This window comes from Solanum lycopersicum, chromosome 11 (genome assembly GCF_036512215.1).
Source record: "Solanum lycopersicum chromosome 11, SLM_r2.1".
Lineage (NCBI taxonomy): Eukaryota > Viridiplantae > Streptophyta > Magnoliopsida > Solanales > Solanaceae > Solanum > Solanum lycopersicum.
This window is the reverse complement of record NC_090810.1, coordinates 14,166,773-14,310,951: the sequence shown is the minus strand read 5'-3', so window position 1 is coordinate 14,310,951 and position 144,179 is coordinate 14,166,773. Positions and strand designations below refer to the sequence as shown.

The following is a 144,179-nucleotide window of genomic DNA, read 5'->3' as shown; positions in this document are numbered from 1 at the left end:
AGCAGCCTCTCCCGTCAGTAAGAGAGGAAACACTCTGAGCCTTATTACATATAGATCCAAATCAGGCCTCCCCACACAACTTTTACACACTGCCCTTACCTTAGCTATATGGGCATGTGGATCCTCAAAAGGTAGCCCTGAGAACAAACCTCTGGCTGTGAGCATTTGCATCAGGCTACTAGTTACCACAAAGGTGTGGCCTGTGGGTAGAGGGGGTAAGACAAGTGGCCCATCCGAGTCTGCTATGTTATCATACCCTCTGTAGTATGCTTGGGGTCGTGGAACGGGATTTTGTCCCCTATGTTGATGTTCACCCGGAGCATCGGATAACATCTGACCATGAACATCAATTGGGGCTGGGATGTTCTGGTTCGGATCATCATCATTTATTCTCAAGTTTCAATTCATATTGCGCAGTATATGCTCTAGCTCGTGATCTTAGGGAAACAAGGGTTCTCTTCCTCTCCGTGTATTTGGCATACAAGGAGGATAGTTCTGAAAAGAAATCAAAAACAATAAAACAAAGTAAAATCAAGAAAATATCAACTAAACTATAGTAATAAGTTCAAGTTAATCTAAAAGCTAAGTTCCCCGGCAGCGGCGCCAAAATTTGATATGCTCAAACTTACTTCTCAAATAAGAAGTAAAGCGGTCGTATCAAGTAAATAACCCAACTAGTGAGGTAAAGATCGTTCCCACGAGGAAAATAGTCTAGACTTAACTTCAACCTGTTATTACTATTGTTTGGTCAATGACTTCCTTGAAAAGTAAAAACATTAAAAGGGGGGTTTCTATTTCTAAATGAGTAAAAATAAATAACGAACTTGAAAGAGACACTTAACAGCTTTGTCAGTTGGATTTTGATCAATTAATCAAAGTAACTAGGGTTTACGTGTTTCCCATAGGTTCATAACTTGATAATTCTAACTATAACAATTCTTTCCTAGTATCTTGCATGCGAAGTGATAAGTTATGTATTTCTAAATCCTTGGTCCGGCATCTAGAAAATATCACTCCGCACCTTGGTCCGGCTACGTGTGTTACTATCCTAACCCTTATCCTTACCTCATACTAAGCATCGTATTCGATATTTGACTAAGTTATTACCTCGTACCAATCAATACTAGCCTATTAGATAGTATACACTAAATCTATGTTAATAATTCTTTTCCTATTATCTACCTCCTTGGTCCGGCAAGTATCATTAAGGCGAGTTCTAACGTTGGCCATCCGTTAAAAGGACTTCTAAGCGAAAGAATTATTAATGCATGCAAGACACTTTTCTAGAATTGTTATTTTAGTTAGGGTTTATCTCATTATTTGCCTATGGTTTCCACAACCCTAGTTATGGAGTTTAGTTACTCATAGCCATAAACACAATATTCAAATATAGTACATAAGAATTCATGTACTTACTTCAATGAGAAAGAGTAAAATCCAAAAGTTTGCTTGATTAATCTCCAAAAATCAATTGCAAGAATCTCAAAATCTAACACTAATACACAAAGTCTAATAATATGATGTCTAATCTAACAGAGTCTAATCTAACAGAGTCTAACCTCAAAAACGAGGTTTTTCAAACTATTTATAAAAAATAAAAACCTAATTAAACAAGGACTGTGTTTGCTGGAAATCTGCCAAAACGCGATTGGGTCGACGGACCACGGATAGATCATCGTGGTCACGACGGACCATCATGGACTCCGTCGTCCCATACTTGTGCAATTTCTTCTGTTGCTCTCTTCATTCCCCTCGACGGCAAGTATGACGGACCGTCATAGGCACAACGGTCTGTCGAGGGTCTTCGTTTCAAAACACTTCAACTCTTGGAATCTGGGTACTGGATCACTTCTCTAAACTTCATGAAGAACCTGCAGGACGGACCGTCATAGCCACGATGGACCGTCACAAGCTTCGTAACCCCACACTTGGTCAGACTTCCCAATCTTCCTTCAGCAGCTTCACTACGCTGCCACCTACGGACCGTCACAAGAACGACGGACCTTCATAAGCTCCGATAGTGGTCTCTTCTGCATTTTTTCACTCAAAATCTCCGCGTTCAACGTTGGACAAATTTCCTGCAAAACAAAGAGAAACTTATATAAAAATTAGCACAAAAAGACTTTCGGACACACTAAACTTAAGGAAAAAGTATTAATTATACCGTGAAACCACGGTATATCAAGGGCCCGGTCAAGAAACATTCCATAATTGTAGAAAATGGAGGTTGTCTCCATATTTTGAGTTTTTTTCCTTGTTTTCATTTATCATAGTAGGCTGAGATATACAGTTGCTAGCTAGAAACAAAATGAACAACCAATTCTAAACATTTTTTGACGATTAGGATCTTTGTATGACATTTTATATACTAACTTGTTGAACATTTCTGAGTTTGAATGATTAAAAACCAGATTAAGAAACTGGATAATGCAATCATGTGTAACTATGTGCGATTATTGATTGATGTCTAGTGCTAAGAGCATAAACTAGAACTTACCTGAGTAGTCTTGCTTGAAATATAGGAGAGTTGGATAAGAAAGGATCAGTAGGCTATTTTTGTTTTCATAAAAAACTTACCACTTGAACCCATGTTGAGCCTGAAATAGATGTTTATTCTCACCTTACGCGGTTCAAAACCTTGGTTTACCCAAAGGTACATTGGCACAACTCAGGCTTAAACCTAAGTTGAGGGTAAGTACAACCGGAGAGAGTTCAACAAGCAAACTAAAATGCAAGTAGTATGTATATATTAAAAAATTTACAAAAAAAAGGGAAAAAAAAGAAAGAGGTGTGGCTGCTAAGAGGACAGAAAGAAAGAAAACAAAAGATTCAAGTAGAATTGGGGTTGTGAAAAGAAAACTTTAGGAAACCAAGGGATTAGTCACACACAGAATTGAACATCCAGATATTCTTTACGTAGCCATGAGCCTATGTTACAGTCTAATAAAGTCCTACAGTTATCATATTCCAATTGTCTGAAAGATAGAGTATACAAAACAAGTACAAGCCTATAGTAGTTGTTGTTAGTGCTAGAAGTTATTTTAGAGCGTGAGTGTAGAACTTAGTCCCTATCATTCTGAGCGAGGGACTTCTTTGTTGTGAGTACAATAAGATTGCATTTAACAGCGGATTAAGTAAGCTAATAACTCCACACACATATGCATGCTTGACTGTAAGTAATGAATTGTCATATATAGATCCTTATATGTTAGATTCAAAGAATGGAGTACAAAAGGTGTGGAAAATGGTTGTTGCATACTGTCAATGATTGGAAAAGGTTTTGAGAAGTAAGAGGATAATAATCTCATCAATTGAGTACAAGTAGTAGTTCTAAGTTGAGGGTGTTGATATACCAGAATATCCGAGTACGGTTTGATGCTTAAAAACAAAGAACTAATACTAGCATTGAGTGTATTTGGTGTGATTTTTTTGATGTGTTTATAAAACAGAGAAGAAAAGTAGAAAACCATGGTCAGCTTGACGGTCTGTGGCTCACTTCACGGACCGTGTAAGTGACCGCTAAATATTTGGACTAGAGGAATTCTGAAGACCTACATTAAGAAAGTTTAAGCTAAAACCACAGAAGTTTTCATGGACTATAAGCATTTTGATGGTCCGTGGTTCAATCTATGAACCCGAATCTAGAGAGTACTGAGAAGTGTCCAAAGATTAAGAAAATTGAAGTGAAAGCCATGAACGTCTTCATAGACCGTAATAATTTTGACGGTCCGTGATTCCGTCCGTCAACAAGATTCCATAGAACACTACAAAATGTCTGCAGTTTGAGAAAGTTGAAGTGAATACTACGGACGCCTTCACGGACTGTAATAACTATGATGTTTTGTGACGCTTTCCATCAATAAGATTCCCGAAATCATTGTAAAGTGTCCGTAGTTTGAGACAGTTAAAGTATAGACTACGGACATCTTCACGGACCGTGATAATTTTAACGGTCTATGATTCTATCCGTGAACCAAATTTCAGAGAACAACAAAAAGTTTAAGTTTTGGAGGGTTAAAGTCAAGACCATGGACGACTTTACGTAGGGGTGGTCATAAACATTGGGAAATCAAAACACCAAATCAAACCAAATTTTTCAGTATTTTTGTTTACTTTTTCGTATTTTTTGATATTTTGATTTGGTTTTTGGTACATATTATTTTGGTTTTCGGTATTTAAGTTTAAACAAAAATATTATATTATAATTTATATTATATTTATATTATACTATTTAATAATTATTGATGTTAATAATCTTTTAAAAAAAGAACCTGAAATCCTATATCCCTATTCCTAATTCAATATTCATGTTGTAGCTCTTCCTCTTCCTCTAGCAACTCCTCCTCTCAGCTCTTCCTCTTCCTCTTGCAGCATTTCCTCTTCCTTTCAGGAAGCAGCAGCCGCCATCAGCATCCGCCAGCGAGTCAATTCTTCAACCGGCCAGCGAATTCAACCGGCGAACGGCGTCCCATGGTCAGCCCAGTCAGGTTTATTTTTCTAATTTTCTTCTTTGTTCTTGACTTCTTTCATTTTTTTCTTTCTGATTTTGTTTTTGTTACTAGTTAGTGTGAATTTATTGTGAATTTTTTTTATATTGATGGCTGAACAAAATTAATTAAATATGGGTGTAGCTGATCAAAGTCGAATAAGTATTGCTGGTCCAATGGATAATACACCTAGTAATAGCAAAGATACGTCAATTGGCACAAAAATAGCCAAAAAAAAAAAGAAAAAAAATGGATCCTAGATCTCCTGTTTGATAACACTTTGAAAAGATTTTTGCTAATGGTGTATTAGTTAAAGCAAAGTGCTTACATTGTAAACAATACTATGCTGCCAATACAACAAGAAATTGAACAAGTGGACTAAAACAAAATTTGACTTATCGGTGTAAAGTGTATAAACCTCCAACTGTTGAACCTGGTATTCAAAAATTATTAAATATTCAAACTAACAATTTAGAGAATTGGAAATTTGAGCAAGAGGTATGTAAGAGTGGCTTAGTTGAGATGATAATTTTGAATGAACTACTTTTTAGTTTTGTTGAGAAAGAAGGCTTTAAGAAGTTTATGAGTAAAGTCCAATCTTTGTTTCATATTCCTTCTCGTAGAACCATAACAAGGGATTGTTATGAAGTTCATGGTGAATTGAGAATAAATTTGAAACAATCTTTAAGAGAAATACAACCAAGAATTTATCTCATAACAGAACATGGACTTCGATGCAAAGAAACAATTATATGTGTTTGACTTCTCACTATATTTATAGGGATTGGGTGCTTCGTAAAATAATATTTAATTTTTGTCCTATCACTAGTCATAAAGGTGAGCATTTGGTTGAGTCTATTAGTAATTGTTTACTTGATTGGAAGTTGGATATGTTTTTACTGTTACAGTTTATAATGCCTCTTCAAATGATGTGGCAGTTTTAGAGTTTTCCAAAAAATTAGATATGTGGGGAACTAATATGATGGAAGGTAAGCATCTCCATGTGAGATTTATGGCTAATATACTTAATCTAATTGTGCAAGATGGTTTGAAAGAAATTGGTCCTTCTATCAAAAGGGTGAGACAAATGGTTAAATATGTTAGATCATCTTCTTCAAGGACAAGAAACTTCTTGAAATGTGATGAAATGCAAAAGAAGATGTTGTCTTTAGATGTGCCTACTAGGTGTAATTCCACCTATTTGATGTTAGACACATCAAAAAAGTTTGAGAAGGATTTTGAGAGGTTTGATCTTTATGATGGTAATTTTAATTCTTTTCTTGCTACTGATGTTTGTGAAGATGGAAGTATCGCAGGTTTAATTCAATATGAAGATTGGGCTAATGAGAGAATGTCACAAAGTTTCTTGAAATATTTTATAAGCTCACTTTGAAAGTTTCATGTTCACAATATGTTACTTGTAATTTTCATTTTGAAGATATATATGAACTTGATGCTTATTTGAAATTATGTATGGCAAGTGATGACCTTTATTTGAGTAAAATGGCTTCGGGAATGAAAAAATTCAAGAAATATTGGGGTACTCCTGAAAAATCAACAAAATGATTTTTATTGCTTCTGTTTTAAATCCTCGCAATAAATTTGTGTATGTTAGTTTTGATCTTGAAGAATTACTTGGGAAAGAACCAGGAAATGTAGTGAATACGAAAGTAGAGGTTTACTTGAGGGATTTGTTTGTGATATATGTAAGTAAGTATGGAAAAGGTTCCAAAAGTCAACCATCTTCATCTAACTCAGCTGATTCTTCTGCTTGTGGTATTTCTCAAAATGTGTCCAAAAATTCTTTGAGAACTAAGTTGCACATGAAGAAACAAAAGCAAGATTTTGGAAGTTTAGGTGTTAAATCTGAGTTAGATAAATATCTTATTGAAGAGAAAGAGCCTAAATCTGGGGATTTTGATATTTTGAGTTGGTGGAAAGTTAATTCTCATAGATTTCTTGTACTTTCACAGTTAGCTCGAGATGTATTAGCTATTCCTATGTCAAGTTTGGCATCAGAATGTGCATTTAGCACCGGTGGTCGTATTCTAAATCCTTTTAGAAGTTCTTTGACTCCCAAATGTGTGCAATATCTTGTTTGTGTCCAAGATTGGCTTAGACAAGAAACCAAGCCTATTTGTGTTGAAGAAAGTTTTGAGTTTCTTGAAAAAATTAAACTTGGTAAGACTTTTTATTTTTTATTACTTCTGAAAAAATAAAATACTTATTGTGTTGTATCTTGTATGACATGTTTCGTTTTCTTATTTATAGAGATGGCAAAAAGTGGAAGCAACTTTTCCATTGTTGATCTATGATTGACTTGCAAGCGGTGAGTTTAATACATCATTTATTTAATCATATCTTTTTTTATCTTAAAAGTAGTATTCTAACATTTGATTTTATCTTAAAAGGTCCAAGAGTAAAGACAATGAAGAAATAATTTTGTTGGCACATGGCACTTGAAAGTTAAAAGTGGTCTCATGGAAGAAAGTCAAGAAACTCATTATTGTTGTTTGTTATTGTTGGTATTTGAATTGAAAGTAATCTCATGGAAGAAGACAAGAAGTTTAAAATACATTGTTTGTTGCTAATTATTGTTTATTATGAGCTCATGAAAGACTTTATTGTTACTTGTTAGATTGTTATAATGTTGTATTTATGAAGACATTAACCACAAATCTACAATGCAACTTTTGTTTTAGTGTCATTTTTAATTAAAAATTGTGTGTTTTAGTGACATTGTGAATTTAAAATTTGTGGTGTTAATGCCTAATGACATATTGAGATATTGATATTTGGTAATAAATTACTAATGCACTTCTTTGATGTATTGTCTATTTTTACTTTTTAGCCATTAGGTTGAAAAATCAAACAAAAAAATTTTAAAAAGCCCACTAAGCATGCCCATTAAAAAACCGAATAAAATTAATAAAAACCAAATCGAAATAACAATAATCAAACCGAACCGAAATATTTCAGTTTGGTATTCGGTACACATTTTACAAGAACCAAAAACCAAAAAAATCGAAAAAATATGAAACCGAACCAAAATACCGAATGCCCACCCCTAACTTTACGGATTGTGAAGCCTGCCAGGGGGCGTGATGGTGACCGTGAATAAAAGCGACAATGCAATCCTAGTTAATTAGGTCTCTTTTTAAAAGGTTTTTGGGATTCTTATTTAGGTTTTTTTTAAACTATTAATTTGGAATTTTTTTAGCGTATCTTGTTTTTCGCAATACTTGGCAACAAAAAAAAGTTTGACTCTTAGACTATCAAGTTTGATTTTGAGTTTCAAATTGCTATCTTAAATACTCAGAATTATGTTCTCAATCATTATCAACTATTATATACACAGAATTATGAATTACTAAGTATTCAAATCAGGTGTGTGGGATCTATGATGATACTGTGAATCTGAATCTGTAAAACGAGCATAGAGTAATCTCTTTTTACATGTAGATTCAAGCTTTGGTTTTAATTTGTTCTAAGGAGTGCACGCTTTAGACTAGCCTGAATCAAGTGGTTGTTTGATAAAAAAAAACACTTGTTAGAAAAAGCAGAATTTTCTTTACTGTATAGAAATTAAAGTTAGAGTTCGAGAGAAAATAACTTCAGCCTCACATCCATTTAAGTTAGTTCCTTATAAAAGAATCAATTACACCTCGAGAGAATACAAGAGATAATTATCTAATAAGGCTGATAAGCATTAGATAAACTTTAGTCACTGAGTTTTGTGAAAATATGATTGCTTGAAGCTCCGATTTCAAAAGAGTTTCACAAGTTCTTGTCATAGTGAATACTAACCTGGTTTCTCTTAATCAACAATAAAACCCATACTTTGTCCTCGTTGATAAAATAGATTTGAAATCTTCATCTCATGCTTAGAAATTACTATTTGATATTCATACCCAAATTTTACTTTTTGTTTGAATTCATTAAGAGATAGTAAAAACAATCTAATAAGAGCGATGGTAGATATTGTTTGTAAAGAAATTTCCTGTGAGAACGATCTCAACATTAGTTTAGTTCTGTAAAGTTACAATGATTGTTTATACTCTCATTTGAGGTGTAAGGTTGGACATATCAACCCCCTCGAATGATCTTTGATATAGAGTATCTTTATAATAAAGAAATCGAAGAGCACGATGACAGATTTCAATCTTTATCTTTGGATCTACTGCAAGTGTATTGTAGCACCAGTAATCAATAAAGGCATGTGTCCGTTCAACTATCTCAGCTTGTGAGATAGCTGAAAGATGTTATAGTTTGCTTTCTTCATCCGCATATGGTGGTACTGTACATTTTGGCAGATATTGATTTGAGTTTGGTTAGGAAGAATCAGTGTTGAAGACAAAAAAGTTAAGTCATAAGCTTTCTTATTCTCCTTTCTTGGAACATGTTGAAGAATTACATCTCCGAACAATCTAATAAATTTTGTGTATAGTCATGATAGATGCACAATTTTGGCTTTTTGACTTAATAGCTACCCAAAAATTGATTGATCAATAATTTGGAGTCTCCAAAAACTTGTAATTGTGATTGCTTCATATCAACCGTCATTTCAAGCCAGAGTATTAAGGCTTGACATTCTGCAACATTATTGGAGCAACATTGTGTTAAAGTGAAGGAATATAGCAAGATCTCCTCTTGAGAAGTGATGAATATCACTCCAGTGATGGCTCCTTCAAGATGTGAGGCCCCGTCAAGATACATCTTCCAAAGCAGATAGACTTCAACAACCATTGCATCTTCATCAGGTAATTCATAAGTGAGTTCCCAATCATCAAGTATCGGATGGTCTACTAAGAAGTTTGTCAATGCTTTCCCTTTCACAGCCTTTTGAGGAACATACAAAATTTCAAATTGTTGAAAGTAGAGATACCATCTTGCTAGTCGATCATTGAGGACAGATTTTGACATCACAAATTTTATGGGGTTGGCTTTAGAAATGAGGTGGATGACGTGAGCTTGAAAGTATTATTTCATCATCTAAATTGAGAAGACTAAGGCCAAATATAGTTTTTCTATTGGTGAGTACTTCAACTCATTTGGTATCATCATCCTACTCAAGTTGTAAATGGAAATTTGCTTTCCGTTCACCATTCTCTTAGGCTAAGAGAACTCCCACTGATCTGTCTTGAGATAAATGTAAAGTATCAGTGGACTTCCAAGAACACGAGCTACTAAAAATAAAGGCTTTGTCAAGTAAGACTTGATGCTCTCAAAGGAATTACTACAAGCTTGGTCCCATTAAAAAAGAGTGCCTTTTTTTTAATAAGATGACTGAATGGTTGGCACTTTCCTACTATATTCGATATGAATCTCCTAAGATATTCTAGCTTCCCTTACAGACTCTTCAAGTCATGGATGTCTCTTGACTCGACCATTTTTAGGATTTCAACTATTTTTCTTGATCAATTTTGATTCCTCGATATTGTACAATAAAGCCATGGAATTTTTTAGAGGTAACTCCAAACGCACAATTCAAAAGATTCATTCTAAGTTGATACCTTCATAGTAGATCAAACACTATCCTCAAGTCTTGTACGTAATCACATTTTTTTCTTGATTTCACTACTAAATCATCAACCTAATATTTAATATTTTTGTGAAGAATTTTATCAAAGATGTTTAGCATAGATCTTGCTCCCTGCATTCTTTAAACCAAGAGGCATTACTTTGTAGTAATTAATGTTGTTAGGAGTGCAGAATGCGGTGAACTCTTCATCCTTTGGTGACATAAGAATCTGGTTTTAGCCGGATGAACCATCCATAAAAGACATCGCTTCATATCTAGTAGTGAAATCAATCATGAGCTCAGGGATAGAAAGTAGAAATTCATCTTTGGGACATGCATTACTATTGAGATCCATAAAGTCAACGCAAACTCGAATTTGCCCATTTTTCTTCCTTACAGGGAGAATACGTAAAACTCATGTGTGGTACTTAACATCGCAGATAAAGCCAACCTCAAAAATCTTGTTAACTTCAGTTTCAATAATGGGAACCAATTCAGGCCTAAAACGCCATCGTGTTTTCTTGATGGGACGTGTAACTCTTTTTACTACAAGATGATGGACTGCTACCTTCAGGTCTAATCCAGGAATTTCATTGTAACTCTAGGAAAATACATCTTTATACCTTGGGTAAGTCAACATAGGCCCTTTCCTCATCACTCTCCAGTGAAGCATTCATATAAGTGGGTTTTGGATCTTCATTAGTTCCAAGGTTGATTTCTTTCAATGCATCGACAATCACCTTTATCCCTTCTTCAAGTTTGTGTGGCGCAACTTTAGCATCTTCATCTTCTTGAGGTTCTCCATCGTTGAAGATATATGGTAACACCATGAAACATTCTCCAAAATTTTAATTGGATAAAAATTATGTCATTTATCTTATGTAGTGACATGACATTAAGAGCCAAGACTTTCTTCAATCTCATCATGTTGCTTGGTGTAGACTACAACAAGAGACTTTGTTTTTAGTACTTCTCCACATGAGACCACGATATTTGTTTGCCACCTCTTTCTAGAAGGGATTAGACTTTGAAAGTCTTTAGGAGCATTTTGAGAATTGGGTAATGAAGATTCTTACATACTCGTGTTATTTATCCAAACCTTGTTTTTCTTCCTCAATGGCCCTAATCTCTCAAATAGAGAAATCCTATTCGTTGAGCTTCCAAGTCGATCTAAGATAGAAGGCCTTTTGTTAGAATAAGAAGACTCATCTTTCCTAGTTATGTAATTGTTGCTTACCATTATTGTAGAGATTTAAATAGGTGGAGGTTATTTGTAGCTTACCTCTTCACGTTGTTGCCTAATGACAGGCTCTGATAGAAGATTCCCCAATTTTGACGGTTCTTTAGGATCGAATCCAGCTTTTGCTAGTGGTGTGTAATAAATTAGGATCAAAACCTTTTTCACTACGCTTTATTGGAAGTGCTTCATATTGGGTTGACTTAGTGGCCACATAATTTTAGTGAAGTAACAACTTAGGATCCACAAAGTTCCCAAGTAATTTTGTGGATGACTTTATCATATCAATTCACCTACAGGAAGGGTCAAACCTTCCAACATTTTTTCTCACGAATCGAGAGAGTGTCCCTTGTCCTCTTTTTCCTTTGGGACATAACGAAGAATGAATGTGACCTTTTTACTTGAAAAAACACCAATCATTTTTAGGCCTCTTGTTTGGATTGTCAAGCTTTGGATCTTCCTTGTTTGCGACTTTTGCCTTACTGACCACTACCTTATCCATCTTGTTAAAGATTCTAACATCTCTGGATGTAATTTCATCAACTTATGCGTAATACTTCTTCAAGTAAAACTTTGCGCTAGCAAACTGAGCTTCAGCTTCAGTCAATGGATTATCATATACAATAATCCTTTTTTCAAATCCATCCTCATAATACTTCAAAAATTGGTGGTATGTAGATAGGATTACTTTGTTTTCATGTTCCCACACCAAGAAGAATGTTATATGAATTGTTTGCATCAATTCCATGTAACCACATGTTTAATTACAACTCTCTGATGGTGAGGTCTATTTCGACGATTCCTATAGACCTTTGTTCCTTGGATCATCAAGCCACTATCACTAAGATTTGTTGTTGATATCTAAAGTTCTTTTATTAGAGAATTGGAAGGATGTTGATTCCAGACCCTCTGTCGACTAGGATTCTATTCACCTTTTTCCACATGCAAAACCAACCATGAATAAAGGACGATTATGAAATGTGTCACCAAATAGAAAAGCATCGCCAGAGAATGTGATTTTTGCCATACATGCATTTTTTACTCTAGGAGATAGCTGTGGAGCATCTTTTGATGATGGACATGATGGAGTTTTGACTTCTTAAGACGACTTTGGAGCATCTTTTGGTGATGGACATGATGGAGTTGCATCTTCGCTTCTTTCTCATCGACATTACAACATAGAGCTTTTGTGTCATCCATATGAACTTGATGTAAAACCAATTTGGCAAATATTCTCCTAATGTAATGGTCGCCACAAATTTTTGTAGTGGTGCGCCTTTATTTCCTTCTAGGATACAGAATCAAAGTTTTGGTTTCAGGTCTCCTTATCATCTTTTTCCTAACGTGTTGTTTTATTCTCTTTATGTGAACTCTCTCTTCGGTGTTTTTAACGAGTCACGAGAGTCCAACCTCAATCATCAAGATCATCTGATGGGTATTTATCTTCTCTTGTCGATCCTTCTCCCAAAAATTTCACATCTCTTAGTATAGGAAAAGATAACAAATTATTTATATCAATTGGCTCGAAGTCCTCAAACTTAATCATTCTTTTCTGGTTGATGTTCGAACGTCTTGCTCTATATTTCCTCCGATAAAATTGCAGGTCATGACCAAATTAGGTAAGTCAGAAGCGATACTGATTTGGTTTGAACTCAATTTCTCATCTTCATGTTCAATCTTCCCTTCACGAGCTAAGTCCATGATTTTATCCTTGAAGACGAATCATTTCTCGATAGAGTGGACAACCAACCAGTAGTATTTGAAGTATTTTGGATCATCACTCCTCCCTGCTTTATCTGGTCATTTTATCTCTAATAACTCAAAAAATTTCATCTCAAGTAGTTCATCAAAGATTTCGGAAACATTTGAGTCAAGAAATGGGTAGTCCTTCCGCTGCATTTCCTTCAAGCTGAGCTTTTGATTTGTCCTTCTTTCAAAAAAGTCACTTTTGCGCTCTGTGTATTGCCCACTTTTGTGGTGAATTTCACATGAGAAGCATTGACGTTCATGGATTATTTGTTTTCAACCTTTGGAAAATATTTTCCCACTTTCTTGAATTCTTTGCCTCTGTGGAGTTCGTGGACAGGTGGTGTTTTAGTTTCGACCGACAACATGCTTATATATCATGAGCGCGAGTGACTTGTTCTTCGAATGTTTTAGGCTTTATGCCTTGCAAAATATAGCGAAGACCCTAATGCATACCTTGAATGCACATCTTTATACCCGAAGCTTCACTAAGTATATCCTTACAATTTAGACTTGCATGCCTCCATCAGTTGATGAAGTCAAAGATCGGCTCTTCATTTTGTTGACGTGTGTTTCTAAGTACCACCATGCTTACAGTACATCTTGTGATATAGAAGCGATTGAGAAATTCTTGCTCCATTTTTTTCCAACAATCAATTGAACCAGACTCAAGGTTCGTATACCAATCGAAATCATTGCCCTTAAGAGAGAGGACGAATTGTTTGACGAGGTAATCATCGTAAGTTCCAGCATCTTGCAGGTTTGAATGAAGTGTGCCACATGTTTCTTTGGTCTCCCCTTACCATCGAACTACTAAAACTTTAGAGGTTGATAACAGGCAAGCATTTTCAAGCTATTATGGCCTTCCATATGTCAAGGAGGATTTTCTAGCAACCTCGTACTTTTCTTTGATGGTCCCTATGATGAACTCCTTGATTTGTTTAATGGGGATCGTTTCTTCAAAGGAAACTTGGATCTCTTTAGCATGTTCCATTTGCTTTGAAGAGCGATCAATCATCTCTTAAACCGGCGAACATTTTCTAGGTACATAACTTGATTCTTCATCCATCATGCCTTCAATCCTATCAGTTAGCTTAACAATTTGAGCATCTTAATCTTGAACATACTTGGTCAAGCCTTAAATATCTCTTGTCAAGCTCACAAGTTGTTCTTTTACGGATAAAGTGTTAGTCATATAGTGTTGATTTTCCCAAACATAAGATGCAAACATGTTATGTGGGCTAGATCCCGTGCTTATGAAATCATTTTCAGACAAAGGGAGGAGTTCTTGTATATAGATGGGCTCAATTGGGCAAGAACTCTCACGACCATTTTGCTGATGTCTTCTTTTGCAGATTTTCCAGGAGATATCACATGTTTTGAAGACAAACCAATGACGGTTGCAGATTCGAACGTCACTGTGAGGCTTATTGTCCTAGAAATTTGGCTTGATTCCTTGTGATAGGTCTCATGTTTCCCGCAGTAACATCAAGGATATTTTCCACGGTGTTTTGGTTCCACCAATTTTTGCAAAAGCATATGTAAATCTAGATACAGATTTCAATGAAGGTGCAGATTTTGATGCAGTTGCAGCTATGGATGTATATCCAGATTTAAATGCAGATGTAGATTTCAATGCAGATGTGGGTACGGATGGAGATCCAGATTTGGATGCAGATGTAGATTTCGAGTTGATCTTCTTGGGAGTCATCTCAATTTTTTTGAACTTTGGTTTTCGAATAGAAAAGATGAGAGGTAAAGATTGTCCCACTGGGCGTGTCAATTTGTATGTGTCTAAAGTTCCTTTCCTGAAAAACAGTAAATAGGTAGGAAAAAATAACAAGCAAACAATAATATTTATATTTGAATTTATTTGAATGTTACAATCTTTAATAAAATATGTAATCCTCTGATATTTCTCTTTACGGATGTTCTTGATTTGACGGAATACTTGTGGCTCAACACATGGAACGAAGACTTCTTTGTATGTGCAAGACTTGCAGATCGCCACAATGTATGTATGTGTGTGTATATATATCATCTTTTGGTCGGAAGAAGACCTCTTTATATAGGCTCGAGCTAGGGCTTTAGGGATATTTTGGTCCTAGCCATTTTGATCCCTGGGCCTGAAGAACATGAGTTGGGCTCATCTTGTCAACTTAATGGACTTGACTCAAATGTAATTTGGACTTGATTAAAGTCATAATTTTGACTTAGATATTAAGGGGAAATTTTTTAAAATGTCAATATTTTGACATTTAATATGTTTCCTTAGCCACACTTTCAATATTTATCTAAAAATGTCAATATTTTAATTTGTTATATATTTAATTTATGTATTTTTTATTTGTTTGATTTTAAAGATTACAATCATTTAGAAAGTAGAAAATCAAGGGAGAATACTTTTTAGAAAAAAGGAACATATCACATAAAATTCTCATCAGTTACAATTTCAAAAAAAAAATCATTTTTTATTCTATTAGATCAACTTTCCTTTTTATTATGTTTCTACATTTTATGTGCTCACTTTACCATTCAAATTAAAATTGATTTTGTTTTTACTTTCAAACTAAAAATTGTATTTTGGTGATCAAATTGTATTACATATTGTCAAATATATATTTATTTATTTTGTATTACAAAATATTATTGATTGTACCTATATATATATATATATATATATATATATATATATATATATATATATATAGATAGATAGATAGATAGATAGATAGATAGATAGATAGAGAGAGAGAGAGAGAGAGAGAGAGAGAGAGAGAGAGAGAGAGAGAGAGGGAGATGGGAAAATAGCATACTTGGTGGAAATAATAAATATGTTGAGGAAGGATATAATATTCTAAAAAACTAAATACAAATTGACTATGTAAGAAATAAGAATATAAGATTTTGTAAAACAGATAGTATACATCGTGAAACTAATATAATCAGGATACAATATTCGAAAAAAATAAAATTAATTGTTAAAAAATATGATATATATATATATATATATACACACTTAAGAAATTCAATTTCATATGAGATAGCATATATAGTGAAAAAGATATAATCAGAATACAATATTCTAAAAGAAAATACACATTGATTGTTAAAAAATAGGATACTTCTATGCTTAAATATAAAAATTCATATGAGATACGTATTTGAATGACTACAAATAAAAAAGAAATACAATGTTTTTAATAAAAATACAAATGATGAGTACTAAAATAAAAATAATTAACAAACAAAAATTAATATAAATATTATTCAGGTATTAATACAATTTTGCAACCTTCTTCTTTGATTCACTTTCTTTTTCGTCTGCTATGTTCCTTTTTTTTCAATTATTTTCACCAAAATTTGTAAAAGAGAAAAAAATGAAAACCTGAAAGATGGAAATAAATTTAATGGTATTGAAATCTATGAAGAAGTCTAAATGGGATTGTTCTGAGAAATAAAAGGAAAGACAAATAATAGTATTTGGATACAAATTATATTTTAAAATATTGACAATTTGACATTTTAAATAATTATTTTAAAGTGTAGATGTTTTTACTAATTAAGTTAGAAATTGTGACTAGTTTACTAATTTTCCTAAATATTAATCCAACTTTATTAACCTGTAATTTAACTTGATCAACGTATCATGAATTTAATATTTACTCCAAATTTAGTATGAATTTGTCAATAAAACTTCACTATGTGTAAATATTTTTTTTAATTTTTATTTAATTATCAACAATATATTGAAATACTTAATAATATTTCTTAAAATAATTTGACCTTGCAATAACAACCTCCCTGTACCTTCAAATTAGTTCATTTTATCTTTTATTTTTCATATATTTCCCAAATTGTTAATTATTATTTATTTTTTTACTAATTAAGTTAGAAATTGTGACTAATTTACTAATTTTTCTAAATATTAATCCAACTTTATTAACCTGTAATTTAACTTGATCAACGTATCATGAATTTAATATTTACTCCAAATTTAGTATGAATTTGTCAATAAAACTTCACTGTGTGTAAATATTTTTTTTAATTTTTATTTAATTATCAACAATATATAGAAATACTTAATAATATTTCTTAAAATAATTTGACCTTGCAATAACAACCTCCCTGTACCTTCAAATTAGTTCATTTTATCTTTTATTTTTCATATATTTCCCAGATTGTTAATTATTATTTTTTCTAATTTAATTTATGTAAAAGATTTCGGTTATCGAGATTTAAAAATTATAAATTATGATTAACATTTTAAAAAATATTTTTCTATTATATTGACATGAAAGAAATCAATACAACTTATTATATTTTACTGTAAAGACTAGTTAAATTAGTTCTCAACAAACAAAAACTATCGTATAAATTAATATCGAAAAACATTGAATTAGAATGTTTAGGGCTAACTCATCTTTCTGCTCTAATTTTATTTCATAAAAAGAAGCAGGAGAGTGGTGGTGATGGTCCATGATACATCAATAGAGGTAAATTGGACTACTATTAGATGGAGATGAGCTTACACTATTGGAAATTGTTTACTAATTTAATAACTTGATAACTACTTCAATTTATGATTTATGGGAAAATAGCATACTTGGTGGAAATAATAAATATGTTGAGGAAGGATATAATATTCTAAAAAAATAAATACAAATTGACTATAAAAGAAATAAGAATATAAGATTTTGTAAAACAGATAGTATACATAGTGAAAATGATATAATCAAGATACAATATTCTAAAAAAATAAAATTAACCGTTTAAAAATAGGATATATATATATATATATATATATATATATATATATATATATATATATATATATATATATATGCTTAAGAAATACAATTTCATATTAGATAGCATACATAGTGAAAATGATATAATAAAACTACAATATTCTAAAAAAAATACAAATTGATTGTTTAAAAATAGGATACATCTATGCTTAAATATAAAAATTCATATGAGATACGTATTTGAATGACTACAAATAAAAAAGAAATACAATGTTCTTGATAAAAATACATATGATGAATACTAAAATAAAAATAACCGACAAACAAAAATTATTATAAATATTATTCTCGTATGAATACAATTTTGCAACCTTCTTCTTTGACTCTCTCTTTCTTCTTCATCTGCTATGTTCCCTTTCTTTTCAATTATTTTCACCAAATTTGGTAAAAGAGAACAAAATTGAAAACATGAAAGATGAAAATAAATTTAATGGTATTGAAATCTACGAAGAATTCTAAATGGGAGTGTTCTGAGAAATAAAAGAAAAGACAAATAATAGTATTTGGATATAAATAAGTATTTGGATACAAATTACTTTTTTAAATATTAACATTTTGACATTTTAAATAATTATTTTAAAGTGTATATGTTTTTACTAATTAAGTTAGGAATTGTGATTAATTTACTAATTTTTGTTAAATATTAATCTGATTTTATTAACCAGTAATTTAACTTGATCAATGTATCATGAATTTAAAACTTAGTCCAAATTTAGTATAAATTTGTCAATAAAACTTTACTGTCTACAAATACTTTTTTATTATTTTTATTTAAATATCAACAATATATAGAAATACTTAATAATATTTCTTAAAATAATTTGACCTTGCAATTTTATTGTTCCACTATCTGTGGATACTAATTGATCTCATAGCAATAACAACCTCCCTGAACCTTCAAATTAGTTCTTTTTTATCTTTTATTTTTCATATATTTCCCAGATTGTTAATTATTATTTTTTCTAATTTCATTTATGTAAAAAATTTCGGTTATCGAGATTTAAAAATTATAAATTATGATTAATATTTTAAAAAATATTTTTCTATTATATTGACAAGAAAGAAATCAATACAACTTATTATATTTTACTTTAAAGACTAGTTAAATTAGTTCTCAACAAACACAACTATCGTATAAATTAATATCAAAAGACATTGAATTAAATTTTTAAAGGTAACTGATCTTTCTGCTCTAATTTTATTTCATAAAAAGAAGCAGGAGAGTAGTGGTGATGGTCCATGATACATCAATAGAGGTAAATTGGACTACTATTAGATGGAGATGAGCTTATACTATTGGAAATTGTTTACTAATTTAATAACTTGATTACTACATCAATTTTTGTGGACACGAATTTCGTAATTCTTTTATATGCATTTTTTCAAAATAAATAATCTGATATATATAAAGTATTCTGCATTCACTCATAGTTCGAAAAGAAATCGTATTTCAAAAAGGTGATAGGTAAGAAGTCTTATATCAATGGCTAATTCAATAGCTTACATCAAAGTATTTTTGCATTCACTCCGTTGTGATATAAAACTATTTAAGGATCTTTTATTCTTTTGTGATACACAAAATATATGATAGAATATATATTGATCTAAAATGGAAAATGTAGACTCAAGATTTTGAAACTAGAACAAACTATTGTTCCATTTATTTATTAAACATACTCAAGTAGCACAAGTCGTGGTAAAGCTCCACAGACATATTACATATTACATAGCACAACAGAAATATATCATCAATGTGCTTTAATTTCATTTTTCGTACATAGAGTACCTGCAGATTAAAAAATGCAACCATGCTTTTGTAGAGATCATTTTCTCCTTCACTTACATATTCATACTCTCCTTCACAAATGAAAATGTCATCGGCGCTGAAATAATTATATCCTTTTTTACCTGAACAACAGTTGTGCATATTCCATTTAAAAATTAATTTTGTTAGTTATTTTAGAACGTGGACAAACTTCATAGGAAATTCTTGGATCATTATTGAAAAGACAAGCCTTCCCTGCATCATTCTTTATCTTGCTTATATATTCAGAGTCTTCTTCGCAAATGAAAGTTCCATCAGTACCGTAATAGTTACATCCTTTTTTCCCTACACAACAATTAGTGCATATTCCATTAAGATCAATTTTATTACAAACTATTTTCCCTTGATTCTGTAAAGAGCTTCACTAACCCAAACAATTGCACAACTGTACGAATATACTGAGTTTCACACATGCATTCCATTTCTTTCTTTTCCAATGTTCTTTTCCTCCATGTAATTGTCTCTTTGGTGTACACTGCTAACTCCACGTGCGGTCCTTCTCTACATCCTGTTTTGAAATGCTTGCATCAACTTGACGTTTATTTTATTTTTTTTCAGAAGAAATACATAATTACTCGATGGGGCTTATACTTTTTTTTTTTAAGTAAACACTTAAATTTTATGGGAGTTTTATTATTTCATGAAATTATTTTAAAGCACAATATTTACATCATCTTGTAGACACAGTTAGAGTGATCGAACAAAAAGGTGCACGCGTTGATTAAATAAACATGTTGGGAAAAATAATTAAAACGAAATAAAATTTAGATGTACACCAAATAAAAAGCTTCAAGTTCAGGGGGTAATGAATATTTTTATCTTTGTTTAATTTGTGTGTTAATTGTTTTTATATATTTCTTTCTAACAAGTTTTTTCATCATACTGCAGGTTTAAGACTTAATTGAAGACATGAGTTGAATCGATGGTTCAACCTCAATGCAATTTGTGTTTAGTGATAGTACTTTAGAGTTTAGAGTTAGTTTCATTGAAAGTATTGATAGTATTGTGTTTTAATGTTTTACTCATGATTATAATGGAAAGGTATTTAAGAAAATCAATATTCTTACTTTTCCTTAAATGAAATTTCTATTTTTGAAGTATGCAAATATAACTTTGATTATGTTATTAATTAGTTGTGAATTAAGTTATAACCGAATAGCCAAACTGGAAAAAAGCTCTCTTTCACTTCCTGCGTAATCTTGCAAATGATAGCGTAGTACTTTGTATGGAGCTTAAAATCCTTTTGTGTTTTAGAAACCAGCATCAACAACATAATATTTATCTATCAACAAACATTTTATAAAAAGTTACTAAAAAGATATGTGATGTAAATGAGACAGCTTTGTGTAAACAAATAATATTAATTCTATGAATGTAATTTAAAGTTATCATGTGGCAGAAATGGAAATTTTCATTGGTTCAACAAGTGCTTTCTCAAGTACTTTACTATATATCAACTGCATTACCTTCCCAACCAGCAGCAACAAAGGAAAATCGCATACCCAAATCACAAGCACATAAGACATTTTGTGATGTTCTTCCTTTGAGATTACGATATGTTTGTTGCACCGCTTTAGGAACCTCTCATTCTACATATGTTCCATAATCACACCAACACAATCTACAAAATAAAAAATGCATCAATATTAGTTTAGTGAACATAAAGTAAATTGAAAGCATTATAGAATATAATAAATTAAGTGTTGAAGTGAATGAATAGAACAAATTTATTACTCAACAATCGGTTGGTGTGAGTTAAAGTGATTATACGTTGGTGAGACTAACAAATTTTTTGTCGGTGAAAATAATAAATTTTAAAAAATAATAATATGTTTATAAATTTTATTTACATATGAAATAAATGGTTAGTCTAGGGGTTGTTTTATATAACAAAATATAAACTCATAGATCAATTTTTATATTAAAAAATCTCAAATCATGATATGAAATTTCATATAATTTCATGTCATAGTTTTTGGAGAATATGGAATGAAATCTCATGATATAGAATCATGAGATGGAATCAGCGTAAAATCGCATGTCCAAATGTTGATTCCATGTCATGATACCATATCGTGATATGGTATCGCATGGACAAACACCTACTAAATGTATACTATGATGAATAACGTAAATTAACAACAATGGGCAGAGAACACAAAGTCACTGATGCACACTCTAGTACGTACATCCAATCGTAATCAAGAGTAAAAAAAGGAAAATGAATCTGCGCACAACATGGAACGGAAATTTGAATTTTGGATAAGAGTAAAAAATTTACCTTCCTTGTTTGTTCAATATACAAAATTTGAGACTGTATTGTGTGTTTTCATGTTTACAGCAGATATAACTACTATCTTCAGTAAAAATAAATCAAATTTTCGAAAGCCAAATACATATCATATTAATAGAATGTATAGCCATCTAAGTTGTGTGGACTCTTCACTTTCTATGTCGCACCCCTGTAAGATTCTTTAATATACATTGTTTAGAGCTTAGTGCTTGTATATGTTTTGATGATCTCCTCACAAGTGCAGTGACCCGGTCCTCTAAAGAGTATGAAGAACTTGTCCAGGCGTTAATGTGCTGGACAATTGTAAAAGTTATCTGCGTCAAGAAGTTGATAAAGCGGCAGAGTACTTCACCAACTAGAAGTGCACAAGTGCAGTGACCCGATCCTCTAAAGAGTATGAAGAACTTGTCCAGGCGTTAAAGTGCTGGACAATTGTAAAAGTTGTCTACGTCAGGAAGTTGATAAAGCAGTAGAGTACTTCACCAATTAGAAGTGATGAGGTTGTTGTTTGATGAATAATAAGTTTTTGTGGTACAAATCAACCAAACAAAAACTCATTTACTCATTCATTCAATTAGAGACATCTTTCAAGCAGCAAGAACAACAAGGGAACTAATAGTATTAGTGCTTCAATTACTTTTTGTAGTTGTTATATTTTGTTTGCTTGTAATTATTCTTACATTGTAGGATTCGTTTCAATTGTGAAAGAAACGTTTCAAACCTGGGTGAATCTTTGTAAGGTCTACGTTAAGGATAACTTAGGTTCTTACTTTAAGTATATATTAATCAGGTAGGATTAGTATAGATAGTAATGTTGTATCTTCTCAGGCTTAGCTAAGTGATAGGCAGTATTACTTAGTAAAGAGATTGGCAGGATGATCTCTTGTTGCAACCAGCTTTTACTCTTGCTTGTTGAAGACTAGTGGAAGTGGTTTGAGAAGTCCTGTTGAGAACAGGTCGTGGTTTTCCTCCCTTTAGCAAGGAGGTTTCCACGTAAAATTGCTTGTCAATCTTTAGATTTTGTATTTTTTCTTTATTTGTTGTTATTACTATATTGAGGATCTGTTCCCATCAACATAAATGGATGCATATATTCCAATAAGTGGTATCAGAGTTTTACTTTTCAGATTGGTTAACACTAGAAAAAGAAAATCCTAAAATAATGGGTGCTCTACTGAATAAGGAGGAAGGACATTCATCTACTAGGACACCTCGTTTTAATGGACAGTACTATGGCTGGTGGAAAAATCAAATGCATGAATACATTCATACAAAGGACACTGAGCTATGGGATGTCATTCTTGATGGACCTTATATTCCCCTGAAAAAAGTAACTATGGTCAAGATCAAAAGGAGTACACTGAAGCCGACCGGAAAGAGATTGAAAAGAACTTTAAGGCAAAAAAAATTCTGGTATGTGGCATTGGTGCTGATGACTACAATAGAATTTCTGCGTGTGAAACTGCAAAGAGATTTGGGACTGTCTTCAAACTACTCATGAAGGAACTAAACGGGTGAAAAGTTGAAGATTGAATGCTCACCACTCAATATGAGAACTTTGTGATAAAGGAGGGTGAAACTATCTTTGAGATAAACTCTCGCTTCACTGCTATCACAAATGAGCTCAAAGTACTGGGAGAACCCATTCCAGTTTGCAAGCAAGTCCGCAAAAATTCTTAAGGTATTTTTGAAAACCTGGGAAAGCAAGGTGGACACAATCACAGAAGCTAAGGATTTGATGACAATGCCTATGGATGAGCTGATAGGGAATTTACAAACATATGAGTTGAACATGAAGCAGTTAACCTCAACAAAAATAAGGAAAAAAGGAGAAGTTCATTGCACTGAAATCGTCTCAAAGTGAGATGAATGAGAAAGAGGTTGATACGGCATATGTCACAAAGAGGTTCCAAAAGATCATAAAAATATGGAGGACTTCAAAAGAAAGCATCACCCAGCAGAATTGCTACAACCAATGATCTATGTCATAAATGTAGTAAGCTTGGCCACTTTATGAGAGTTTGTCCCAGCCAAAAGCAGGAGTCTTATAAAACTAGACATTGAAGAAGATTCTAGTCCTAGACAATTTTCGAAGAAAGGCTCATGCAGATCAGTTGGTGAAAAAGGCATTTGTTGTCAGGGAAGATGATTCAAGTGATCATAAGGAGATGCGAAAGACCATGAGGATGTAATAAATGATAGCTATTCAACTCAATATTCTCCTTGATGGAGAAGTCTCACGATGAAGAATACCTTAATGAGGTAACGTTCTTTGAACTAAAGATGATTTCGAATCATCCAGCAGAAAATTTGAGGAAATTTGTTGCTTTCTTAATTGATTATGTGGATGAGCTTACTAGTGAAACTTGATGTTGAATGAAAAAATTTAAGTTTGTGGGGGGATCAAAATATAGCCCTTGTAGCTCAAGTCTCTGAAATGAGTGCTAGAATAGAAATGTTGGAATCTAACAACATAACTCTTAAAAGGGGCCTAACACTCAGAGAATGAAAAAGTAAAACTTAGTATTTTTTAGGAAGAATTGGAGGACAAACTTAAAATCTGTGAATCTAAGTTGGGTGCTTCCTTTGATAACTCTCAACTGAGAAAGGAACTGAGCAAGATTAAGAAAGAGTTGAGTCACTCTCTTAAATGATCTAACTCTTCCAAGATTCTCTGTATCTGTCTCGGTGGAATTTCAATGGGAAGAAAGGCTTGAGTTGCAGACCTTTAGAAACCCCTTATAATCCTCACAGTAAATATGTGTATAAGGTTGACAATCTCTTATGTACCATTGTGGGAAAAATGGCCATCTGAAAAAGAATTATGATAAGATGAAAGGAGCTAAAGAATAGCATATGAAGTTTGTCAGGTCATAAAATGATCAAGAAAAGAAAGAATGGGGACCTGATCCCCGTGCTAAACCTGTCATATCTGACAGAAATGTGAAAAAAGAGCGTAAGGGACCTTGTCCTCACTATCCTTTTAGTAAGAACACCTTGCCTCCTTGGAGGGGAAGGTTTCTTGTTAAGACTTTTGCCGGCTATCGGGAACTATGTTTAAAGTGGGTTCCTAAGACAAATAAGTAATTCTCATGAAGAAGAGAGTAAGAAGACAATATTGGTGCGTAGATAGTGGATGTTCTAGCCACATGACAGGTGATACTTCAAACTCCGTCTCTTTGCAAGCACACCAAGGTGGTGATGTGTTGTTTGGTGGTGGAAAGAAAGGTTCTATTCTCGGAATTTGAAGGATAGAAAGATGTGACAACAACTTAATCAACAATGTACACTATGTGGAGATCTTAAGTACAATCTACTAAGCATATCTCAGATTTTTAATAGGAAATGAGGTCAAGTTCACCAACAAGTGTGTGGTTATAAACTGTACAACAAATAGAATCGTAATGACTGCTACAAGGGTCAAAAAACATGTATGACGCTTATCTTGATTCTATTAAAGGAGATTACCTTCATGTCTAAGTGCTCAAACCGTTGATGCTGATAAATGACACCGACGTCTGGGTCATGTAATCTCCTCCTTGATGAACAAACTTGTTGCAGGGGACCTGGTTCATAGCTGTCCTAAACAAAAGTTCACAAATGATAGAATTTGTAATGCATGTGCAAAGGGAAAACAAACTAAATCGTCATTTAAAGCCAAAAAAGGAGTCAACACGTCCATACCTCTAGAACTTCTTCATATGGATTTGTGTGGAACTGTTAGAGTCCAGAGAAGAGGAGGTAACAAATTCATTCTTGTTATATTTGATGATTTCTCTAGGCACACGTGAAACATGTTCTTGAGAACAAAGAATGAGACAGTTCGACAATTGATTGTCTTCGCCAAATCCATCCAATCGAAGCTAAATTGCAAGATCGGAAGCATCAAATCTGATCATGCAACAAATTTGAAAACTCTCAGATTGAAGGGTTTTGCGCTGAACACAACATAAACCACAACTTCTCAACACCTAAACACCTTTGCAAAATGGGGTGGTTGAAAGAAAAACCAGAACTTTGGTGGAGATTGTCAGGACCATGTTGATTGATTCACAACTTGCTATGAATTTTTGGGCTGAGGCAGTTAACACAACTTGTTATGTGACAAATAGGTGCCTTATAAGATCCCTTATCAAGAAGACACCTTATGAGTTGTTGAATGATAAAAGGCCCTCAATTGTTCATCTTAAGCCATTTGGATAAAAATGATTTGTGTTGAATAATGGGAAAGATGACCTAGAAATGTTTGATGCCGAAAGTGATGAAGGTGTTTTTATTGGGTACTTATCTACAAGCAAGGCATGCAAAGTTTTCAACAAAAGAACCATCTGTGTGGAAGAAAGCATGCATGTTAAGTTTGATGAGTCTGAAATAAGTGGTGAAAACATCAAATATCATGAGTTTGAGGAGATGATAAAAGATAAATAAGAGGATCAGGGAAATGAAGAAAAATGAAAAACTCTCTGAAGGACCAGGTCCTCCCAACCTTTCAGAAGAAACTGGGACTTTATATCCTGTAGAAGATGAAGGTGATTCTGATGCTGAAAGAGAAGAGGAGATAACCAGAAAGTCCGGATGGAAACATCAATCTTCACATCCATTAGACAATCTGATTTCTCCACTTGATTCAAGAATTCAAAGTAGGCCAAAATGACAAAACTTGGTTAAATATTCAACGTTCATATCATCCATTAAACCAAAGAAAATCAAAGAATCTCTACAAAATCCAGATAGGGTGATGCCTATGCAAGAGGAGCTTCATCAGTTTGAATGAATCAAAGTATGGCACCTGGTCCACAGAACAATTGACCAAACATTATACGGACAAAGTGGGTATTCAAAAACATACTTGATGAGCATTAGATTATTACTAGAAATAAGTCAAGACCGGTGATTCAAAGATAAAACCAAGAGAAAGGGATTGATTATGATGAGACCTTTGCTCCTGTAGCCAAAATGCAAGCTATCAGAATCTTGATCGCATTTGTTGCTCGCAAAGAATTCAAGTTGTTTCAAATTGATATCAAAAGTGCTTTCTTGAATGGAAATTTGAAGGAAAAAGTATATGTCAATCAGCCCAAGGCTTTGAAGATATTGAACTGCCTGATCATGTCCTGAAGATAGACAAAGCCATGTATGGTCTAAAGTAAGCTCCCAAAGCTTGGTACGAACGGTTGTCAAAATTCATGTTGACAAATAGGTTCAAGAGAGACAAATTTGACAATACCTTATTTATTAAATCTAATGTGAAAGATTTGTTGATTGTACAGGTCTATGTTGATGATATCATTTTTGAAGTAACCTCATATGTTCTATGCGAGGATTTTGCTGAGCTAATGAACAGTGAGTTGGAGTTGAGCATGATGGGTGAACGCACCTTCTTCTTAGGATTGCAAATCAAACAATCATCTCAAGGTACTTCAATTTGACAAAAAAGTATATCAAGGAGCTGCTCAACAAGTTCAAACTACTAGAGGCAAAGGTGTTGGATACTTCCAAAAGTACAAGTGCTAGTCTCTGCAAAGATTAAGCTGGTACAGAAGTCAATCATACTATGAATAGGGGAATCATTGGATCATTTCTATACCTCACCGCTAGTAGTCCTGACATAGTCTTCAATGTTGGAATGTGCGCAAGATTTCAAGTAGCACCAAAGGAGTTACACCTTAAAGCTACCAAAAGAATTCTGAAAAATTCTAAAGGGAAAGCAGGGGCCTAGTCCTTTTCTACCCAACAAATGATACTTTTAATCAAACTGCTATGCTAATGACAGTTATGCAGGTTTTCTGGTGGATCAAAAAAGCACGTCATGAATGACACACTTCTTGGGAGCAGTATTAATCTCTTCGTAACTAAGAAGCCGAATTCGGTAGCTTTGTCTACTATTGAGGCAGAGTATGTTGTTGTTGCTTCATGTTGTGCGCAACTTATTTGGATCAAGAAACAATTTGAAGATTTTAGTGTACTTACAAATACTATTTCTCTTTTGTACGACAACACTAGTGCAATGAACATGGCCGAAAATCCTGTCAAGCACAAGCGGTCAAAGCACATAGACATGAGGCACCATTTTCTGACTAAAAATATTGAGAAGAAGAATGTTGTGATGATATTTTTCAAAACTAAAGATCATCTAGAAGATATTTTTACAAACACCTTGAGCAAAAAATGTTTTGTTAAAAATAGAATGAGATTGGGAATGCAGAAGATTACATAATCTTTGGACAAGCCTACTCAAGGAATTATTTACTTGACTATGTCTAGAAGGGCAGGCATCTCTACTTTCTTAAATATTGGTTACTTGAGAATTAATTCCTTGTACCTTAATAAAGGTATACACTCATAGTGTGCTCAGCTGAAAACATGATTTAATCACACATACTGGGTTGACAAAATGAAAAGGGGATCTGTTCCTCCTGAGGTTAGTATCATTTTATGCACTATTTTAACTTTCAACATTGTTTCCATGTGCCCTTGTCCCGTTCTTCGCATTAGTTTCCGAGGTTTTTTCACTTTTAAATGAACCGTCACCACTTTTCGGGACCCGATGCCTCCTTCATTTTAAATAAACTTGTTCCTTCAAATAAAATCATCAAATCTTCTCAGCATTCTTTCTTGGGAAAGATTCTAAAACAAATTCTCAAAGATTTTAGTGTTTCCTCTCTTTATCTTCATCATGTCTAATCATGATTCTCCTTGTACAGTTCCAATCTCCCAAGAAATCAAAAATCCAAGCTCATTTGATTTCTCCGCTCCTTATCTAGAAGAGTCACCTCCGACTCTAGTATGTGAAGATGGTATTAAGGATGTGTATAATATCCCTTAGATTACAGGTGAGGACGTTTCTTTATTTCCGTATGAAGGTGAAGTACCTTATTCTCCCACATTATTTCTATTTGAGGGTGGTTCTAAAACCTCTGAGGCACAGTTGGAAGGCAAAACCTAGTGTTGAACCAGTATCTGAAGATGTCGATGGTGCGTCAGTGGTTGTTTTCTCTACAATGTCTGAAAAGCTTTTTGAGGGAAACTTTCATGAAGGGATAGGTCCAGAATCGTGTATTCTAATAGCGGGGGAAGACTTGGTGTCTATTCAAAGTTTAGCCTAACTTAGAGGAGGTTCTAAACCATCTCTACTAAGTGATGTGTTTAGATAACCCAAGCAAGTTCTCTCCAGGAATCAACTTATCTTTGACAAAACTCCCAAGACTTTTGATGTTGATATTGATGGGGAGGAATAGGATGAAGTACCATTAAGATGAAGAATTAGAGGTAAGAGGGAGCAAATAATTCACCAGTTGAAGTTCCTGAAGTAGACACCATCATAGATACTCTTGAGGATGATGGTCGTACACATGTTGATAGTGAAGAAGAAAGGAAGTGAAAAAGGAAGGGAAATTGGTTAAGGCACAAGTGAAAGGTAGCAAGAAAAAAATGGGTCAAGGAGTGTTACTCAAAAGGTTTTAGGTAGTGCCATGGTAGCAAATGCAGCCCAGAACGATATGATAAAGCGACAAAGAGAAGAAGGGGCTTTGCCAAAAGAACCCATGGTAGATCTTGTTCCTGTTGATGATACTGAGACTCGATCTGATAAAATCACTAAGTATGTGGCCAAACATCGTACAAAAGCAGAGGAAGAAAGAGTAAAATCCAAAGGGAATTGGAAGAGATCTAGGAAATCCTCTGCAAAACGAGACAAAGTATCAAAAAGAAAGTCTCCAATCAAAAGGGTGCGCATAAGGGGAATTTGAATGCCCAACCTGCAAAGGGACCTGGTCCTAGGGTTCAGAATGCAAGAGAAGAACCTGACATGACAAGAGATGATAGAATCAAAAAAATGGAACTTCAAATGGTGATGAATGGTAGGGTTTTTGCCCCGGACATACTAACAAAATTTAGTATGCAGCACTGGTTAATGTTGTTACCATTCAAGAATAAAGTCACCTATTTGAACCATCTTCCTCATATCTGCATGAACTTGAGGTGTGCGAGTTTTATTACAAAATGCAGTTACTTGAAAAGGGGGTAACTAAGACTATTGTCAAAGAGGTCGAAATTAGTTTGGATGAGGAAATTTTGGAAAAAATTCTAGGGGTGCCTGTGGCAGCAATTCAATCTATAGAAGGGTGAAAGCCATCTGAAGAATTCACTAGACTTGCCACAAAACGAAGTGAGTTAAACATTCTGGAGTGCCAAAGAAGTATATAAAAGGTGAGTATCAGTTGACCTTTGAATTCGTCAACAAAGTGCTAGTGCCTAGAACAGAAAAGCGTACAGTAGCATCTGTGACATATTTGTTTCTCATGGAGAAGCCAGTAAATCTTGAAGAGATAAATCTTCCTTCCCTCATTCTCGAACACATGCACAAGGTTATGACTTGGAAACATGCAAAGTATGGAATCCCCTATGGGTATCCTCTGAACTTTGTGTTAACCACTTTGAAGTACCTTTAGGAATCTGGGTAACTGGTACCACTAAATAGATGTTCACCAAGGCCACTTTACCGGAGTGCAAATGTAGGAAGGACAGACTCTGGGTCGTTCTCAAGTTGCATTGGTTCTTTAATAGCAGGCAACTATCAAACTAGAGATGAATGACCTTACCAACATTCTTAATGCCAAGGAGGTTGATATTGCCAAGCTCAAGTCGAAACTGCAGAAGGTGATCTCAAGCAGACCCGGTAACAGTCAGGATAATGAGGAGGTGCTAAGCAAGTTGAGGGCTGAAAATGCACTGTTGCAAACCAAGAGTGCCTCACTTAGTGATGAAATCCAGACTCTCAATAAGTAACTCATCAAAGCTCATGAGGATGCAAATGAGTGATTGTTTTTTCTTATGCGCACTTTCAACCCCATTCCCCATCCGTCCTAAATGTTTCCTATTGTTTTTATGTATCCCTATGTACTAAAATCTTGTGGATTGGTGTTGTCGCGCCCCATTTTTGCAGAAAATGGGTTTTGTGCACGACCTAACAACTCTTTTGGGATTTTGAATTTGGAGTCGCCACCTAACGAATTAAGGCGTGTTAGGGCACCTATCTAACCTAATTAAGTCTAACTAAGGTCAACGAGCCAGAGAATTAGGGTAAGGGTTCAAATTACCTCGAGGGGAAGGTGTTAGGCATCCCTCGAGGTCCACAAGTGTGGGTCCCGGCCGTATCTCATGCAATCTATGTGGGGGTTACAAGTAGCAATCAAGGTCACTTCATTATTATTCATTAATATGCTTGCTAAGTGATAACAAGTATAAAACAATTAAGGCTATTTTATTAATTTAAATATGCGAGGCTAGAAGACAGCAATAATAAACAACCAAGTTTATTATTATTTTTTATTATTTATTTATCATACGAGGCTATGTTATAGACAAAATTGGCAAATATTAAGCAATTAATATGTGCAAAAGTAAAGTTTTGAAAATTGAGTAAATTTTGAATATGAATTTTTATTTTTGAAAAAAATATTTGTTTCTTTATAGGGATGATGCCACGATATTGTTGATCGCGCTCCTCCACCATAGAAACAATTTTGATTTGAGGTCGGTCTAAAAAATAGTTTATATTTTTTGAAAAAATGATTTAAATTATTTAGTTCACACATAGGCACATAAACATTTACACATAAATGCACATAATTCTTTTTGAAATTCATGGGTAGGTGGTACTTCCGAGGATGCGTCGGGTTTAAAAAATTGGAACTAGACCTCATAGTTCCTTTGACTTTCCCACTAACGATAGGTTAGGAGATAGTACTTATAATTTACTTTCAAAATAAACAATGTCAAAATCAATCCAAAGTTTAAATAATGACTTTTTAAGAAAATTATGTTACAAAGTTTTGATATGAAATATTTTTAAAGCCAAGTTAAATGCATGAAATGACTTTAAATTATTATCACTATTTTAAGGAAACAACATATTGCATCATAAATGCGAAAATTGTCAAGAAAACAAATAGGATTACTAATCAAATAATATTAACTAATTTTAGCATCAAGCAAATTGAAAATTGATTAGATTATAACACATATAAACATTAAATCTAGGTGGTTAAAGACAAACCTATAGCCATGATTTCTAAAATATATATATATATATATATATATATATATATATATATATATATATATATATATATATATATATATATATATAACGAACAAATAAGCATATAAATCCCCCTCCCCTAGACGACCCCCAAATAAATTTATTATACGATCTTTAGGGTTACAATTGTTACAACATTCGAATAAATAAAATAGCGAAAAAAAATAAAAATATATAGATATATATATACATTCAAACAAATAAATAAATCCTTCTTCAGTTAATCTTCAACTTGAACTTCAAATATGAAACCTGTCAAAGTAATCAGATAACTACACAAGTAATCACACTTGTTAGTCAAGGTGAGACAATATGCAATTATTTAATGACGAATTCTACATAAAAAAAACAGACAATGGTTTTAACAAATATGTGAATGTGAAGATAGTATAAATGTTAAGAATACTAACCTGTTAAGCAAAACAAATTGATTCACCTTTTACTCGAACAAAGTAGGAAAATAGCGAAGAAGAACCCTTGAATAATTACCGAATTCTCGATGTATTGTTAAGGTAGCAAGAGAGCAATGAGAGAAGGGAGAGTGATGAGAGAATTTTTGGTTGAGAGTGAATGAGTGTCTGAATGAATAAGAGGAGTCTCTTTATATAGTAGAGGAGGGGGAAACAAATAAGGGAAATAAATATTTCAAGGAATCAATCATAATACAATTTTCCTTATTTTAAAGGATATCCAAATCAAAAAATATTAAAATATTTCATTACCAAATATAAACAAGTAAGAATAAATTAATATGGAGTAATATTTATTTTCCTTAAATAACAAAGGTTAAAATCATATTTAATTTATTTTACCAAAATATGAGCAACTAAATATGACAAGAAAATAATAAGGTTTTCATAAACAAACAAGTAAGAATAATTAAGTCAAATATCAAAGGAAAAAGAAATCAACTAATATTTCTCATTTTAAGAGAGCTAAATCAATAAAAAATATTTTCATAATGAGTAAATATTTTTCCAAAATAAACAAGTAAGAAACTTTTTCGTATTTTTCATCTTATCACATGAGCAAAGATTTATCCATCAAATTAAGCATGTTCTAACGTGTAGGAAAGATCAATCATAATAAAATAAAATACTTACGATTAGTAACATTCATGAAAATCAAATATATTAGAATAAATATTGATCCTTTAACGAATAATCTACACTATAATTAAGCAATCTAGATATACAAATTGACAATTAAGGGGGGGGAAACAAAAAAATATTAAATTTAGATACTCATAGACAGATTTAAACCAACATAACAAAACGAAATCACACTATTATGAACAACAACATTCAAATATACGAATTATGAACAAGTACATATCATTCTAGCCTCCGAGCATTGTAAAATAATAGCAAAATATAATCAAGGTATCTGAATCACTTGAAAAAAATGAAGAGATGAAGTGGAAGAAAATACCAAAGACAAATCTGTTGAGATCCATCACAACCCAAAGCTCGGACATTGCTGGAGCTTGCTTTTGGAGTCATTGTAGGAGTTTGCTGCTCGTTGTTATAGGTGTCGGAGCTGCTGGTTGACGCCGGTGATCGCCTGGAGTTGCTGCTATTGATGGCCGCTGCTGCTCATCTGGTGGCTGTCGCCGGTGGTTGTCTCGCCTGGCTGCTGCTGTGTGATGGCTATCGCCGGCCTGCAAAAGAAGAAGGAGAAGAGAAGAGGGTCGAGAGGGAGAAGAGAGAAGGGATGAGGGGGAAACGAAGGAGAGAGAATGGAGAGAGGGGCGACTGCCACCACTTGGAGGGTCGATCGGGAAGGAGGGGGAGAGGAAGAGACGGCTAGAGAGAGGGGGACGATGGGGCTTCGAAGGAGAAGGGAGCGGTGGGAGAAGGGGAGAGGGAGGCGGCTGGCGCTGGATCTTCTGGTGGCTTTCACCGGAAGATGGCGAGGAGAGAGGGGCCGGCGCTGGAGAGAGAGAAGGGAGAGGGCGGCTGGTCAGAAAAAAGGGAGAGAGGGAGGAGGTTCGACGGGAGAGGGGAGGAAGAGTGGGGTGGCGGCTTGGAGAGGGGGGAGGAAGAGAAAAATGAATTAAAATTTTAGGTTTTAGGGTCTTTTGGTGTTGAAGAAAGAAAATGGGAGATTTAATCACAACCGTCGGTTTAGATAGAGATGAAGGGTTAGGATTCGATCTAGGATTTATTAATTAAATAGACGGATGAGATCAAAAGATGATTTCTTGAAATAAGATGAGTTAGATACGGAATGGCTAAAATTGCAATAACATTTGGCTAGAATTGGAATGAAAGAGAGGCTATGATTGTAATAAAACTCTAATTCATGTGGCTAGAATTGGAAGAAATTGGAATAGAATAGGCTAGAATTTAAAATTTAAGGAAAGTGTAGGAATTACTATTTAATTAAAATACTACATATATTAAAATATTTTTTATGTAATTGAAAATCATTTAAATTTTAACATTTGAAATTCATTAATAATTTTAAAATATTTTAATAATATTTACGATAATTTTATAGAATAAAACATACTAAAATATATGACTTTCAAGCAAAGTCGATTAAAAATTCTAAAATTTAAAATACGTATTTAATCGAATAGTATTTCTAAAAAAGTTCAAAGGTCGGTCAAAATTGGGTGTCAACAGCTGCCCCTTGGTTGATTGAGAATGAAGAATGAATTGTCAGGCAACCAACGTTGACTTAGTAGCCGATTTTGTCCGACCGACGAGAGATGTCAGTTGGATCAATTAAAACGATATAGAGTTGAAAAAAGGTACGACCGAGACTTTGGTTTTAAGTCGCCTACATATCTCTGGTTATACGAGAATCAGGTCGTGTGTAGTTCTAGATTCAAGAGCAAATGAAACTCTTAAAAATTGAAAGAGCGTTAAGGTATTTGAAAGGCACGATATCGGCTTGAATGGATAAGAATAGAGTAACGAGAAAAGAGAGATTGAGAGGCTAAAAGAGTATGACAGAGAATCGAGAAGAGCATGATAGAGTAAGGCTATCAGCCTTTGAGCGAGGGTTCGGAGTATGAAAAACGAAGAATTGATAGGGTCATTGTTGTGATAGAGGATAGCGTGATAATTGTAATCAAGGGCGATCGATCATATCTGCAAATTCTAGATAAAATGTTAGCTTATAAATAGATAAAGTATGACCAATAATAATAAAATATGAGTTCTAAATAGAAAAGAGGTGATAAAAAGCGTATCTGTTTGAGACGTACCGCAAGCCTTGATAGTCTGTAACTTCTTGAAGGATTGAACCCATCTCTGAAGAATGACGTCAAACTCCAATAGATTTGATACTATAAAGATATAATAATATAGACGAAAATATCTAGTTATAAGGAGAGTCTACACGTCATATTGTAAGGCAGACGAGCATAAACATCATATTTTAAGGCGGAAAAGCCTAAACATCCTATTGTAAGGCGGAAGAGCCTAAACATCCTATTGTAAGGCGGAAAAGCCTAAACATCCTATTGTAAGGCGGAAGAGCCTAAATGTCGTATTGTAAGGCAGACGAGCCTAAATGTCACATTGTAAGGCGGACGAGCCTAGATGAAGAGACAGTAGGTCACAGTGGCGAGTTGAAGATGTCTTCATAGTAGCCTGAATGATAGATGAGTAGCGAAACGATAGTGCGAGTAGTCAAGAATTTGTCAGAGCCTTTGTTTGTAAACAAGTGAACAGTCGTTCAAAAGGCGACTTTGTCTGTAATCTGCACATCTGTAACTTGTAATAAAACTTAAATGGAGTAATTAGAACATATATATCAAAATAAGTGGGGCAAATGTACACATGATGCAATTCCCATGTTGACCATGAATGTTTGCCTTAAGATCGTGAAAAAATGACGTCTTAGGCTATGATGTCTAGGGCCATGATATGCAAAGTGTATCCTCAGGTCATGAAAATGTTGTCTGTAGGCCATGAAAATGTCGCTTTTAGACTATGACACCTTCGGATCATGATAGATAGAAATTAAACCATTAGGCCATGATATGATGTCTGCAGGCCATGAGGATGATGCCTTAAGACTATGACGCCTTAGGAACATGATATGCATAAAATAAGTCCTCAGGCCATGACATGAAGTCCGCAGGCCATGAAAGATGATGCCTTTGGAGGATGACGCCTTTGGGATATAAGTAATGAGTAAAGAGAGCTTATCTGTTTTTGGCATCTGTTGATACTCTTGTGACTTGATTTGATTTGGGCGCATGTAAACTTCGAGCACGATGCAATCTTGAGCCTATGCAAACTTCGAGCACAATGCAGTTTCGGGCACAATGCGATGATGCATTTCTTCGGGCACATGCAATATCGAGCACATCATATGATGCATTTCTTCGGGCACGTGCAAATGATGCATTTCTTTGGGCACATGCAGTATTGAGCATATGCAGTAATGGATTTCTTCGGGCATAATGCAATGATGCATTTCTTCGGGCACAATGCAATGATGCATTTCTTCGGGCACATGCAATGATGCATTATCGGGAACATGCAATGATGCATTTTTTCGGGCACATGCATTATCGGGCACATGCAATGATGCATATTTTCGGGCACAATGCAATGATGCATTTCTTCGGGCACAATGCAATGATGCATTTATTCGGGCACATGCATTATCGGGCACATGCTATGATCCATTTCTCGAGCATAGTGCGATCTCGGACATAATGTAGTCATGCAAACCTAGATCTCAGGCATAGTGCAACTTCATAATTGAATGATGAGGGTATGTAGTAGCTTGGACATTCGCCTTGTTGGAAGGGTCGAGTGTCATTTGTCGAGCTCAAAAGTGGTATGTTGATTGTTGAAACTGCCTTTGTATATGCACCTGTATTTTCTACATTCAAAGAAAAATAGTTAGTTTGAAAGGGGAGGTTGATTTGTATCCATGATTTGGCACAGCGTGCTTCTTTGGTGTCTGATAGAATGCTCTTCGGAGTATTGTCGAAAATTTTGAGATTTTCTCAAAATTTCTGCCCTAGTGTAGAACTTCTATTATTCTGATCTGTTGTAGTTGTAGCTCGACTGTTGGATTTTTTTTTTTTGAGAAAAAATTTCTACCCAGTCTTGATTTTTAGAAATTTTGAGATCCTCTCAAAATTCTTCCCCAGTTGTTGAGAAGATGTTTTTGATGGAATTTTTGAGTTTACTCAAAAATTCTGCCCCAGTATGGAGATGTGCACGAAGAAATATTGATGGGATTTTTTAGATTCTCTCAAAAATTCTGCCCCAGTTATCAATAGAAGGGAAAAATGAAAGTTTTATTATGGTAAAACCGAACCCCATAGGAGCGCATACGTATCCCCTCTTAAACGGGAATCAGGTCTGACGTAGTTCCAAAAGATATGGCATAGGAGGCCTTTGGTACAGAGACATTTGATATGGAGGGTTTGGAAATGGCATGAGAGGTGCATAATGCCAAGGAACTTGGTGCAGAGGTGTTTCGTATTGAGGGGCTTGCATTGTGGGATAATACGGGTGTAAAGTAGGATGTTGAGGTTTAGGAGCATAGCATGGTGTTTGCGGAGGATATGGGTGATTTGGAAAGTAGATGTTCTTTAGAATCATTTGAATGGAGCTCGGTTGACCTTGAAAGGTAGAATAATCCGGAGGAATATTATTTTCGAGAGTGACTTGAATTGCGAAAGTTGACATATCCATTTTCGTCTCCAAAGTTGGATTGGCGTAGAGTAACAACTTTGCCCCCTCGCGCATGTCCAACAACTCTTCTTCTTAACTTCTTTATTTTCTGCTCAAGGTTTGATATCAACTTGTCTGAAAGACATTTTTTTCCCCATTAGTTTTGCACATAACCTTAGCATTAGTCCCTTTCACTTTTTCCTTTGCAATTCTCATTCGGAAGAGGAGGAAATGAATCCTTTGATCGCGTGTGATAAACCATGGTCTACAGATCAACCATTGGGAAAGGGTAAAATAAATAAAAATAAATAAAAGCAAAATAAAGCCCAAGTTAGAACATTGCATAAATTGGGATATCAAACACGTTATTTAAGATAAACGACCTAAATGCAAAAGAGCCTCGTTGAGCCAGAGGTAGGCCTAAGCGATACATAAGTGATGCACAATAATTAATTCAAGCCTTATTTGCCAATTTGGAGTTTAGAGTTAGACAATAAAACGACTTTCAATTATTGAAATAATTTCTATTTATTACATCAATCTAGAGATAACTAAAGGGCTAGGGATAACACATGGGGAATAAAAAGAATAATAAAAAAAACTTCAATTATGTTGCTCTCCAATGTTAGGCACAATCTGCTTCCTCATTTCTGGGATAATATAATCGGTGTTGAGGAGGTTGCTAGCCCATCTTCTCTCTGCCTTGATTAAGTGACGATCTGACTCTACGGAGATCAAAGCAGTGAGGCCGCCTAACGGTTCATTTGCTTCTAACTCTCGATTTTTTTTAATATCTTTCCACCAAGTCTTCAAAATGGGATTAACTTTGACCACCATTTGCGTGTTTGGAAAGTGAGGGTGAGCCATGACTCTGCAAACAAAGTAACAAACGACTTCTAAACTCCATTTTGACAATGTTGGCTTGATTTAATTATCATGATCACGTTGACACATAAATATGCAATTTGTCTAAGGGTGTTGGGGCCCTTTAGACAATAGGGTGGCTACTAATTATGTGGATTGACACCAAGGGTCAAACCACCTAGGTTTTATGCAGCATGTATGACTTAACCAAGACTTCTAAGAGTGGCTTGACACGGACTTGAAAGGGATTCTATGCGAGAGGCTCGTGGCTTCGCGGTAGTAAAACTATCCACTACGTCCACGCATATGCCGACTCTTTATAATGGGTATTTGAATAAGATTGGAGTAGTTGTGAGAGGTGCAAAGGCACAACATCACGAGAACAAAATAAAAAAAAGGAAGAGGGTCCCAATTGGGGGAAGTATGAGCGGGATGCCAATTATCAAAGCAATAAACATTTAGCATTTAAATTGGAAAGCGGTAACATATAGGCAGCTTATAAACAATAACTAAATAAATAAGCATGAATAAAGGAAATTAAACATATAAAGATATGAAAACTACACAAATAAAGCAGGAGAATACGAGACTAAACATGTAAGCAAATAAGGGGAAAGGAAAAAGGTGAAACATGATAATAAACAATTAAGGAAAAGGGAAAGGGTGGAACATGGAGAGAAGACAATTAATAAGGAAACAAAATAAGCTAAACGTGGTAAACACCTAACAAATAGTAAAATGACAAAAATAAAGTAAACCCCACATAAATAAGCAGTTAACACGTAATGGTAAGAACCTAATATCCCCAGCGGAGTCGCCATTCTGTCGCGCCCCATTTTCGCAGAAAACGGGTTTTGTGCACGACCTAACAACTCTTTTGGGATTTTGAGTTTGGAGTCGCCACCTAACGAATTAAGGCGTGTTAGGCACCTATCTAACCTAATTAAGTCTAACTAAGGTCAACGAGCCAGAGAATTAGGGTAAGGGTTCAAATTACCTCGAGGGGAAGGTGTTAGGCATCCCTCGAGGTCCACAAGTGTGGGTCCCGGCCGTATCTCATGCAATCTATGTGGGGGTTACAAGTAGCAATCAAGGTCACTTCATTATTATTCATTAATATGCTTGCTAAGTGATAACTAGTATAAAACAATTAAGGCTATTTTATTAATTTAAATATGCGAGGCTAGAAGACAGCAATAATAAACAACCAAGTTTATTATTATTTTTTATTTATTTATCATACGAGGCTATGTTATAGACAAAATTGGCAAATATTAAGCAATTAATATGTGCAAAAGTAAAGTTTTGAAAATTGAGTAAGTTTTGAATATGTATTTTTATTTTTGAAAAAAATATTTGTTTCTTTATAGGGATGATGCCACGATATTGTTGATCGCGCTCCTCCACCATAGAAACAATTTTGATTTGAGGTCGGTCAAAAAAATAGTTTATATTTTTTGAAAAAATGATTTAAATGATTTAGTTCACACATAGGCACATAAACATTTACACATAAATGCACATAATTCGTTTTGAAATTCATGGGTAGGTGGTACTTCCGAGGATGCGTCGGGTTTAAAAAATTGGAACTAGACCTCATAGTTCCTTTGACTTTCCCACTAACGATAGGTTAGGAGATAGTACTTATAATTTACTTTCAAAATAAACAATGTCAAAATCAATCCAAAGTTTAAATAATGACTTTTTAAGAAAATTATGTTACAAGGTTTTGATATGAAATATTTTTAAAGCCAAGTTAAATGCATGAAATGACTTTAAATTATTATCACTATTTTAAGGAAACAACATATTGCATCATAAATGCGAAAATTGTCAAGAAAACAAATAGGATTACTAATCAAATAATATTAACTAATTTTAGCATCAAGCAAATTAAAAATTGATTAGATTATAACACATATAAACATTAAATCTAGGTGGTTAAAGACAAACCTATAGGCATGATTTCTAAAATATATATATATATATATATATATATATATATATATATATATATATAACGAACAAATAAGCATATAAATCCCCCTCCCCTAGACGACCCCCAAATAAATTTATTATACGATCTTTAGGGTTACAATTGTTACAACATTCGAATAAATAAAATAGCGAAAAAAAATAAAAATATATAGATATATATATATACATTCAAACAAATAAATAAATCCTTCTTCAGTTAATCTTCAACTTGAACTTCAAATATGAAACCTGTCAAAGTAATCAGATAACTACACAAGTAATCACACTTGTTAGTCAAGGTGAGACAATATGCAATTATTTAATGACGAATTCTACATAAAAAAAACAGACAATGGTTTTCACAAATATGTGAATGTGAAGATAGTATAAATGTTAAGAATACTAACCTGTTAAGCAAAACAAATTGATTCACCTTTTACTCGAACAAAGTAGGAAAATAGCGAAGAAGAACCCTTGAATAATTACCGAATTCTCGATGTATTGTTAAGGTAGCAAGAGAGCAATGAGAGAAGGGAGAGTGATGAGAGAATTTTTGGTTGAGAGTGAATGAGTGTCTGAATGAATAAGAGGAGTCTCTTTATATAGTAGAGGAGGGGGAAACAAATAAGGGAAATAAATATTTCAAGGAATCAATCATAATACAATTTTCCTTATTTTAAAGGATATCCAAATCAAAAAATATTAAAATATTTCATACCAAATATAAACAAGTAAGAATAAATTAATATGGAGTAATATTTATTTTCCTTAAATAACAAAGGTTAAAATCAGATTTAATTTATTTTACCAAAATATGAGCAACTAAATATGACAAGAAAATAATAAGGTTTTCATAAACAAACAAGTAAGAATAAATTAATATGGAGTAATATTTATTTTCCTTAAATAACAAAGGTTAAAATCAGATTTAATTTATTTTACCAAAATATGAGCAACTAAATATGACAAGAAAATAATAAGGTTTTCATAAACAAACAAGTAAGAATAATTAAGCCAAATATCAAAGGAAAAATAAATCAACTAATATTTCTCATTTTAAGAGAGCTAAATCAAAAAAAAATATTTTCAGAATGAGTAAATATTTTCCAAAATAAACAAGTAAGAAACTTATTCGTATTTTTCATCTTATCACATGAGCAAAGATTTATCCATCAAATTAAGCATGTTCTAACGTGTAGGAAAGATCAATCATAATAAAATAAAATACTTACGATTAGTAACATTCATGAAAATCAAATATATTAGAATAAATATTGATCCTTTAACGAATAATCTACACTATAATTAAGCAATCTAGATATACAAATTGACAATTAAGGGGGGGAAACAAAAAAAATATTAAATTTAGATACTCATAGACAGATTTAAACCAACATAACAAAATGAAATCACACTATTATGAACAACAACATTCAAATATACGAATTATGAACAAGTACATATCATTCTAGCCTCTGAGCATTGTAAAATAATAGCAAAATATAATCAAGGTATCTGAATCACTTGAAAAAAATGAAGAGATGAAGTGGAAGAAAATACCAAAGACAAATCTGTTGAGATCCATCACAACCCAAAGCTCGGACATTGCTGGAGCTTGCTTTTGGAGTCATTGTAGGAGTTTGTTGCTCGTTGTTATAGGTGTCGGAGCTGCTGGTTGACGCCGGTGGTCGCCTGGAGTTGCTGCTATTGATGGCCGCTGCTGCTCGTCTGGTGGCTGTCGCCGGTGGTTGCCTCGCCTGGCTGCTGCTGTGTGATGGCTATCGCCGGCCTGCAAAAGAAGAAGGAGAAGAGAAGAGGGGCGAGAGGGAAAAGAGAGAAGGGATGAGGGGGAAACGAAGGAGAGGAAAGGGAGAGAGGGGCGACTGCCACCACTTGGAGGGGCGATCGGGAAGGAGGGGGAGAGGAAGAGACGGCTGGAGAGAGGGGGACGATGGGGCTTCGAAGGAGAAGGGAGCAGTGGGAGAAGGGGAGAGGGAGGCGGCTGGCGCTGGATCTTCTGGTGGCTTTCACCGGAAGATGGCGAGGAGAGAGGGGCCGGCGCTGGAGAGAGAGAAGGGAGAGGGCGGCTGGTCGGAAAAAAGGGAGAGAGGGAGGAGGTTCGACGGGAGAGGGGAGGAAGAGTGGGGTGGCGGCTTGGAGAGGGGGGAGGAAGAGAAAAATGAATTAAAATTTTAGGTTTTAGGGTCTTTTGGTGTTGAAGAAAGAGAATGGGAGATTTAATCACAACCGTCGGTTTAGATAGAGATGAAGGGTTAGGATTCGATTTAGGATTTATTAATTAAATAGACGGATGAGATCAAAAGATGATTTCTTGAAATTAGATGAGTTAGATACGGAATGGCTAAAATTGCAATAACATTTGGCTAGAATTGGAATGAAAGAGAGGCTATGATTGTAATGAAACTCTAATTCATGTGGCTAGAATTGGAAGAAATTGGAATAGAATAGGCTAGAATTTAAAATTTAAGGAAAGTGTAGGAATTACTATTTAATTAAAATACTACATATATTAAAATATTTTTTATGTAATTGAAAATCATTTAAATTTTAACATTTGAAATTCATTAATAATTTTAAAATATTTTAATAATATTTACGATAATTTTATAGAATAAAACATACTAAAATATATGACTTTCAAGCAAAGTCGATTAAAAATTCTAAAATTTAAAATACGTATTTAATCGAATAGTATTTCTAAAAAAGTTCAAAGGTCGGTCAAAATTGGGTGTCAACAGGTGTTTTTGACTTAATTCAGTGGCTAGTATATATGATCTGATGTCTTTTCATTTTAACGGCCATGTCTATGCGTGTTTTTATTATCTCTTTATGCTTACATACGCATGTTCTTTGGCCATTAGCCCTAGATTCTCTTGTTTGACTAGTAATCTGGTTTGCATATGTTTACTCTCAGTCCTTTTCAATGATGTCAAAAGGGAATAATATATATGTTTGTTATGTTCTAGGGCCTCGCTAGCTCAGATTAAGGGGGAACCTAACTGTATTTTGAAGGAATGTTGCTCACTCATGTGAGGAGTTATGCAGGTTGTTTGTCATCATCAAAAAGGGGTCAATTTCTAAGAGCTTAATGTTTCTCGATGTTTCAATGGTCTCATCACAAGTGCAGGGATTCGGTACTCTACAAAGTATGAAAATCTAGTCTAGGCGCTTGTCTACATCAGGAAGTTGGTGAAGCGGCATAGTACTTCACCAATCAGGAGTGACAAGGTTGTTTGTTTGATGGGTAATAATTCTTCATGGTATAATCAAACAAATAACAACTCATTTACTCGGTCATTCAAAGAGAGATATTTCCAAGCTTCAAAAACAGCAAGGGAACTGATAGAAGTGCTTTCATTGCTTTTTGTACTTGTTGTATTTTGTTTGCTTGTAATCGTTCTTACATTGTAGGATTCATTTCAATTGTGAAAGAAACATTTCAAACCTGGGTGAATCTTTGTAAGGTCTAAATTAAAGGTAATTTAAGTTCTTATTTTAAGTCTATATTAATCACGTAGGATTAGTATAGAGAGCAGTGTTGTATCTTCTCAGGCTTAGCTCAGTGATGGGAAATATTACTTAGTGGAAATATTAGCACGTTGATCTCTTGTTATAACTGGATTTTACTCTTTCGTGTTGAAGACTAGTGGAAGCGGTTTGAAAAGTGATGTTGAGAATAGGTCGTAGTTTTCCTACCTTGAGCAAGGAGATTTCCACATAAAGTTGCTTGTCAATCTTTACTTTCTGTATTTTTTCTTTATTTATTGTTATTACTATATTGAGGACCTAGTCCCATCAATGTAAGTGGACGCATGCATTTCAACATACACTACTTTTGACAAATCCTTTTGACATTATTGTGAATAGTTGAAGAGTACACTAACATGAGAAGAATGCATGTACATTACCGAACAATGAAATTCTGTTACAAGTAGTATAAATAACATGTGAATCACGGATATAAATTGTTACAGAAGATCCTTACTTACAATCTGATTGGAGGAAAGTGTATGTGCATACATATAAGATGCACAATATGGAATATTTATGTTAACTGTTTGTCAATAATTGAATATGATGCCACCTGATTATTGTTATATTCCATTTAAATATCAGCAACACCTTACCATTTAGCACATTATCAGTTGTCATTTTTAATGGTTCATTTTAATTTGTTAGTTTTGAGTTAAAAATAGTATGTCCATTAAGAAGAATAGCTGTGGTGGCCTGGGTGAATTTGAAGTCGGAAGAGGAAATTTACAGCGGGCAGAATAATTTAGCTAAATCGTAAAGGGTACATTCGCTATTAATTAAAACTTAGTAATTTTTTATAATAATCTTTGTGCACTTGTTTTCTTTATCTATACAAGAAAGACAAAAATAACAAACCAAGAAGAGGAAATATATAACTCACAGTTATACATAGGAAGAGAGGAGCAAAGCGCTCACCCGAAAATTTTATGTAGAAGTCAAACTATCAAGAGTTGCAAAGAAAGTAAACAATTTCACGATGACGAATGTTGTGGTTGACAAGAGAAAGAAGAAGGATGATGTAATAGTTGGTAAAAGATTTGGGCTACCCGTGGCAAGCAAGGCGTATAATGAGAAAGACCATAATTCCATTTTTGATGACACAAACATGTTGTGGAGATGTGTGCTTATTGTTATTTAGGGCAGATATAGTACATGAATAACTTTGTTATTCAATTATTAATTTTATACTATGTTTTGTGTTTTCAATGTTATATAAAAGTTATAATGTGCTACGTAGCTAATACTTACATAACTTATGATGAAATCTATGTATAATTTTATACAATGTAGAAGGTGAAATAAGTTGAGTATAATTAGTTAAATAAGAATTAAAATAATAATTACATATTTACTCTTAATTTGAATTCTTACTTATTTGTTTGTAAATAATAATGTATATTAATTTACAAAATTAAGGAATGATATCTAATCTTTGATTTTAAAAGGACTTAGTGTGTTTCCGTGTTACAATAACGTTATTTATGTCCCCCACCCCGACGCACCAAACAGAGACACACACAACTAACCCAAAAAACTAGAACAACCCCTGGGGTGTTTTGAGTTTCGTCATTTTTACAATCAAATATTTATATTGAATACTACTAGTTTATAAGCATAAATTTTGTAATTTCTTATTTATTATAAACAAATATATTAATATACAATATATTAAATAATCAATAAGTAATAATTTATGTAATATAATTTCTATATAGCTAAATCTTACATAAATAATATCTACAAAGCTAATATTTATATGATTAATACTTGCATAACTAAACTTTGCATAACTAATACCTGCATAACTAGATTATGCATAACTAAATCTTGTATAACTAGTATCTGCATAACTCTAACCAATAATCAAACAGATCCTTATTATATGGTAGAAAGTAGAATGTACGTTAATATGCATTTTATGCATAGCCTTTTGGTATCCTTTCCGTTGAGAATGTCTCGGGATATTGCATGTATAAAACTGTTGGCAATTTTTAGATTTTTAAAATTATTTTGTTAGAGTCCTATTTGACTTATATTAGAAGTAGTTATTTTTATTTGTTATTTGAATTAAACTGATAAGTTAGTATCTTAATTTTCTATTTAGTTAGAACTATATCTATAAATGTAGGTCTCTCTATAATTAATAACAAAATTCCCTTTACCAATTTTGCAGTATTTTTTTCTCTCAACGTCTTTCTCTGTTATTTTCTTAATTTCTTCGTCAAAAACCAATAATTGGTATCTAGAGAATTCTTCTTGAGGTGTAACATGTCGCAACTAAAATATAAACTAGAAGGAAGTTTAGAAATTAGAAATGGTTATTTTTGGAAAGAAATTAATAAATCTGAAAATTTTGTAAGTAAGTTAAAAGTGAGTTTTTAGTCAACTTCAAACAGTCATAATTGGTGTACTTCAAAATATGGTTGGAAATCCCTTGGAACAATTTATCCAATGCCGCAAAGTTTTTGCGATTCCGAGTTCGTATGAGTGAGTTATGCTTTTTTGAAGTTGGGTTGTTGGATTAAGGAAAGTCTAATCGGATTTGGGGAGCGCAATTTAGTCTTCCATTACTTAATTATATTAATTCCTTTTTAGGAATTAATAAGGGTAAAACAAGACTTCGTTCAGTTTAGGAAAATTATAATTCATGCTAGGGCTTGGAGAAAAGAGGAAAAAAGAGAAAAGAGAAGACAAATCAAGAAATCGCCAAGAAATCTTCGAGCTTGAGTGTGGATTTCGTCGGAGGTGATCCCTAAAAAGGTTGTGGGTCTCTCATAGTGACGGGTTTGTTCACCCACGTGCCAAGCATGTTTGATTCAGCGTAAACTAGTCCTAAAATGATTGGAATTTGAATGTTCTTATTTGTTGTTCTTGAATTGCTTTCGTTCTTAAACATGAGTTGAGGCTCATGAAATTCAGGATGTAGAAAGTGTTGTTTCTTGAGTTCAATGGATTATATCCTTGTGTATATGATGTAATTACATGAATCTAAAGTGAATTTGAGAAAAGAAATTGAATTAAAATGATTAATTTAAGGTCAGAAAACGAGAGAAAATTTTAGTCATCATAACCTTGGGAAGTAAGGTGTGGCGCGCCACATCTGCGCTAGAGTACCTGGGTAGCGCACCTATCGTGCGCCCAAATGGAGCCTGTGAACTCTAAGGCTAGCGTATCAAGCCCTGGAAGCGCCTGAATCGGTGTTTTTCACCCAGCTTTCATTATTCAGTCCGTTTAAGTTCTTTTAAAGTGTATTAACACCTTCAATTGATTCTAACTATTTTAATGATTTCTAAACACCTAGAAATCATCCAAAAACATGAATCATAACCTTGAATCTACAATCTAATTCAAGGAAATTTAATATCAAAGTCAAGAAGTTAAGAGTCAAGTCGAGAAGCTAAGAAACAAGTTAAAGTAAATTTCATTAATTTTTCAAGAGTCTTTAACAATGTTTTAACCTTGTTTTTAAGACTCCGCTTTCAACTTAAGTAAAGATTAAAGAGTTGAGTTCATTTCTCAAAAGTTTATAAGGGAACTAAGTATTCCCTAAGAAGTTTGTAAATGTTTTCACATTTAATCACGGAGATTTTCAAAAGAGTCATTGAGCTAGTTTTTAAGTAAAGAGGAAGCTATGATTTCCAAGATAGCTTTTAAGCTAAGTTAGAGCAATTATCTCGTACCAGAGAAGAAGTTTTAAAAACATATGAGCTAAGTATATTTAGGAGTAGTATTGAGCATCAATATGGGAATGTGAATTCATATTAAATCAAGCCCCCATAAACCATGTAGTCATTATGGTCAAAGAAAGAATCATACTTTTTAGATGATTCTGTAGTGCTTTTTATATAGACTAGTGGATCCACTTACTGAGTTCAAGTTATATAGTAATGAAAAGGTATAGAATGGTCCTTGGCAAGTGAGTTAAAGCTTTGTAAATTAACTTAGGCTCATAGTGATGATTGTTAGTTAGAGAATCTCCCGCAAAATTATCATATTTTTATATACATTAGTTTATTGTAATTTTACATACGTTCAGAGTTATGTTGTATACTTTTATATACATATAGTTGACATCATGTATTTAAAAGAGCTTTTCTTTATATTGCATATGCTTTTAACTAATTTATAATAGAATGAGATTAGTTTAGTATTCATGAGTCGAGAAGAGCCAGGTAAGGGTTTATTTCAGAACCTCTGTCAAGTCTATGTTTGTTAGCATTTCAACTCGCATACTCGTAGATTTAATGTACTGATGTCAGTTGCCCTGCACCGTCTTATGATACAGACACTAATAACCAGGATCTGCATCAGTGGATCGTTGATCTAGCTTGAGCACTCACAGTTTGTTGGTGAGCCTCCTTGCTTCCGGAGGACTCCTTTTATTTTGCTTTCAATATTTCAGTATTAGGATGATTGGAGTCTTGTCCCAACATCCCTCTTTGTACTAGAGTCTTCATAGATATACATTTAGTAGTTTAATAGTTTTTACATTATCATTCATATGTTAAAGACTTGAATTGCCATTTCGGTCAAGTTAACATTCTAGGTTTTATTATTAAGTTATTTGAGTAAGTAAATTTTTTTATCATTGTAATAATTCTTAGAGTCTTACGTTGAGTTAAATAAGTCAGGTCAAGGGTTTTCTTGGGGATCATCAATGCTCTTCGAGTGCCAGCTAAGTTGGGAGTGTAAGCTCGGGGCGTGACAAACTTAGTATCAGAGTATAGAGTTCAAGAGTTCTAGAAAGTGTATGAAGTCATGTATGTAGAGTCCTACTAATCAGTGTCATTTCTTCACTTCTTTGACATTCCTTTCGTGCATTAGAGTTGGATCTCTAAAAATTTTCTCTCTAATTTTTGCTTGCGTGTGTTTTCACATAATCATGCCTCCATGAAGAGCACTCACAGGTCGTTCAGCGAGGAGAAATATTGAACCACAAGAGCAAGGGGTACCTAATTCACAAAACGTGCAACCTCAAGGAGAAGTCACCAATGTGGAATTCTGTGAGGATATCTGGATGTTGAGCCAAGCGGTTTCTAACAGGTTAGGCAGCAAAGAGGATTTCAACAAAAGGAGGCTGAAACTTCAAGAATTATTAAGATGTTTGAGGATGAATCTCCCAAGTTTCACTAGTTTGAGCACTACAGAGGACCCACAAAACTTAATTGAGAAACTAAAAAAGGTGTTCGATGTGATGCATGTTGTTGATAGGGAGAGAGTTGAGCTTGATCCATATCAACTCAAGGGTTTTTCTTGAACTTGGTTTGATCAGTGGAAAAATGTTAGAGATGAGAATGCACCACCAGCGAGTTGGGATTGTTTTGATGAGGCCTTCTTGGGGCGTTTCTTTCCTCAAGAACTAAAAGATGACAAGGTACGTGAGTTCTTCGCACTTAAGCATGAGTCTCTGAGTTTGCATGAGTATGAGTTGAAGTTCACCTAACTATCTCGTTATGCTTCAGAGATGGTTGAGGACATGATGAGTAGAATGAGTTTGTTTATTGTTGGTTTAGGCCATATATCAAGCAGAGAGGGTCGGGTCACAATGCTTATTGGAGACATGGACATTTCGCGGTTAATGATTTGCTAGAGGTTTAGGAGGAGAAGTTGAGAGAAATGAGAAGTTCAGAAATAAGACATCAAAATAGGAAATGAGTCTGGGCAGCAGAAGGGTAATGCAAATCGTTCATCGTTTCATAAGGAAAAGGGATTGCACTATCATCTGTTAGTGCACCTGCATGTAGGAAATAAGGTGAGCATCATGACCAGAATTCGTTGAACTTCAGATCTAGGACAACACAGTCTCAAGGTAGTGTGGTAAAAGGAGGTAGTTGAGCTCCTGTATGTGCTAGGTGTAGTAGGCACACTCAGGTAAGTGTCAAGATGGGCAGACATGTTGCTACAAGTGCAGTCAAGACGTTCATGAAAGAGTGTCCTAAGAATAAGCAGGGTGGTGGAAATCCGAGCAATAGAGCCCAATCTTCATCAGTTGATCTACCAGACAGGGCTGCACCTAGAGGAGCTTCTTACAGTACTGGTAGAAGAGCAATCACCTCTATGCAATCACGAGTCCCCGAGAGCAAGAGAACTCTCCAAATGTTTCCAATTGTATGATCAAAGTCTTTGCTTTTGATGTTTATGCTTTGATAGACCCAGGAGCAAGTTTATATTTTGTAACCTCTTATGTTGCATATAAGTTTAAAGTTATTCCTGAGAAACATTATGAGCCCTTATGTCTGTATACACCGATTGGGGAGTCTAATCTAGCCGAGAGATTATATCGTAATTATAATATTTCCATCAATCACAAAGACACCATTGCTAATCTAGTCGAGTTAGACATGGTAGATTTCGATGTCATTTAGGTGTGGACGTGTTTCATGCCTGTTATCTATCAATAGATTGTAGAGTTCGAGTTGTCACGTTTCATATTCCTAATGACCTAGTCGTAGAGTGGAGTAGTAGTTCAGCAGTACCTAAGAGTCCGGTCGTTTCATACCTTAAGGCAAGAAATTTAGTTTCAAAGGGTTGTATCTATCAGTTGGTCTGAGTTAATGACTCAAGTGTTAAGGTACCTCCCATTCAATAAGTTACTATAGTAAAAGAATCTCTAGAAGTTTTCCCTAATGATCTACCCAGAGTCCCTTCTGAGAGAGGAATAAACTTCCACATAGACATCATTCCAGATACTCATGCTGCCTCTATTCTACCATACACAATCACACCAGCATAGTTGAAAAGGTTGAAAGAATAGTTAAAAGATTTTTTAGATAAGGCTTCATTTGACAAAGTGTCTCACCTTGGGGCGCATCGGTCTTGTTTTTTAGAAAGAAATATGGTTCCCTTAGGATGTGTATAGAATACTGTCAGTTGAACAAGGTTACCACCAAGAATAAGTATTCTCTTCCTAAAATTGATGATATTTTCGATCAGCTTTAGGGTTCTTTATTTTTTTCAAAGATTGACCTCAAATTAAGCTACCATCAGTTGGCGTTAAAGGGGTGTGATATTCCCAAGACAACTTTCAAAACTAGATATAGTCATTATGAGTTTTTGGTCATGTCTTTTGGTTTGACCAATGCACCCGCAACGTTTATGGACCTTATGAACAGAGTATTCAAACCTTATTTAGATATGTTTGTTATTGTTTTCATTGATGACATACTAACCTATTCAAGGAATGAAGTAGAGCATGCTAGTCCCCTAAAAATAGTCCTTCAGATTTGAAAGATAAGTAGTTATATGTTAAGTTCTCAAAATGTGAGCTTTGACTTTAGTCTTGGTGTTCTTGGGACACATTGTTTTCGATGATGGAATTAGAGTTTCCACCCAAAAGATAGAAGCAGTTCAGAGTTGGCTTAGACACAAATCTCCAAATGACATAAGGATTTTCTTTGTTTTGGTTGGAGACTATAGAAGGTTTTTAGGGGTTATCATCAATCTCGTCTCCTTTGACGAAGTTGACTTAGAAGGCATTTAAATTTCAATGGTCTTAATCTTGTGAGAAAAGCTTTCAGGAATTGAAAAAGAGGTTAACTACTGTCCCAATTCTGGCCTTACCAGAAAATACTCAAGGTTTTGTGGTGTACTATGATGAATCAAAAGTTGGTTTAGGTTGTGTGTTAATGCAGAATGACAAAGTTATAGCTTATGCCTCTAGATAGTTAAAAGTTCATAAGAAGAATTACCCAACCCATGATCTAGGGTTGGTTGTTGTGGGTTTCGTCTTGAAGATATGATGTCATTATTTGTATGGTGTTCACATTGATATATTCATTGATCATAATAGCTTGTAGTACGTGTTCACCCAGAGGGAGATTAATCTCATATAGAGGCGATGGTTGGAATTACTCAAAGATTATGACATGAGTATTATTACCACCAAGTAAGGCTAATGTGGTTGCTGATGCTTTAAGTAGGTTTTCTATGGGCAGCACCTCCCATGTTGAGAAAGGGAAGAGAGGGCTAGCAAAAGATGTGCAAAAACTTCCACGCTTGGGAGTCAGACTTATGGATTCCACCTAAAGAGTAATAGTAGTGACGAATGAAGCTGAGTCATTATTACTATCAAAAGTGAAATAAAAGCAAGACCAAAATCCTATTTTGCTTGAATTAAAGACAAATGTTCATAAGTTAGCTTTTGAACAAGGGGGAGATCGTGTATTGAGGTATCAAGGTAGGTTGTGTGTACCAATGGTAGATGGACTTAAAGAGAGGATAATGGAGGAATCTCATAACTCCATATATTCCATTCATTCGAGTTCCACAAAGATGTATCGTGATCTGAGAGAGGTGTATTGGTGGAGTAGAATGAAGAAGGGCATTGCAGAATTTTTTGCTAAGTGTCCCAGTTGTGAACAAGTTAAAGTAGAGAACCAAAGGCTCGATGGTTTGGCTCAAAATATAGAACTTTCAAAATGTAAGTGGGAGATGATCAATATATATTTCATCACAAATTTTACCAAGGTCTCGCAGACAACATGATTTTATTTGTGTGATTGTCGACATGATGACAAAATTAGCCCACTTTTGTCGGTAAAGACTACCCATTCGACAAGGGATTATGTCAGGTTATATATTCCGGAGGTGGTAAGGATTCATGGGATTCCAATCTCCATTATTTCAGATAGAGGTGCAGAATTTACTACACAATTCTAGAAATTTTTTCAGAAAGGTTTGGTTCAAAGTTTAACTTGAGTACTGTTTTTCATCCTCAGACATATAGGTAAGCAGAGCGTACCATTCAGATGTTATAAGATATGTTGAGGGCTTGTGTGATCTATTTCAAAGTAAATTGGGATGATCATCTACCTCTAGTTGAGTTTGCCTACAACAAGAGTTATCACTCTAGCATCCAAATGGCTCCTTAAGAAGGTCTTTATGGGAGAAGATGAAAATCCCCTATTGGATGGTTTGAAGTTGGTGAAGCAGGGTTGATAGGGCTAGATTTAGTTTACCAAGCTATGGAGAAGGTGAAGGTGATTCTAGACAGGTTGAAAATAGCGCAGAGTCGTCAGAAATCCTACACGAATGTTAGGAGAAGAGCATTATAGATCGAAGTAGATGATTGGGATTACTTAAAGTTTCACTCATGAAGGGTGTTATGAGGTTCGGTAAGAAGGGGAAGCTAAGTCCCCAATATATTGAACCTTATAGAATATCCAAGAGAATTGGAAATGTAACTTATGAATTGGAGCTACCACAAGAGTTAGTAGCGGTTAATTTGATATTTCATGTCTCTATGTTGCAGAAGTGCAAGGGAGATCCTTCAATTATCATTCCAACTGAAAATATTAGGATCAAGACAGCTTGCCTTATAAGGAGATTCCTGTTCAGATTCTAGATCGCCAAGTTTATAAATTGAGAAAAAAAATAGCTTCAGTCAAAGTCCTTTGGATGAACCAATTTGTTGAGGAAGGTACTTGGGAATTCAAAAAAGATATGAAGAAGAAATATCCACATCTCTTTCAATCTAGAGAAAATGTAGATCAAGGTACTAATTATCTTCTTACTACTCTTTAAATTATGAATGAGTGCGTTGTTTGTTGCATTTGTTTGTTGGGTGTTTGAACAAGATGTTACCACCCTTAGCCTAGTAATAGTAATATCATTCGACAACTAATATTTCCAAGGGGGAGATATTGTAACATCTTGCAACTAAAAAGAAACTAAAAATAAGTCTAGAAATTATAAACAGTTTTTTTAGAAAGAAATTAGGAATCTGGAAATTTGTCAAGTTAAAGTGAGTTTTTGTCCAACTTTTGATAGTCATAAATTCTAGCTCAAGATTAGTTAGGTATAATTCCATATATGGTTGTAAATTCCTTGGAATAATATTTCCAATACCGCCAAGTTTGTGTGCTACCGAGTTTGTATGAGTGAGTTATCCTTTTCGGAAGTTGGATTGTTGGATTAAGAAAGTCTAATCCGGATTTGGGGAGGGCAATTTAGTATTTTCCTGACCTAATTATGTTAATTTATTATTAAAAATTAATAGGGGTAAAATAAGACTTTGTTCAGTTTAGGAAAATTAGAATTCACGCTAGGGCTTGGAGAAAAGAGAAAAGAGGAGAAAAGAGAAGAGAAATCAAGAAATCGCCAAGAAATTTTTGAGCTTGAGTGTGGATTTCGTCGGGGTGATCCCTAAAAAGGTATGTGGGTCTTTCATAAAGATTGTTTTATTCACCCACGTGCCAAGAATGTTTGATTCAGCAAAAATTATTCTTAAAACGATTAGAATTTGAATACACGTTGGTTATTCTTGAATTGCGTTCGTTCTTGAACATGAGCTGAGGTTTATAAATTTCTTGATGTATAAAGGTTTGTTAATTAAGTTTAATGGGCTAGATCCTTGTGTATATGATGTGGGTACATGAATCTAAAGTGAATTCGAAAAAAGAAATTAAATTGGAATGATTTAAGTTCAGAAAACGAGAGGAAATATTTGTCACGCATCACCTGGGAAAGTCAAGCGCGGCGTGCCCCATCTGCGCCAGAGGTCCTGGGGTGGCACACCTGCATTGCATCAAAATGGGGCATTTAAACTCTAGGGCTGGTGCGCCGCGCCACGGATGCGCCTGAATCGGTGGCGTTTTTCACCGTTTTTGTTATTCAGTTTGTTTAAGTCCTTTTAAAGTGTATTAGCACTTTCCATTATTTTAACTACTTCAAATGATTTCTAAATACCTAGTAATCATCCAAAAACACGAATCCTAACCTTAAATCCATAATCCAAATAAAAAAAAAGTTAAGATCAAAGACAAGAGAAGTTAAAAGTCAAGTTGAGAAGCAAAGGAGCAAGTAAAAGTAAATTTCATTAAGTTTTCAAGAGTCTTTAACAATGTTTTAACCTTGTTTTTAAGACTCCAGTTTCAAGTTAAGTCAAGAGTAAAGAGTTGAATTCATTTCTCAAAATTTATAAGGGAACTAAATATTTCCTAAGAAGTTTATAAATGTTTTCACACTTAAACAAGAAGGAAAACTGAGATTTCCAAAAGAATCATTGAGCTAGTTTTTCAATAAAGAGGAAACTATGATTTCCAAGAGAGCTTTTAAGCTAATTGTGAGTAATTATCTCAAAGCAGAGAAAAATTTATTTTAAACAAATATGAACTAAGTATTATTTGATAGTAGTATTGAGCACCGATATAGGGACTCGAGTTCATATTAACTCAAGCCCCTATAAAACATGTATTCATCATGGGAGAGAAAGGATCATACTTTTTAGATGATTTCTTAGTGTTTTTTAGCATAAACTAGTGGATCCACTTAGTGAGTTAGGTATTATACCGATGGAGAGGTATAGAATGATCCTTGGCAATGTGAGGTAAAATGTAGTACCTTCACTTAGGCTCATAGTGATTGTTGTCGGTTAGAGAATCTCTCATAGAAGTTATTGTATTTTTATATTCATCACTTTTTTGTATTTTTACATACATTCAGATTTATGTTGTATACTTTTATATACACAGAGTTGACATCATATATTTAAACAAGCTTTTCTTTATATTGTATCTACTTTTAGATGTTTTATAATAAAATGAGTTTAATTCATATTCATGAGTTGAGAAAAGTCAGGTAAGTGTTTCTTTTAGAACCTTTGTCAAGCATATGTTTGTTAGAATTTCAACTCGCATACTCGTACATTCAATGTATTGATGCCAGTTGGACTGCATTGTTTTATGATGCAGATGCAGGTAACCAGGATCAGCATCCAGCGCCTCGTTGATCCAGCTAGAGCGCTAAGAGTCTGTTGGTGATCCTCCTTGCTTTCCGGAGGACTCCTTTATTTTTCTTTTAGTATTTCAGTATTAGAATGATTAAGGTTCTTGTCCCAACATCCCTTTTTGTACTAGAGACTTCATAGATAGACATTTAGTAGTTTAGTAGTCTTTACATTATCATTCATATGTTAAAGACTTGAATAGCCATTTCGGCCAAGTTGAATGTTAAATTCTTTTCACATTCCAAGTTTTATTATTAAGTTATTTGAGTAAGTGCATTTGATCATTGTAATAATATTTGGTGTCTTCCACTGAGTTAAGTAAGTCAGGACAATGGTTTGATTTCGAGTGCCATCCACGTCCGGGATGTAGGCTCGGGGCGTGACTGAGGGACCTGTGAGTAGAAAAATAGATATCAAAAATAGTTTTTCACGAATGAATACTCCTATTTTTTATGGTGAGAATTATCAACTATGGGTTGTGAGAATGGAAACTTACTTGGAGGCTTTTGATCTTTGGCAAGTTGTGGAAGAGGATTATGAAATTAATCCACTGCTAAATAATCTCATTGTGGCAAGGAATGAAGGTACTAAATTTAATGAGGCAATTCGAATTGCAGAGAATTAACGAGTTAGAAACAGTCATGTAAACTCTAACATATTGATTGGTATTGTCAACAAGGTAAGATTACTAGGCATTGAATTTAAAGATACAAGAATTGTTAAAAAAAAAGTTCTTGGTACAGTGCCCGAAAAATATGAAGCAGGTATAACTACCTTGGAAAATACACAAGATTTGCCAAAATTACCTTGGAAGAATTTTTAAAATCTTTGCAAGCTTAGGAACAATGGAAACTTATGAGACAAGATGTCATGATTGAAGGAGCATTAGTAATCAGCCACACAACTCAAAACAAGGGTAAATTTATGAAAACTTATCCACTTTGTGAGCACGGTGGAAAAAATAGGCATCCTTCATATAAATGTTGGGAAAAACATATGCACAGTGTAAGAACTCCATACAACTTTGTCATAAAGTTGTGATTTACAAAAGCAAATTTCAAGAGAATGAAATAGTTGTCCAAGTCACTACTGAAGAAGAAGAAGGCCACTTATTTGTACAAACCACATGCCATATGAAAGAAATCTTTTTAAAGAGTTCATTCATATGGAAAATTAGAAAGTCAGAGCTCATGAGAATAGTGATTGTATTCCTGCAAAAGAAAAAAGAGCATGTTTCAATTAAAATTAATTCAGGTACAAAAATATTTTCATATGTTCTTTATTATGTGTTTGATATTGATAAAAGTTTGTTTAGAGTTGGTCAATTAATATAAAAAGAATTTAAATTATTATTTGGAGATAAATGTTATCGAATTTTTAATTATACTAAACAAAAGATTTTACAAGTTGAAATGAGAGGTAAGAGTTTCTCATTTAGTCCAATAGAAGATGCACTCAAGTCTTGCTAGATAAAGGATGAATCAGCAGAATTTGTTCACAAGGTCAATTTCATATGATTCTACAATTTACAAATTTTGATCCAAGAAGGAGTGCTCAGAATATGTCTCGGGATATTGCATAAACAAAACTATTAGCTAGTTTTAGGTTTCGTTAAATTATATTATTAGAGCTCTATTGTCACGAACCAAAACGAGCCGCGAGTGGCACCCACACTTAACCTCCTATGTGAGCGAACCAACAAATCTAAATCCCAACATTTCAACCATAAGAAACAGAATATAATGCGGAAGACTTAAAACTCATTACTTATTACTCCCAAAATATGGAAGTCATCACCACAAGAACATTCTATCCTCAAATTACTAAATCTAAGAGTATCTAGGAAGCTAAAATAAGTAAACAGACGGTCCATGTCCGAACATCAAGGACATCAAGACATGAATGAGAGGGAATCCAGTCCGAGCTAGGAACAATAGCTCACCCTGAAATCTGACGTGATAAAGACTAGCTAGAGTTGAGGGCAAGTTGAAGTCGATGGCACGTTTGCTGCACTCCACAAATAACAAAGAAGAAAATTACAAGTAGGGGTCAGTACAAGACACAAGTACTGAGTAGGTATCATCGGCCAACTCAAAATAGAAAGCAATATATATCAGATAACAACATAAAATCGACTACCATACTCAACTGGGAAATAGGTTCTTTAAATCTGAGTATATTAGCATAATTCAAGATTCATTCTCTTTACTATCCTGGTGTCGAAACGTGACACTCCGATCCCCTCAATATTCATTCATCTTACTATCCTGGTGTCGGAACGTGACAGTCCGATACCCTACTATCCTGGTGTCGGAACGTGACACTCCGATCCCCTACTATCCTGGCGTCGAAACGTGACACTCCGATCTCCTACTATCCTGGTGTCGGTAAGTGACACTCCGATCCCCTAATCTCATTCTTTTAGTTCATCAAGCCTTCTTTTATACCAAGACATCATCATTAACAAAGTGAATTTAAGGGTTTAAGATTCACATTCTCATCTTTCCAATCCATTACAATTACATAATCACATCATGCAAGCACACAATTAAGCATATAGAAGACTTTACAATACCACCCAATACATATCATTCGCTATTAAGAGTTCACTATGAGATAGCATAAACCATAACCTACCTCCGCCGAAGGATCGTGATCAAGCAAGCTATCCCCCAAAACCTTTGCTTTCCTCTACGTTCTTCTCTTTCTCTCGCTCGTTCTCTCTTCTTTTTCTTTTTAATTTCCTCCTCTTTCAAATTCCCTTTGTTTTGCCCTAATTACCATATAATTAAGTATAAAAGATGACAAAAGTAACCCACTATTTATTTTAAGGTTATCTCCTTTAACCCTCAAGTAAATAAGTTATTAAACTTACCCATTAATTTCATACAGTTTGACATAAATAGTCCAAAACACCCCTTTAAAACTTTAGTAGAAATCCGACCCAATCAAGGTTACGCAGCTCGTGACGGCCCGTCGTGCCTGCGACGGTCCGTCCTGCTGTTTCCGTCACAAAGTTCAGAGAGTCGAATTCATTAAAGAGTCTGTGACGGTCCGTCGTGCCTACGACGGTCCGTGCTGCTCTTCCGTCGCGAAGTTCAGAGAGTTGTTTCCCCGTACCCAAATTTCAGAGTCTAAGTGTTTTGGAAGGAAACCCCCTCGACGGTCCGTCGTGCCCATGACGGTCCGTCGTGGGATCCGTCGACCCAGACAGCTATTACTAGAAATAAACTCTACTTCTCAAAACGACTAAACAGGTCGTTACAATAGATAACAATTTACCCATCGTTCGTCCTCGAACGATCACAAGAAGAAAAACAAGGGCGAGAAAGAGTACCTGAATCTGTGAAAAGGTGTGGATATCTTTCTTGCATATCATCCTCCTTCTCCCAAGTGGACTCTTCAACTGGCCGATTCTTCCATTAAACCTTGATGGATGCAATCTCCCTTGATCTCAACTTGCGGACTTCTCTATCTAAAATGGCAACAGGCTCCTCCTCATAAGACAAATTCTCATCAAGAAGGATTGAATCCCAACGGATAATATAGTTTCCATCCCCATAGTATCTTTTCAGCATAGACAGATGAAGTACCGGGTGCACTCCTGAGAGTCCTGGGGGCAAGTCTAATTCATAAGCTACCTCCCCCACGCGCTTCAGAACTTCAAATGGACCAATGTACCTCGGACTAAGCTTACCTCGCTTACCGAACCGCATACCCCTTTCATGGGTGAAACCTTCAGCAAGACTTGTTCACCCTCCATAAAATCCAAGTCTCTAACCTTTCGATCTGCATATTCCTTCTGTCTACTTTGAGCCGCTAAAAGCTTTTCTTGAATGCATTTCACTTTATCTAACGATTCCCTCAGAAGGTTAGTACCCCAAGGTCTGACCTCAAATGCATCAAACCACCCAATGGGAGACCTACATCTTCTCCCATACAATTTCTCAAATGGGGCCATATCAATACTTGAGTGATAGCTATTTTTGTATGAGAACTCTGCTAAGGGTAAGAAGTTATCCCAATGACCACCAAACTCTATCACACATGCACGAAGCATATCCTCCAAAACCTGAATCGTTCGCTCAGACTGACCATCGATCTGAGGGTGAAATGCAGTACCATGATCCAACCTAGTACCTAATTCAGCATGCAATGTTTTCCAAAACTTAGAAGTAAACTGCGTACCTCTATCTGATATAATGGAAAGTGGAACTCCGTGCAATCGAACAATTTCTGAGATATAAAGTTTGGCTAACTTCTCTGCATTGTAAGTCACCTTAACCGGAATGAAGTGAGCAGACTTAGTTAATCTGGCAACAATCACCCAAATAGAGTCATACTTACCCATTGTCTTTGGAAGACCAACCACGAAGTCCATTGCAATTCTCTCCCACTTCCATTCAGGAATGGGCATTCTCTGAAGTGTCCCTCCAGGCCTCTGGTGTTCATACTTTACCTGCTGACAATTCGAGCATTGAGCAACAAAATCAACAATGTCACGCTTCATCCTACTCCACCAAAAATGTTGCTTTAGGTCACGATACATCTTGGTTGCACCAGGATGTATAGAATACCTTGAACTATGAGCCTCTGTAAGAATAGTGTGAATCAAATCATCGACGCGGGGTACACATACCCTTCCCTTAATTCTCAAAACACCTTCCTCATCGATTTTTGCTTCTTTAGCCTCTCCTCGCGATACCTTATCTCGAATCCGGATCAGTTTCTCATCAGTAAACTGCTTTCCCTTAATCTTGTCAAGAAAGGAAGATCTTGCCTCCACACAGGCCAAAAATCCTCCCTTCTCTAGTACTTCCAGCCTCATAAAGTCATTAGCCAGAGTCTGAACCTCTCTAGCCAATGGGCGTCTAGAAACCTGCAAGTGAGATAGACTTCCCATGCTTCCTGCCTTTCTACTTAAAGCATCTGCCACAACATTAGCTTTTCCCGGATGATACAAGATAGTGATATCATAGTCCTTCAGTAGTTCCATCCACCTCCTCTGTCTCAAATTCAAATCTTTCTGAGTAAATTTAAGGGTTTAAGATTCACAGTCTCATCTTTCCAATCCATTACAATTACATAATCACATCATGCAAGCACACAATTAAGCATATAGAAGACTTTACAATACCACCCAATACATATCATTCGCTATTAAGAGCTCACTATAAAATAGCATAAACCATAACCTACCTCCACCGAAGGATCGTGATCAAGCAAGCTATCCCCCAAAATCTTTGCTTTCCTCTGCGTTCTTCTCTTTCTCTCGCTCGTTCTCTCTTCTTTTTCTTTTTAATTTTCTCCTCTTTCAAATTCCCTTTGTTTTGCCCTAATTACCACATAATTAAGTATAAAAGATGACAAAAGTAACCCACTATTTATTTTAAGGTTATCTCCTTTAACCCTCAAGTAAATAAGTTATTAAACTTACCCACTAATTTCATACAGTTTGACATAAACAGTCCAAAACACCCCTTTAAAACTTTAGTAGAAATCCGACCCAGTCAAGGTTATGCAGCTCGTGACGGCCCGTCGTGCCTGCGACGGTCCGTCCTGCTGTTTTCGTCACAAAGTTCAGAGAGTCGAATTCATTAAAGAGTCTGTGACGGTCCGTCGTGCCTACGACGGTCCGTGCTGCTCTTCCGTCGTGAAGTTCAGAGAGTTGTTTCCCCGTACCCAAATTTCAGAGTCTAAGTGTTTTGGAACGAAACCCCCTCGACGGTCCGTCGTGGGATCCGTCGACCCAGACAACTATTACCAGAAATAAACTCTACTGCTAAAACGACTAAACAGGTCATTACATCTATTGATTAATATTTAGGAGTTAGTTATTTTATTTATTATTCCAATTAAAAATATAAGTTAGTATCTTATTCTTTTTACTTTTAGTTAGAAATTATATATATAAATGCAAATTTTTATATTATTAATAAAATAATTTTCTTTGACTATTCTATTTTTTTTTCTCAAAGTCTTTCTCCGTTATTTTCTTAATTTCTTTTTAAAAAAAATCTAACAGTTTCTATCACTTTATAATATGCACAAGTTTAGAGGATATCATGATTCATTGGTTTTATTACTTTTTTTCTTTACAAGATTATTGGTTGTGGCTACTTTTCAACACATGTTGGAGGTACCTACAAAAATTCCTTTTTTTATGGCTCTGTTAATATTATGTAAGACTGCACGTGGGATGAAATTTGTGAAAGAATAATGATAAATGATTAGAAAATTAAAAAGTTCATAATATTTTTTAATTTTAAAATAATTTTTTTTATTTGTAAGTTAAAAAGTATTAAAGTAAAAAAAATAAAAATATTTAAAAGATAAAATAATATAGGTAAAATATTATTCTGGTCAAATTTTCTAACGAAAAAATTTCTCCTTTCTGAAAATTGTTTGTATAATTTAATTTGGATATTTTCTTGAACTGATAAAATGTTATGAAATATTTCTTGCAGTTGCCTGATATATATATATATATATATATATATATATATATATATATATATATATATATATATATATATATATATATATATATTTCACTCCAAATCCAAAAGGCATTTTTGAAGTCTTGCAAAATATTGTATATGATCTTTTCTGGATTGCATTTGTTGTAAAATTCAACTTGCTCCTATTTTCAACATTCCGGACCTTAGAAATTCAATTTCTCCAATGGGCTAAAATTATTTAATGCTAGAGTTTATACTAGATTAAACCTAATCACATATTTGTATTATATATCCAAGTTAATGAAAATTAAAAATATCTTTTTTATCTTCAAAATTAAAGTATCATATGTCCATAAGTAGCATTAATTTTGCAAGATCTTCTAACCTCAACTTATGAGTTGTTAATTTTTTACCTTGTATGTTTAGATTTATATTTCACAACACAAAAGGTCCATAATGTATGTACTATATAAAACTACCATTAACAATATAAAATTTGGATTAGGCTCTTGAAACTAGTAAGCTTAAATCAAATTATATGATAAACACGATAACACTGTTGATTAGGCTCTTGAAATCTAGCACAAAGTGTTGAAAATTGTAAACATCACACACTACGCACATGAACCATAGGCTCATGCATAATTATATAAAACATAGAAAAGTATAAAAGAAACTATTAAGGCCCGTTTGGATGGGCTTAACAAAAGCAGCTTTAAAAAAGTACTTTTGAAAGTGCTGAAACTTATTTTTAAAATAAGCAGTTATGCGTTTGGATAAAAGTGCTGAAGTTAAAAAAAAAGTTGTTGATGTGTTTGGCAAATAAGTGCTGATAAACAGCTTTTTAAATCAAAATGTCTGAAATACCCTTAAAAGTTGTTAACATAATAAAAGTTAATTAATTTATATTTTACAGCCATAAATAATTATATTTTGCTATCATTCACATATTTCTTTCTCATCACAAATTATTTATAAGAGGAATATAAACTTTATTATAGATTTTAAAGATATATAATTTGAATAGATCAAAGAACGATTTAAGATTTTATTTTAGTTTCATCCGTAGGTAATAATAATAGTCTATCATTCACATATTTCTTTATTATCACAAATTATTTATAAGAGGAATATAAATTTTCATTTAAGTTATATGTGCAACCTATTTTACATTTTAATAATATATAATTTGAATAGATCACTTGAAAGATTTAAGATTTATTTTATTTTCATTCATTAGTAATAGTAATTGTCTATCATCCACACGTGAAAAGGGAAAAATAGAAGAACGAGATGTTAGGATTATGTGGGTAATTTGGAGATTGTATAAAAATATATGGGTAAAAAGGTAAAAATGTGGTCAACTTAAAACAGCTTATAAGCTGGGGAAAAAAAAAAAGCACCCTTACCCCAGCTTTTAACTTTTGGCTTAAAATAAGTTTTTTTTTTTAACTTAAAATAAGTTATTTTGAGGATTGTCAAACAACTAAATAAGTCAAAAATCAGCTTTTAAGTCAGTTTGACCAGCTTTTAAGCTGAGCCAAATAGGCTCTAAGTTATGTGAGGATAAGTTCTCTAATATATTAGATAACTTATTTTACCACTTGTCAAAATGGTAAAATAAATAACTCAAGGACTAAATACACGATTAAATTATTTTGTACTCCTATCGTCATTTTTAATTGTCATGGTTTTCTTTTTTAAATTCAAATAACAAGAATTTTTACTAACTTTTTACGAAAGATTTTTTTTATTCATATTGATATGTAAAAAATTGCAATATATTAGTATTTTTCATATAATTTTTAAATATCTAACTTTTTTGTTTATGTATTCTAATTGAACTTTGAAAATTAATTAAATTGATTTTCAAAAAACGTAACATGACAAATTAAAGTGAATGAGAAAAATAATTTATTCTATAATTATATCTTATATCTCACACCAGACGACTCTTATTGGTAAAACTCATACACTGATAGTGTAAATTTTTTAATACCATGTTGTAATAGATAACATGTGATGCTAACAAGAGATGTTTGATGGTGATAGTCAGATACTCAATTTGTTCGACATACTTTTCTCTTCAATTCATTAAAGAAAATAATGATTATTTTCCTTTCTAACAACTTTTTAGTTTTAATTTTTCACATAATGTGTTGATATCATAACATTAAAAATATTTTTATATATTTAACATATCTTTAATTTTAAACTAAGAATCTAATAATTCTCTTATACTTTCTAAATTTCATACTCCTTCGATGTCTACTTAATTGTCCACATTTGAATTGATACATCTATTGAGAAAATAATTTTTGATATAGTGACTTTACCATTTTAAGTCTATTAATTATAATGTGGATAGATTAAAATTTTAAGATTTTTAAGAAATCTTTTTCAAAATAATTAATTAAGGGTATAATAAATAAAATAATTTTGATTTTTTTTAATTTGCCAAATAGACAAGTAATTAAGAATAATTATTTAAAAAAATGAATGAATAATTAGAAACAAAGAGAGTATCAAATTAAAATTATAAGTTAAATAACTTGAAACAGAAAAATTGAGTATAAATAATAAGGGAAAAGGGACAAAACTACCTTTGAACAATAGGAAAGGGTCTAAAAATACCCTTCATCCATGTATTGGTCTAAAAATATTCTTTCATTCACCTTTTTGGTTCGTATATACCCTGTCATTCACCTTTTTGGCTCATTTATACCCTTTCATTCACCGTTTTTACTAACTTTATACATTTATAACTAATAACCAATTTTTTTTTATAAAAATATTTATTATTTGTCATCTTCTTCTTAGATTAAATAAAAATCTCATCTCTATTAATTATTCTCCACAATCTATTTAAATCAAAAATATTATACCTCTTCAAGATCCCAATTTTTTTTAAAAAAAGAATCTAGTACTTTTTGTATTTTCTCTAATTTATTTATTTTTAAAAAAAGTTTATTTTAAATAATTAGTATATCATAAAAGTACTAATAGTGCCACAATATCTATCTTCCTTTTTCAAAAATAAATAAATAAAAAAAATTATTAACTTAATTGTTTTGATAATCTGTGATATAAATAAAATCTGACAAAAAATAAAACTTTTTTAAAAAAAAGTTCCACAAACAATTTTATTTAAAAAGATTAACTTATTAAAAACAAATTTAAAAAAATAAAAAGATGGATATTCATAACAATAGGAAAATTTATGTAGGAAAGGAGTGAAAAATGAGTATAATGTATTTTTAGATAAAATAATAAATTTATGAGGGTGAAATAATAATTTTTTAAAGAAGTATTAATCATCTATATCATGTTTTGATTTATTAATTAAATATTAACCATTAGTTTTTTCTTTTGTCATTAGTCTACGATTCAAAAAAAAACTGAGGAAATGGAGAGGAATTAGGTCTAAAAATAAATAAATAATAAAAAATATAATATTTTTTTAATAAAAAAGTTAGAATCTTGAAGAAGTATATTGTTTTGGTTGGATAAATAATGATAAATAATCTAATGAGGTGGACTCTTTATATTATTCAATAGGAAAATGACATATAATTAATATTTTCTAAAAATAAATAACAAAGAGAGAATTGTTAATTTCAAGGTATAAATAAGTTTAAAAGGTGAATAAAAGAATTTTTTTAGATCAAAAGATAAATGAAGAATATTTTTAAATTAGTTTAAGAGTATTTTTAATTCTTTTCCAAATAATAATTGCAGAGAGTGCATTAGTTTTTTTGTTTTTTTTTTCCTTCCATTATGCTTGGGAATCGAACCAATCTGCAAAAAGCTTCCAAAATGGGTGTAATTATATATGTATATAATTAAGCAATGTGGTAGGTATGACTAAGGATTTCGACACCTGAAAAGTGGAGGTAGGTAATGGTACGAATTTCAAACCCTTCGATTAAATAAAAAGCGACAAATTTATAGTACAATTATTTAGGTTACGATGCAAAAAGGTAACTCAAACTTTACGTAATAAGATTTAAAATGTATATAAATTCAGTTAATCAAGTAAAAATTAGTGTTTTAAGGTTATTAATAGTTCGAGAATGAAATAAAATTCACATCGAGCTTAGGAATATTTTCATTACGTCTATCAATGAAGAAACAAAATAGATATAAGTGTTTGCAACAAATGTTAAAGATGATAGAAAAAAAATTGCAATTATGAATAAAATATGAAGAAAGATAATTTTATTGATAAAGATAGTGGATACAAATTTGTTTATTCCTTTAATTCTTCTCTCTTAAGACTTTAAGGATCGTAGTAACGTATTTCTCAAACTAGGTGATACTATATTTGATCTCCTTGGAAGGATTCATTCGTGATTCAAGGGCATATAATGTTGTGTTTTTTCAACTAAAATAATTTAGACTTGATCGCTATGGAAGATTTGTGTTTGTGAGTCTTCTTGAGATTTATTGATTACCAAGGACGGTCTAGCATATTTTGATCTCTTCATGAATATCTCAAGACTTTATGAGATATTTTAAGATTTATTTAATATCCTTTTATCTTTGCGAATATTTTAAGAAGTTGCAGGATATTCAAAATGCTTTTTAAGGTATATAATAATATTATTTATATAGGCATAATATAGGATTTAGGATAAATAGCTTCCAAAAAAATTAATTGAAGTAGAATTAATCTTATAAAATCATACATATTTTCAATGTCTAAATTAGATTTAAATTTCTAATTGCACTTAGAAATTAAGATACACCCAAATATTATCAAATTGATATTTTAATTGTGGATTCTCACATTCATATTTAAATATTTTTAAAAATATAATTTTACCATATATGATTTAAGAAAAAATATTGATTTATGTGAACCCCCAAAACCCCTGATGACCGGAGAAAATATTTGTCCAAATAGAAATTAGGCTTGACATTCGTTTATCCCACCAAAACAAGTCAGCCTTTAATCTAACAATGCGAAAGAAATACATAAAGTAAAAGAATAATAGCATAAAAGTGGATAACTTAGTCAATCTTAAATTACTCCAAAATATGATTGTCAGGTGTACAAGTCATTAATGTAATAATACATAATTTGAAAGATAATACAAGTCTTAATGTCTTTGTTTCTCAAATAGAACAAAACATAAAGTAGGGAACAAGAGGACCCTTCAGAATAACAAGTAGCTATCCATTCAGTTTACACTCAGAAAGCTTGGGAAAAGATAAAGGAGAAAAAAGGTCACGGCGCTCGAGCTCAGAACCTACATAATGTAGAAGTAAGAAGTGAGTACCAAACAATGTAGTACTCAACATGCAACCACCTAAGCAAAACAAAACTAGCTAGAATACGAGTATTCATTTCATCCCAATTGAACCGCCTCAACTACTACTATCCGCATAGAACTTAGCTCAATCTAACAATTTTACATTACACAGTTCTCAATGCTTAACAATCACAGACCAAAATTACAGTTGACAACCAATAAGTTTTGAGTATCACAAGCATCAGTAGTTCAATTAGAAGTATCAATTAGATCAATCACAAGTATCAATCAAATCACAATAATCAAATATTTTCCAGAACCATTTCTCATCAAATAATGTCACTAGCCGGAACAATTTTCTTTCAACTTTATGTAGAATTACTTGTCGCAACCATTTCCCTTTGGTACAATATCACTAAGCAGAATCATTTTTCTTCGACTTTATATCACATTACTTCTGAAATCATTTTCCTTCGACATTATATCATATCACAAATTGAAACTATTTTTCTTCGACTTTATATTATATCACTTGTTGGAACCATTTTCCTTCGACATAATTATCACATATCTCATCATGGAGCAAAAAACTCAATGTAAATACGCAATTCCATACCATAAAAAAGAAACGATAACTCAAACAATTCAAATCTACAATAATGTCATCAAAGCATTTTCATTATTCAACAAATTAAGGTCCATAATAAGGCAATTCATAAAGCACAATTATCAACACTTTGTCTTTTTTATTAATCATATTTTTACTTATTAAGTGGAATCAAGTGGAATAACTAAACTCATTAACTCATTTTCATCACTCTCCAACACACAATGAAGGAAATTGTGAAATTCTATAAGTTTTACAAGATTTAGTCATTACGAGACTTGAATCTTCCATTTTCTAACAATGTCCAAAGCAACATAATCTATATCAATAAGATTTGGAAATAACAACATCTTAGCTACACTTTGAAGAATTGGGTTAAATCAACTGAAACATTCAATTTCATGAATGAGGTTTGAATTCAATAATTTTTACTTAAAGACGTTACACAAGGTATTTGAAACTCATTGGTGAAAATCATTTCGAAAATAAAATTAAAATCAGTTCATAGTCACTATTTTACTTTGGAAAAATGATCAAATATGTCGCTAAACTATTCGAAAAGGTCTAGATATGTTTTCAGTTTAAAGTTTCACTCCCTCATTCCTCGCCATCAAAATTTTGCCCCGATATGCCTTTATGGACTTTAGTGGGTATATTGACATATCCAACTCATTTTTTATTTCTTTATTGTCACATGAAAATGTCATGTCATTTTGACTTTATCATATTACATTTATATAAAAATGGAAAGAAATTAATTATGTCCCTAAAAACTTCATATACATAAACACCTAATTCGACCAATAAATCAACCCCCTTTTAAATAAACTATCCGACCCATTTTTAACAATTTTGTTTAATTTTTATTTTTTTAATAAATTTCGAAAATGAATAATTGATTATTAAAAAATAGGGAAAATATGAAGAAAAAAATATAAAATTAACGCGAAAAGTTCAAAAATAAATATTATAACCTTAAATTCAATAATTTTAACACTTCTTTTAAGTTTTTATTTTTTCGATAAATCCTGGAAATAAGTAATTAATTAATAAAAAATATGAAAAAATATAAAATTAACGCCAAAATATAAAAATAAATATGGTAACCTATTTAATAAGCCTCAATTGATATGTGCAGCCTAATCGAAATGTAAAATAATTTCATAACAGGTCGATTTCGTAGTCTACTCATAACTTTATTGGATAATGTTTGTGCGTTGGAATCGATACAACAAAAACTTCTCAAAAAATAGTTCAAATTCACTCTCTTTTTCCTTTTGTTGTAAAAAGTATTATTTATGTATGAAAAGAGAAAATTATATATATATATATATATATATATATATATATATATTTTAAATAAATAGATGTACAAAATATATATTCATTTTAGTAGTAAAAAGTTGAACAAGGTATATATAAGATTAAATTTCAAATTTTAGTAATTTCATAGAAATGTTAGTGTGAGTAACGTTTTGGCGTAAAATGTGTCTCAAAGTAATGAATTATAAAACGTTACTGATAGTAATATTTATGTCCGTTTTTCCGTCAAATTTTTGTCTTTTTGTCATTGATTTTTTTGTAATGAAATATAACATAAATTGTTATCGAAAAATACACTTATACTAAATTTATAAAAGTTCAAAAAAATATATTATTTTAATAAATAAATTTTAATAATGACTTATTTTGATTAAAAAATATTCTATATAAAGCCTACAAAAATGTAAGAGGAACACAACTAACTGTCCAAGCCGACAAAGCCAACCCAAACCCACGACATGCCACTATAATGTACAAGCCTCTATGAGTAAGATAGTAGTCATAGAATCGGGACAGGCTCCGACCTACCCTTCAACACTATATGCCCAAAACCAAAACTTGGTAACTCCGAAGGAAGTGGAGCATACTGTCAAAGTTCAGTTTCAACTAACTAGTGTATTTTAAAATTATTTTAATTAGAAAGCAATTGTGTTTTAAAAAATTAATAGTATATTTATTTAGAAAAAAGGTTATTTTTCACCCGTTTTATAATTATAGGGGCATTTATGGATCAAGGTTTTGTCTGCAGGGCATTCTTGAGCCAAACTATAAAGGGAGGATATTTTTGTTCCTTTCACATAGTTTAAGGGTATTTTTGATCATTTTTCCTTTAAAAAATTATGATACACCGTAACTTTATATTAAACAATTATAAAAAAAAATAGCATGAATTAAATACGATGATAGTTTTAGAATGAATTTGTTTAATAAGATAAGAAATAATAATATAATAATAAAAAGAAAAAAAAACTTTTTTTATATAATTTAGTACAAGCAATGGGTTGGAATTGATTACAAAAAATTTGATGTTTGATTACAATAAAAATTGATGTATAAACCAAATTTAATGCTCTTACATACTTATTTCCTTTGTCCATGCAAGAAAAACAACAAATAACAAACCAAGAAGAGGAAACATAAAACTCACAGTTATACATAGGCAGAGAAAAGCAAAGCACTCTTTGAAAATTTTATTCAAAAGTCGAACTATCAAGAGGTGCGAAGAAGCTAAACAATTTCAACAAAGATAAGAATATTGTAGTTGACAAGAGGAAGAGGAAGATTCGGGCTACGCGTGGTAGGCAAAGCTGTATAATGAGAAAGACCGTAATACCATTTTTGATGACACGGGCATAATTGAGGAGTTGTGTGCTTGTTGCATTTATCACGGTAAAAAAGGTTAAAAATATCCCTCGATTTTATTTTATTTTATTAGTTGAATATGTCCTCGCCGTTAAAATGAAATTATTTTTAGGAAAAATAACTTAAATACACAACTATAATTTTTATATTCTCCAATTTTCCCTACTTTTTTTAAATATTACATAATTCCCTATTTTTTTTATTTTAGTGTAAGTTTTTAGATACATTACACTCTCTCCTATAATACACATTTACCAATTCTAATGCCTATTTTTTCTCCATTAAAACACTCAACCTCTTAAATCAGTTTTTGAATTTTAAACTTTTTCCATTTAAACACTCAACCTCTTAAATCAGTTTTTGAATTTTAAATTTTTTCCATTTAAACACTCAACCTTTTAATCAGCTTTTTAATTTTGAATTATTAAATTTAAATAAAAGAACAAATTTTGAAATTTTGAATTTCAAAATTCAAAAAATATGGAAGCAGGGTAACTTCCACTGCATTCTACCGTTTTGTTCTTACCAAAGTCACCTTTCACTTCTTTTTTTTCCTTAATCGTCTTCATCCCACTATTTCTTCATAACTTTGAATCTTCTCAACCCAGCAGATTTTTCTATTTTCTTCTTTTTATTCTTAATCCATATTCGACTATTTCTTCCTAATATTGAATCGTAAGAACCCAGACCCTTTTTATAGTTAATCCATCATCAATTCGTATATTCTTCTCTTTTTCGTTTTTGTTAATTGTTCTATTACTTCATAGTAATATAAGTGTAGTAAAGTATAACCTGTGCTTGATGATACATGTTGAATCTGTGTGTACATTGTTTAGTCAATGTAATGATACATGTAGTAGCTATGTATCACATGTTCTGCATGTAGTATGAATTCCTGTATGATATCATGTATCAGTAAGGTATTAGTTGTTTAGTTGATTTACTCATACATGTTTTGAAACTTGTTATAATGTATCATTCATTAAGTTTAATAAATGCTTCATCAGATATAGTTGATGATACATATAGATTCTTTGTGTATGTTGTTTAGTCGCTGTTTATGATACATGTATTAGACATGTATCACATGTTATAATGTTTTATTTAATTCAATGATACATGTTATAGACATGTATCACATGTTTTTCATATAGTATGAAATTCTGAAAACTGAAACCATGTATCATTAAGCTATTTTCAACTATTGCCAAAGCCTGTGTATCATTTGTTGTGCCTTCTACACACGTTATTTCTCCACTTCTTCCATCAAAGTTATGTATAGTACCACTATTCTTCTCAATTGTGTCAATACATAATGGATATATTGAAAATCCAGGCTCGTTTTTTTTCAGTTCAAAATATAGTTTAACACTCATATCGTTCTTAAGTTTCATCGGACAGGAGTTACCTTCTACAATGTATCGAATTTCAATTTCTTTCCTTGATACATCAATGTCCAACTCGGCCGCAATTGCTGCTTTGAGATTAGAAAACGAAATTGAATCACCAACAACGATTCCATCAATTTTGTAATTTTCATACTGCAATTCGTTCACCCAAACTCCGGAATATCTCATCAAAATCGAAGTATTCATCTTCAAAAACCCACTGCAACAACAAAAAAATTTCGGCAGCTCCAATTGTTTTCTAAATAACTGATACAATCTTTGATTTTCAAATTATGAAATTAATATCCAATTAAGTGCTGATTTAATGCTGATTAATGATCTGTTACCACAAATTAAGCTGTTTTAGTAACAGCTTTAAATTTACCGTTTTTATCCCCTATTTTTTCTTAACAGTTTTAAGTTACTATGTATCATTTACCATGTAGCATAACTTTCTAAAGTATCACGGCTCAGCAATTTTAAGGGATTTTTTGTAATTATTAAACTTATCGGGACAGAATGTAATTATTGAATTACACTATCGGATTCCTTAAATTTATACTTATTTTTACCCTCGTTGTTATTAAACCCATCATTTATGTCCCTCAGTTCGATGAAAAACCCCAAATTAACTAAATTACCCAATTTTCTCTTTTAATCATAATCCGACCTGCTAAATGAATCCATACTAAATTAAAACTTCCAAACCTATGGCTAACCCCTCTAATATGATGACCAAAATTTTTTAACCCATTCTCAAAATGATATTTTTTAGTGCTAAAGAATTTCCAAATCCCCTCGTATAATTTTGTAGATAATGGTCATCGTTGAGGTGGAGAATTTTGGTGGGTCGAGGTCATCTTCTTCGTATCATCTTCTAGTTTCGATTTGGTTTCACCAGTTAGCTTTGTATCGCTGAGCATCTCCACCGATGAATTTGTGTTCAAAAAAAATCACAGCCCTCCACAAGTCACGGGAGATTTGTACCTCAATATCGATACAAATTTTCGTCTTCACCGCTCAAAAATTTTGGTCATTATCGGGAATCTGATGCACCATCTCTGCCCAGTGCATCATCCCTGGAGAGATATTCAAGAAGAAGTATTGATTCACCACCCAAAATTTCTGATGTTTCGGATTAGAATGTTGATTCTCCGATGAGAATCAACAATTACATACGACATAATGCATCAGTTTCAGTTTCAGTTCCACCACCACCGCCGCCTCTATTGATTAGCATTCTGGCTTGCGTGATGCGTACAATTTCCACAACCACCACCAATTAAAAATTGAGATGGTCCAAAAATTTTAACACCACCAATTTCAAAGTCTCCAGTTCTTGTAACAATGGAATCTCCTAAAAATCAAGTCCGTTTAAGAAAGAATGTAGGATATTATGAAGGAAGTTTTTTGGTTCAGCGGATTAGAGGGTTCGGGTATGGATATAAAACAAGAATGGGTCATTTAAAATAATTCGGGTAATTTAGTCAATTTAGAGCATAAATGGTGAGTTTAATAATAATGAGGGTAAAAATAACTTTATTTTAACGATAGAGGTATAATCAACCAATAAAATAAAGTTGAAAGGTATTTTTAACCCTTTTCCCTTTATTACATAGTAGAAAGTAGTATGTAGAAAGTATATATGTTAATATGCATTTTATGTATAGCCTTTTGGTATCTTGTTAGTGAAAAAACTTACAAGATAATAAAATTACAAGATTACAATTGAAAATAAAATGAAGAAATTAATCTTTTCAGGCTGAGGCGCGGATATCTCGCTCTTTTTAAGGAGATTCAAGTCCACTGCAACAAATGTTTTCACTGGTCCAACAGTAGTCCTCTTTGACTTGTTCTCTTCATGATACAACAACCTTCACAAAGTATAACTCAACAACTCTGGACAAGAGTTGAGTCCAAAGCTCCACAAAAAAGAACACTTCCCTTCAACTAATAAGAACTCTCTTTTAGACTAACTTTCACTCTCTGTTTTCGCTTGTTTTTTGTGTGTTTCAAATCAAATGAAGACCACCACTATTTATACTACAAGAAATCTTCCTAGCAATAAATAGGAAGATAATGGAGATAGTAATAGTGAAGATAATGGTCTTAGGAGTTTCATAGGTTACAATAGGAGTTACATATGTTACAAAAAGTAATGGAGGAATTAAGAATGAAATAAAGTGATGGATAACCAATGCTAATAGATGATGTAAAAGTTATCCATTCCAATGTTTATTGGACTGTTTTTATCTCACACTTAATTCAGCCAATAAAGCCAAAAGTAATGACATTACATAACTACCAAATCAAAGATGAATAGCATAATTAAATTGATATTTTAAAATACAAATATCTACCAATAATCATTCTTATAACTCTAAAATAAAACAATATTAATATATTAAAATTAAAATGTTAATAACTACCGTATCTTTTCTATCACTTTATAAATATAATATGCACAAGTTTAGAGCATTTCATGATTCATTGGTTTCATTATTTTTTTATTTAAAAAATTATTGGTTTATGTGGCTGCTTTTCAATACATGTTGGAGGTACCTAAAAAGAATCTTTTTTTAATGTCTCTGTTAATATTCTGTAAGACTGCACATACTATGAAATCTGCGAAACTGTAATGCTAAATAATTAGAAAACTAAAAGTTTATAATAATTTTATTTTTTATTTTTAATTAAAGATAATTAAAATTAAGAGGATAAAATTTATTTAAAATAATAAAATAACATAAATAATATATTATTCTGATCTAAAAGATTTTTTTTTCTTCTGAAAATTGTATGAATAATTTTAAGTTGGATATTTTCTTGAACTGATACAATGTTATGAAATATATATATATATATATATATATAAATATATATATATATATATATATAGAGAGAGAGAGAGAGAGAGAGAGAGACATCCATTTTACTCCAAAAATATCCAAAAGTATTTTTGAAGTCTTACAGAATATTATTATGATCTTTTGTGGATTGCATTTTTTGTAAAATTCAACTTGCTCCTATTTTCAAGATTCCGTACCTTGGCAATTCAATTTTTCCAATGGGCTAAAAATTAAAATTATTTAATTCTAGAGTTTACAGTAGATTAAACATAATCACATATTTGTATTATATATCCAAGTTAAAGAAGATTAAAATATCTTTTTATCTTCGAACTAAAGTATCATATATGTTAATAAGTAGGATTAATCTCGCAACATTTTCTAACCTCAACTTATCAGTTGTTATTTTTTTAGCTTATAGTATGTTTGGATTTATATTTATACCACAAAAGGTCCATAATATATTTACTCCTATTTATAACTACCATTGACAATGTAAAATTGAGTGAATTCCCAAATGGTCACCCAAGTTAAGGAAATTGTCTTAAAATATCATTTATGTTTTATTTAGAACAAAAATATTATTCAACTATCACTATTTTCCTCCAAATATACTTGACAATTCAAAAGTAGCACTCTCTCCAAGTTGACATGACATGTCATTAAAGTCTTTTTCTAATAATAGACTAATTTAATTCATTAAACTCATTTAACTAAAACAATGATCATATTGTTTTTAATTTTATTAATTAATTTATTGAGAATAAATTTTCATATTTAATTTTTTTTTATCATAATTAAACTTTTTACTTTTTTTATGTTATGCAGAATGCGTTTTTAAAAGGTACTAGAATCTCATTAATTTTAAATACTAATAAACACATACATTCAAAAAATATTGATATACAAATTACTCATGAACTCTAGTGTACTTCAATTAGTCATAAATTGTATAATAAATCAATAATATTAAAGATCGATTAATTATTAAAAAAAATTATTTGGGTGCTTTGAAATCCATATATACTTATAACATCTTTTTTTAAAATAAAATAGTAAAAAAAGTTAAATAATAATTTTCTTTTTCTTGCCAATTTTTTTATCAACGTTAAAAATTTATCTAAATACTTTTACTAAAAAAATGTTTAAAATTTTCAAATAATTAGAAATTTTAAAATTTTCAGGTAATAATTGCACATAAAGATTTTCTCATAGTTTTTTGTGTGGTGACAATATATAAAGTTACTAGACTTTTTAAATTACTTTTCTTATAATCTTCATAAATTCTCATGTAATTTATATATTTATTTTGTAGAGACATAAGTTTGATGAATTAAATAGGTTTATTATTTTTTAAAAAATGATTATTTAATGACAAACATATCAACTAGAATTTTAAGGAGACTTTTGAGGTATTTAGTATTTCTAATGGATAAAAATTATAATATTATTCACTTTTTTTTTTCAAAAAAAAAGTATTGGAAGCATGAATTGCAATATACAATAAATATTATTGTAATAGATAATTGACCTTTGATATTATTGATTTATCATGCAACTTATGATTAATTGATGTAAATTAGTGCTAACGAGTGATTTATATATAATTTTTTTTTAGAATGTATGTGTTTATAAAATTTCAAAATTAATAAAATTATAGTACATTTTAAAAATGTATTCTTCATAACATAAAAAGCAAAAAGTTTAATTTTGATAATAAGATTTTAAGTATGAAAAATTATTCTTACTAGATTAAAAGAAAATAAATATAATATGATCATTATGTTTGTTAAATATGTTCAATAAATTTAATAAGTCTATTATTAAAAAAAAAAGACTTTAATAACATGTCATGTCAATTAGGAGAGAGTGATGATTTTAAAGTGTCAAGTATATTTGGAGGAAAATAGTGATAATTGAAATATTTTAATCTTAAATGAAACATAAATTATATTTCAAGACAATTCTCTTAGTTGGGAGACCATTTAGAAAATTGACTCTATAAAAATTTGGAATCCGTAGCCTAAAGGGCCAAAAAAAATTATCAGAAATTTCAACCGGGCATATTAATTTTTTTAAAATCAAAAGGGCAAAATTGCTCTTAACAGAGTGATTTTCTTCTGACACAATATTGATACAGTCACTCTGTTGAGAACAAAAACTGCTACCTTGCAGCAATTTCGTCTAAAACTTATTTTCCACTAAAATCGCAGCAGGGACAGCGAAATTCTAGATTTTGTTCTGTTTTTAAAACCAAAATCGCTACTACTGTAGTAGCATTTGATAAAAATAAAAGTATATATTTTCTGACTAAAAATTGCTCATTTAACATAAAAATTTTAGTTTTTTGAAAGTCGCTGGCATGGCTCTATTTTAAAAAAATTTAAAAATCTCTGACAAGGTACACATTGCAAGGAAAAAGACAACAATTGCATTTAAATTCTTTTTCTTTTATAAAGAATTAGATTTCAGGGTAATTATCATAAAAATTAGTAGTACTAACAAATATCAGAATATTTAATTTGCTTAATGTCTATTTTGATTGATGTACTGTGATAGATTGATGGGATTTAAAGTAAAATGATGCTTTGAAGGTAATGAATTAATTAGGCTTTGAGAAAAAACAGATAGGGTCACACACTGCAAGGAAAAGGAGAAGTAAAATCATCATCAAGTACAATGGACGAAATAAGTGTTAGTTTAATTGATTTTTATCATAGTTTACCAGATAATAGTAAATTGACCTTTATTTTTAATAGAGTAACAACGTGAATATTGTGTCTAGATTTCGTCATGAGCAATTTTATCCTTTTAATTTGAAAGAAAAATTGATATGTTCTTTCCAAAATTTTAACAATTTTCTTACTGACTTCAGAGTTATAATTTTTTTTTTGGATAAACATGTCAAAACCACCTATATTCTCAGAAACTAGTAAACTTAAATTCAAGTAATAAAATAAACCATCACACCATTAATTAGGCTCTTGAAAATCTAGCACAAAACAGTTGAAATTTGTAAACATCCACTAACACATCTTACACGACTTAAATGAACCATAGGCTCACGCGTAATTATTGAAAACATAAAAAAGTACAAACAGACGAACAAAAATTAGAAAAACTATTAAGAGCTATCGACTTTAGATTCTCCTTCACAAACAAAAGTTCCATCGACAGTGTAATAGTTGCAACCCTTACTGCCTGCACAACAATTGGTGCATATTCTACCTTCACTCCTTTTATTGCCTGGACATATCGAGTACGCTATTCTTGGATTACAATTACGAGGACAAGCTTTATTTGTTTCGTCTATAGTCTTTTTTGTCTGTCCTTCACAAATGAATGTTCCGTTAGCACTATAATAGTTGCAACCTTCAGTGCCTGAGCAACAATTTGTGCATCCAACTTTGAACTTTTTGTTTCCAGATTTTGGGCATCTCCCATATTGAATACTTGGATTACAATTACGGGGACAAGCATTTGCTGCATCCACCTCACTTAAAAGTAAAATAGTTCCAGCAAAAATAGCTGAATAATTAAATAAAGTCATTAGCAAATATGTTTAATGTAGAATTACCAAAGATGATAAGAAATAAAAAGACTAACCAAACAAAATGAGGAGGGCAACTTTGTTGAAGGCCATACTTTCTTGTGATTAATAGTACCTTGAACTTTTTTTTTTTGAGTGAAGAATGTGTTAACCTATCCACCTATTTATAGCAAGCTCATCATCTCTACGGGATCGATAACTTATTTCATTATGGGTGTGTTTGGTACAAAGAAAAATGTTTTTCTTGAAAACAAAAAGATTTTTGATTTATTTTTTGATGTTTGTTTGATTAGTAGAAAATATTTTTTAGAATTTTTTTTAGTTGATTTATGAATGAAAATATTTTTTTAAAAACAAATTTAATTTTTTTTTTTGGAGCGGGATTTGGGGGATCAAATGATAGGAGTAAAAAAATTAAATTTTGAAATGAAAAATACTTTTTAAAACGAACTTAAATTTTTTTTTTGAGCGTAGGAGGTCGCGGATAGGGGTGTAGTGAAAAATAAAAATTTAAAATTTTGAAAATATTTTTTAAAAACAAACTTAATTTTTTTAGAGGGGTAGGGTTGGTGGGGGTGTTGTGGGTGGGGTGGGGTGAGGTGAAAAAAATAAAAATTAAAAATACTTTTCAAAAACAACTTAGTTTTTTTTGGAGGGGATGGGGGCTGATGGGGGGAGGGGTCATCGTAGGGGCAGAGGGGTAAAAAAATAAAAATTTGAAATTGGAAGTATTTTTAAATAGAAGTTTTAGATTTATTTTTAAACAAAAAAATGTAATTTGAAGTTGGAGAAAAGTTTTGAAAAATGTTTTTCTTAGTTTTTGAAGGAAAGTCATTGCCCTTAATTTTGAGGAAAATAAGTTGATTTGAATAACATTTTTCAAAACTTTTAACCCAACCAAACATGAGAAAATTAAAAAACATTTTTCGAAAAATGTTTTTCTTTATACCAAACACACTCTATATGTAAAAATGGAAGAATAAATAATCCAAAGACTATTTGATACCTCCAACCAAACACAAGATATTTTTATATAGTGTTTTATTTCGAAATTATTACGACTTATAATCTCTCACACCAAACTACTCTTCTAGGTAAACTTATGCATTGTAGTGTGCCGATCAAAAAAGTCGATCAATGATTTAATTGAAAAATGACGTACCTGAGATATATGAATGAAAAAACTCAATAAATTTAAAAATTTATTTATGAGTTCGACCATTTTTTTATATCACGTGGTAATAGATAACATGTGATTCTAACAAGAGACGCTTGCTGGTGTTTGCTGGATACTCAATTTGTTCAATTTACTTTTTCTTTATTTCGTTTAAAATAGAATGACCATTATAATAACTTTTTAGTTTTATTTTTTTTGACATGATATGATAACATGATGACATTAAAAAATAGCATGATGTATTTAACATATTTTAATTTTAAATTACAAATCTAGTAATTCTTCTATACTTTCTAATTTTCATATCAAGTTAAAATATAAGTTAAATAAATTAAAGGGAAAAGACTCAAATATGCAATTAAATTTTTAGAAAAAGTTTATTTATGTTATCAGTTAAAAGTTTGGCTTATTTATGTCATTACCGTTAAAGAAAAAACTCATTCATGCCATTATTTTTTAACGGTGGTTTTGCAAAACTATTTTGACACGTGATCAATTATAATTCGGTTCACATCATTAATTATTTTATTTGAAAAAAATAGTTCAAATTTTTATTCAGAATTTCAATTTTTTTATTAAAAAAATTAATAATGTGGTCAATTATAATTCGATCATGTCATCAATTTATTTAATAAAAAAATCAAAAAAAAATTCAGAACTATGATTTCTTTTATCAAAATAATTGATGACGTGACCGAATTATAATTGGTCACGTGTTAAAAATGAATTTGTAAAACTATCGTTAAAAAATAATGGTATAAATAAGTTTTTTCTTTAACCATAATGACATGAATGAGTCAAACTTTTAACTGATTATATAAATAAGTTTTCTCTAAAAGTTCGATGACATATTTAAGCTTTTTCCCTAAATTAAAACCGAAAAAAGGAGTATAAAATAATAATTACAACACTGTTTTAGTTCCCATTTTTTCCCCTTTCCTTTCCACTATGCTTGGGAATCGAATCAATCTGCAAAAAGCTTCCAAAATGAGTACAACTATATCCGTATATATAATTAAGCAATGTGGTAGGTATGACTAAGGATTTCAAAACCTGAAAAAAGGAGGTAGGTAAGGTTAGGAATTTCAAACATTTCGATTAAAATGAAAAATATAAATTTATATATAAAAGTACAATTATTTAGGTTACATATGCAAAAATATATCTCAAAATTTACATAATAAAATTAGAGATGTATTTAAATTCAAATAATCAAGTAAAATATTTATTTGTCAATAGTTCGAAGATGAAATAAATAATTCACATCGAGCTTAGTAATATTTTCAATACTTCTCTAAAAAAGAAACAAAATAAATATAAGTGTTTGCAACAAATTTTAAAAGGTGATCAAAAATAAATTGTCATTACAAATATTAAAATATGAAGAAACATTAGTTTTAGTAATAAACATAATAGGTACAAGTTTGTTTATTCCTATGATATAAAAGATATACTAAATTGAATGTTTTAAGTGGAAGATAATATAGTAATTTAATATTGGTATATATAGATGCTATCATGTATTTTTTACATTTTGCTTCTTAACCTTTCACATTCTTTATTCTAAAAATTTAAATATTTCAATTAAACTTTTCTATTCTTTGTTAAAGGTTAATAAGAAAAAGTTGGATGAGTCTCAACATTATATCTACCGATACTTATAACTTTTCTTGATTCTCCTACTACTTATCATTATTTTTATTTCTTATATATTTTTTTTCAGTTGGTGCCCTCTAAAATACACTACAACAAATATGATATATAGCTACGGAATTATTGGCTATGCCATCAAATTCGTCATTAGTTATTTGCTTTTAGTGACAAAATTTACTTTTTGTACTTAAATATATGAGACACATACTTTTAGTGAAGAAACATAAAAATTTGTGGCAAAATTTTGTTCACTAATGTTTTTCATCAAAAAAATAATTGGCGTCATTTGTTATGTAGTGTTAGTCACGAATCTAAAGTTATCGGCGACATATTTCATCACTAATAATGTATCTAATTCATGAAAAATTATTTTTTGTCTTAAAATTTATTAATATATGGACACAAAATTCATCTACAAAAATATGTTGTTACAATATCGACAAATTAGAGTTCGTAGTTTAATATTATAAGGTTTAGCTATAAAAATTTAAATTTAATTATGACAGTTATTTTCATCATTAAATATATAAATAATTGGCGACAAAGATTTTATTGCCTCTAATCATCTGCGATTTAGTGACAACAAAAAATTGTCACAAAATATATAAGGTGTTAAATAGCGAGATTTAAAATTTGTAGTGAATAATTCAACTATTTGTCACGAAAAAACCATAGCTAAATAAAAATTTTTGCTGCAATTATTTATAATTACAAGTGACAACTTATAACAAAAGAAATAATACAAGTGCTTCATAAAAAATAAACAGAGTCTTTTCGTTAATTGTCGAGGAAAAATATTAAAACCAACAAATTCAGACAATTTTGTAAAAATGAAAAAGTTCAATACATCAATTTTCTTAAATTACATAATTATAAAATGCATCATTTGAAAAGTATACTCCAGGTAATATGTATTGTGAGTGGGACATGATTCTTCCACTAGATCGCTAATATTTATTGTTTCGTACTTGTATTCTTTAGTTGATACACTTTCATTGATATGTATTTGTGCTTTTTTGTATTTGTGTCTATTGATTTGTGATTGATAAACTACATAGACTAATATCCATATTTTATCCATTTTATAGGTAGGTTTATAGAATTCTGAACAAGTGTTATGTTGATTTTTGTTTTGTTAAGCTTTTAATGTTGTACAATCCTACTCAGTACTCCTTCACTCTCTTGTTCTATTATGTAATTATCTTTCTAGTTTCTAGTTTAACTTCCTTTTTTTTTATGGACTCTGTCCATTCATGAATCTATTATTATTGTTCATCTCTTTCTCTTAACCTTTGTTCTTAAGAATAATCTTCTTTAACCACACCCCGGATTTGGTTATTCATAGTTCTTTTTCTCAGAACAATTAACCTGGCAATGTCCTAGGAATTTACAGGTTAATCCATCGATATTTTTAAGAAGCTAAGAGACTAACCATATACTAAGTGATATAGATTCATGATGATATTTATAAATTTACATGAATATTTAAATAATCATAAAAGTAAACACACATGATTTACATAAAACACACATAATTTACATATATGAGAAGTTTACTAGAAACTTAAATATGAAAACTTACATTATCTAGAACAGAGTGAAGTTTTCCTTTCGGGAAACCCGAACGACTTCCAAAGTAACTTTACAAAAACTTGAAACAAAACCTAAGAACCTAAAGAAAATATTTTTATATTTTATTTTTAAAGAGGAAGGATCTTTGAAGGGCTTAAGATTTGCAGGTTGTAGATTTTTTTGCTCTTTTTGCTTTCTTCGCTCTCTTTTTCGCTCTCTACCTTCTTCTTCTGATAATGTCTTCTTTATATACACAAATATGGACTTCAAACTTCGGACTTCAAAATGAAAAAGAATCTTATCTTTTCTGCCGGGTGCGCATTGGGCCCCATCGCACGTGAAATGATTCCTTCCTTTGCATTATCATCCGTCCTTTGATTTCTACTTTATTATCACTTATTATTTGTCTTATACAAAAAGAAACTTTATCTCTTAATGCCTGTCTATTTTTAAAATAAAGTAAAGACGCGTCCCAACAGTTTTTCCACAAATGTGTGGTAGTGAGTAAAGTCGGACTCACATTGTTGACAAAAGAGGCATTCCTCTTTTTGACTACATTATTGTGTATATATATATATCTATATCTATATATATATATATATATATATATATATATATATATATATATATATTTTATGTGTCTAAATTGTGTAAAGCAATAGAATCAAAGCTCATACCTGAGTCATAGTCATTTGGGTCCTGAGCAAATTGTATAGTTGTCTGAAAAACCATCTGAATCATTTGGGCTTGAAACTGAATTTTGTCTTGGGCTGGGATTTATATGTTTGTCTTTGTCTTGTTGTTCTTTAAGTAGTTTTTCTACAGTTTTGGTTATGATGGATTCTAGGTCTTTATTTTTTTGTGATTTTTTGGTTTTTTGTCTGATTTTCTGGCTAAAGGAAATTGGTAAACGTCTTCTTGAAGATGAGCCTTCTTCTTTTTCACTTTTTGGCAAAGTGACAGCCATTAACGGGTTTGATAAGTCTTTACCGGCCACCGTTTGAGCCGGACTAACTGTATCTTTATCCGATACAGTGGATTTATTTACATTCAGAGGGGAATCTACACCCATCTCATCCATTTTTATCGGGGATGGAAAACCCTGCTTGTCTTTTGTCTTCAAGTCATTCTCCATTTTTGCAATTCTATCTTTTAGCTGGAGATTTTCTTGAGCTAATAATTCATTCTTGTAATTTAATCTCTTGAAGGCTTCGGTCATTGAAGAACAATGATCACAAAATATAATTTTATCTGTATCTTTCTGAATATGGTATTGAGGGATTTTGTCTGGATTTTGTTTAAGAGAGGGAGAGATATAATAGTTTGGGCCTAATACTCCTCTAGCATAATCTAATGCTTCAGTAAAATCATTAAAGCCTTTAAAAAGAGGTTTGGAAACATCTTTAATAGAATCTAATACTTCTATCCAAGTTTGAAAAACTCCATTTATTCTACCATGAATAACAAAATAGTATTTAAATTTGTTTTCTTTATTTTTACTATTAAAATAAAATCCTAAAGCGTTTAAAACTGCAATTATATATTTAGTGTCTTTCTTATTATGGGCTATCCATATGTTGTCTATTAAACATTTCTGTTGTTTATCTATCGATATATAGGTAGACTTCTAAAAGTTAAATTAGATGGTTCATATGCTATTAGATTATGTTGTCCAAATTGTAATCTTTCTATTTTATTATCATTTATGCTATTTAAAGGTCTGAAATGTAAATTAGATAATACTGTCTGTTTATATATGTCTGAGTATTCTTGGGTTGGAGGTTGAACTCCTTTGCCCTAGTCTTGAAAAGAGGGTCTTATTCTGAAAAAATTGGAATTAAACTTTAATTAATAATCTACTTAATTGATCTGCAATATTATTATCATTTCCTTTAATATGTTCAAAAATTATAGAATTATAAATTGATATAGTGTCTAAAAAATTTAACCATCTTCTTCTACTACTTGTTTTATCATTTATTTTTTGATGAAATTTTACTATTGCTTCACAATCAGTTCTTATTAAAATTTCTAATTTATTTAAGATATAAATTCTAAAACTATTTAAACCATATATTACAGCTAAGATTTCTACATCTATACTAGCTTTATTTCCTTTTTCTTTAAATTTTCCACTTTGGTAAGCGTAAATTTTTTCTTCTTGTTTAGAACTATATTTATGTGGTTTTGATTTTAACACTGCTCCCCATCCATCAAAGCTTCCATCTGTCTCTATTATTAAATAATCTGATTCTAATGACATATTAAGATCAGGTATATTTTTTATTTTTTCCTTTATTTTTTGTACTAATTTTATATCTTCAATATTAAAATTTCTTTGTCCCTTATTTCCTGTCTTAGAATATAATGGTCCTGCTATTTTTCCTAAATCTTTAATAAAAGGTCTTGCATAATTAACTATTCCTAAAAAATTTTGTAAGTCTTTTAAATTATCTAATTTATCTGGCATATCTAAGGCTTTTTTAGCTATATGAGGTTGTAATTTAATCTTTCCTTCTCCTAAAGTAATTCCTAAAAAATTTATGTAATTTTTACATAATTTTATTTTCTTTTTACTAATTATTATTCCATTATTAACAAATAGCCTAAAAACTGTTTGTAAATGTCCTAAATGTTCTTTTATATCTTTACTAAATACTAGAATATCATCTACATATACCAAAACAAATCTTTTATATTCTCCAAATATTTTATCCATTTTTCTTTGAAATATTGGAGGTGCTGTTTTTAATCCAAATGGCATAACTAGCCATTCAAAATGTCCTTCGGGCAAGTAAATGCTGTCCATTCTACACTATCTGGATGCATTTTTATTTGCCAATATCCTGACTTACAATCAAATTTACTAAAAATTGTTTTACCTTGAATTCTATTTATTAACTCTGTTTTATCTGGTAATTTATATCCATCGGTTCTAGTATTATCATTTAGTCTTTTATAGTTTATGACCATTCTGGCTTTTCCTCTAACTATTTCATTATGATTTCGTACCATAAAAGCTGCTGATCTATGTTTTGAAGTTGATCTTCTTATTACTCCTAATTCTAATAGTTCTTTAATTTGTATTTTAAAGTCTTCTTGATCTTGATTTGTGGCTTCTATAGAGGCCGTTTTTATTATATAATCTGGGTTTATTATATCTAATTTGCATACTATATGATTATTTTCTCAATGTTTTAAGGGTTTTTCTCCTATTATTTTTATTTGATCTAATATTTTTACTATATTATCAAGATCCTTTTGATTTTTTATTTGTCCTATTTGCTGAATTCCTGTTTTAAAATTATATAATTCTGTCTCCATTTCTATTAAAACATAGTTTTTATTAACTATTTCATCTTCTTCATCTATTTTTAGTGTATTCTCATATAATGTATTACATTCCTTTTTAGTACATTGTATATTATCTTCACAATTGTCACAACATTTTTCTTTATGTCTTACTTTAGTGTCAATTTTCTTAGTTAAAACTGAAGTATAAGTAGTATTTTTCATAAAAAGTATTTCGTCTTTACTTATTAAAGTTCCTCCTTTGTTGTGTAGTATAAAGTCTAATCCTAACACAAAATCTACCCTTGCATCTAAATCTCGTACCCATATTTTATCCATTTTATAGGTAGGTTTATAGAATTCTGAACAAGTGTTTAAAAAACTTATTTGAGCTTTATCTATATAATGTCTATATATATTATGTGTTCCATCCATTTGCATTGCTGCAAGTGGTTTTTCTAAGGTTTTTATTAATTCTATAGGTACAATCTTTTTATTTAAAATACTTTTGGTACATCCTGAATCTATTAATGCTAAAGTCTCTATTTCATATTTTCCAATTTGAAGTTTTGCTAATATTTTAATAGTATTTATATTTTTATCTTCATTACATATTAAAGTATTAGGTTCTTCATTCATTAATTCTTGATTATCTAGTTCTTGTTCAATATTCTTTCCTTTTTCTAATCTTATTATTCTTTCTTCTAATTCTTTAGATTTTGCTTCTAATACTAATACTTTTAAATTTATTAAAGGTTCATTTGTATATACTTCTTTCTTTTTCTGAGTTATTATTCCTAATTGTGTCTCTATACAATTTATACATCCTTCTACAAAGCATTTATTACATTTAGCTCTTTTATATTTACTTGGATACCATTTACACCAATTACATGGATTACTATCTAATCCAATGTCTTTTTCAAAATTATGTTCACATTCTATTATATTCATAAAATTAATTTTTAGATCATCTATATTTAAGTTTTCTATTCCTATTTCATTAATTAATTCTTCTCCTTCTGAATTAGAAGAGTCTTCTTCTTTGTTATTTTCATTTACATCAATACTTACTATAGAATAAATACTTTCATTATCTGACATATATTCATCTACATTTAATAATGCTTCATTAAATTCTTCTACTAATTGAGCGTTTCTAGTTTTAGCATTATATCTTTTAGAACAAGTATTAGCTAAATGTTCTATACTTCCACATGTAAAGCATTCTAATTTATTTTTGTAATTTCTATCCGTTCTATATTTTCTAACATGTCTATCTCTATTTAAATATGGTTTTCTAGCTGAAGATTTCCTAAGAAAATATCCTTTTTTATTATATCTCTTATTATTTTGTGGGTTATATCTTTTATACTTTTTCTTTTTATATTGTTCTATGTCATAACTTTGGGTTGCATATATTACGTCTTTACAGAAATTCATTTCATTCTGTTTTAATTGTTTTTGTATTTGTAAATTAGTACATTTCTCTTGTAATATTTCCATTATATGTTGTATTCTATGTCTTATTGACTATTTAGCTTGAGGGTTTTGTGCTACTCCTTCTCTTTTAGTCCATCTTTCTTCTATTTCTCTTCCTAAGGCTCCTGGTAATTTATTAAATAATTTTTTGCCTAGGTCTTGGTCAAAGACATTTCCACTAATTGTACAATAATAGAAATAATCATTTAAAAATTTCTTTATATAATACCAATTACTTATACTTAATTGTTCTAATTTTATTACTGCATTTCGTGGTAGAGCTAATAATCCACTATTTGGATCTTCTCCTGTTATCAATGTATGTATTTTATTTGTAAAATTATAAGGATTTGGTCCTAATGGTACTAAATACTGAAATTCTGATGGAAATTCTACTTTATAAGCTTCCCATAGAGCTTTAGTTGATTCTCCTAAGAATGTTTCTAAGTATTTATACATGGTTTCAGCATCAGTTTCTGTATAATTTTTTATAAAATCTGCTACTACTATTCCTTTCCATAAGTCTATCACTGAATTCCATCTTTGTGGATCATGTGCTGCTATATTTAAAATTTTTCCTTTACTTCCTCCTTCTTGGAGTATTATTGGTTCTTCTATAGACATTCTTTTTCCCATAGGTTTAACTTCTGTTATTGGAGTATCTCCTTGTCTATATACTCTTCTTCGTGGTATATTTCCTGTACTATTGTGTGCAGTATATCCCTGTTCATTTGTTCTTTAAAATGGGCTACTAGAACTTGCTGTTTCCATTAATTCTTTTTGACTTAGTGTAGATTCTAACTCAGATATTTCACTATCGTCGTCTTGTATTTGTGTTATTATATTATTACTTTTTTCTAACTTATCCTGTAAAGTTTTTTCTAATCTACATCCTTTGTTATCAGTTCTTTGTTCACATATTTTAAAATGAGATATTGTTTGTTCTAAATTTAAGTTTTTTAATTTACATCCTTTACATGTAAATAGTCTATTTTTATTATTTTTACATATTTCTTTTGCTTTTTCTATAGCTAAATCTACTGCATAATCTTCTTCTAGTATTACTTCTATATTCATTCATGTTAAAGGCATTTCTTCTATGATACTTTCTTCTTCTAAGTCTTTTTGAGCTTCGTAATTATAATCTGTAAATCTAATTGAAGGTTCTCCTTTAGAATTTGTATATATTAAGTGAGCATCGGGTATTAAGGCTCCTTTTGCTTTAAAATCTCCTAATTTCCATTCTAATCCAACATATTCTTCAGGATTTATTTTTATAGGTTTTATTAATTTTATTCCTTTATTTCCCATTACTTCTACTACATCTTTTATTTGTAATTTAAATCTAGTATTACTATTATCTGTCATTTTTCCTAAAAATCCTACACATATTAATAAATTTTTTCCACTATTCATTTCTTCATATCCTTTAGTTTGTATTCCTATTCTAATTTGAGTTCCTAATTCATTTAAATTTATCATAAAGTCTGGACTTATATAGAAAATTCCTCCATTATTAGTCATGTCTACTTCTGTTAATCCAATGATTGCCTTTTTTATATCTGACCATCTATTATCATATATGGTAATTAATGTCTTTGTTCCTAAATTTTTTCTAGTTAATCCTTTAATTCCTATTACTATTAATCCTAAATGCATTAAATCTTTTTTGACATATTTTATTTCTTTTACAGATTCTTCATTTATGAGGGGTAAAGTACAAAGTTTTTTCCTAATACCGATAATTGTTCTTCTCTATAATGTCTATATAATTGAGATTTTGAATTTGTATTATATAAAACTTTTGGATTTAATAGATTTAATTGATTCTGTTGGAATATTTGTATATCTTTATCTGTATCTATTATTTCGTCTAATTGTTGATTATTTTCTTCTCTTGTCTTTCTATTTAATATTTTTGATATAAAATTATTATTTATTTTATTCTGGGTGTAACTTGGTCTTGGTCTTTCTGGTCTTTTATCTCTTGATCTAGTTGGAAAAATGTCCATTTTTCTGTTTTTAACTATTTTTTCTTGTTGAGGAGTAATTTCTATTTTATTTAACTTTTCTATTAATTCTTCTACTCCAGTTGTGCTTATGTTTTTACCTTCAGATTTTTCTTTTTTATCTATCTTTTTATGTAATTGTAATAAAAGTGATATTATTATATTATTCTGTTCTATAATAATTTGATCTGACTTTGAAGATGGATTAAACTCTTTATAATCTGGTGGAAGGACTATTCTTTTTTCTATTAATCTTATTGCTTCTTTGTGTGTTTCTGACTCTACTAAATCTATCATGAAAGAACTATTTCTTTTATTGATTCTAATTCTGTCTTTATTTCTTGTAATTTTATGATTAAAGTTCTATTAACTTCTTCTTTTAATTTATTATTTAATTTTTTAGTTAACTCTATTCCTTGTTCCTTTAAGTAATCTAAATTTTCTTCTATCTTATTAAAATATTGCTTTTGTCTATTATAGGTTTCTTCTTGTTCACTTAATATCTGTATAATCTTGCAATTATGTTCTTTAAGTTTTTCACTAAGGTTTATTAATAAATCTATTAAATTATTATATTGAGGATCTTCTGTGTGTAAACTATGTTCTCCACTATCAAAATTACACTTAATAATGTTTTCTCCTTTTCTCTTAAATCTTTTTTCTGAAGTTATTTGTAAATCTAAATATTCTATATTTTTTAAGGAAGCTATTTTTACTATTTATTTTATCCTAACGTAGTTGGTTTGTAATTTTTTCTAAATTTTTTTATCCTTTTAGTATAATTATAAATACTCGTATTAATACCTTGTAACTCCCACTTTAATCCTTTTATATATTCTTCGTTATTTATATTATATTCAAAATCTGTTGGTTTGAAAAATTCGCTTTCACAGATATATATATAAGCTTCTAGTTCTTTTTCTTCTTTTTGTAGTTTTCGTTTTTCGTTTATATTTCTATATAATATCCAATAATTTATTCTTATATATTTAGCAAAAGGAAGATTTTCCATAAAATAAATTTAATTGAGATTTTTCTAGATATAAAATGTCTTATTAATTTCTTTTCTAGTATTTTAGCTAAGAAAAATATATGATCTAATCTATTACTTATTTCTTTTTTAGAGCTTATTGAGATAGTTGTTTTTAAATCTTTTAATAATCTATCTGATTCTAAATATAAACTTAATAATTCTTTTTTAACTTTTTTATATTCTCTAGTATTCTTATATGGTCTTCTCATATATTAACCTACTGAGTTATAATAATAAGGATTATTTTTAATTACTTTTGTTCTATCTTTTATTTCTTTTATTTCAAATTCTACCTGATTTAATTCTTCACTAATTTGTTTTTGCGATTGTCTAATATTTTCTCTAAGTGTCTTTACAGAATTTTAATATGTATAAGTTAAGGATAATCTTAATCCTAAGTCAGCTAGAAAACCATATTTAAATAGAGATAGACATGTTAGAAAATATAGAACGGATAGAAATTACAAAAATAAATTAGAATGCTTTACATGTGAAAGTATATATATATATATATATATATATATATATATAATAGTAATTCCACATACATACGTAGATCAACTATACAAAGATAACATTGACTTACAAACTTAAACTTCTCAAAGTTGCGAAATATTTTATGAATTTCTATTAGCTTTTTATATCAGTGTGAAAATTGAAGTAAAAAATAAAAGAAATGAACCAACTAGGATTTCAAATATATTATGATTAAGTATTATAGTTATGGGTTTCAATGTTTTTTTTTTTCAAAACAATTGTTTAATGACAAATTGAACCGATTATTTATTTTTTTAATAAAATCGAAAGTTATAATTGTACTGAGTAATTTTTAAATTTATAAAAATAAAATGACAGAACCGTACTACATATATTTAAAGATATTTTTAAAAAGTATACTGTTTAACCAAAATATAATCTACATTTGAATGAATTGTGGGTAGTCAATTTCATGTATTTGTGTATGAGTATAAATAATCATCTAATATATTATTTCTATAAACTTTAAATCTAAAAAGAGAGATAAGAGAGAGTTGGGCAGATGACACTTCCAACCTCAAGGTTCTGAGTTCGATTCCCCAAGAAAGCATAATGTGGGAGATCCTCTAGGCGTTAAAAAATGGAGATGCGAGATACATGGATACTATAATAGGAAAATGAACCATTTTTATAATGATAAATTTATTCCTAGTTAAGAACAAAATATTTTTTTGTATATAAAATATAGTCATTAGTGACGAAATTAGATTTTGTTCAACTACGAAGCACATATAACTTGAGAGACAATTGATTTCGTCACTGATTGAAGTAAACTAATTAGCGACGATATAATATTGTCGGTAGTAATAATACTTTTAGTGACAAAAATACTACTAACTAAAAATAAAATATTTTTTACGACAAATAAATTTTTCACAAATGTTTAAGCATTTAAAATGATTTTTCTTTTTGTAGTTAAAATAATACTTTCAGTGACGAAACACTAAATCGTCTTTGTATACTTTTAGAGACACAAATTTAGTGACGATTGAGTGACGAATTAATTTTCGTCTCACAAAATTTATATTGACGAAATATAATTTATAAATGACGAAATAATTTGTTTCTGATAGTCAAATTTATTGTAGTGATAACAAACACGCAATTTGATTTTTTCGTAATTCTTTAGTTGCTCCTTTGGTCAGAAATATGTATTTCAAAATATTTTCAGTTTTTAAAATATGATTTAAAAAGATTTCAAAAACTTAATGAGATATTTGATGTTTTACTAGCTCTAGAATCATTAAGGAACACACATTTCAGAATACAAGGGAGTAATATCTTTCACATGATAAATTTATTGTGGCATATTTTGTTAAGGAGTCTCACATTGGTGGAGGAAAAAAAATTGGTCTCCTCATATGAATTTAGACAAGCCTACCCTCATGAGCTAACTTTTGGAGTTGAATTAGACCCAAATATCATATATTTTTTTCATGGTATCGGAGTCATGTTCATCCCAATTCCGTTGTTCACCAATGTTGAACCTCCATTCATAAGTGTTCACGCCCAATTGAAGTCTGGACATGAGGAGAGTGTTAAAAATCTCACATCGGTAGAGCGATGGAAAATTGATCTCCTTATATAGACTTGGACAAATCTACCCTAATGAGCTAACTTTTGAGTTGAGTTAGACTCATGTGTCATATCTCATTTAGCTAGCTATTGAGCGAAATTGAGTTAGACTCATATGTCATATCTTTACATATTAAGGGGTGTTTATGGACAATGACATGGAAGAGTAAGGAAAACTAATTGCTACTGGCTGAATAATAGGGCATCAAAATAGAATATCTTATACTTTGTATGCACATGTACAAAGCAACACAGAAAGTGATAATCAACAAATCTATATAAAAAAAAATCATTCAATATTGATCAGCCAATTATATTAAAGAATAAACATTATAATTGAATAATTTTATAATATTTCAAGTTCTTAATGTGACGATACCAAATTTCTATTATTCAAATATTAGAAAACAATCATTTATAAAATTTAATGTGACAATACCAAATTTCTATTATTCAAATATTAGAAAACAATCATTTATAATTTTATGAGGTTAAGAATTATCGCGTGAAGCGCTGCTAATTAAGTTATCTAATATAACATAAAGTACTGTTCTACACTCTTTAAGAACTGTTGAATCCATCCCATTGTTTTAGTCAATTTTAGCTATTCAATTGGTACAAGCAATTGTTAAAAATAAATAGTAATTGGAGTTGAAAAGAAAAGATTTGGTAGTTGGCAAATTGGTAAGATTTGCAACCATTCTTGACTTTGCTATGTTTACATATGTCATTAGTGACATAGGCATGGTTTTATCCTTCTATAAATAGAGCATTCTTGCTCATTTGTAGAATACACCAAGTTAGAGAGAAAAACCATTTTGAGAGCAAAGTGAGGTATTCCATAGACTATTAGTCTGTGAAGAAAAATAGAGTGTGAGCGATATTTTAGTAAGACGGAAACCAAAAGAGTGTTGTTCCTTTTGAGTGTGTAGTAGTCACTTACTATAGTAATATCAATTGCTCCTCTTGGCCAGTTGTTTTTTTCCTTATTCAGAAGGGTTTCCACGTAAAATTCTTGGTGTCGTTATTTTCTCATTTTATTTCCATTACTTTTACCATATATATTTTTGTGCTTGTCCGCATTTTCCCAACAAGAACTTGTATCACAAATTATGAACTACTAAAAATGAAATATACAACTCTGAATATGAAACAAACAATATATGTTTGAAAAACAACATAATAAAAGACTATGCATGTCGAGAGTTCTACGTGAATAAATTATACTCCAGTTTATGTTTAACTAAGGAGTAATTCAAATTAAAGTGGACAAATTTCTCATGCAAAACTACAAAGATTATTCTCCTTGTGCAAATGTTGCAAAAAGAAAACATACTCGGAAAAAACTTTTGTTGGTTGAGACCTACTGCATTATGTAAAAATTTTAAACAAACAAGTCATATAACAAAGTGTTTAAATTAAAAGATATTGTATTCAAGACAATTTCATGGCAGTTAGGGATGTATAAAAGATAAAATCGAACTAAAAAATCGAATTGAATAGCAAATTGAATCAAATAGGAAAAAAATCCGCTAATAATTTGATTTGACTTGATTTGGTGCTTAAAAAAAAATTCGATTATACTTGGCGGTTTGGTTTTAGCTAAAAAAAAAAAGTCAACCCGAGATCAAACCAATCCGACATTTTATATATAATTTTTAAAATTTATTTTATACATAAAAATATTTACTTTGATCTAATTTCTAAACATTACTTCTACATTTTCACAAGTTTTATCTTTTAATATATTTTTTCAAGTTTTTTGAGACTAAGAATTTTGAATAGTTCAATAAAAGTTATAGTCCATATATATTAATAACTCTGTTAAAGCTCAATTTGAAATCAAATCAACATCATGCTAACAAAATAAATTAATTCAACACAAGAATGACAATAATATTGAATATTTGTTCTCTAATTTTACATTGATTTAGACATTAGAAATACATAATCTAATTTTAATTTTTCTTTAATGTTTAACAATGTAATTAATACTTATTGGATTTATTTTTACATGATTTAGTACTTTTAGATTATGACTATTTTTGTTATGACTTTGTCACTATTTTATATGATGATTTCATTATAATTTTTTACTGAATATTTAGTGTCACCACTCATCTCATTTTTTGTGTTATTTTTTTTAAGAAACACATTAGATAGTTATATTTTGATTGAACTAAAGAAATATTTGGACACAAGTTAATTACATGTTTAAATGCATACTTTATCGTAAAAATCCAAAAACCTGGAAAAACAATCGAGGTTTATTAGGTAGGATTTATTAAAAAAATTTAAAAATTCAACATACTAATTTTATTTGGAAATTGAAAATTTTGAACCAACCTGATGTTGAAAAAAATCAAATTTTATTAGTTTGATTTATAAATTCAGAAATCTTACACTACTGATTTGATTGATATTTCAAAAACCCAAATCATTCTCCTAAATTTGGCACTGCTACAAATTTACTGGAATTATTAATTGTCTTGTTATTATAGGAACAATTAATACAATAATTAGTTATAGGATGAGTTTACTACTTTGTTTAAGTTCCTATTTAAATCATATGGTTAATAAAAGTCTTCGAGACAACTTCTCAATCATATATGTTTATTCTTGTTATTGCATTTATTCAACAAACAAACAAAAGATATTATTACATCGTAATTTTCATGAGTAGGTTCCCGTTCTATACCCGTGACTCAAAGTTAAAACTAAAAAAAATATTGAAGACATAATATATAAATATGTTATTTAATTTGATCCCATTTCACATAATGTTTTTTAATTTTGAATCTACATAATTAGTCGACACACTTAAATTTGTACAAAATTGAATAAACAAACACACACATCTTACATGACATTTTACATGGAAATTTGAATCTCACATGATATTTTACGTGCATGTATTATGTCACGTATAATTTATGTGTCTACTTTAGACTTTATACAAGTTTGATCGTTTATGTTCACACCCAAAATAGAAGGACATAAATGTGAAATGATGTGTGGGTGTGTGTGTGTGTATATATATATATATATATATATATATATATATATATATATATAATATATATATACATTAAAATTTTATTATTTTGTAGAGATATTATTTTATTGATACATTAATACTTATTAATTTAAAGAATGGTTTGAGATCTAATGAAGGTTAATTTTGATTATAACAATCAACATATGTTACTAATTTATGTATTATATTTATTGATTTCACATAAAAAAATTTCTTATACATAAAGTTCAATGAATACATCAAAATCATTGTATCTTACTAATGTATGTATGATTTTACAAAAATATTAGATTTATTATACATAAAGTACTATGCATGTCTATAGTAGGGGCGGAGCCATCTTGGTACAAGGGGATCATCCGAACCCCTTTCAACAGAAAATTATATCATATATACATGGTCGAAATAATATTTATGAATATATAGTAGATGTCAAACCTCCTTCAATTATTCTGTGTGTCTATTTCTACGAATTTCTAACTTCCTTATTGAAATTCTGGTTTTGCCACTAGTGTGTGGAAGACAAGTTTTGCTTGTGGTAGATAATTTTGTCCATCCCATAATAGAAATATTGAAGGACTACAAAATATTGAATTGTTTTTCTTGCCATCCAACATGACATCCAAAATTCAACCTTATGTTACTGGGTTAATAAGAGCTTTCAAAATGTATTATGGTAACATATTTTATCATAAAAAGCTATGAAGTGAGATAAACTGATCCAACAAAGATTTATGTTTTAAATGCTATAAATTTGCAATTACTGTTTGTACATCAAATGTTCAACAAGAAACATAATAAATTATTTTCGACATTGCAAAATTCGTTCGGGGATACAATCTAAGAGGATTTGATTGAATCCACTAGTGAAAACATCATTCATGAACCTGAGATCTTGATTGATGATCTCGGTTACCACAATTAAATGGATGTCAATAACTTGTTGGATTATCCGGGTGAAAGTGATACATGTTCAGAGATCCAGAGCTTACAAAAATTATGGATACTAACGAAAAATGCAATGTTGGTGATGAAGTTGAAGATGAATGATTCTATACCTTTGAAACTAATTACGCATAAGAAAACACTTATAACATCTAGAACTCTTTACAATTTTATGGTGCAATTCGAAAAGACAATACCGGAGCTCTTGGATGCAATAAGAAAAGTTAGATATTAGCTTCAACTACATTTAAAATTTAAGAAAAAACGAAAAACAATAAAATCATAGATATATTTGTACTTTTAAAGAATTATTAATTTATGATATTATATGGGACCACATATTTATATAAGGGTCTTCTGAAAATTTATCATCTTATTATATTATCGAAATTGATGATTTTTTCATTGGTCCAAGTTGGGATCGACAAAAATATTATTTTACAAAGATTATTAATTTACCGAGTATTAATTTAGTGAGGTTATATATACATATAATTATGAAAATGAAAATAATTATGTTTTGTTGATAATAGTAGAAAACGTGGTAGGATCCCTTTCCATTTGGTTACGTGAATTGCGGTCTTTCTCTCTTTTATCCTCTTGAGTTTCAAGAAGATGACAACATGCTGTTCAATCAAACCTAAAAAAAAATAAAAAATCAAATGCAAATGAACATATAGGTTTGAGGACCAAAGTGTGGGGTCTCTCAACTTCTCCTCTTCTTTGAGACACCCCACCTTGGGGCTACCTCCCTCTTTGGTAATTCATCTTTGTTTTGTGATCCATGTTAATAGGTTTGCTTATAATTTTGTATTGAGAATTGTCTCCTTTCGAGGACATTCGATAAAATTGGAATGATATATATAGAGAAGAATCATGAGTTGTTTATTTATTGTGAAATTTCATGCTTGCTTTTGATCACTTTATTTGTAAATGGTTTCTTTGAATTTTATCAAGCGTTTTTGCTATTTCGTTAGTGTCCTTTAATCCTCAATGTGAGGGGCCATTGCGCAATTGAGGATTCAAAATTTAGACGTTGTAAGTTGGAGAGTGGATATCTACTTGTGTGTCTTTTTTCTTTTGATTAACTTTTTCCATGAGAAAAAGAACCATCACCCTTATGTTATTAAACTCAACATTAATTAGAACAATTCATTTAGATGATTTTAACCTGTGTTCAAATTTGGATTTTCTTAAAAACTTTTTTTTGGTATCTCAAGATTTGCATGGAGCAAAATTAATGGGCATGTAAAAGAAAGGAAGATTTCCAGGCCAGTACTCTCTATGTTTTAATTTGTTTGTCTTACTTTTCTCTTTAATCTTTTAAAAATAGGATGTCTATTTCTTTTTATGCAACACTTTAATTTCAATTTCTCAAACGACATGTTTAAGATCACAAAATCAAAAGACATTTTGATACACTTTATGTACTTTTAATTTAACATGATAAAAATATTTATAAGTGTTCATACTTTCTAAAACTATGTGCAAATTAAATCAAAATCAAACAAACAAATTGTAACGGAACGAATATTTGTTATTCCATAGGCATCATTTTCTTTTTGTTATCCATGTAGCAAACAAATTGCCATTTAGAAGGCATTCATAGTAAGCCTTTTATGATCAATTAATCACTTCAAACATTGAACCCTTGCAGATTTTCATTAGAAATGGAGAGTTTAAATGGTTCATCAAGCTTGAAAAACTTCTCCTTTTCGAACAAGCAGTCGATAATGGACTCTACTTCTCCCTTTCTCCAGTCCTATGTAGATTCAAACATGGATGGATCAAACGGAAAAGCAAAGCCAACAGAGGGATCGAGTCACCATCATCGGTGGAACTCCGAGAGCATTCTTATAGAGGAGCAACCTTCTTGGCTCGATGACCTTTTGAATGAACCTCCCGAGACAACGACAGTTGTACACAAAGGTCATCGACGTTCAGCAAGTGATACTTTTGCATACGTAGGAGCAGCTGCAGAGAGGTTAGACACATGGGAAGAACCTAAAAATAAGAATGTAAATGTAGGAGCTTCTTGGGGTTCAGTTAACTATGTGAGTTACAAAGATTTGAGTGCAGTTCCCTATGAACCAAAGCCAAATTCTTCCCATGAACAGAAATTTAATAAGGTAAACTACCTACACATTTGAGTACTCGATCGATACACTTCTGATATTAATCAGAGGTCCTTCCATCTTTATAGGCTGCTCAGGAATTGAATGGTGCACCATCTGTGTCTCATGAGAAGCATAACTTGAGAGAGATCAATAATTCAAAAAACCAAGAGGGCTCTAATGAAAGATCAAACAATGCACAAGCCAAACATTCCATGTCTAAGGCAGATGCAAAACGTGCTAAACAGTAAGGTTTCGTTTCAATGTCATCAAGTTTGTTTTCAAGAACACTGCTTGAAAAGACATGATACATAAACATGACTCTTAACTTGTCTTCAACGGGTAACGATGCCCTCTAACATTGAGTGAATACAAGTAGACACTAAAACTTGAATAAAATTGAACAAGTAGACCCATGTGTCCTACATGGGATAATACATGTAGGACGCCATGTAGGATACAAAATTTCCATGTAGGGTGATATGTAGCTGGACGAATGTGTCAATTTCTTCAATTTTATAAAAGTTTAAGTGCTACTTATGGATATCCAAAGTTAAAGATCATAGTTGTCAGCTGACGTCAAGTTAATGATCATGTTTATGTATTATGCCACTTGAAAACATCACAAAAAAATCATAACATACAAATCTATACAGGCAATCTGCTCATCGATCACGTGTCAGGAAACTTCAGCACATAGCTGAACTTGAAAGAACAGTTCAAGCTTTACAGGTAGAAAAAAAAATACAAGACTCATCACTTCATTTTGTATTTGCACTTCAGGTACAGATGTAACTTATTTCTATTTGGTGACATTTCAGGCAGAAGGATCTGAGCTTTCTGCGGAGCTTGAATTTGTTGACCAACAAAATATTATACTAAGCATGGAGAATAGAGCGTTGAGGCAACGTTTGGATAGCTTATCACAGGAGCAGCTCATCAAACATTGTAATGCATCTTCTTTTTCTCCTTTTTAACGTTCCAATCATACTTTGTAATCGTTTCATAGCAAAACTTACTATGATGTTTGATTGATGCAGTGGAGCAAGAGATGTTGGAGAGAGAACTCACAAGGCTACAAACTATGTATCAAATGCAGAGGCAACAAATGCAACAACAGCATCAGCAGCCACAACAACAGAATCACTCTAAACATCGTCGAAACAAAAGCAGAGATCTTGAAGCACAACTTGCCAACCTCTCAATCAAGAACAATGAAGCCAATTCCAGCAGGGCTCAAGTGACTGGTTCAGTCCGGATGTAAAACGCGACTCATTCTTTTCACAACCTCCCGAGTTGGTTGAACATTTCTTATCTCTTTCCCCCTTTCAAATATCGCGATTTTGTATTACTACAGAGAAACTTTTTAGACTAAAAAATATCTGATCCACGACATATCGGGGCCTGTAAAGATTATTGAGAATCCTGCCCTGCATAGTATATTCTTAGGCTTCTACTTGTTAACAGCCTAGTCCTGACTGAACTATAGGCCTCTGGAGTTTAAGAAGGAATTGTGCAGATATATATAGTGGTGAGGTTTGTTGTAAAATGTGACTATGGTGACCATCCATTCTGCTTTCAGGTTTCACACATGTGACATGATATTATGCATACTAGAGATGGTTCTTGTATTAATGCAGATTCCAATAAATTTCTGTATGTTCTTCAAACTGATATTGATGTTATAAATTGTTATTATCGTGTTTCCGATCATGATTATCATCACTTAACAATATAGATATGAGGCTAATCTGAATAGACGATTAGAGATAGCTTGTGAGACTATGACTATAATATCAATCTCGTCATTCATTTAATAGTAATAAGCATGGAAAGTTAGCCTAAGATGTGATGTCATTTTGCAAAGTATAAAAGCCCTGGAATTTGTCTCTATATGTCAGAACCAAGTCTATGTTCATTAGTTATTTTCTTTTCAAGAATCTCATCTGTTAGAGTTGTCAGTTTAAGATCTGGCGTCTTTTTTGAGGATTTGAGGTCCTAAATTAGGAAATTGTGGAAATTTAGCATTTGGGTTGAATTTGGTTGACATTAAGGGTTCGATGCTCGGATCATAATTTCGAGAATTTTGTTGGATTTGCACGATGATTTTAGGCCTAGGTGAGGTCTTGGTTGATTTTGAGAGGTCCCGAGCTTGTTTTATTCTTTTTACGCGTTGAGTTAGTTTTTCTTGTAGTTTTCACGAATGTCCGATCAAGGAGACCTCAAATTCATGTTTCAACGACTACATTGAGTTTGAATGCCGAGTATGATCGATTTGCACCTGTGGTTTATGTGCACGTGGTTCATTTTCTAAATGAATCAACGGTCCTTTCGATGTTTTTAGAATTGGTTGATTTTTCTTGTTCTGGTATGCTTAGATTTCGTGAAGGGTGCTTTGTGATAGCGAGGATCCCCGAAGCGAGACCCTAGTTGTGAAAGTGAAGGGTATCACTTACGCCTGGTTCACTTAAGCGAACCATGGGTTGTGATCGCGATGTTCACAAATGTTAACTCAGGTTCGCGAAAGTGAAGGTCCCCACTTCCGCGGGGTTAACTTTTGCGGACCCAAGGTCACTTTTGCGACATTAGAGAGGGGTTTATATTTGAAAATTTTGGGTTAAAGACCCATTTTCATTTCTGAGTTTGGGAAACCCTTGAAGACGATTTTTGAATGAATTTCTTGTGCAAAATTATTTGGGTAAGCTGTTGCGATCCTAAAACTTCATTACCCTTTGATTATTTGTGGACTTTAACATCAAAATTTGGAATTTTGATTGGTAAATAGTAAGGGTTTTCAATAATTCAAAGTTCTAATCTAAAATGAAGATTGTGAACTTATTTTGGGTCCTCTTTCGAAATGGTTTTCACCAATGAGTTCTTAAGACCTTGTGTAATGTTTTTCAAGAGTTGAATTTCATATTCAAACCTTATTTCGAAATTGAGTTTTGAGTAGATTGACCTATTTTTTAAAGAAATTAATGTGGGTGTTGTTGTTTACGGAAAATTTTGTGAATACGTAATTGTTATAGATTGGGTGGCTTGACATTAGTCGGAAGGGAAAGACTCAACTCTTTGAGTGATTAATTGATTGCAATAAAGCAAGTGATCTTCTAAATTTTTTGTGTTAATAAAATCCGTATATTTCCTTAGTTGTTTGTGTGTTGAGAGAAATGTAAATGAGGTGAGGGTAATTGTCCTAAATCATGATGATTATAAAGGGGTTGAAATGAAAAGGCTATATGAAGATCATAATGATGTAAATGAAAGAATAAATGAACAATAATATAGAAAATTTTCTTCTGGTATTTATACAAGTAAGACGACATCTAATGGTAAATTTTAACGAAATAAATATCCTCAAGATCAAATGGAAATGGAAAAAATATCAAAAGAATATTTACATGATAAAATTAAAAAACAAAAGGGATTTTACATATCTCCTATGTATGTGCAAAATATATGAAAATAAATCCAACAGCTTCCCTCAAATTAGAGGGGAGGGAGAAACCGCAAACTTGCCAAAAAGTTGATGATGCGCGGGTTCGGTCAAATACTTGGTAAAGATGTCATCTAGTTGCGAAGAAGATCTGATATAAGATAAAGAAATTAAGTCGGCAAGATATTATTGACAGATGATGACAATCAATATAGACATGCTTTATCCATTCATGGAAGACTAAATTTTTTGTGATGTGAATAACAACAAGATTGTCAGAGTGAAGAGGTACTGGCAAGGAGATCGGAACTGATAGATCATCAAATAGGTGAAACAACCAAACAAGCGCGAGTACAATCCTCCTCATAGATCTACACTGAGCTTCAACAGAACTGAGGGAAATTGATGTTTGTTTCTTACATTTTGCATAAAATAGGAGAAGACCTGAGAGAAATATAAAATTCACTCATTGATCTTCGTAAATTTGGACAAGTACCCTAGTCGAAGTTAGAAAAGGCCATCCATTTGTAAGAAGCAGATACAAACATAAATAGAACATGTCACGACCCAAAAATGGGCGTGATGACACTCGTCTTATCCCACCAAGACAAGTCAGCCTAAAACTCAATCATTGCAATAAAGTGCGGAAATAAAATATAAGTAACTTAATAAAACCCCCAAAACCTGGTAGTCACGTGTACAAGCCTCTAATGTATTACAATTGATTCAAAAGAAAAACTCAAGTCTCAAATGAACTTGTTTCTAGAATAGAACAAGATCATAATTAAGGAGAAGAAAGTCTACTGCGACGGAAACAGCTACCTGACAAATCTCCAAGAAGCCTCCGAAAGAAGAGAATGACACCTACAAAAATTTGTAGAAGCAAGGGGTGAGTACCAAATCACACGGTACTCAGCAAGTAAACCTCTAAACATAAGCTAAGGGGATGAAATATTGGTACTCCTACCACCCCCAACCGAACCTCCACAACTACAACCTGCATTAAAATCAACCCAACCTAACAGCTCACAGTTTACATAGCACATAGCTCAATAACAAAAGTTAGACAAATTACATATCCTCAACAACAACACTTTAACAAATTACATATCCTCAATAACAATACTTCAACAAACTACATATCCGCAATAAAAATACTTCAACAAACTACATATCCGCAATAACAAGCTCAATTTTGATCAATCACAAGTTCCACAGAAAGGCAATCAGAAGATCAGCAAAACACGATATCAAATTCACTAATGATAAGTATGTGCAATGCAATGGAATGCAATGTCAAGTATAATGATGCATGTCTGACCTAGTGACACACACCCGCTGTCTCTCAGTCCGGGACCCATGGGGGACATATCTGTCCATGCATCTGTCGCGGCGCACGACACGACCCTCGATAATAGTAACCATCACGGCGCGCGATTCGTCCCTCGAAATATAGTATCCATCGCGGCGCGCGATACGTCCCTAGAAATGGTACATCCTCTTAAGTACCCATTCTTTCTCAATGCATATAACACTTGTCACAACCAATGCCTCAGAATAATGCAGATGACAAGTTCACACATATAATGAGGAGATGACCATTTTCATAACATCACACAGTTCACAACCACACAAACATGAAGTTACATCAACAATGATTCAACAAGCTTTCAAACCTTTCTCAACACAACAAACATAAACAATTAGTCACATTGCCTTTTGTTATCCCATTCTTTTCATTATTAGAATTAATCAATGTGGAAAATTCAACCCATCACCAATCCCGTTACTCCCAACATATACCACAAGGACATACACGCATTTCATACACTTAACAAGAGTTTAGAAATCCACTTGCCTCAATTTATCGAACAATCACTTCGGGACTTTAGCCTTCCTCCTTTGTTGCACTTCCAAATAAAATCTAGTCTATTCAAATAATTAAACACTATAAGGTTTCGAAGTTAACAACACACATATTGCACGTGTCTAGACTAAACCAAAAAAAAACTCACGCAAATTTATAATTAAGTTCTTAAGTTTCAAGATTAGGATTAAATTTTTTATTTATTTTCAATATCATAAATCTTAAGACATTCACTTAATACCATATACCTAATACTTAATTATATATATTAATATATCAAAACTTAAATGATAGTATGAAAACTATTAAAAAGATCTCAAATTGATCCCAATTTATATCACCCATATTTGAACACCAAAATAAAGATATTTCATGAAATACTTTTATACGGAAGGCTTCTTGCATGTCTATTTACCTCCCTTCCCAATAATTGTTTCATGATCATCAACAATTGGTCATAATTACTTAATGACTAAGGTGAAATTTACGCTAAATAACATATGCATACATGTACACAAAATTAAAAATTAGTTTCACATATTAGTGTAAATTATACACGTTTTAATCTAAAAAATCTACTTCTAATTACATGAAAACTTAATAGAAAGGATGAAAATAATTACCTTGACACCTTGAGATGAAAATATTGATTTTTCTCCTCCTTTTCCCTTTTCTTTTCCTCCCTTTCTTTTCTTTTCTTCTCTGCGTTCTTTTTTATTTTTCCAATCGTTCTTTTTCCAATCCTCATATAAGCCGTCAGAGGCTTTAAAATGTTAGGGCACTTTGCCCCTTTTCTTTTTATTTTATTTTATTTATTTATTTAATTAGTTTCTTTTTTCTTTTTTTTTCCATTATTATTAGCAACAAAATAATATTTTATTAAATCTAAAAATCATGTCACTCATTCTTATAAGTCATATAAATTAATTATAAAATCTACTAAAAAGGTTAATATAAAAATAATGGTTGAAATTTCTAAAACGACTAAGAGGGTCGTTACATTATCCACTACTAAAAATCATGTTCGTCCTCGAACATAAAATAGGAGAAGGAAGAATTATTAACGTTATAAAAATTTCATGTATGATCTTCCAGAGTTGTTGTTCATATCTCCATGAAAGCTTATTTTTAACACCATTCTATCAAGATCAACTATCAAGAACTGAACTATAGAGAATTTGACAAATCTACATATCATAAGTGATTGTCAAGCCACATACTAACCCATGAACCTAATCTAAATTTAAACCCCTTGGACTATAACTCAACAATCATTACAAATATTTTCTCACATAGCAAAGATAACATTCTATTAGTACTAGCTACAATCAGAGTGAACTTGAACCAATCATCACATACTCATAGTGCACAAACCATCACACCTCTTATCACGATTCCCTTTTCACAACACAATCTTTTTACAAGCTTAAGTTATAAAAATCTGATCTTTAGAAATTGGATACTCTCCAAGAGAGAATCAGACTTATCTAACCCAACGAAGGAAATGATCATGTAAACACCCAACAAACAATACACTTCAAAATGTAGAACATCTAACAATACTTTTAGTAACTCTTCATAGCTCTTATATAAGTTCTTATAAGCAAGGTTGTGCGTGTAGAACTACTTATATACTCCAACTTCCAAACAAAACCAAACCTATCATAGCTGAAATGATCAATTCTGCCCAAGGATCTCATCATATCAAGGGACATAAAAGGATCGTTTCATCCGATCCACCACTAAGAATTCACCAATAGATGTGGAAACACGCGTAATATAAGTAGGGAATCATACTTTAATAGTGCTCAACACGAAGAAGGCGATTACATAAGAATACACAGAAACAAGGTCGAATAAAACAAGCTATTCCTTCCATAAGGCCCATATAAATAGAATTCCATTCATCTTTTTCCATCTCTCGATGTTTAACCACCCACAATCAACCAGTCTGATCCTCCATCACTTTATAACAAATACTCGATTCATCAAACTCCACGTACTTCTCTCAATACTCCATTGAAGCTAACCCTCTTAATACAAAAAAAAAACATCATAACTACACCAACCATTTACCTCACTCAAACTGTCACTAGAATCAAAGTCTTTTTAGCAAACACGTTGTATACTTTACAAATTTCAAAATATGCCCCTTTTTTTTCCTTCTATATAAGCATTACATGACAAGATATGAGTCACAACTAAGATTGATAGCACTAATTTCAAATCTAAGTACTTTTCCATCGAGGTACAATAACTTAATCACACCAATGTCAACGTCACACAAACTTTTACATGTCATTTTTCAACCATCATGCACCTCATGCCAAAACTCAAAGAAATATTCTTGATCACTCGAATAATTTAGATACTATAAGCTAGCTCATCATCTCTACTCACTATCAATTGCCTATGTAACACATCATACCAATCTAATATTGTCCCATCAATAAATTAGTTTTAATCCCCTCAAAATCCTCATTAACCTTGTATAACTGTTGGTTCATACTATTGTGTATCCATAGTCACCTACCATACTCTGTATAAATTAGCCCCACATAACAACACAAAATCTTACACATTACACTATTTTTTTTCACTCAAAACAAAACTCTACATTCTTAAAAATTGCTGAAGAAAACCTGGTACGTCAATACCAAACAAATTCACATCCATAGTCATATTAGATATTATACATGAAAATTCATACGTCCTTCAACTTCAAACCAAAATTCTATATGTAAGGTCTTATTCTTTCATTTCACTTAAATTCTTCTTATGGCACAAAATTTGAGTATCTTGAACTCTTCGATACATCAACTCTTGTTTCTTTGGTTGACTCGTTTACCAATCTTATCTTTTGACCAACAACCTATGGTATTTTTATCTTATCCTTGAAATAAAAACATTACATGAAATCCCATTGAGGTATAACAATCAAAACTAACCAAATTTACTACTCAAATTATTTTTAAGTCCTTCAAATGCTTCATACTCAATGTGATCAATCATTTCTTACCCCATACCAATTCATACCTTGACAAAACACACTACCACAAATCTAAACTCACAATGAAAAACTTGAATTTTAAAATTCAATTACGTAACTCAATACTTTTATCTATTGAAATTAGCTCATACATAGAAAATATTTACATATTTGGACATCTTAGCTTATTATTGATCGCCTATCCATCGACCTTGTCATACCCTTTCTTAAAAATCCAATGGTATCCGTTACCAAATTCGAAACTATAAAAGAACTTATCACCACACTCGAGTCGAACTGTTTCATCAACATGAATCCTTAAATCCAGTTATACCAATCCAATCCAAAGAACTAACCCACTTTTATCCGCACTTCCTTACTAAAACTCTTAATTGTCTTCACATTAGTATACTCTTTAGGACTTCCTTTACCCATATGTTTGTAATTCGATATTGATCCAATTTCTTGGACATTACGACGAAATCACCACTCATTTAAAAATTCATAAAATACATTTCACAATCTCAACATATCAATATCATACCAAAGATCCACTACTAAAAGCTTCTTTATAAATAATGTTTAACCCATCCACCCATACCAACAAGCTAGTTGGGTTCTCAAATATGAGTTCAACACCAAATCTTATCATATGAGCATGCACACCATAGATAACTCCTTAAGTAGTTAATATTTGCACTTAACAATCAACATGTCCGTTTTCATGTACCACTAGTAATACATCGTGAAAATTCATTACATCCACCACTAGAACATATCATATCTATTGAGAAGATCATTTCCAAATAGGTCACACACTTTATCCATCAAATAGCTGTAAAATATTACCAGATTAGTTTTGTATCTAACTCAAGCTATATGTAATCTTTCTTAAGCAAGGTCAATATCAAAAGTAACACACCATAATTCTAACCAAGTACCCATCAATACCATTGTAATAGTCATATCATGACCTTCTCTGGTGTACACTCAATCTGTGAAACCACAGAAGGGATTCTGACCTGAATTGGTGCAACATCATTTGCTAAGCAACCCATTAATGGTATGACAACTAGATGAATTGTATTACACTATTTATTATCTAGTCAATTCTTCAAACATTTAACTTTTAATTGTCGAACCACTCCATATTTTGCTTATACCAGATAAGTACTATATTTATTATTATTATTTTACAATGATAACTAACCTTACTCAACTCTTTCAAATATGATCACACATTCGTTTCATAAGTATATCATTTTCACCTTAATACCAGATCTAACATCAAACCAATACACGACATCCCAATGATTCACAAAAGGAACTGCGCACGAGTCATCACATAAATGAGAGCGAATGGAGTAAAGCGATAAGAATCAAAATGGGACCAAGTACACACAATAGAGATCCAAGAAGTGAAGATATTTCCTATAAGTCACTACAGCCTCTCGAAGATAGATGCAGACGTCTCCGTACCGATCATCGAAACTCTATTGAGACTCGACTTGTACACACGTGAGACCTATAAACCTGGGGCTCTGATACCATTTTGTCACGACCCAAAAATGGGCGTGATGGCACTCGTCTTATCCCACCAAGAAAAGTCAGCCTAAAACTCAATCATTGCAATAAAGTGCGGAAATAAAATATAAGTAACTTAATAAAACCCCCAAAACCTGGTAGTCACGTGTACAAGCCTCTAAAGTATCACAATTGATTCAAAAGAAAAACTCAAGTCTCAAATGAACTTGTTTCTAGAATAGAACAAGATCATAATTTAGGAGAAGAAAGTCTGCTGCGACGGAAACAGCTACCTGACAAATCTCCAAGAAGCCTTGGAAAAGAAGAGAATGACAAGTAAAACCAAAAATCCAGGCTCATAACCTACAAAAATTTGTAGAAGCAAGGGGTGAGTACCAAATCATACGGTACTCAGCAAGTAAACCTCTAAACACAAGCTAAGGGGATGAAATACGGGTACTCCTACCACCCCAAACCGAACCTCCACAACTACAACCTGCATTAAAATCAACCCAACCTAACAGCTCACAGTTTACATAGTACATAGCTCAATAACAACAGTTAGACAAATTACATATCCTCAACAACAACACTTTAACAAATTACATATCCTCAATAAAAATACTTCAACAAACTACATATCCGCAATAAAAATACTTCAACAAACTACATATCCGCAATAACAAGCTCAATTTTGATCAATCACAAGTTCCACAGAAAGGCAATCAGAAGATCAGCAAAACACGATATCAAATTCACTAATGATAAGTATGTGTAATGCAATGGAATGCAATGTCAAGTATAATGATGCATGTCTGACCTAGTGACACACACCCGCTGTCTCTCAGTCCGGGACCCATGGGGGACATATCTGTCCATGCATCTGTCGCGGTGCACGACACGACCCTCGATAATAGTAACCATCACAGCGCGCGATACGTCCCTCGAAATATAATATCCATCGCGGCGCGCGATACGTCCCTCGAAATGGTACATCCTCTTAAGTACCCATTCTTTCTCAATGCACATAACACTTGTCACAACCAATGCCTCAGAATAATGCAGATGGCAAGTTCACACATATAATGAGGAGATGACCATTTTCATAACATCACACAGTTCACAACCACACAAACATGAAGTTACATCAACAATGATTCAACAAGCTTTCAAACCTTTCTCAACACAACAGACATAAACAATTAATCACATTGCCTTTTGTTATCCCCATTCTTTTCATTATTAGAATTAATCAATGTGGAAAAGTCAACTCATCACCAATCCCATTACTCCCAACATATACCACAAGGACATACACGCATTTCATACACTTAACAAGAGTTTAGAAATCCACTTGCCTCAATTTATCGAACAATCACTTCTGGACTTTAGCCTTCCTCCTTTGTTGCACTTCCAAATAAAATCTAATCTATTCAAATAATTAAACACTATAAGGTTTCGAAGTTAACAACATACATATTGCACGTGTCTAGACTAAACAAAAAAAAAACTCACACAAATTTATAATTAAGTTCTTAAGTTTCAAGATTAGGATTAAATTTTTTATTTCTTTTCAATATCATAAATCTTAAGACATTCACTTAATACCATATAACTAATACTTAATTATATATATTAATATATCAAAACTTAAATGATAGTATGAAAACTATTAAAAAGATCTCAAATTGATCCCAATTTATATCACCCATATTTGAACACCAAAATAAAGATATTTCATGAAATACTTTTATACGGAAGGCTTCTTGCATGTCTATCTACCTCCCTTCCCTAATTGTTTCATGATCATCAACAATTGGTCATAATTACTTAATGACTAAGGTGAAATTTATGCTAAATAACATATGCATACATGTACACAAAATTAAAAATTAGTTTCACATATTAGTGTAAATTATACACGTTTTAATCTAAAAAATCTACTTCTAATTACATGAAAACTTAATAGAAAGGATGAAAATAATTACCTTGACGCCTTGAGATGAAAATATTGATTTTTCTCCTCCTTTTCCTTTTTCTTTTCCTCCCTTTCTTTTCTTTTCTTCTCTGCATTTTATTTTTTCTTTTTCCAATCGTTCTTTTTCCAATCCTCATATAAGCCGTCAGAGGCTTTAAAAGGTTAGGGCACTTTTCTCCTTTTTTTTTTAATTTTATTTTATTTATTTATTTAATTAATTTCTTTTTTCTTTTTTTTCCATTATTATTAGCAAAAAAATAATATTTTATTAAATCTAAAAATCATGTCACTCATTCTTATAAGTCATATAAATTAATTATAAAATCTACTAAAAAGGTTAATACAAAAATAATGGTTGAAATTTCTAAAACGACTAAGAGGGTCGTTACAGAACAAGACCTGGATCTTTGAGAAAATAACGAAGAACCTGTAAAGCAGTTGCAAGATGAAGTTCACGATGATCGACTCAGATGTTGCACTGTAAAGGATAAATCAGGCCTTACATGTGTGAGATAATTGAGCTTACCTAACAAATGCTGGTATAAAGTAGGACCTTTTATGGGAATCCCTTGATTTGCTAGTAACTTGACATTAGAATCCCAAGGTGAAGAAACAAGAGATAAATGTAAAGAATCAAACTCATATAATAAGTCCAATGTGAATTTACTTCGGGAAATAATCATACTAGTAGGTTCTCTCGCAACCTCCATCCCAAGAAAATAATGCAACTGACCATGATCTCTAATTTTAAATTCTTTGTCCAGAAAGAGCTTTAAATCCTGTAATTCAACTTCATTTTTTCATGTCGACAATATATTATCCACATATACTGCCACAATAGAAATAGAATCGGCAAGTTTGTAATAACAAAAGATAATAATCATTCATAAAAGACTAAAACCTTTAAAATTGAGAGCAGAAGTGAGCTTAGCATACCAATGTATGGATTCTCGCTTAAGTCCATAAAAATGGATCTTTTAAGCAAACATACATGGTTAGGAGAAGGAGTGCAAGGCCAGGTTGAAATTTCATGTGAACCTCTTCATTCAAGTCACCATGTAGAAAAACATTGTTCATATCTAATTGAAACACATTCCATCCATTTTTCATTGCAATAGCTAAAATACACGTGATGGCGGTCATCTTGACTACTGGAGAAAAAGTTTCATTATAATCAATACATTCTCTCTACACATCAGCTCTAATGACTAATCTAGCTTTTAGTCTTTCAATACATCCATCAGAGTGTTGCTTTACTTTATAAGCCCATTTAGATGGCAGAGCCTTCTTACATGTGGGTAACACAACGATATTCCATGTGTTATTAAGGCTTGGACTTGTAAATTCTTTGTCCATGGCTTCCTTCCAATATGGATGGTGAGTTGCCTGAATATATATAATAGGTTCATGTATACTAGTAATGTAATTGGGCATGAATTGAGTGTTAGAAGATAATCACCAAAAGATAAAGACTCAGGAGTAACATGACTTAGGAAACCAAAAGAAGTCACTTCAGTAAAATTGAGAGCATTGCAAATATAGTCTTCAAAGTAATATGTTTCTTGTGATTTTTGAAAGATTTTATAAGTATAGTTTGAACAAAAGGTAATGTAGAAAGAAAATATAGGGGACATATCAGGAGAGAAATTGATATGTGAAGTAACATTGGAAGAAAACAAAGATTTAGAAAGACTAGTAGATATGGAGATATTATCAAAATCACAAGAACAATGAGAATTTGAATTTGATGTGGAAAAATGAGTTTCTAAGGGATAATCAAAAGAAATGATAGTAATAGAAGGAAATAAAGTAGAACATAAATCAGATTGTGAAGAGAAAGGAAAATACTCTTCATGGATAATAACATTTCTATAAACCGAAACTTTCTCTATTTATAGATCCAACACTTTGTAGCCCTTTTTTCAAATGAATATCTTATAAACACACAAGGTGAAGCTTTAGGATCAATTTAGTTTTATGTAAAGGAAGAGTAGAGACAAAGCACAAACAACCAAAACACTTTAGATGAGAATAGGATGGTTTAACTTTGAATAGAACCTCAAAAGGAGTTCTTGAATTTAAAAGTGGAAGGAAATATATTTATAAGGTAAGTAATTGTAACAAGCATCACCCCCAATAACCAATAGGAGGGTGAGATTGATATAAAAGAGCTCTTGATCTTTTCAATAAATGCTTGTGTTTTCTCTCCACTACTTCATTTTGTTGCGGAGTGTGGACACAAGTAGTTTGATGAATAATTCCCTTGGAAATAAATTTTTTTGATTGAATGTTCCCATAACCTAATTCAAAAGCATTGTCAGTTCTAATAATTTTAACTTTGGAATTGAATTGTCTTTTTACCATAGAAATAAAATATTGAAAGACAGAGAAGACATTTGATTTAGTGCCAAGTAGATGAGTCCAAATAGCTCTACTAAATCATCAACAATTTTAAGAAAATACATATTCCCATCATGTGTAGTAGATTTACAAGGAAACCAATTATCCACGTGAACTAAGTCAAAAGCAATCATGCTACGAATAAAACTAGAAGGAAACAATATTTTTGATTGTCTTGCCATAGGACAGATAACATAAAGAGAAGATACCTTTGAACAAGATTTAAAAACTTTATTCATATTACTCATTGGCATATGGCCTAATCTATAGTGTCATAGCTTTTCTTTAACATTGGAATAAGAAAAACTAGAACAAGAAGTAAACATGTTCATTAAAGAACTTGAAAATGATTGACTATGAAGACTGGAACTAGATAGGCTTTTTGTAGAAACGGGTGGTTGACTTGACTTGAAGATATATAGACCTTTTTTTTCTTCACCAAGAACCAGAGGCCTCTTCAGTGAAGGTCCATGTAATATCAAAACAAGTGTTAGGGATAAAAAACACATATTTTTGAAGTTGTTTACATAATTTGTGAATCGAGATAAGATTGAATTTGAAAGAAAGAATATAGAGAACATTTTATAGAACTAGGTTGGATAAAAGAGAACAATTTTTGAATGATTGATCTTTAGTTTATGAGAATTTTGTAGAGTTACTATGATAGGTCTAGGTAAAAGATTGAAATTAGTGAAAAAATTCTATCAAAATTTTAACGCTCAGATGCTCAGATGATCCACTATCTAATATTCAAGAACAAGTGTCAACTTTAAACATGTAAACATAAGAATTAAATAGCTTGGTTATACCGACACAAGTGATGTTTGCGGATGCATTAGTAGACCTATCATTCTTTTGATTAAATTTCTGCGAAAATAGCAGAACATGCGCCATATTTTCTTGACTGAGAGAATTCACATCTGGATAATTTTTCGCCCCTTGTTGAGTACATTATCTTGTACTAAAAATATTGCTGGCAATAGTACCCTTTGATACTTCTTAGATTTAGTGAACTTGAAATCTGAATGAAAATATAGCACTGATCAATAGTATGTTCTATCTTCTTACAATAGTTGCACACTAGAGAAGTTTCTTTATGGGATTCCCTTATTGAGTTTTGTAATCATTGAAACTCCTTTCTCGTGCATTACCAACAAGAAAGGATGTTGATTTTCTTCGATAAACAGGAGTAACATGAAATATCCTTTGTTTTTCATCTTGAATAACAAGAGAGTGAACCTGACCAATAGTAGGAATAGGGGAAGATAACAAAATATTACTTCTAACCCTTATGAAAGTGTCATTTAGACCCATAAGAAACTGAAGCAACCTTTCATCTTAATGAGCTATACTTTTTTCTTTTGCTCCACATACACACTCACAACTACAAGCAGAAAAGGTGTTTAGTGCATCTAAATCGTCCCACAAACTTTTCATTTTTATGAAATATGTAGAAAAACTAGAATTACTTCAACTACAACATTTAAATTTTTTTGAGGCTTAAACAATTTGGCACCATTAGCCTGACCAAATCTACCTTATATGTCAGACCATAAGACTTTGGCACTTTGGGAGTGCAAGATAAACTCAACAAGTTCTTTTGAGAGAGAATTGAGTAATCATGACAAGAACATGTCATTATATCTTGAGGAAGCCTTTTGAAGAGTTATATCAATAGGAACAACTAGGGATCCATCAATTGATCCAAGCTTGTTCTTCATTGAAAGGGCTATGATAAAAATCCTTCTCCAGCCACCATAACTCCTACCATCAAAAATAGTGGAGACAAGGTTCATGCCGGGATAATCTGAGGGGTGAATGTAGAAAGCATGTAATGAATTCAATGCATTAATTGCAGGAACTCTATCACTCATTTATGTGATTTGAGTATTGGATGATTCAATTTCAACAATTTTTGAAAATAGAGAAAAAATGAAAGCACAAGGAAAAAGAAATTAAAATTAACACTGCACTTAAACCATGAAAAAACAAATGAAGAATAATATAGAAAATTTTCTTCTTGTATTTCTGAATGAATAAAACTATACAATTAAGTTATATTTTTACAAGTAAGAGGACATCTAATGGTAAATCCTAAAGGAACAGAATATTTTCAAGATCAAATTGAAAAGGAAAAAATATCAAAAGAACATTTACACGACAAAATTAGCAAAAGGAAAAAGAATATCTACATGTCTTTTATGTATGTGCAGAATATATGAAAATAAATCCAACAGTGAATTACCTTGTAAAGATCCTTATTGATTGATTGATGAAATGTTTGATATCATGAATGTAGACTTTAATTGCATGAATTGTTGTCTCTTTCACGTGGTGTAATATTGCTTTTGTGTATTGATTGTTGAACACCCGTGATGAGACATGTGAAGATTATGATGTCGAGGTCATTTCCTATATTGTTGAGTTGTCATGGGTATTCTCCCGACATCTATCCTATTATTGGAGGCTTCATAGTTAGGTAGAATTGATAAGTCTTTCAGTATGTTCCATTCTGTTTTAAGATCTTGAGATGATTGTTTATGCCTTATTAAGTATTTCCAAATATTTATTTGAGTTGAGTTTAATTAAGACTTTAAAGTTTAATTATGCATTTAAGGTTCCCATTTCGCTTGAGTAAGTCTTCCTCTAAGTAGTCAGCCAGGCTAAGGGTTTGCTTGGAAACACTAGTGAACGCAGAATTTTGTGTAAGTGGTTCGACATTTAAAATAAAAAATATAACAACACATTATATTGATAAAAATTACTTAAGACATATTAATAAACATAAATTAAATAAACTACTGCAACTCTTCACAATATGTTTTGATAAATTTAAATTCATAAAAAAAGGGTCTATTGAGGATCGAACTCAAGACCTCCTACACAAAAGCAATGCGCTCAAACAATAAGCCAAGATCACTTATGTGCTCATCTACCGCGATTCATTTTACTAGTAGCATATTCTATTTTTCAGGTTTTATATGAATATAAATACAAAAAATTTCGACGAAGCAGTGTCGGGTGACACACCTTACTATAAGGTGGCCCCTCCCTGCTTGGAAACCAACGATGATTCTAGAATGTCAGACACATTCAGGATGTAGGCTCGGAGCGTAGTGTCACTCACTTAAGCTCAAAAGTTACATGACATAATCCCTTAGGGAAGGGGTTATTTAAGTACTAGGAAGGAGTTGCCCGTGCTAGCACAGACTCAACATTTTTGTATTATTTTGTACTATATTTTTTCCCCAAAAATGTCAATAAGAAGGTCTAAATGTTATTGAATTTCATAAAAACTGATTTAATATGTTAATAAGATATAAACGCTAATAATTGTGCTGCATCTTATATTTATGAATTGGCCACATACAAGTAGAGATGCGATACAATTTAGTATAAGATTTTTAAATTTCCTCTCAACTACAAAGAAATTAGATAACACAACAATATATTAGCTTAATAGGTGATAAACTTTCCTTTTATAGAATAATCAATTGAATTTATTCTGGCTTTGCAAAATGCCTATTTCGATAACAATATTTCCATGTGTGCGGAAGGAAAGCATTTGTGTCTCTTCTACTTTCGGAGTAGTTGCAAACTCTCTCTTGCCGATCTCTCTTTTTTATATGATCTCTCCATATCCTGTAGGTAATTGGTTAAGCCTTCTCTATGTTTTTCTTTGTTTTGTAACTTTGAGGAATCATTTTTTCACCTGATTGGAAGGATTCACCTTACTATATTCTGGTATACTAAGGTAGTAGTGTTTAGCATACTAAACATTATGAATATCAAATACAACACCAGTTAAGAAATTGTTATAGTACAAAATATGGGCAATATACAAGTACATTAAAAAAATTATAAGCAAGGTAGAACAAGATTTTTTTCTCTCTACGCAACTTATAAAGAAGAGATATTGTTAATTTAATGAAAGAAATAGCTATGGGAAGACATAAAGTGCGGGTCAGAGACATTAACTTTTTTATGCAAATTATATGTAAGCTAAAATAATTCACATTGTTGATCCTAGTTATCAATTAGCATTTTTAACCAGCCCCCTCTTTGTATATCTCTTTCATTTGGCTTTTTCAACAGTAGATACTTGTTAAGATTCCAAGACATTCCAAAATGGAGTGGTCGATATCGAAGAACCAAATTGTTCACATGTTCTCTTGCTAAGAAGTCTATTAAGGTGTAAACCAATGTAGTAAAATAGAAACTTTGTTTTTCTATATAAGAGGAAGGTGTAACAAAAGTTTATAATTTTATCAAACACATTTACATGATCAATATGGATGCATAGGCTCATATTTTACAAAACATAGAGAAAATGAACCATTTTTTTCTCGATGGAAGCATATCTAGTTGTGTAAAAATCATATACTCAGTAAGTAGTATAGTGAAGAGTTGCTCATAAACGTAGAAATTATAGGGGTATAATTCTAACCTTTTTTTGGAAATAAAGCAAGAGCCACCAACAATAACATTCTCCTGAATTCTAGATGTTGGCTAAACCGAATCCATAGAACTTGTGCTCAAACGAAGGTGGTTACTTGTTATTTTTTGCTTTTTGAGGTGCTTTCAGTCATGTCGCTTTTTATATTTAGCAACTCTTATGCCCAACATTCTACATGACATATTTCATATAATAAGATTTAGAGGACATGTTAGTATATTTTACACATCTTTAGTTTATGATCACAAGATTTAAAAATTTGTGTCAAGTCAAAACTAAGAAAAACAAATTATAATGGAGTCAACATATTTATGAAATTTAAAAAGATATGAGTAAAGAGAAAGTACTATAATGATGTAGACACTATAAGAGTCAACTACAAGAACAGGAGGCTAAACTCGTATTGTCTGTATAATCATAACAATACACTGCAGTCCAAGGCAAAACAATAGTCGTTAAGACTATTGTTTCTAATTTTGACATCTTCATCTATAATACTAGGATTACTTTCACATTTTTATCCAAATGATTAGGATTAGCTAACATGTGCAGCTTCAGAGAGTCGTCTAACAATAAAACATGAATAAAAATAACATTTTACACTTGTTTTTTATTTAGTAGTTAAAGAATCCCCTGTTAGGTGTTGATAAAATCCAAAATGTTACATATATCTTGGCCTAGTAAGTTTTTAGGGTACCTGATTGTTCCTAGTACAGTTTCCTAATGAGATTTCTTTGGCATTTGCATGAATTGACTTAAGGTTTGGACCGTAAAAGTCACATAAAGTAACTTTTCAATCAATTTTTTATAGGCATTAACATCATATAATAGCTCATCTCCTATAATATTAGTTGCCTCATCATAATCCCTAGTAGCAAAAACTTAAAGAGTATAGATATGCTCCTCTGTTATGATTACACTCAAATACTTTCCCTGCTCATACTAAATTTACTTGCATTCAAGTACTTTAACTTACATAGAAAAATATAAAATCGAATCAAAACTTGTGCATTTGAAAGTGTGAGTTACATGTGTTTCAAATGGTATTCCAAAAAGACAATAATTCGCCACCAATTCTGGAATAGGGGTCATGTAATACAACTCTTGCTCCTAAGATTAAAGCTAATGATGGGGTTTATGTGTGTATATTCATGGGAATCAAAGTTTGAGAAAGCTTTCTATCATATCAAGTTACGTAATCGCATTTCCCACCAAGGCTGGTTCATATAAGTAAACTTGAATCCTCATCAAAAGATAAGAGAAGTATATGACTAAAAACCAAGAAAGATCCTTTTAGTCGAGAAAAGAATCATTTTTATTTAGTTGTTCATCAGGAAAACTCAAGAGTACGGATATATCCCTGTGTTATGATTCCACTTAAATACTTCCCTCTTTATTGGGTCAATGATAGAGTTCAAACTCCTAGTTATGATCCTACTTAATCCACTTAAATACTTTCCCCGACTTTCAATATGCTAAATCTTATATTATACTAATTCACTCTTCATTCATTCCATAGTTTTGTTGAATATATTGTAACAATCATTTCTTCCAAGTGTTCAGGTTGAACTCTATTAACGACATAACAATCATTAGTGCACATAGTGTTATTAACCAGTTCTTACTATACATCAGGTAATAACTTAACTCTTGTAGTATTAGTTGCCTCATCATACTCCGTAGTGCGAAAACTCGAGAGTATGGATTCCTCCATTATGATTCAACTCAAACACTTTCCTCGACTTATAGTAAATTTAATTGCATTCAAGTACTTTAACTTACATAGTGTTTTATTCGGAATAGGAAAAATATTATGTTTTTGGAGTGTTTTTGACTTTTTTAGAGTCGCCACTTAATTTTCAAAAAATTAAGAAAACTAGTGTTTTCAAAAGACTTTAAATAGAAAAAATCTAGTGCAAAGCAATTACAGGATTCGGGTATTCCTATTAACGTCTTAGGAAGGTTTGAAAGCACCTAAGACGTCTGCTAACTTACGGCTATCCGACAACTAACTTTGTTTGGCTAAAACTTAACTTATAAAATTTATTGGAAATTGTTTGAAAGTGAGTTTCTTAATTTTTATCTAAGCGAAATTTATAAATCAAGAAATTATTTTTAAACTATTTAAACTTGGTTCAATTTTAAATACTAAAAAATCATGGCATTCGACGGGGTTTGGATCTTTCTAACTTTAAACTAATGACAAATAAAACAGATAAGCAACAAGACACGAGAGAGAGAAAGAGAGAGAGAGAGAGAGAGATTTTGGGCTCAAACCCTGGTTCTGTCTACCTGGACCAGATTTTGGACCCACCTGCTTTGGGTTTTGACCCACTAATTAAAAAAAATGAATACGAAAAGGAAATGCAACAAGGGCTTAGGCCCAAAATAAATATAATATGACAATTAAAATTAATTTAGGCTCTTCGATCCAATCTCGTCGACTATTCTGACTTGCTTCGAATTCTTCAACTTCAAAACCTGTTCGTCGGTTTTAATAGGCTTGTCTCGGATAAAAAAAATTGAGCTTTTACAGCTCTCAAAAATATGGAAAATAGGATGAAGTTCGTGAGGACTCAGACAGATTTTTACATGCAAAGAAAAGAAGCAAGTATGAAGTTAGTATTTTTGATAGAACAATAAAATTTGATAAGACAGAGTTACTTATTTACAAAATTTAGACAACACATACCAAACCAAAACGCTTATAAGAGGTCTATTAAATACTCTTTCTCGAAACCAATAATGCAAGGTCATCAATCTACATAATTAATCATCAAACAATAAAACTAATTTTTTGAAAGTGAGGCTACACTTATCAAGAGAAAAGCATGAACACCTTTGTGGCTACCAGGACTAGTATATGATATGCAAATATAATAATTAAACAAAATGGGCTGAAGGCAAATGACAAACATTTAATGCATAAGCAATTGAGGCACTACTCCAAATTTCCACCAACAAATACTACAAAACACATCAATAAATGCAATATAGAGGAAGGATAGAAAAATGTTTAAACAACTTTTGCTTTTCTAAAATAATACATGGAATCCACCTAATTTCATGACTACATAAACACCAAAATAAAGACCAAAATAAACAAATGGAGTGAATGGATACAGAGCATGAAAACTTGGACATTTGGGTTCTCGTGTTTAAGCTAAGGTTTCGAAGTTGGAGCCAAGCAAACATCGGAGCTACTTCTAGAGAGATAAGACAGAGGCTCAACTTATTTTAACTATATAAAATCAAATTAATATATTTTAACGCCTAACATAATTTTCAAAGCAATTTTGCCGATATTTATCAACAAATATTCACGACTTTAAACTCATAGGAGAAGGAAGTTAAAGCAGAAAACAATGCTTAGAAATGACTTAAAAAGGATATAAAGAAGGTGACACCACACAACTTATCGAGACAAGGATTGCACATCACAAGAAAACGAACATAACAACAACATTAGGCAGGGAGTAAGGGGATCAACTGTTGCTACCGTCTAAGGGTCTCGAACCGCAAAATTCCATATAGGACAGTAGGTTCAGACATACATGCTTGGATGACATTCTAAAATCAACAGCTCTAGAGACTACGACATGGCAACATCCAACAACTATGATCACACTCGATAGTAAAAAAAGAACTTTTGAAGCTCATACAACAGAATAGGCAAAGCTCATATTCTAACTATGATCTCCATATTTGAAAACCCACACGAGTAAAAAAACACATATTTATGACTAATTAAATCCCCATTCGAGGCCGACAAGTTTAACATTATACAAACAAAGAAACAAAAGAACGAACAAAGTTATACAAAGAAACAAACCAAACATCACTAAAATGATTTAAAATCAGAAGAGTCTTCACCTTCTCTGGAGCAGCTGACAGGACAACAACGAAGCAGGAGTGTGAGCTTACATGACGAATTCGAATTTCAGTGATTGATTTTGGGATATTCAACCCGACTCAAACAACGGTTTTCTTGTGACTTAGGAGTAGTGAAAAAGTACAAACTTTTGGATACAAGAGTAATTCTCTATTCCTCACTCGACGCTTTCAACTGAAAATTCCCCAAAGTTTTTTAACTCTCTTAGGATTTCTTTTCTAAGTAAAAACCCACCACCAATTAAACCTCCAAAATAATATTTTGAAACTACTATGTTTTCTATTTCCTTTAGCTAAATTTTTCAGCGAAAATTTCAGACCCAAGAAATTTTCTCTGCCCCCAAAAAAACAACCCCCACCTTCAAGAACAATAAGAATGTATTTATAGGAGAAGAAACTAGGGTTTTCGAAAATGGGGGGAAAATGGCAAACTCGAAATTGCCTGAAACGATCCTCCAAATTCAAAAAGAATCCTCCAGGACAAAGGCAGCTGCCTTTCGTACGAGAGCTTATCCAAATTCCACCAAATCCGTACTACAGGGTAGAGGACGGCTTGGATTATTTCTCTTCCTCCTTGCACTTGACGTGGTGCCCATCCATGCGAGCAAGGAGGATTCGAAATGATCTCTTCCAGCTGGAGGTGTATGATCGTACAACTAAAAGCTTAAATCGGTATAAAGGAAATGAGGAGGTGCGTTGGTTCCATCGAGCGTGAGGAGCACCGTGTTTGCTGCCACTTTTTCTTCACGAGTCTACTGTTGACCCTAAAGTCATTTCTTTTCTTCTCTGGAAGAAAGAAGTAGGCGTGGACAAGTTCAAAGGGGTATGGGCTGGAGAATTGGGTTGGGAAATGGACAAATGAAATTTGCTGCTTTAAAGGATGGTTTTAAAGGAAATGGGCTTGTCTCGAAATTCTTGAGATTCTAATAATTTAACAAGAAAAAGTTGGGCCTCCATTGGAGAACAAATGAGCATTTGAATGTGGGCTGGGCAAATGAGATTGCAAACAAAATATTTTATAAGGGCCCCAATATGGCTTTAGGATCGAAAAATTAGCCGAGTTAGATCACTTGGCGAAATTCGCGTAAGTAAACAAAAGAGATGAATCACCATTAATTAGTTTGACGAGCTTCTTAATTTTAACAAAAAATAAAATAATCGAGTCCAAAACATAAGTTATTATAAGGCTAAGCAAAAAGTAACGCATTAAAACGAAATAATAAGAGTCTCGTCCACTATCATTATTATCTTTTATTATTATTATTATTATTATTATTATTATTATTACATTACCATTTTATGAAACTAATTATTTTAGATTGTTTAAAGTTGAAGAGGCTTGATAAATTAACCTTCGCCCCGAGTCAAAATTAGGTGTCAACAACTGTTCCTCTTTTACTTTGATTGACGCAAGAAATTTGAGGAAAATGAAATCGACCAAACCGATTTGACCAACCACATATTCATCTCTAGGGACGAGATTTTTCACGAACTCTAGGAATTATGGACGAGATCCGGACATGGGCTTCCTACATATCTCAGTCTATATGAGAATTTAGGCCACTTGTATTTCAACACGCATGATTTAACGCACGGTTGTGAAAGATTTAAAAAGCTATCTCGTTACCGGAATATGAAGGGACCGAGATGCCGGAGAATAATATTTAAGAGCGAGTGTTAGAATACAACCGATTTTTCAATATTGTGCTCGTATACATATTCTCAAACTTTAGGAATCAGGCTTCTTGTTGTTCATCTCGATCAGTTGAAAAGGAAATCTATTATGGCAGATAACCTTTGGCTCTGGACGAGTGACAAATTAAATAGAGTATGAAAAAGAGGCTTGCAACCTCTTAGCCATGAAGGTGGAGCTCTTCACATCCATAGGTAATAACTTACATGGACATAATTTCCAAAACTCTTGGTGTATCGTCACTCAGATTGGAAACTTGCCTCCGGCAGACACCAAATCCGGATGCAAATCGAAACTAACAAAAGCCAAAGAAAAACCCATATGACTTCTGATAGGGGTGTGGTTTGATTGTGGTGGACGTCGCTTATCTGCTCGTGTCCTAAGAGTTCGACACTCCTTTTTGGACTATGTCTAGTTTGCTGGCTAAGAAAAAGTATCACGATGTGCTGCATCCCTTTCAATGTCGTCTGCACCTGTCGGTTTTTTTGATAATTCATTCTTTCAGATGCTCTCGACAAAAACTGAGATAAAACTCATCAGCGTAAAATGCAATTGAAATGGAAGACAATGTATTTTACCGTGTTGACACTTAATTGCTCTTCTTCAATATTTGACGTCAACTTCATCCGTTTGATGTAAAGAAAACAAAGATAATAAAGCTTATGTTTGCAATATAATCTTCAATGTACTCTTCATTTGATGTCAAAATTAATAAAACTGATGCAGTGTTGATATTTTCTTGATGTCGTCTTCAATGATTCTTTCGGCATCTATCTTGCCAAATAAAATTGCAGTTGATGTTGATGGGTAAATATTTCTCTTGAGATGCACGATTTCCTTCTCTGGCCGTGCATGATTTCCTGGAGGGCATGAATATCTTCTCGCGATGCATGATTTCTTGCGGGGTATGAAACCTTTCCACAATGCATAAATTATGTGAGTTATGAACATCTTCTCGCGATGCATAATTTTCTGCGAGGCATGAACATCTTCTCGCGATGTATAACTTTCTACGAGGCATGAATATCTTCTCGCGATGCATAATTTTTTGTGAGACATGAACATCTTATCACGATGCATAACTTTCTACGAGGCATGAATATCTTCTCGCGATGCATAATTTATGTGAGGCATGTAATCTTCTCGCGATGCATGAATATTGACTTGCGATGCATAGTCTTCCGCAATGCATGAATATTGACTTGCGATGCATGGTCTTCCACGATGTATGAATATTGACTCGCGATGCATTAATATTGACTCGCAATGCATGATCTTCCGCGATGCATGAATATTAACTCGCGATGTATGGATATCATCTCTTAATGTCATCCTTGGTACCAAATGAAGATAGTGCTTCAATCGAGCATTATAGTTATCTTTTGGGTAATGATATCGTCTCGATCGACAATACAATAAAATGACCCTTCAGGTAGTGTATCATCTAGATTGACAATACAAATAAAATGACTTCTCCCGACGGTATATCATCTCAATCGACAATATAAATAATTGACCCTTCGGATAGTGTATCATCTTAACCGACAATACAAATAATTGATCCTTCGTGTAGATGTAGTATCATATCTGATATTATGATTCAAATGACGTCCTTTACGCAAACTGGGAACTCTTTCTTTGAGATTTTCGCTTGATTCATCTTTGAATCTAGATGGACGTTCCTTAGATTTCATGCTTTTGAGAATCGAAATAACGTGACACTCTCAATTCTTCGATATGTGCAATGTAAAATAATTCCTACGTCTATAGGAACACCGTAAAGTTTGGGAGAGCTTTCTCTTCCCTTGACTCCTCCATAATTATCGATCGGAGGAATTTGCTGATTTCAGAGCAAAGCTATAACCTGCGTCCACAGAAAAATTGTTAGTTTTAAAACAGACTAATCTGTGTTGATTTCTTCAGTTGTATGCTCCTCGTCATGTTATCTCCGGTTGACTTCCTGATCCCCCAACTCTTGATAAATAAGACAAAATATTTTATGCTAAAACAAATGAAACACAAAAGGGAAAATTTAAGAAAAATAAATTTTCGAGAAATAGTATTTTGAACAGAAAAAGTCACTGCCAAGTGTCATGTCACGTAAGGCTTTGCAAACTTCTTTGAGCCTGATGCTTGGAGGTATATCTGATTATTCGATGGGGAGTATTCAAAACCATCCTAGACTGTCGACAAAACCATACTGAAATTTTGGGGTCATCCTCAAAATTTCTGTCCCAGTTACATGCCTCAGCTTATATTCAACTGTCGGGGAGTAAATCACGGAATTTTTAAGATCCTCTCAAAAACTTTGTCCCAGTTGAAAATCTCAAAATATTTTCAGTCTTGACTTGTTGAGGAAAAATCTTCTTCTCGAGAACTTTTGAGTCCCTCTCAAAAATTCTATCCAAGTTTCTATTGTAAAGATGAACAGAAATCTTATGGGAAATATGACCGAACCCTTGTGGCGCCTACATATCCCGTTGAGGCAGGAATCAGGTCAAACATAGTTCCCTCTCGAAGGTTAGCAAAATAAGAAATTTACAAAAAAAAGTGATCGAGGCCGACATAAGCCGCCTACGTATCTCATTCTTGGGAATTCAGGTCGAACATAGTTAAAATACACAGAAATATTAAAAGGGATAAACAGGGTAATTGAGGCCGACATAGACTGCCTACGTATATCATTCTTGAGAATTCAGGTCAGACGTAGTTCATTACAAAAGGGATAAAATTTAAACAAAAAAATTACAAACAAACGGAACGATTACAAGGAAATAACATAAATGCAAATCGAAGCTTCACACATAGTATATCTTGATAGTATCTGAGTTGATCGGTTTCGGTCATGCGGTGCCATCTATCTCCGACAGGACCAAAGCACCTCCAGATAATACTTCGTGAACCATGTAGGGTCCTTGTCAATTTGGTGCAAATTTTCCTTTGTACTCATGCGTTTAAGTACCAATTGACTGATTTCAAATATTCTAGATCTGACTCTCTTGTAGAAAGCACGAATCATTCTCTGTCGATATAGTTGATCTTAAAAAATGAGAATTATTCTCTTCTCGTCAATCAAAGTTAACTGATCGATTCTCTTTCTAACCCATTCAGCGTTACTCAACGCAGCTTCTTGGATGATTCTCAATGACGGTATCTCAACTTCAGCAGGTATGACTGCCTTTGTTCCATATACTAGTAAGTACGGAGTAGCTCCAGTCAACGTTCTAACAGTTGTTCGGTAACCCAATAAAGCATATGACAACATCTCATGCCCACATCGGTGATTGTGAATCAATTTCCTCAAAATCTTCTTGATATTCTTATTGGTGGCTTCTACAGCCCTATTCATTTGAATATAATAACCAGTTGAGTTTCGGTGAGTGATCTTAAATTGCTCATATATCTCTCTCATCAAGTGACTATTGAGATTTGCACCATTATCAGTAATGGTCGACTCTGGTACTCCAAACTTGCATATCAGATTATTTCGAACAAAATCAGCTACAACTTTCTTGGTTACCGTCTTGTATGAAGCTGCTTCCACCCACTTGGTGAAATAGTCAATGGCAACCAAAATAAATCTGTGTCTATTAGAAGTGGCTGGCTCTTTCGGGTTGATGACATCAATGCCCCAAGCTACAAATGGCCAAGGTGAACTCATATCATTGAGTTCGTGAGGTGGTACTCGGATTAAATCACCGTGCACTTGACATTTATGACATTTCTGCACAAACTTGCAACAATCACTCTCCATAGTCATCCAAAAATAACCGGCTCGAAGGATCTCCTTGCCAAAGTGAGCCCATTCATATGCGTACCACAAACTCCAACATGTATCTGTTCAATAAGTTTTGTAGATTCAACACATCTGTGAAGACCCAAATCTGGAGTCCTCCTAAAAAGGATTTCTCAACTTAAAGAAATTGAGAGCCATACGGCGTATCGAATTCTTTTGGTTGGATGTTGCATCTCCAGGATAACTCCCAGACGCAAATTGCTTCTTTATATCAAAATACCATGGCAAACTGTCTGGTTCTGCTTCTACATGTGCACAATGGACTGTATGTTCTTTCAACTCTATTCCAGTGGATCAATATAATCAACATTCAAATGTTTAATCATAGAAGCGATGGTGGCAAGGGCATCAATCAACTCATTTTGTATTCTAGGAGTATGTCTGAAGTCGATCTTACGAAATCTCTTGCACAACTTCTGTACATGCTGCACATATGATATAACCTTCGGGTTCTTCACGGCCCACTCTCCTTTAACCTGATGAATCAACAGATATGAATCTTTAATAACCAATAGCTCGTGGACATTCATGCCAATGGACATTTTTAAAATAAGGGTACAAGCTTCATATTGGGACATGTTGTTCGTGCAATAGTATCGAAGTTTAGCCGCCATGGGATAGTGCTGAACATATTCTAACACTAAAATTGCTCCGATACCTCTTCCTTGATGATTTTCCGCTCCATCAAATAATAATAAGGATACATTTCAGAAATATCTTCACCCACAAACAATACCTCTTTATCGTGAAAATAAGTCTTGAGCGGTTCATACTCTTCATCCACAGGATTTTCTGCAAGATGATCAGCCAATACTTGCGCCTTTATTGCCTTTTGAGTCATACACAATATCAGCCAATACCTCATTATTCGCATATGGTTCCCACAACCCTAGTTATGGAGTTTAGTTACCCATAGTCATAATCACAATATTCAAATATGTAATATAAGAATTCATGCACTTACTTCAATGAGAAAGAATAAAATCCAGAAGTTCACTTGATTAATCAACAAAATCACCAACAATTAATTAATGAAGTTGATTGAAGATTAAAGATTCTCCAAAAGTGTAATAATAATCAACAAGTATAATCCACAAAAGAAGCTCAAATAACCAATAGTCTAACCCCAAAAACAAGGTTTTTCGAACTATTTATAAAAAAAATAAAAACCTAATAAAATAAGGACTCTATTTGCTGGTAATCTATCAAAACGCGGTTGGGTCGACGGACCTTGCGACGGATCGTCGTAGTCACGACGGGCCGTGATGGACTCCGTAGTCCCATACTTATGTAATTTCTTCTGCTTCTCTCTTTATTACCCTCGACGGCAGGTATGATGGATCGTCATAGGCACAACGGTTTGTCAGGGGTCTCCGTTCCATAACACTTCAACTCTTGGAATTTGGGTAGTGGACTACTTCTCTGATCTACATGATGAACCAGCAGGACGGACCGTCATGGCTACGACGGTCTGTCACGCATTCTGTAACCCCACACTTGGTCAGACTTCCAATCTTCCTTCAGCAGCTGCACTATGATGCCACCTACGGACAGTCACGGGCACGATGGACCGTCACAAGCTCCGTAGGTGGTACTTTTCTGCATTTCTTGCTCAAAAACCTTCGTATTCATCTTTTAGACAGATTTCGTGCAAATAAAGAGAAACTTACATAAAAATTAGTACAAAAAGGCTTTTGGACACACTAAACTTAAGGAAAAAGTATTAAAAATACCTTGAAACCACGGTATATCAATACCCTCAACTTAAATTCGTTGTTTGTCCTCAAGCGACGCACTATGACTCAATACAAAATCTTTGTACAATAGTATCCATGTTTTATCTTTCTCAATCATTTGGCTATCAATCCCGATCAATCTCATCATATTTATGCATGCTATTACTATTAGGCTTGAATTATGTGGAATCAGATCATGACACAGACTCACCATGCACTAACACCTATCCTCTTCAGTTTCTCACCGAGGTGCTAATATTTCCGGTATTGCAACTAGTGTCCTCACTTCAAAACAATATCCTCATTTTTCACATAATGATTTCAGTTTGAGCATAAGGATTACTTTTCAACACTCACTCTCAGAACAAATTCACACTCATTCATACATATTTCCATAAGCTTGCTCTTATTTTCACTGCTTTAAGTTCGCTATACAACTTTTAGGATCATGATAGGACTTTCTTACCTTGTAACATAGGCTCAGGGTTAGGTAGGGTATATTTAGGTATACTCTAGTGACTTTTTGTCCTCCTTGACATATCGGCTAAACATACCTCTTTTAATCATTTTATTCCTCCCAATTTCCTATATTCTTTTACCTTGTTATTTTCCCTTCTTTCTTCATTTGTGTAAGTGACTCTCTTCTTTTCTTGCTTGTATTTATTGTATTTTTTTTATTTCACTTTTCTTTCAACTGATTCTAGAGTCAGTTTACTTTTGTTCTTTCTCTCTCTTTGTTCTTTCAACCCCACTTTCCAGAGCATTCCTCATAATAGCCACCCTCAACTCATGGCTTTGCCATGAGTCAAAGTACACAATACCTAATGTTGGTTCAGGGCTATAAAAAGGTTGTTTACTGCATTAGCCGCCCTCAACTTATGCCTTTGGCATAAGCTGAGGTGCACATGTCCAAGGAGGGACCAAGACCAACACATTATTCCCAGAAAAGATCAGTTGAGGTGAAAAAGAAAGGTCTAGTTTAATCTCAAATCATTTGGATTAAAGAAGGATTAATTTCATTTGTTTTTTTATTTAGGCTAAAAATGGGCTATTTTGAACAAGGGCCTATGATGCTTTTCTAATTGTCTATTACAGCTTACTTTTAGCAGGACTAACCAGGCAAGTTATAGCTCAGTACAAATAGTGAACTATTCAAATCTTCCTCACACTCACTTGACATCTCATTACTCTACCAGATTACAAGACACCTAGTTCAAATTTTAGACTTAGGGTCATGCAGTGGTGTACCTCTATGTCATGCTTAAAGCCACACATTTATCAATTAATATGCCTAGTTATGCATCATTTTCATTTCATCAGGATATCATTTTAGCCATCATGCTTCAGAATTAAACCTATACACAAGATATAGACATGTCGGTTCAACAGTAAAAAAAACAGTCTCTTCCCAAAAGAGGATAGTGAATTGGGCTACTCAGACTTCACCCTAGCACTCACTTTCCATTTACCCCACCCCCAACAAAAAGACATGCAATTGTCCCCAATGCATAAAAAATTGAAATATAAGAGTGGTAGGTGAAGCAAACCCGGGGCACGAAGCGCCGACGATCAGCAAGCTGGTGGATCCGGTTCCCCGGAACCCACTACCTCTGTAATCTAGACACCCTCAGTGGTGTCCTCAGCAGCAACAGCACTATCAGCAGTGCCTCCCGCTATCTCCACATTTCTGGAGCTAGATTCCCCAGGAGCTAACTCTGCAACCCTCATCCGACACGCCTCCTCATCAGCAAGCGAGGCTCTCCTCGCAACCTCCATCTCACGGTGCTCCTTATTCCTTGCTCGAGCCTCATCCTCCTCTCGACCCCTACGCCTCTTCGCATGCCCTCGAGGGGGAGGTGGTGGAATCTCAGAAGTGATGAATATGGCTTCAGTAGGCTCTGCAGAAGGGTCCTCAGACTCAGGCACCCTAGCCTCTAAGATCATAGCGATGTTTGTGCGAAGGCTGTTGACCGCAACCTGAAGGGTCAACACATCCACCTAAGGGTATGGCCGGTCTATCACCCGCAACTCAAAAGCGTCCAAGCGCTGATGAATCTCAGCGATCTTCTGCTCTATGTGCTGGACCATTTTCCGCTCCAAGCTCTTTTCTGCCTCAGCAATAGACCTCTGCATCCAAGGCTAGATATGATGAAGAAGTCTAGCCATCTATGCCTCTAATTTCTGGACCCTAGCAAGCCGGACCAGAGCGGGGAAAGGGGCTGAGCGAGAAGAGCTCGGGGCAGTGCTACTACCCGAGATAGACTCGACCAGGGAAGTGTCAGTGGAAGCCGCCTGTGTAGCCGTGCGGGCCTGTGCTACCGTATCAGCCAGAATGTCACCAAGTAGAGGTAACTCTGGACGGGGCCCTCTGCGTGGAGCCAATTCATTGGCCTCATCCCTGTTGAGGTTGATATTAATAGTGCCCAGCAGGGTCTTGAGCTAATCAACATACCAGATAGGCACACCTGTGGACCTGCATAGAGAAAATATCATGCACGGAAAAGGGTAAGTAGTTGTGACCTTAAAAGCCCTCTCGTGCATGACCACCTATAAAATCCAAAAGCAAAGTCCACCTCAAACCCGTCTATCATCGCCGCCATCAATACTGCACTATATTATCAGTGGCAATGGGGGAAAGGCAGTGGCGGACAATCAACCATAAAAACTTCGTCGTGAAGGTCAGGTCTTCCTTCAACTCGGTCACCCAGTCAACACCCTCTCTATCAAAAGACAAGTGCAGGGCCATCCACCTCTTGGTGGTCTCTCTAAGCGATGGCTCACGCAAGAATTGGCCATCTTTGACAATTTGCCACTAGTAGTCAGACTCGGTGGTGAGAGGGGTCCAGTTGGCATCAACATCCTCTCCGTATAGATATTGGCAGATGGCAAGCAAGGAGATATCAACCTGAATGCCACGTACTCGGACATGCTCCAGTGGGGCCTGTTTGGCGGGGGCAACCCGCCTATCAATCTGTGATCTGAGAGTAGCCATGTAGAAGGCGTAGAACTCTCGGACCAACTCTTCACTATAACGGCCCAACGAATGTGTTGTCCACTCCATTCGATGTCTCGTGAAGAGATTGTGGATCTCTGGCATAGTCGGGAGACTTCCCGTAAGGACCCACCTCTCCAATGTAAGGGTCTGTGTAATGACTCCTTTGTCATTCAGAAACTTTGCGTCTGAATAGACTTGATAATACCCGTCGACACACCATCGGTTGGGCTGGTCGGCAACCGGGTGAGATCCCGAGTCAGTGAGCTGGGTGTGGATTCAAAACTGTCAGCCTCATCAGACGAGGCACACTGTGTAGCTGTGGCGGGTGCAGGGACCTCAGCAGATGCGGAGGCTTCCTCCGACCACGAAACTCCTAAGGATCCAGACGCTCCTTCTTCATGATTAGCTGACCCAGAAGGTGCGCCGGTCAGTGTGCGCTCCTCATCAGACCTGAAGGCAGTGACTACGCCAGACGCCACCTTTCTGGGTGTGGCTCTGGCAGCACGTGCAGCTCGGGATGGGGTGGAAGTGCCTGGGGGCACGTACTCAGGGTCACGCTCCTCATCAGAGGCAATGGCCAGGCGGGCAGACGGGGCGACACACTTCGATCGTCCACGTACGTAGACTCGATACTGTTTTGGTGCCATAATAGATAGTACCTGTAAATAATCACTATTAGTACTAGAAGGAGCAAACAAGACCAGCAAAACAACACAAAATAAATAAAAGAGTAAAGATGTAATGACATTTCTATAGTAACAGTGAAACACGACGGAGCAGGTAACGGATCGTCATGAGTATGACGGATTGTAATGGGGTCCATCATGTATTACTTCAAACTATGTTTATGTAGAGACCCCTGAAGGAAAGTCTCTGACAAGTATGATGGATAAGCAGGACGGACCGTGTGATTATGATGGTCCATCGTAGATGTCTATCGTGGGATACATAGAAAAAAGTATGGAGACCCTTAGGAGAGGGGTCTCTGACTGTCATGACGATTATGTAGGACGGACCGTTGAGGGTATGACGACCGTCATATATGTCCGTAAGAGGACACTTGGAAAAAAAGTTGGAGACCCTTAGGAACAGGGTCTCTGACCATCATGACGGTTATGCAGGCCGGACTGTCGAGGGTATAACAGTCCATTGTAGATGTCCATAGGAGGACACTTGGAAAAAAATTGGAGATCCTTAGGAGTAGGGTCTCTGACAACTAGAACGGTTGTGCAGGACGGACCGTCGTGGGAATGACGGTCCGTCGCATGTGTCCGTTGGAGGATACTTAGAAAAAGTGAGAGACCCTTAGGAATAGGGTCTATGACAACCAGAAAGGTTGTGCAAGACGGACCGTCGTGGGAACGATGGTCCGTTGCATGTGTCTGTTGGTGGACACTTGGTGAAATTTGGACAGTGGGGTGTTGGGGATGTCGGAACAGACCCTATGACGGTCCATCGTGGGTAAGACGGTCCGTCATCAGGGTCTCGTTCTGTCATTCAATGATAGAACTGGGGATGTCACAATCATCCCCTATGACCCAAATGGAATTTTTAGTGTTTTAACCTACATGTGTCTAACCCAAATACCTAGTAAACTAGCAATGCTAAAGCACGTATTTTTAGAGTTTTAACAAGGCAATTTTGAGGATTCTCAACCTAGGTCAGACAAAATATGTATTAAAGAATGAACCCATCAATAAGAAATAGGCTAATACTAATTGATAAATAAAATTCAATGTGAATGGGCAGAAATCAGAGACACATATCTGAGAATTTGAGAAAAACAAGCGAGGAAGGTACTTGGTGATCAAGTAAAGAACCACACCAGCAGACTCCAACTAGAAGAGAGTGGATTTTAAGGAATTGAGGAATATGGGAAAATGATCGGTTGAAAGAGAGGTAGGAAGTTGGAAGTTGAAAGGGGAGGGAAGAGGGAGGAAGAGGGAAGGAAATGGGTGAAATGAAGGGGGTGGGGTTTTTAAATGTTAAGAACGTTTTTAAAAACCCAGCTGGGTCGGGTCGGGTGCGCTTCATTGATGGCGCGATGAGTCCCAGACGACGGTCCGCCGTAGTTGTGACAGCCCGTCGTTTGTTCTTTCGCATGTGCCCTAGTTTTGAAAATAACAGAAAGATATACCTGGCACGACGGATTCATGCGACGGTCCGTCGCATGCATGACGGTCCGTCGATGTATCCATCAGTGAATGTTGTAGAGTGATTTTCTGCAGAATTTCCTAGTGATGTTCCTGCAAATTTAAAACCGATTAGAAGAAAAGGCTACCATTACTAAAAAGAAAACTATAAGTATTGGGTTGGCTCCCAACAAGCGCCTGATCTAACGTCTCGGCACGACTGAGGACACTTGATTACTCAGCCTTCATCAGGATGGTATGCCCCTATCACTTCATTCACCGATGTAGTATGCCAAAATAGAGTTTTATTCGTTCTCCATTCACCGTAAACCGCACTCTCTCCTTGATTTCTAACTCAACTGCTCCATGAGGGAATACTTGGGTAATCAAGTAAGGGCCAGTCTGTTTTCCCGGAAGCCAATGCAACCTAGAATTATCTAAAAGCACCAAATCCCCAACCATAAACACTCGTTTTTCACTTTTTAGGTCATTATCCTTCTTCATCTTTTCTTTGTAGGATATAGCAGATACCGATTGGAGCTCACCACTCTGCCTCATGGACCTACAAATGTTGAAGGTCGCTTCTTCATTGTTCAACCAAAATTTCATCTGCCTCTTTTCCATATCAACTAAGGCTTTACCCGTAGCAAGGAATGGCCTCCCAAAAATAATAGGCACTTCAAAATCGACTTCACAATCAAGAATAATAAAATCTTCCAAAAGTATGAACGACTCCACTTTTACTAGCACATCGTGCAGTATCCCTATAGGCCATTTCACTGTTCGATCAGCCATCAGTAGCCGCATCGCAGTGGGCTTTGGTTCACCCAAACCCAACTTTTTGTAAATCAAGAGAGGCATGAGATTTATGCTTGCCCCCAGATCAAATAATGCTTTCGCAAAATGTAATGACCCGACTGTACAAGGAATAGTGAACGTACCCAGATCTTCTTTCTTTTGCACGAGAGATCTTGTAGCAATAGCATTACAATGTTGTATTCTATCATCATCCTCAAAAGTGACCAATATTTTCTTTTTAACCAGACTTTCATAAACTTGGATAACCGGGCATTTGTTCTAGAGCTTCTACCAAAAGGACATTGATAGAAAGTTGCTTCAACATTGTTATAAAACGCCGATATTTACCATCCTCAGTCTTTTTCACTAATCATTGAGGAAAGGGGGGGTCTAGGCATGGAAATTACCTTTATAGGGACTTCTGCATCTTTTCAGTGTTATCTTCTGTTTCACCACTACCCTCTACCACCTTATCATTATTCTTTCTCACCTTTTCCTCATTAGACGGCATAGGTGGTTCAATTGTTTGCTTACCATCCCGAGTAGTGATTGCCATATAGTGTGCATCACTTTTTGGATTTTGGACAGTGTTGCTAGAAAGAGTGCCCGATTGCCGTGTGTTCATAGTCGCAGATAATTGGTCCATTTACAACTCAATCTGATTAATCGATATTGCATATGTATCAACTTTCTGCCCAATACCCGCTAAATCACTCCTTAACTCTTTCATGTAGTCATCATTAGAATCGAACCTCCTCATCATTTTGTGCAACATATCCTCAACTCGCGCCATACTATCTCCACCATCCCTAGGAGTAACTTCACGATTTTGAGGAGGGACATAGGGACCATTCCTATCATTTCTGTTATTGTAGTTACCCCTGCTGAAGTTGTTGTCGCGGTTGTAGTTTCCATCTTGGACATAATTACCCTCAAGATTATATATACCATAGATCCGACCTTGGTTCCCTTGACCTTGGCGCCAATTATTCTGATTTGAGACTTGGACACCCGGTCGGAAACCTTCTGTCTGCTCATTTACTGCATAGGAATCCTCCGCATATAGCATTCATCATTTGGTGGTGGTGGTTTAGACAAGTAGTTAAGTGCATTATCTTTTCTGCACCCCCAGTGATATGTTTTAATACCAACCCAAGATCAGTTCTCATCTGAGCCACCTCTTCACGAATCTCATATGTGGCTGGGTTGTGAGTGGATTGCACTGTGAAGGTGTTTCTCCCAGTATCTGATTTCCTAGTACTCCAAGCTTTATTGTTCCGAGAGATTTTCTCCAACTTTTCAGCAATCTCAGCATAAGGACACTCCCCATAAGAACCACCCGCTATAGTATCCAACACCGCTTTATTATTATCATCTTGTCCCCGATAGAAGTATTCCTTCAGTGACTCATCATCTATTCGGTGAATGGGGACGCTTCTAAAAAACGAGGTGAATCTATCCTAATAACTTATAACTGACTCTCCTAGTAGTGCCACAAAGTTGTTCACTCTGTCTTTGTGGTTTAGTTTCTTGGAGACCGGGCAGTAGTAAGAAAACATCCCTTAGTTGGTTCCAAGTGAAACTTCAGTTGTAAGGGAGCTCAGTGAACCGAATAGAAGTCTCTCCTGTCAGTGAGAGAGGAAACACTCTTAGCCTTATTACATCCAAGTCCAATTCAGGCCTCCCTACACAGCTTTTACACACTGCCCTTACCTTAGCTATATGGGCATGTGGATACTCAGAAGGTAGCCCTGAAAACAAACCTCTGGCAGTGAGCATTTGCATCAGGCTACTAGTTACCACAAAGGTGTGGCCTGGTGGTAGAGGGGGCAAGAAAAGTGGTCCATCGGAGTCTGCTATATTGTCATAGCCTATGTAGTATTCTTGGGGACGTGGAGCGGGGTTCTGTCCCCTCTGTTGGTTCTCACCCGGAGCATCGGGTAACAACTGACTATGAACATCAATCGGAGCTGGGATGTTTTGGTTTAGATCATCATCATTAATACCCAAGTTTCAATTCATGTTGTGTAGTGTACGCTCTAATCCATGATCGTAGGGAAACAAGAGTTCTCTTACTCTCCGTGTATTTGGCATATAAGGATGATGGTTCTGTAAAAATAAAAAAATAATAAAACAATGTAAAATCAAGAAAATATTGACTAAACTATAGTAATAAGTTTAAGTTAATCTAAAAGCTACTTTCCCCGATAGAGGCGCCAAAATTTGATACGCTCAAACTTATTTCTCAAATAAGAAGTAAAGTGGTCGTATCAAGTAAAGAACTCAACTAATGAGGTTGGGATCGTTCCCAAGAGGAAAATAGTTCAGACTTAACTTCAATCTATTATTACTATTATTTAGTCAATTATTTCCTTGGAAAGCAAAGACAATAAAAGGGTTTTTTTTACTTCTAAATGAATGAAAATAACTAGCTAAATTAAAGGAGACAACTAACAGCTTTAAATGTTGGAGTTTAATCAATTAATAAAAGTAACTAGGGTTTACGTGTTCCCGCAGGTTCCTAACTTGATAATTCTAACTATAACAATTCTCTCCTAGTATCTTGCATGTAAAGTGATAAGTTATGTATTTCTAAATCCTTGGTCCGGCATCTAGAAAATTTCACTCCGCACCATGGTCCGGCTACGTGTGTTGCTATACTAACCCTTACCTTAACCTCATATTAAGCATCGTATTCGATATTTGACTAAGTTATTACCTCTTACCAATCAATGCTGGCCTATTAGATAGTATACACTAAATCTATGTTGATAATTCTTTTCCAATTATCTACCTCCTTGGTCCGGCAAGTAGCATTAAGGCGAGTTCTAACGTTGGCCATCCGTTAAAAAGACTTCTAAGCGAAAGAATTATCAATACATGCAAGACACTATTCTAGAATTGTTATTTTAGTTAGGTTTTACCTCATTATTCGCCTATGGTTTCCACAACCCTAGTTATGGAGTTTAGTTACACATAGTCATAATCACAATATTCAAATATGTAATATAAGAATTCATGCACTTACTTAAATCACCAATAATCAATTACTGAAGTTAATTGAAGATTAAAGATTCTCCAGAAATGTAATAATAATCACCAAGTCTAATCCACAAAAGAAGCTCAAATAACCAAGAGTCTTACCCCCAAAACAAGATTTTTTGAACTATTTATAAAAAAATAAAAACCTAATTAAATAAGGACATTATTTGCTGGAAATCTGTTAAAACGCGGTTGGGTCGACGGATCATCGTGGTCATGAAGGGCCGTGATGGACTCTGTCGTCCCATACTTATGCAATTTCTTCTGCTGCTCTCTTCATTACCCTCGATGTCAGGTATGACGGATCATCACAGGCACAACAGTCCGTCAGGGGTCTTTGTTCCATAACACTTGAACTCTTGGAATTTGGGTACTAGACTACTTCTTTAATCTTCATGATGAACAAGCAGGACGTACCATCATGTCTACGACGGTTCGTCATGTACTCCGTAACACCACACTTGGTCAGACTTCCCCATCTTCCTTTAGCAGCTGCACTACGATGCCATTTACGGACTGTCACGGGCACGACGGACCGTCACAAGCTTCGTAGGTGGTATTTTTCTGCATTTCTTGCTCAAAAACCTCTGCATTCATCTTTTAGACAGATTTCCTGCAAATAAACAGAAACTTACAAAAAAATTAGTACAAGAAGGCTTTAGGACACACTAAATTTAAGGAAAAAGTATTAAAAATACCGTGAAACCATGGTATATCAACAGCATGTCATTCAAATCTTTAAGGGTGTTCTTGTTGTCGAGAGTATGCAGCTTCCGAGTCCCGGCACCCTTTGCCAAGTGGCTGAGAATCCACCACTGAAGGAGTATGTTGCATCCTTCGAAGTATGGATGCCCCTCTTTGCACTTTCCCAAGGCTCGATACATGTCGGACAGGATGACTGGAGCTATAGGGTAGTATTCGGTTGTCCCTTGGTTCTCGTACCCTTTGAATAGAGTATGCGCGAGTGTTATAATTCCGTTATTGATGCACAGACTTGGGCTATGCGGGAAGACCTTCATTCCCAATAACTCTACAACAAATGCTAGAGGATGAATTTCGTTCCATTCTCTATAGGAGACCTTGAACTCAGGGTTTAAGTGGTGTAGAAGTTAGCATGCTGATATAAATATCTCTGAATGATATGTGGGATTCTTGGCACCAATAGGCAAAATTCTTCCCCAATCATTACCAGTCCAGAATATCTTCTATCGAAGGCTTATTAGGGATAAATATGTCTTCTTATTTTCTTGCCCTTCTTTCTATCCCAGTACCTACTATGTCTATGCAGTCTCTGATCTCCTCCAAAGTCGGGGTGATTTCAGCAATTCCAAATTGAAACACCATCCGTTGTCTATCCCAATATCTTGTGAGGACCTCAACCGTTTCTGGTCAACCATTTATCAGAGCACCCACATATTTATTGAGGGTTCTTCTATGATCCCCGTCGAGATTGTCATACCATATTTTGAGTTGGGGTGGTGCTGCTATGATCATGTCGAACTACAAAAATGGTCCGTATCTACAAAACAAAAGCTAGTTAGATTTACCCACCCCAAATTGGCTTTCACACGTACATCATACAAATGTCAAATAAAATAATGTGTCGTGAGGTCGGAGACCTTGGACACGGTTTTGACGGTTTTTTACTAAATGGACTTAATACTCCTTGGTATTAAGTCATCTTAGGATAATGCTTAATTTTTTGTTTTGATTTCGCTCTATCTTAGGCTTGCTAGGATTTGTTTCAAATTGACGATTACCTGAGTCGGACAAACAACGGGGTGAAACTATCAAACGACTTCAGATGACTGCATTTTTACTATTCGTTTGATACTTCCAAATGAACTTTTTGTGTATTTCTAAAAGAAGCTGTGGAAAGCCATGTAACTTCTATTTTTCTATTGCGAACTACTTGCCGTTTAGCGAAAGAATGTCATGATAATGCAACATTATATCAATAATAAAGTAAACAAATAAGCAATTATAGTCAAATAATGTTAGTTTTAAGGTTAGAATCATCCAACTCTCCAGCAAAGTCGTCATTTCTATTTTATTCAGAAAAGGACAAATATTATATTTTTGTAGTGTTTTCGGATTTTTTAGAGTCGCCACTTAATTTTCAAAAAATTAAGAAAACAAGTGTTTTCAAAAGATTTTAAACAGATAAATCTAGTGAAAAACAATTAAAGGATTTGGGGACTGCTATTAACGTCTTAGGAAGGTTTGAAAGATCCTAAGACGTCCGTTAACTTACTGCTATCCGAGAACTAACTTTGTTTGGTTAAAACTTAACTTAAAAAATTTATTGGAAATTGTTTGAAAGTGATTTTCTTAGTTGTTATCTAAGCGAAACTTATAAATGAACAAATTATTTTTAAACTATTAAAACTTGGTTCAATTTTAAGTTGCTAAAACATCATGGCATTCGACGGGGATTTGGAGCTTTCTAACTTTGAAATAACGACAAATAAAACAAATAGGCAACAAGACACGAGAGAGAGAGAGAGAGAAAAGAGAGGTTTTGGGCCCAAACCCTGATTCTATCTGCCTTGACTGGATTTTGGACCCACCTGCTTTGGATTATTGACCCATTTCCACCTGTCCTAAATTAATTACAAAAAAATGAATACGAAAAGAAAATACAACAAGGGCTTAGGCCCAAAATAAATACAATACGACAATTAAAATAAATTTAGTCTCTTCGATCTAATCTCCTTGACTATTCCGACTTGCTTCGGATTCTTTAACTTCGAAACTTGTTCGTCGATTTTAATAGGCCTTACTCGGACAAAAAAAACTGAGCTTTTACAGATCCCGAAAATATGGAAAATAGGATGAAGTCTGCGAGGACTCGGACAGATTTTTACATGCAAAGAAAAGAAGCAAGTATGAAGTTAGTATTTTTGAGAGATCAATAAAATTTGATAAGACAGAGTTACTTATTTACAAAATGTAGACAACACATACCAAACCAAAACACTTATGGGAGGTCTATTAAATAATCTTTCTCGAAACCAATAATGCAAGGTCAACAATCTACGTAACTTATCATCAAACAATAAAACTAATTTTTTGAAAGTGAGACTACACTTATCAAGAGAAAAGCATGAACACCTTTGTGGCTACCAAGACTAGTGTATGATATGCAAATATAATAAATAAAAAATGGACTGAAGGCAAATGACAAACATTTAATGCATAAGCAATTGAGGCACTACTCCGACTTTTCACCAACAAATACTACAAAACACAACAATAAATGCAATACAGAGGAAGAAGAGAAAACTATCTAAACAACTTTTGCTTCTTCTTTTTTCTAAAATAATAACATGGAATCCACCTAATTTCATGACTACATAGACACCAAAATAAAGACCAAATTAAACAAATGGAGTAAATGGATACGGATCATGAAAACTTGGACATCTGGGTTCTCGTGTGTAAGCTAAGGTTTTGAAGTTGGAGCCAAGCAAACATTGGAGCTACTTCTATAGAGATAAGACAAAGGCTCAACTGATTATAACTATACGAAATTGAATTAATATATTTTAACACCTAACATAATCTCCAAAGCAATTTTCTCGATATTTATCAACAAATATTCACGACTTAGAACTTATAGGAGAAGGAAGCTAAAGCAGACAACAATGCTATGAACAGACTCAAAAATGATAAAAAGAAGGTGACACAAAACATATCGAGACAAGGATTGCGAAGAGATACTGGAAGAGAACATCACAGGAAAACAAAGATAACAACAACATTAGGCAGGGAGTGAGGGGATCAACTGTTGCTACCGTTTATGGGTTTCGAACTGCAAAATTCCATATAGGACAGTAGGTTCACACATACATGCTTGGACGACATTCTCGAATCAACAGCTCTAGAGACTACGACATAGCAACACTCAACAACCATGATCACACTCGAAAGTTAAAAAGATAACTTTTGAAGCTCATACAACAGAACAGGAAAATCTCACGTTCTAACTACGATCTCCATATTTGAAAACCCACACGAGGAACAATATTCACATATTTATGACTAAGTTAATCCCCGTTCGATGCCGGCAATTTTCACATTATACAAGCAAAGAAACAAAACAAAGAATCCTCCAAGAACAATAAGAATGTATTTATAGGAGAAGAAACTAGGGTTTTCGAAAATGGGGGGAAAAGGGAAAACTCGGAATTTCTTGAAATGATCATCAAAATTCAAAAAGAATCCTCGAGGACAAAGGCAGTTGCCTTTCGTACTACAACTTATCCAAATCCCACCAAATCCGGATGACATGGTAGAGGATGGCTCGGATTATTTCGCTTCGTCCTTGCACTCGACGTGGCACCCATCCACAAGAGCAAGGACGATTCGAAACGGTCTCTTCCAGCTGGAGGCGTACGATCATACAACTAAAAGCTGAAATCAGTATAAAGGAGACAAGGAGGTGTGTTTGTTCCGCCGAGCGTGAGGAGCACAGCGTTTGCTGCCCCTTTTTCTTCACGCGTCTATTGTTGACTCTAAAGTCGTATCTGCTCTTCTCTGGAAGAAAGAAGCAGGCGTGGACCAGTTCAAAGGGGTATGGGCTGGAGAATTGGGTTTGAAATTGGACAAATGAAATTTGCTGCTTTAAGGGATGGGAATAAAAGAAATGGGCTTGTCTCGAAATTCTTGGGCTTCTGATAATTTAACAAGAAAAAGCATTGGGCCTGCATTTGAGAACAAATGAGCATTTGAATGTGGGATGGGCAAATGAGATTGCCATAAAATATTTTATAAGGGCCCCAAAATGGCTTTAGGATCGAAAAATTAGCCGAGTTAGATCACTTGGCGAATTCCACGGAAGTAAACAAAAGAGATGAATGAACATTAATTAGTTTGATGAGCTTCTTAATTTTAACAAAGTTAAAATAATCGAGTTACTTATAAAATAATCAATCCAAAACATAAGTTATTATAAGGCTAAGCTAAAAGTAACGCATTTAAACGAAATAATAAAAGTCTCGCCCAATGTCATTATTATCTTTTATTATTATTATTATTTTATTATTATTATTATTATTATTTCATTACCATTTTATGAAACTAATTATATTAGACTGTTTAAACTTGAAGTAGCTCGATAAATTAACCTTCGTCGGGGGATCGAAATTGGGTGTCAACACATAGAATAATATTTTTTAAAAAAAGATAATACTTGTGTGTTTGAAAGTGTGAGCTGTCAATGTTTCAAATGGTATTTCAATAAGATAATATTTTGTCACCTATTCTGGAATAGGGGTCATGTACTACAACTCTTGCACCTAAGATCAAAGTTAGTGATGGGCTTTATATGTGTATATTCATTGGAATCAAAATTTGAAAGTTTTCTATAATATCAAGTTTTGAAATCACGTTTCATAGTAGGGCTGGATCATATACTTCAATCTTGAAGCATGCGAGCTTTTTAAGAAGTAAACTTAAAGCCTCATCATAAAATTAGATAACTATATGGCTAAAACTAAGAGAAATCCTTTTAGTCAAGAAGAGACTCATTTTTATTCGGTTGTTCATCTAGAAAAGTCAAGAGTACGGATATGCCCCTTCATTATGATTCCACTTAAATAGTTTCCCCGATTTTAGGTCAAGGACAGAGTTCAAAATCCCCGTTATGATCCTACTAATCCCACTTAAATACTTTCCTCGACTTTGTATCAAGCATAGAGTTCAAACTCGTGATATACATAGTTCTTGTTGAAATTTTCCTATTGTTTTTCCAACCAATAAATGGATTTTACTCATATATCAGTGATAATTTAAATTCTAAAGGTTAGTATAATTATCCTAAATCTACTGATAGATCAATAGGTCAATTCCTCTTATTGTAGATCCTTAACTTGACACAACAAGTGAAAATAATTTCTAAATATCAATGTAATAAAGTGAAGAAACTCCAAGTTAAATCCACAATAGCCCTGAAAATTGATTGCGATGGAAAACCCATGTATGAAATTTTAAAAAAGCACCTAACTGAAATAAAGAAACCCATAAAGTTAATTTCGATGGAAAAAACCAAATTAATTATTGCATATGAAGAAACACAACAAAAATCTGAAATAGGAATAACCAAAGAAACATAGAATACGGAAAGCATAATTACCTAGTTAAAATTGAAAGCACAAAGATTAAAATTATTGGGACTTCCAAAACACAAGGAAAATCGAACATCAATAGCAAACCCAAATGGGAAAAAGACAAATGTTGACACAACCAGATCAAATTTGGTGAAAGAGAGATAAATTGGAGAGATTTCTGAACTTCAATTTCAAGAAAACAGATGATACGAAAAACTAAATGAAAATACGGAAGAGACTTACCTGGCTAGAATGCTGCAGAAAGGAGAAAGAACTTGATGTGCAAAGAATCGTGGAGTATAAAGTGATGAAGACAAGT

General features: G+C 32.9%; 1 protein-coding gene and 5 long non-coding RNA genes across 7 annotated transcripts; 1 reads left to right on the top strand and 5 right to left on the bottom strand.

Moving 5' to 3' along the window:
* Nucleotides 1-67,302: 67,302 nt before the first annotated feature.
* Nucleotides 67,303-70,728, bottom strand: LOC112940279 (uncharacterized). Its single transcript, XR_003244221.2, has 2 exons — nt 70,591-70,728; nt 67,303-67,510 (listed from the first exon to the last, which is right to left on the bottom strand). It is a non-coding gene; the product is annotated as an uncharacterized lncRNA (long non-coding RNA).
* Nucleotides 70,729-71,963: 1,235 nt separating this feature from the next.
* On the bottom strand, nt 71,964-122,414 carry LOC138339713 (uncharacterized). The gene is made up of 2 exons (XR_011212572.1): nt 120,580-122,414; nt 71,964-72,754 (listed from the first exon to the last, which is right to left on the bottom strand). It is a non-coding gene; the product is annotated as an uncharacterized lncRNA (long non-coding RNA).
* On the bottom strand, nt 80,563-83,217 carry LOC138339712 (uncharacterized). The gene is made up of 2 exons (XR_011212571.1): nt 83,005-83,217; nt 80,563-80,822 (listed from the first exon to the last, which is right to left on the bottom strand). It is a non-coding gene; the product is annotated as an uncharacterized lncRNA (long non-coding RNA).
* Nucleotides 97,519-100,691, top strand: LOC101255356 (uncharacterized protein At4g06598-like). 2 transcript variants are annotated; one of them, XM_019210864.3, is made up of 7 exons: nt 97,521-97,662; nt 98,124-98,174; nt 98,561-99,032; nt 99,107-99,264; nt 99,674-99,749; nt 99,839-99,965; nt 100,058-100,691. In XM_019210864.3, exons 3-7 carry the CDS (start codon nt 98,574-98,576, stop codon nt 100,279-100,281), a joined length of 1,044 nt encoding a protein of 347 aa, XP_019066409.1. In that variant the 5' UTR covers nt 97,521-97,662; nt 98,124-98,174; nt 98,561-98,573; the 3' UTR covers nt 100,282-100,691. The 2 variants fall into 2 exon arrangements, with proteins under 2 accessions (XP_004250425.1, XP_019066409.1); XM_004250377.5 differs by lacking the exon at nt 98,124-98,174 and having other exon boundaries at nt 97,519-97,662.
* Nucleotides 122,415-137,732: 15,318 nt separating the features above from the next.
* Nucleotides 137,733-139,269, bottom strand: LOC138339544 (uncharacterized). Its single transcript, XR_011212374.1, has 2 exons — nt 138,449-139,269; nt 137,733-138,363 (listed from the first exon to the last, which is right to left on the bottom strand). It is a non-coding gene; the product is annotated as an uncharacterized lncRNA (long non-coding RNA).
* A 983-nt stretch (nt 139,270-140,252) lies between these two features.
* LOC101255160 (uncharacterized) lies at nt 140,253-142,216 on the bottom strand. Its single transcript, XR_183240.5, has 2 exons — nt 141,548-142,216; nt 140,253-140,591 (listed from the first exon to the last, which is right to left on the bottom strand). It is a non-coding gene; the product is annotated as an uncharacterized lncRNA (long non-coding RNA).
* Nucleotides 142,217-144,179: the final 1,963 nt, after the last annotated feature.

What these genes read in the sequence shown, in the direction of transcription:
- LOC101255356 (XM_004250377.5), top strand. Translation starts at nt 98,574, where the DNA reads ATGGAGAGTTTAAATGGTTCATCAAGCTTGAAAAACTTCTCCTTTTCG. An exon ending in ATGAACAGAAATTTAATAAG is followed by an intron (nt 99,033 to 99,106) that starts GTAAACTACCTA and finishes CCATCTTTATAG; the next exon opens with GCTGCTCAGGAATTGAATGG. An exon ending in GAACAGTTCAAGCTTTACAG is followed by an intron (nt 99,750 to 99,838) that starts GTAGAAAAAAAA and finishes GTGACATTTCAG; the next exon opens with GCAGAAGGATCTGAGCTTTC.